Below are 121,896 nucleotides of genomic sequence, written 5' to 3' on the forward strand. Positions count from 1 at the left end.
CTAAATGTGGGGGTCGCAAGGATGCTCCCTCATGAGACCGCACGCCCGCGGGGCCGAGGGCCAACGGAGGCTGCGGCGCCTGCAGTGAGCTGGCGCGTCCCGGGCCCCAACCCGCTCTCCCGGCACCTACGGGCGGAGCCGGCCCCGGCCCCAGCACTAGCGCAGGCGTCCCCGCCGATCCCGCCCTGCGCTGAACGTTAACTGGAAGCAGCCCGTTCACACGGGCTAAATCCGCGCGGCGGCGCCAGGACAGAGCCGGCCTATTGCACAGACGCAGCCACTGAGGCCCAGAGGCCCGCACTGCTCAGCCCCACGCGGAGACCCGCGACGAGCCCAGAGCGTCTCCCAGAGTCTCCTCTCCACTTCCCTGCAGCCACTGCTCTGTGCATGCAGCCCCGACTGCCACTGTCCTCCTAACAGCTCCTCGCCTCCAGACGCCTCCAGGGCGCTTTTAAATTACCTGCCCCGGGAAGGCGGAGTGGGCGGTGCGGGGACTGAGGACGCGTGCAGCCTCGCGGGTGGACTACAACTCCCATGAGGCGCTGGGGCGCGCAGGCGCGTCAGAGGCTCAGGCCCCTACATTGGGATTCCATTGGCTGGGTAAGCCCTGAGCTTGGAACCCTGATTGGCTGAGGGGCCTGAGGCGACAGATTCCGGAAAAGGGAACAGCAGCCAACATGGCGGCGGAGCGCGGCGCGGGCCAGCAACAGTCGCAGGAGATGATGGAGGGTGAGCGGCCTCGCGGGGCGCGGACCGAATGGCTTAGCGGGCGGGGGACGGCAGCCTGCATCGGCCTTTCCCGAAAGAAACGGGACGCCCTGCCTCCGGCCGCGGCCCGGACTCCGCCGCGCAGCCTCTGACAGCTGCCACCAGGCTCGGAGGGGCGGGGGCGGAGGCAGCCCCCCGAGCTCGCGAGCCCCCCGGGCGGAGGCTGCAGCGGCGCGGAAGGCGCGGGCGGCCCGGGAGGCGCCCGACCCAGGGCGGAGGAGAGAGCAGCGGGGCGAGTGGGTGAGGACTGACGGCGCGTGGTCCCGCGGTCCCGGCGTCCACCAGCTGCTTAGAGCCTCGCACTGAACCTCTGAGCCTGACCCCCGGCTCGGTCACTGTGCGACTAAGGAGGAAGCAGACGCAGGGCGCCGTGGGACCTGCCCGAGTTGGGTCATTAGTGCGGTGGCAGTAGAGATGGGTTTTCTCGGAAGCGAATGGGTTGTGAGGAAGGGGTGACAAGGAGCAGAGAGATTGTGGTAGAGCAGCGGGTGCCTTTTTTGCAAAGTTATCACAGTTAAAAGACTAGATTAAACTGTTTCATTTAGTTGAAAAAACTTATATGCATATTATTATATCCACACTCGCACTTACGGACAGTTGTAGAGTCAGTTACATCTGAATGCTCATGTGCTTTTAGCTCCGTTGGTTTCACGGGGGATACAGAGGTCCTGGAGAGCAGCCACTGTCTCATATGTAAATACCAGGTGAGAAGAAAGCGAGCGGAGGGCGGAGGGCGGAGGTGGTAAAGAGCTGACATGTTTAGGAGTGATGGCTGCACAACCAAAACCAGCAACAAGTTGAACCTTAAAGGTTCAGCCAGGTTGGAGACAGAGTGAGAGAAAGATCAAAGATCATTTCAGGCCAAAGAAAACACATAGTCAAAGGCAAAGGGGTGTGAAGAACGTGGCCTCTTTGGAGGAGCGTTTGGCCAAGGGTGAGTCATTCTGGATGAAGTTGGAGAGTACCAGTGCAGCTGCCAAGAGAAGGTCATAGACGGGGAAACACTTGAAGGGTCTTGGACTTTGAGACTCTTAGGTCTTTTTAAGCAAGGGAGTGCCTCCTCCTATTCCCTTTTTTCTCCTCCTCACCCTCCCCTCCACAGCCATTTTCATGTCTTGGTAAATGGCAGATAGAAGACCCAGGCATTTCTCTCCCGCCCCACCTATCCAATCGATGAATAAGCTCTGAAGCTTCTACATCCTTAAAACCTCCAAATTTTCAAACCTCTTCCATTCCGACTGCCAATACCTTGGGCCAGCCCATAGTACCCAGTCACCTTACATGATGATCCACTGTCACATGCCCCAGACCCTCTGGGGCCCTCAGGATAGAGTCCCAGGTTTCATGCTAGCTAAGCCCCTGCCGTCCTGGGATGGGCCGCACCAGGCCATGGCCCAGGAGAACTCTCTCTTAGCCTTGACCGCAGAGTGTCTGTACCCGGCAATGCAAGTTTCCTCTGCTATCTGAAAGTAGAGTGTTTCTTTGAAACCTTTCAAACCTAAGATGGCATAAAGCAAAGAAGCAATTACCTTAGGGCACATTTTGCTAATGGATGCACAAAATGGAGATAAAGCACAGATGTTCACAGATACAGTTCAAAGCCATGGCAACTGGATGCTGAGATGCTGGGTGTGGTCCCTGGGGAAGGAGCTTAGCGGAGCCACTCTCTCTGCTTGGGGTGCGTGCTGCCTCTATTAGGGCTCACTGCAGAACAAAATGACACCATTTTCTCTTTTCATATTTTTTCAGAAAAGCAAAAACCCTCCTCAGATTTCTTTCATTAGTGAAAACAGGTATTAACATAGGTCTTTCCTAAAAATGAAGTGACATAAAGTGAGCTTTTGAAAGGCGGAGGATACCAACAACTGATGTCCACTGCTTTTATTTATTAAAAGCTAACTGCTTTTGTGCCTTTTCTAAGATACTATACGAGCTCCCTTCTGTAGATTTGGAGACCGAGGCTTAGAAAAAGAAGTAACTTGCCAAAGTTGTGACTCGAGGGGCAAGATGCAAACTCGGGAAAAGCTGCTGGCATTTTAGATATATTTGGAGTCAAAAATCAGATTTGGATTTTAGAATCTGATCAGATTCTCTGGCGATGGAGAAGAAAGTAGACAGGGCCGGACAAGCTGCAGAAGCCAGTTAGGAGGCCCAGCAGGAGCCCAGGCCCCGGGTGACACATAGCCAAGCCAGGGCGGTTGCCAGGGGCAGGGAGGAAGAAACGGATTTGGGGGTTTGGGAGGTGGATTTCCTAAGGGCGTGTTTTGTCCAGCAGTCTTTTCCTGGGTGCTTCCTTACTCAGCCCAGCGGGAGACACAGGATGAGGTAGAACGCCCTTCCCCTCATCGAGCCCGCCCCCCCTTGTAGATAGGCTGTAGTCGGGCTTCCGATGTTAGTGCCGGGGGCTTCCACACCAGCTTCCAAGAGGTCATGGAAAAGGAGAAGAAATTTATCTGACAACTCGCCAATGAACTTTCACAAGTCTGCCACATTTAATCATTCCCTATTAATTCAGACGCTGTTTACGTAGCAGCCTTTCAGAGCTCTGACCTGGCATCACTGTCCTGACGTTTGGCATCCGAGTCCTCACGTGGGGCATTGAGCACTGTTGCCTGACGTCTCCTTTTTTATTAGCACCTCCCGCACCCACAGTTTGATTCGAGTTAGTCTTGATTTCTTTCAGAATGTGGGCCTGTGAACTGGGCTGGTTTTCTTGGCCAAGTGGATAGTGGAGCATGGATGAAGGTATGTGGCAGAAGGGTCACAACGGCCCCTCTGCGCGGATGGATGTCCAGGCTGCACTGTGTGTTAGCTTTAGCGTGTTGAATCACAGCACCCCGGGCTCTCAGGGTACCTGGCCACCGTTCACGGGCTCTGGAACGCAGCAGCGGTGCGGAGCTCACCTTCACACCTGCGCGCCTGCCCGCTCTGCCCTACCCCCTCCCCGCCCAGTTCTCCGGCCGCCGCACCCCACGGACGGGGCGTGGGGCGTGGGGCGTGGAAGACACTGCAAGGCTCGTTGAACTGAATTCAGCAGATGGTTTTACGTGACGTCTTTGTGACTTACAACTGGACGTCAGGCTGTTGTATGTTCTTCAGGAGTCCCACGGAGGTGATGGAAATTCTCATTGATGTGTGTGGGTTCAGTTGACAGGCGAGTCGAATCTGAGGAATCGGGCGATGAAGGAGGGAGGAAGCAGGGCAGCGGTATCGTGGCCGCCCTCAGCGAGCACAGCCTGAAGGACGGAGAGGAGCGGGGCGCAGAGGACCCAGAAGGTACCAGGCCCAGTTAAGAACCTCGAACTCACTAAAGCGGATGGCTGAGGGCGGGGTTGCACGCGTGCGTCAGTCCTGGGGAGAACCGCCGTGCTCCTGGGGTTACTTGTCCACTGTCTTCCGCTGCTGCTGCGTGTGCCCCCTCGGGCGCGGTGCCCACCCAGGGCGCCTCAGTGAGCCGGCTCACTCAGGACGCTTGCAGGCAGGACGTGGTTTTCTCTGACTCCACCGAAGGCAAACACTGCTAAAAATAACATTGGTACTAGTGTGTCACCCAGAACAGAACCGGAACATTGTTTTCTTGAGCGTATGTGCAGAAAGCGCGATTCGAAGTGAACATTATGGCTGACTGCTCTGACCTCCCACGGCTTCGGAACGGCCCCTCCTGCATGTTGAAAAGTCATTTCTGAGCCCTTCTCCACCATTTCACGGGCCTGAGGACGGTCTTCTCAACGGCCCAGACGTTAGGAACATCCTCGTATGTAGAGAATGTCCCAGTAGCCTCCTGTTGCCTTAGTGCACGACAACAACAAATGGATGTAGAAATGAGAAAAGTAAGTTCTCGGCCCGTAATGGCAATTTTTCGCACTTCCCAACCATGATCTAAGGCTTTTTGTTCGTTTGTTTGCTTAGAGTCAGTTTACGTTGAAAAGAACGAGCAGAGAAACCATACGAACAAAGACGTCTGAGATACAGTTAGGCGAAAACAAATTTCTGAACAGCACGCCTGTTAAAATCTTATTTAAAGAAGATTAATATGTGGTTTTACCTGCTTAAGAGAGGAAACACATCAAATTGTTGCTGAGGGTCTCTGACAGCAAGTTGGGTCTCGTACCTTCTACGTTTTCCGAATTTATGCACCATGTACAGATTTTTAAGATGACAGTGTGCTCTCTGTGCCAGCAAAGGTGATCGGTCGCTCTGGCACGCTGGTTTTAAGTCAAAGGCGGTCAGCACGAAAGCCCCAGCCGAGTGCGTGACTCGGTCGTCGTTCTGCAGGAGGCACGGATGCCATGAGTGTGGGGAGTGGCGGATGGGAGCCTTCGCCACTGTCCGCCTCCGTCCCGGAAAGCCAGCCGGGGCGGGGGTGCGCCCCTGTCCTCACATCTGAACGCCTGGTGCTTGCGGAGGACTGGAGTGTCACAGGGTCCTGTCGTGGACTCCTGGCTGGTGAGCACAGGGGAGCACGGCCACACAGCAGAACAGCTGCGCTGGACCTGGCTGGTCTACACCCAGCGTTCTTCCCCCCAGACCACCAGCTAGGACTCCCCTCGGGCTGTGCATCCTTGTGAGTCCGTAGAGAAACCGAGACTTGCTCCTACCACTGCTTATGTAAGTCTTCAGTGTAAATAAAACAAATTCAAACTTGTCAGCTGTTACCTTTTCACATGAGAAAAGTGTGATCAATCAGAATGCGTTTGGAAAGGTGTTCTACGCTGGTGACTTTGGTTCAGAGGGCAAGCCGACTTTCTAGGGAGCCCGTCCGTGCTGGACGCATCACAGACAGAACCCCTTGAGCCACAAGACCACGTGTCCTAGGAGCCCGGGGCAGTCCCCGTTCCCACCGGCTGGCCCGGATGAGCATGATGCCCCCTTTTACTCTCGTAGTGTCTTGGTTTGGACACAAAGTGGCGCGGGCACCCTGCCTTCATGAAGTGCCTCTTTCGTTGCAGCTTCCTGAGTTCACGATGTTGGCTTTGTATGGTCTTTGGGAGAGAGGATAGATAATTTGGAAAGTTCTCTTGATTTTGTTCAGCTTTTTTGTTAGGTCCGTTGATAGCCTACGAGATTATGGATAAATTGTAGTAAATGACATTTTTTTAACTAGCCACTGTTGATCATTCTGGAAAAGGCATAGTAAAAGACTGAAGTGAATTCAGCTAGAGTGGGGCCAGTGCTTCCTTATTAAGTTAGTCATGTGTCCAGTGCGCCCTCCGAGGCCTCAGTCCGGGAGCCAGGCTGACCAGCACACAGGAACTAGTCCTCGGGAGGGCGGGCTGCCGGCTGGCTTTGCCACTGGAGCACACACAGCCATGCCGTAGGGAAGAGGCAGCTGCAGGAGCCTGGCAAAACGGTGACAGTCAGCGTACATGATGTAGAGGAGAGACCGCAGCCCCTACTCCAGCCAGGAGACAGGTGGCCCGGCTCCTTCAACAAAAAATTGCAAGAGCAAAGAGGGACTTCAGAGAAACGCCGTCCAGCCACAGTATGTGATCCGACTCAGGTCCTAATCCAAGCAGACTGAGAGGAGGAACCCTAAGACAGCTGGCGAAATCGAGAATTACTGTCCCTCTTAACATGCCGAGTCCTTGTAGACCCGTGTGCATAAACAGATCCAGATGAGATGCAGAAAGGGGGCCGCTGGCTCGAGGCTGGCCCTCCACGGCCAGGGTGGCTCTTGCCGCCCTGCTCAAGTGGGACGGGCCAGAGCAAGGCCGGCTCCCCAGCTAGCGGGCCCTCAGATGGAGTCAGCCCCTGGCCGCTGCCGAGACCTGTCTGAGTCCTCGCGGGGCTCTGTCCCGTGTGCTGTGCTGTGCATCGTCTGGTCTTGCTCCTTGCAGAGAGGAGCATTTTTGGATGCTGGGCTGCTTTCCAAAGTGATAACAGGCACATCCCGGGACATCTGATGTACCCAGCATGGTCTGTAGTCAGATGGCCTGATTTATTGCCACAAACTGGGAGGGCGTGCCGCCTCCACCGCAGCTCGGCATCACCAGAAGGTGGTGGTGGCCTCCCCGCCCCTTCCTGCAGGCGGCTTCAGGCCACCTGCCCTCTCTCGGGATGTCCAGCAGCACAGGTGGAAGTTCAGAGACCTATGCCGGTGGCTGAACTCAGGAAACTCAGGATGCTTGAGAGGTGACCACTGTCAGACTGGGCTATTGACCCTCCCATGTCACCCAGATCCTCCGTGTGTTACCTGCTGGTTTGTCCTCTGCATTCGAGTCGGCTCCGAGCCAGCTGGCCTGCGTGCCAGCTCTTGACCGAGGCCAGGGCTGCCACCTCCTGGCAGCGGGGGCTCTGAATGGGCTCTTTTTTTCTCTCTCTCATTTTTCCAGAAGGACAAGAGCTGCCTGTGGACATGGACACCATTAGCCTGGACAGAGATGCAGAGGTAATGCTGCCTGCTCAGCCCCGCTCAGGCCGTGCCGACAGGCCGCCCTGACCGTCAGGTCCCGTTTTGTGAGGGTGGCACGTTAGTGAGTGCCTGCCAGGAAGAGGTCTGAACTCCTTGGTTGAGTCAGATTCCTGCGTTCTTACCTGTCTGTCGATGCTTGTGATTGCAGTTCCGTTTCTGTCAACCGTCGTGGCAAATGAAACGCCTTCGACTCATAAGTTACTTGGGTCAAAGGTCACGTTGTAGATGGCGGGGTCCTGACCGCCGGTCTGAAAGCAGCTGCGGGCGGGCAGGAGACTGCGGGAAGGGCAGCAACCAACCCTGGGGTGCCCGGCGCCGACACGGCCGGGTGCATCTCCGAGCTTATGTTCGTGCTCAAGGGAGCTAGGCGCTGAGAGAGAGCTTTTGCACAGCGCTGGTTTGTGCAAGTTTGACCTAAAACTACAATAAGTCAGAGCTAAACCAAGAGCCGTGAAGCTGGCCTCCATGCCACTGCCACCTGCGTGCCGCAGAAGTCCTGTGACACCGGCTCACCTACTCTCCCCCACCTAGCCAGCCTCCTTTAGCTCCCGTCCTGGGGAGCAGGCCTGCAGGCCCCCTGCAGCTGAGCTGGTTTCCCTCGTTTCAGGACGTCGACCTCAATCACTACCGCATCGGGAAAATTGAAGGGTTCGAGGTTCTGAAGAAAGTGAAGGTGAGAGGGACTCCGCTTCACCCTCCGACGCGCCCCACCCCCCGCCTCCCGCAAGTGTCGTAAATCCACCACTGGGGATCGGGCCTCACCCGGAAGCGCCCGGAGCGCCCTGAATCTGAGCAGGGCACAGAGCGAGGTCGGGCAGCCCCGAGCCCACCTGCATCAAGCACACACTGCGCCGGACAGCCCTTGGCCGCTGAGTTAAATTCGTTTTCAAAAGGGAGCCCACTAGGGGGTTCACTCTGCCAGGAATCTGCGCACACCCCAAACCCTGAGCGAGGCCCCGCTCACCGAGCAGGTCTGCGCCCCCGTGGCATCTGCCATCCTCTGCAAAGTCACCCCGCTCTAGAAAAACAACGGGCGAAAACTGCATACCCCTCGCCCCCGCGGCTTTCCCCGTCCCGTAGCAGCTGGTGCTTGCTCGTGGCCTCCCTGTCGGTTGCCCACGTCAACCATCCTTTTCTGTCCCGCAGACTCTCTGCCTCCGTCAAAACCTGATCAAGTGCATCGAGAACCTGGAGGAGCTGCACAGCCTCCGAGAGCTGGACCTCTACGACAACCAGATTAAGAAGATCGAGAACCTGGACGCGCTAACAGAGCTCGAGTGAGTCCAGTCTCCCCAGACCCGACCTGGCGCCCTGGCTCTCGGCCCTTGAGGGGCCATTTGGCCATAGGGTCCTGTGACACACCTGGCTCCATAGGTGGCATTGGCTTGCCCACAGTCTCCACCTGCAAGTTGAAAGGCTCCTGGCTGGTCCACTCAGAGGCGCTCTCAGTGCCCCCCAGCTGTCCCTGGGTAGCCGCAAGGTCCTACTGCCAGGTGATGGGTGGTCCTCCGGGTGGGGTGCCACCTAGAAATTAGTCATATTCTGAGTTCCGTGCCACCTGTGCTCGTTAAAAAATAAATGTTTTGTTTGTTCCAGGGTCCTAGATATTTCTTTTAATCTACTGAGAAACATCGAAGGGGTTGACAAGTTGACACGACTAAAAAAACTCTTCTTGGTCAACAATAAAATCAATAAAATTGAGAACATAAGCAACTTACACCAACTGCAGATGCTGGAGCTGGGGTCCAACCGCATCCGGGTAGGTGCGTGCGGGCAGGTGCGGTGCAGCCTCAGGCGGGCAGCAGTGCCCCCTGGACGCCAGTGGGGCCAGGGGTCAGCATCAGTGAGAACGTGTGCCTGGACCGGTGACCCGGCCTTCCCTCTGCACGCAGACTTCACTCTCCCCACCCACGTCATGACCTAAACTCAGCAGAGCACCCAGGTCTGCTCTGCCCACGGTGAGCGACAGCCCCAAACGCCTCGCTTCCACACATGCTAACCGTTTCTGGCGAGCCCACCTGAGGTGAGCGTGTCCGAGCAGTCATGCCTCGCCATGGCCTGAACTCTGCACAAGGGGCCGCAGGAAGCCTGGGGGCAGCATTTCACCCTGCCGCTTACTGAGAGTATCAGCAGAGTAGAAACTAGACTTGGGGAAGGTGTCCCCAGCTGAGTCAGCCACAGGGAAGGGCCCGTGGAGGGGACCTCGGGAGGGGGTCACAGAGGGCTGACATCAGGGTGTAGCCGCCAGCAGAGAAGGGGGAGGCCCAGCAGGCTGGGGGTGAGGACATGGGCCAGCCAGCAGCCGGAAGACCACTCGCTGTCCACCAGCCGCCCAGTGAGGCCACAGTGCCATGCCCGTGCTTCCCATGGCCAGTGGCGGCCGACACTCCCTCCCCACCCCGTGCTGGAAGCGCTTCTCCGTCTGCCTTTGGCAGGCTACCATGCACTGCAGCCAGTCCAGCTTCGCCCTTGGAGCTGGGCAGGCTCCACCCATGGAGGGTGACTCTGACGAGCATCTCATGCCAGTTGTTAGCGGTGACGTGACCGCAGGTAGCAGCACATTTAAAACAAGCGCAGCCAGCTGTCAGCATCTACCAAGTGTCTCTGCACACTGTCGCGGGGGAAAGGTGGCTCGTCACGCACTAACACAGGCAGTAGCAGTTCAGGATGCCCTCCTTTTGAGTCTTCATCTTCGTAGACCCCCTGCCAGCCGAGTACTGCTGGGATGGGCAGATGAGATGCACCCCGTGCACTTCCTAGGGTCCCCCCTGTGTGAGCACATGCCTATCCTGCTTACGTAGTGTCCGCTGAAAGGTGGTAGTTAACTTGTTCTGACAGCGGTGAACTCGGGGGGAATGGAGATCTAGTCAGTAACTGTTCATGAAACGCCCTGCGGTTCACACATGCCACATAGGGGCTCAGGACCGCAGCACGGGCGGGCGTGCAGGGCGCCACGGTCCCGAGCAGGCATCTCTCCTCGAGACCCAGGCTCTTGGGAATGCGTTGTCACGAATCCTCTGTAGACTAACATAGTGATGGGTCATCTCAGAACTTAGAACTGGGGGGGACGTGAGAATCTGGTCCACAGGTCTCACCATGTCCCCAGAACTCAGGCGACTGGGCCGAGCCCTGGAGACGAGGCCTCGGACCCACCACCTTTTCTCTCTTTTCCACACTGTACTTTCAAGTCAGACGCCACTGGAAAACTTCCAGAGTGGAAAAGTCACCCGCGCGACATTCCACGGCTAAACTTCAGAGAGTGTTGTCTCCTGGCCCGGGACCTTCCCTTCCCCTGGGGAGCTGGCTGGCCACACAGTGCTGACTGCTGCTCTGTCCTTTCAACAGGCAATTGAAAACATCGACACATTAACCAGTCTCGAGAGTTTATTTTTGGGGAAAAACAAGATCACTAAACTTCAGAACCTGGACGCCCTTTCGAACCTGACGGTCCTGAGCATGCAGGTACCGTGCCACCTTCGCATGGCCGCCTCCCGGCCCGGGCCAGAGCTGCCACACAGCCCCAGGGTTTAGCTCAGTGTCCCTGACCAGCACGCCACCGCCCCGAGCGATCTGAACGTTGGGTTCCACATGTGCCCACGTCAAGCTAAGCTTTCTCTCAATACGGGTCACACTCCTTTTCCTAATGAGTCCCAGGTGGTTTTTAGGCAAAAGGGCTTTAGAAGGTTGAGCTCGTCCCAGGTGCCCCTAAAGCGTTCGACGCAGTGGTGGACACAAGTCCTTGCTCATTGGTCAGCCCTGAACACGCCTGGGCTCGCGTGACCTTTTTTGTCGGAAGCCAAGTGTGGAATCAGACCCTGGCGGCGGGATGTGGTGGGGTGCTCTGGACAGGGCCTGGGTAGCGGGGGGCCTCATGCTTTGAGTTATAGTATGTGCTGAAAGAAATGAGAATTTATTTTAAAATATTCCGTAATTATGATGTTTTTAAAATACTAAGTTAATCGAGGTAGAGCTAAGTACATCTAAAAAGAGTTCAGATACAAACCTTTAACTCTCAGCATGAGTTCCAGCCCAGTGCAGCAGACTCGGAATTTTGATGCCTCTCTCTGCGTGAGTCACATCCTGGCACGTTTGAAATGCAGTGCCCTGCTGTCAGGACTCTTTAAGAAGCCCCGCTTCCTAAAAGCTGCTTTATTTTGCACCCTTCACGCAGTCCTGACGGCTGTCGGCTCTTCCTCCTGCAGAGCAACCGGCTGACCAAGATCGAGGGGCTGCAGGGCCTGGTCAACCTGCGGGAGCTGTACCTCAGCCACAACGGCATCGAGGTCCTCGAGGGCCTGGAGAACAACGTAAGACACTCACTCGTCCCCCGGGCTGGTCTGAAGTAGGTGCTCCGCCTTGCGGTTTATCTCGGGGATCTTCCAGTCCTGTGGGCCAAGTGTCCCCTCCTTGCGTGACAAATGCTTGAGACGCCTGCATCAGTAGGTCATCGCGGCCCCCCCGAGCCAGCACTGAGCTGATGCTTCATGCCGTGGCCAGCCGGTGTGCAGCCTCAGCACAGGTAGGGGGGGTGCCCCTCGCTGGGGCAGCCAGCGTTCATGGCACGTCCCCCAGCGGCACTATAGGCATTTGCAAAGATTTTTATTTTATTTTCTTAGGCGAGGTAACCCTTGGTTGACATCACAGATGGCAAGGATCTTGTCAGCTGACAATCCCTTATTTAATTTTTTACACCTACAGCACCTGATCTTTCTAGGTGGTCTCCTAGGTCGGGCCAAGTAGTAACCAGGCCCGACCCTGCTTAGCTTCTGGGATCGGACGGGATCGGGCTCGTTCAGGGTGGCGTGGCCGTAGACTGCGAAGGTTTATTAAAACACCAGCCCTTTCTGCTCCTCTGCTCCCTGGACAACAAGGGCTTGCAGGCATCAGCCGCCACCCGTCCCTGCCCCTCTCCTGGCCACGTCACTTTCTGGCTGTCAACTGCCTCAGCCCCACTTCCCAGCCCTCAAGGGACATGGACAGCTTGTCTCAGCTGCCCAAGACCATTGGCTCTTCCGCTCCCGCATGTTCCTTTCTCGTACTGCTCATCACCACCTTGGTGAGGACGGGCCTGTTTATGCTCCTCCTCCTGCCCCAGCCAGCCCTGCTCATCAGCACGGCAGCCTCAGGTGCTCGGCGCGGGGCAGCCTCAGGTGCGTGAGCACGGCAGCCTCAGGTGCGTGAGCACGGCAGCTTCAGGTGCTCGGCACGGGGCAGCCTCAGGTGCGTGAGCATGGCAGCTTCAGGCAGCCCGCACGGCAGCCCCACAGGCGCAGAGGCAGCCTCAGGTGCCGGGTGGGCAGCCTTGTAGTGCGCGGAGCACCGGCAGCTTCGTAGTGCTCGGCACGGGGCAGCCTCAGGTGCTCGGCGCGGGGCAGCCTCAGGTGCGTGAGCACGGCAGCCTCAGGTGCTCGGCGCGGGGCAGCCTCAGGTGCGTGAGCACGGCAGCCTCAGGTGCGTGAGCACGGCAGCTTCAGGTGCTCAACACAGGCAGCCTCAGGTGCTCAGCACGGCAGTGTCAGGTGCGTGAGCACAGGGCAGTGCTGGCCCTGAGCTCCTGCAGAGGCCCTTGTCCTCCTCGGCTGCCTGCAGGCAAACATGCCTTTTCTCAGTGCGGTATTCAAAACAAATAAAATACTTTTTCTCATTTTATTTACGATTTTTTTCTCTCTTGCTTAATTGTCAGCAAATGTAACCAGATTGGTCACCTTCGCTAACGCAAACATGGTGATTCCATCTTAGGAAAGGCTCTTTTGGCCTCAGCCCCGGGCCGAGTCTCTGAGTAACGTTGGTGGAGACCATGTGAATTTTATTTCACTGACGTCTACGTCAAGTTTGGGGAAAGTCAGAATGTGCCTGTGGTAGGTGTAGGCACCTTCTTCTGTCTTGCAGCCATGCTGAGGGTTTACCAAACTGGCATGTGGACGGGCCTCGCTCTGAGAGGCGGGACTGCGGGCGGGGGCCACAGGACCGGAGCTGGGCAGCGAGTGCCCAGGGAGGGCCGGCCAGAGGGCTGGCCAGAGGGCCCGCGCCCGCGGGGGCAGCAGGTTCCCCCCAGGGCCGTGTCTGCGGTGTGGGCGCACAGGAGAGAGGCAGCGAGGCCTGGTCCTCAGACACACGGCAGAGACAGAGCAGTGGTAGCCGGCGTTCCCTTGGGCCCGCAGCGATCCGCGGAGTCTGCCCCGGGACCAGTACTCGGCCCTCCCGCACCTGCTCGTGTTTACCCCTCACTCGCGTTGGGGTTTATCTTTGTGCGGGAGACAAGGAAGTGAATGTGTCTTTTTCCCAAATGGCAAATCCCCTGCCCCGGCATCCGGCGCCCTCCACTCCGCCATGCCCGCCACGCACTGGGCCCTCACTCCGTCCTTCGCTGGTGGCTGTCCCTGGTAGAAGGCGAAAGCTCTGGTCAGCTTGCTTTTCCACACTTTCCCATTATTTGCTTTTGAATGAGCTTTCAAAACGTCCAGCCCCCGGAAGAACGTGAGCCAGTCCCCGTACTGAGGCTCGTGGCCGGTTCTGGCCGTGGAACCGGCCTGCGTGGGGTCAGCTTCTGCCGTGTTCAGGCCGCTTGAGCTCTGCCAGTTTCTGTGGCTGCACCAAGCACCGCAGGACAGGGGGAGTGGGCTGGAGAGACCTGGCCTGTCCCCTCCCTGCTGCCTGCCGTGTGCCCGCATCTGCCCACAGGCCCCTGAACGCTGCAGGCACTCAGCGGGCTGAGCGGACGGGACGAGGCCAGCGTAAGCGGGGTGACAGCGCGCCTCCCGGCGTGCCCACGCCTAGCTCATGGGGACACAACCCCGGACCCTGGGGCTTTCTAGAGAGGGGGGCACTCAGCCTGGGCTTGTGCCGGGTGGGACCTGGGGTGTGGGGTCGTGAGGCTGAGCCCACAAGGAGTCACACTCCAGGGCTGGAGCATTCCTGAGTCAGCGGAGCTGCTGGGTACACGCTTTTGGGGGGCGGGAGGATAGGTATTTCACTGACATGCTTCTTAAGTCTCCCTTACTCGGGAGGGTTGGGAATCAGTCCCGGAATGCAGCAGAGAACGGGAGAGGGCCTGCTCAGGCAGAAACCTGTAGCACGGCCGGCGGCGAGGTGGCGCCCGACCTGGCTGTCAGCTCTCCGGGACCATGCCCCTTTGGGCATGGAAAGCCTGGCCAGCGGGTGTGATTAGACTTGATGCAGGACAAGCCTTCACGGCCTTCGTTTTCGCTGCCATCTCATCGTTTGGTTAAGTCCCTTGACCGTGCACTTGAAGAAAGGGTTCCTGATGCTTAGCCGACACGAACCGAAAAGTGTCTGTGGGCGTCTTCAGAACAGAGGTTGGGACGCTGCCTGCCGTAGGGCCCAGCGTCCACTCTGCTGCCCTCCATTAGCTGGGAGTCCCAGGCCGGCCACGCCCGCCCGCCCTCGGTGCCCAGGCTTCCCCTCTGCCCCTCCTCCTGGTGGCCCCTTCCGGGACAGGGCAGCCTCCAGGCTCCGCGCCTGGCAGCGCCACCTCCACTCGTGCCTGGGCAGCTTCTTACTGCAACCAGCCAGGTTCCTAGTCCCTAAGTGAAGAACGAAACCGTACTTTAGGCTCCTCGGTGTCATGCTCCTTCAGGAGCACCACGTGAGTGGCCCACGCCACCTCCGGGAGCCCAGGCTTGCTTTTCTACAGGGTGACTCTGCCCTCACTGGGCCCTGTGCACGGGGACCTTGGAGCGTGGGGCTCAGAGTCTGACAGAACCCGCTTCGAATCCCAGCGAAAAGTAGAGCTGGGTCGCGTGGCTGTGTGCGAGGATGCTGTGTCCTGCCCAGGTGGGCTGCAGGCCATGGGCAGGTGTCCTTGTCCCCATTAGCAGAGCAGGCGGTTTGTCCGCAGCTCTGAGCTCAGTACCCGACTGTGTACATCACAAGATCATTGTTGAAACCGAAGTAATCTAAGAAGTTTTTGTTTTCTTATTTTAGAACAAACTCACGATGTTGGATATTGCGTCAAACAGAATCAAAAAGATTGAAAATGTCAGCCACCTAACAGAGCTGCAGGAATTCTGGGTAAGTCTGACACCCCCCTCTGGGATGGATGGAGGTGCGTGGAGTGGGAGCACAGTGCCCAGTGGGCCTGGTGTACAGCTGCCCCGAGGGAGGGTGTGGCTGGCTGGGCTGGACACGGGGCTTGGCTGTGAGTGGTCCGCGGAGCCACACCTCGGAACCAGCCAGAATGAGGAGCAGACAGGCCCCACTGCAGGGAGAGGGCAGGTCTGAGGCCGTGCTTCTGACATGGGGCAGAGCATGGGACACAGGCGCCGAGACCAGGTAGGTCCAGCTGGGCACCCGACTAGCAGGGAGGCACATGGCCCTGCGACACCCCGAGGACGCTGTGTCTCAGACCAGCGGATGGGGAGCGAGAAGGGGTGGGGCCTGCCTTCGTGGCGAGCAGGCCCCCCATCTCATGAGGGGCACAAGAGCCCACACAGTGGGGTCACCCCATCTCTCAGCCAAGGAGTTGGACTCCAGGAGGGGGGTGCCGCCTCGTTGGGGGGCTCAGCTGTAGGTAACATTGGAAACACACCTGCGCAGATGCTCCCGGTGGGAGCAAGGTCCTGTGTTTGTGTTAGAGGCGGCCCGAACCGGGGCAGAGCGGGGGGCGGAAGGAATGGTTGCTTGGGAATACATAAAACATTTTCTAACGCATTAATTTCTTGAAATACACTGTTACGTTCTTCGGTTCTTTTAAGTTTTCTGTAATGAGCACGTTATTTTATAATTAAAAAAGAGTTTGGAAAAGTGTATTCTAGTGGAACGAGACAAATTTACATGCAGCATCAGCTCGTTGACATGCGCATGCTCGCGAAAGAGGCAGTAAGAAAACATCCCAGAAATTGGCCATGACGGGCACTTACACGCGGGAGTTACCAGACTTCACACATCAGGGCTTTTCCATTGTTCTGGGAGCTGGGTGCTCAGCACTTCCCAGCTCACTGCTGCCTGGGGCCCTGGGGGTTTTCCCCGCGTGCCCCTCCCAGCCGTCCCCCCCCCATCCTTTATCAGGCCCTGAGTGCGTCTCGCATTCACAGAGGTAGTTGTTTTCGGATTTCCCTTGTCCCTCTGCCATGGTCTTTGGAAACTAATACAAACCAGGGTGGCTCGTCTCTCAGAGCCTCCCTGCCCCTGGCAGAGGGGCCACGAGCATCCACTGGACCAGGGTGGACAGAGCGGGTGCTGAATGCAGATGCTGTGACAGACACACTGGACTGGAGCTCCATTGTGCCCTCATCTTGACAGTGGTTTGAAAAGTGGGAGAACTCTCCCTGGCCAAAGCAGGTCCCTCCAGTGAGCCTCGGCAGAGTCAGGGTGTGGAATCTAAGCTACTTTGAGCCCACAACTCAGACCTCGGAGCCCCTCCTCCTGAATTTCATATCCTGAGACATGGCATGGGCGTGTGGCGTCAGCTGTGGTAGGGCACTCACACCACTGAACTGGCAGGGGTGTCCAGGTGGCAGGCCAGAGGCAGCCCTCGGGAGAGCCTTAGTCCCATTGGGGTGGCCTCTGCAGTGGTCAGAGCACCTGGGCGTCAGGAGCGACTCTGAGGGCCGGTCCGCAGCAGATGCAGCGGACCGTGTGAGCACGGGGGACAGGGGAGGAGTCGTCACCACTGCTTCATCTTTTCTCTGCTGGCCTTAATTTGCATTTGCCCCTGTCGTGGTGACGTGGCCCCGATTCTGGGCATGAACAGGTGCATTCTACTTGGGACACGGCCGAAAGGTGGCCAGAATGTGCCAAGAGGCGATGGAAGTTTCCGCGAGGTGCCAGGGAAGACCTGCTACCCGTGACCGTGACTTGTGCCTGGGGGCTGGCGTGCCCGTGGCCTCACTCGAGTGGGGAGGGGGAGGCGCAGGGCCGCCACGTCCCGAGGGCGCGTCTCTGACGTGCGTGCGTGTCCTGCAGATGAACGACAATCTGCTGGAGAGCTGGAGCGACCTGGACGAGCTGAAGGGGGCGCGGAGCCTGGAGACAGTGTACCTGGAGCGCAACCCCCTGCAGCGCGACCCGCAGTACCGGCGCAAGGTCACACTGGCCCTGCCCTCCGTGCGGCAGATCGACGCCACCTTCGTGCGCTTCTGACACGCCCGCCGCCCGGCCCCCCTTGGGAGAGCCTTCCGGCCACAGTTTTTTAATCCGCCGTTGCTCCCGAAAGCATCTCTATATCAACAGTCAAACCCATGGCAATAAAAAGGCACTAAGTGAGTGATAGCTGCCCGCGTGGTGCCCGCTCAGCACTGGGACACCCTCGCCGCCCCGCCCCGCTGTGCCCTGGCTCGTGGGTGACGTCACTGTCCCCCAGGCCGCGCCGCCACTGCCCGTTCCTGCTTTCTTCTCCGGAGCGAGGTCACCTCTGCCCGAGGAGGTGTCACAGTGGGTCAGCGCTCTCACCGGGCGGGCATGGAGGGAGCCCAGGGGCCCCAAGGCCGGCCGCCCAGGCCCCTAGGTCGGCGTCACCTGCCAGCACGCGCCTCGTCATTCTGCCGGGAACGCGAACCCCGAGTCCCCCCTCGAGGCCTATGTCGCGGCCTCCTGTCCTCACCACCACCCCGTCGGCCTGTCTGTCAGCTTCACCTCAATAGTCACCAGGGTCCAAGTTTAGTCTACAAGGACCCTGTCATCCCTCAGGGTCGCAGATGTCCCTCTGCGGAGTGAGGACTAATGTGGTCGCCACAGGTCCCTCTGCTACTGAAGTCCTAGGGCTGCCCTGCCCACGAGAGGAGTCACTTGCTGCCACACGTGGCTGCTTCAGTTCAAACTTAAATCCATTAAAATAAGGTGAAATTAAACATTCAGTTTCTCGGTTACACTCAGCACAGTTCAGGTGCTCAGAGGCCACATCTCAGGGGTGGCTGTCCTGGCCGGTGCTACCCTGACCCTGTGCAGTGGGCACAGGGTGCCCCAGGGCCCACCGCACAGGAGTTGTGTGCGCAGCCACATCCAATTCCTGACTAACCCTCCCCAAATAAGGTGTGGGACCTGACCACAAGCGTCCTCCAACTCAAAAGCAAGCTAGGGGAGGGGTCGGGTGAGGGGCGGGGACCCTTGTTTATGACCCTGGAGTCATGGCCTCGGCCAAACACCATTCACATCCTGGGACAAAAGACACATTTTAGACACAGGATTCAGGATGTGGGTGCCTGCGCCGAAAAAATGATTCAGAGGAGCGAAGAGCTTGAGACCAGGAAACGGCGCGGAAGCAGCCGCGACGCCCCGAAACCAGCAAAACCGAGGCGGCCACGGCACGGCCGGCGACACAGCACTGAGCGGCCTCGTGCTCGGGCTCTCGGTGTTTAATCGGGAGCTAAGGGAAGCAGAGGCACCAGCCCTTTGCTGTAGGAAAGGGAGCGATACAGTTGGTAGGAAAATACAAGTTTAAAGTAGCCACTAAGAACAGAAATAAGTTGTGAAACATCCACAACTTAAATCCTGCCCTTGGGGGAGAGAGCAGAAGCGTGGCTGTCCCCTGATGGCAGGGGACAGGAAGGCGCCAAGGGCAGGCATGAGACTTCCTCGGAGTCGGTCACAAGTAGAAACCCAGCATCTATTAACAGACGTTTAAAAATTACACAAAAACCTTCAAGAGGAAGGGCACGCTAAATCTAGCACAATCTTAATCAAAATTCCATTTGGTTTTTTGAGAAATTCATTAAACTTTAAAATTTATATGGAAGAAAAAGATCCCCATTGAACCCTGAAGCTTTGGAAAAGTTCAGTCAGCTCTGAAGAAACTCAAGATATGGGGCCAGGGGTGAGGCCTGAGGGCAGGGGAGGGCCTGGGGGGTGGGGGCCTGGGGCAGGAGGGGCCTGAAGGGCAGTGGGGCCTGGGGCAGGGGAGGCCTGAAGGGTAGGGGTGGGCCTGGGGCAGGGAGGGGCCTGGGGTAGGGGTGGGGCCTCAGGGAGGGCCTGGGAGCAGGGGATGGGTAGGAGCATGACAAGCGATCTGAGTGGCACAGCTGGGCACAGGAAGACTTCAGGCCATGAACGCGGCATGGCAGGGAACCGTCAGGGAGACAGGAGTCCCCCATGGGCGGTAACTATGGGGCCATTCCGTTCAGACCCATACTGCACGTGTGTTCTAGACCAGTCCTCCTAGTCTGGCCCCTTTCCAGACCACCTTATGACCAGGGGGAGCCTGAGAAAGAATGGGACAGCTGGCACAGTGCCCTGAATATGCACTCGATGGCCAGGCCTGCTGCAGCCACCCTGTGGACACAAGTCAAGGCCTCTGGAGCCACTGAATCCACCCTAGCGCCACCACCCGCCTCCCCACTTCTCGCGAGCTGAAGAAGGTCTTTTTCATTAAGCAGCAGTCGCTGGGTTGTTTTTTTAACTTCTACCAAATGTATTCCTAAATGTTACATAAATGGATATAAAAGTTACAGTCACTTAGAGCTGGCGTAGCAGATCCTGGGGCTGGGCTCTTCCTGGCACTTGGCCGGAGACACTTGTGCTGGTCGCAGCCTTCTTTCTTTCTTTTTCTTAAAGTTTTAAAACTGCAAAAGTAATGCAACTTGAAAAAGTTCAAACCATAAGCCCCTGCAGAGAGTTAAAGTTCAAAGCTATACCCAGGGTGAGCCTGGCTCTCCCTCCTGGGCTCCAGCTACCGCCCCCACAGCTTTCCTGGGGCAGGCAGCCCTGGGGCCCCGGAGCCACGTGGCCACAAGAGCAGAGCCTGGAGAGCTGCCCTCTTCCTGCGATGGCCCTTCGCACGGCGACCAGAGCAGTGGATAAAGCTGCCTCAGGCCAGGCCAACTCTAGCCAGGTGCCCCCTTCCAGAGGCCCCTGGGGTCAGGCTGAGGCCACCATTGACAGAAGCCGGCTCCTTGCCGCCTGCCTCCTGCTCCTGGGCCCTGAGCCCCTCCTGGGGTCTTTGTGGGGAGAGCTTGACCCCAGACAGACACCTCAGTGCAACTGCTCCGTGGCCACCAGGGCTCTGCCGGATGCAGGGAGAGGCTGGCCCGCTGTCCAGGGGCTCCCCGGGCGGCTGAGGGCACTGAGGGGACCAGCCGTGCTGGGAGGGCCACAGGGGGGACTGGGCCCCCTTAACAGATGGCCCCTGAACTAATAGGGTATGCCTGAGGCCACACCCAGGAAGTGGCCAAGCTGGCTCTGAGACCTGGGTCCCCGGAGGTCCCCAGGGGCACACCTCCAGGTGGGGAAGACGGCCCTTGCCTGCGGCCTTCAGCTGAATTCCGCCCCTCCTCCCGCCCAGCCCTCCTGTGCCGCAGATGGGGTCCCGAAGCAAATAAGGGGAAAAGATGAGCTGTGTCAGTAGCGGGGGAGGGCGGTGGCCTTTGCATGCGGGGCGTGTGACTGAGCCCCACCCCCATCCCACACAAAGGCCGAGCTGTCCCAGCAGCTGGGGAGGCCTCCCCTGCCCGCCACCGCCCGCACAAGCTGTGGACGGGTCCCTCCCAGGTCCCTGTGCGCGGGGCTGGCCTGGACTCAGCTGCCCAGACCAGGCTCACGCTGGGAGGCTGGCCATGGCCCCGGAGGCCTCGTCAGGAAGCCGCCGTGCTGGGCTTGGGCTCGTGCTTGGGCGCAGGCGCGGGCGGGGAGGCGGCGGGCAGGTCTCCACCTGTGCCGTCAGCCCACCACACGACACGTGGCTCCCGGGCCCCTGTGCTTGGAGCACCCTGTCCTGTCCCTTCTGAGCAGAGCGCGGAGGAGGCCCCCTCCCCACCCGCTCCCCGCAGCGGGGTCTCCTGCCTGGAGGGGACCACGTCACGATGCCGTGGGGGCATGACCCCTGGCTCTGGGCCGTGTGGGACGTGATGGAGGGTGCGGGCTGCCCCTCGACCTCCTGTGGCTCCGGCACCCTCCCAGCCATCGTGGCCCTGGGGACGTCCCTCAGGGCCACCTTGGTTCTGCTGGGTGGAAGCACCGGCCCCGGCTCGAATCCAACCCCCTTCTGGGCCACAGGTCGCCTCTAACTCACCCCACTTTGCCAACCGTCGACTGGGACAGTGGCACCTGTTCCCCCCCACCCCAGAGAGGCCCAGAGGCCAGCACAGGACACAGGGTCCATGTAGCCAGGCCAGCCCCCGAGCTGTGTCCAGGACCCCCAGGAGGGGCCGAGGCCCCGTCTCTCTCTGTTGCAGGCTATGGTCTGTCCCGTGCAGGACATTGGTGCTCTAAGCACCCCCACTCCGGCCTCAGGCCCCGCTGCCCACGCAGGGCTGAGGGGAGCTGGGCAATCACCAAACAGGACAGACAGCCGGCTCCCTCACCCTGGTCCCCTCCCAGAGCCAGAGGCTTGATCTGGGGAGTCTTCGTGCATCCCCAGATCAGACAGCCCGGCCTGGCCCTGCCCAAGTTCCTGCCCTCACTGTGTGGTGGCTCACTGGGGACCGGGTCTCACGTGTCCCTCTCCATCCCTGGTCCTGGAGGAGTACAGGAGCAGATGCCACAGAGACGACCAGGAGGACAGTGCTGTCCTGATCCACGTGGCTGCCGGGCCGAGAACGGGGCTCTGATGGGAGCACCTCAGAGGCCCTGGGGCCAGCTGCCCACCCGCTCCAGGCCCACAGTCTGCGGGAGATTCATCCCCACCCTCGGGTGGACACAGGGACCCAGGTGACGAAGGCCCTGCACTGGCCCTGAGCCTTTGAATGGGCTCATGCTCCCAGCCACCCCAGCCCTGACTGCTGCATGGACCACCTGTGCCCTCGAGCTGCCTGCCAAGGGGAAGGAGGTGTCCTAAGGCTCATGCTCAGGTTACCGCCTGCCTCGCTGGCCCCAAGGGATGTGCAGAACCCCTAGGGACAGGCTGCCCAGCGAGGCCAGTGAGGGCAGAGGCAGGGGCGTGGCCAGGTCCCACCAGCATGGAGGGGACAGAGGGAACACAAGGCTCCCACTCCTGTCACGCCCTGGAGGGACCTGGCCTGCCCGCCCCGCTGCCGGCTGTGCCCGTGGCTGCCCACGAGGCCTCCGTCTGCTCCGAAAGGCCCTGGGCGTGGCAGCCCCCGGCAGGCTCGGCCGGAGTTTCCAGCTCACGCAGGTTCCCACACCTGCCTGGGGTGCGGACACCCCAATGGCAAGGCTGACACCCTCTCGCTTAGCACCCCGGCCCCCAAAGCTCCCCCTGAAAGCCCTGGGTGAGCCCTCACTGGCTTCAATGGTCAGTGATTACTGGGGCCTGCATCCTGGGTCCAGGCCAGAGTCAGCCCCGTGTCACCCCACGGGGGTCCCCACAGGAAACAGGGTGCCAACAGCTCTGCCCCCATTCCCACGCGCAGTCTGCCAGCTGTGCCTGGGGGTCCGTGCAGCCCATGTCTGAGAGGGAGGGCACAGCGGGGCCACCTCTGTGGCAGGGAGGGTGGTGGACATGTGGCCGGCCCCCCAAGCCGGCCCGGAGCCCTGCTGCCAGTGTGTGGCCAGAGGCTGCCTCGTCGAGCTGGCACAGAGCTGCCGGTCACCGTGGTGGGCAGGCAGGTGATCACAGCGTGCAGGAGGCTCTGGTCCCACGAGTCGCCCCACCTGCCCGGGCAGTGTCCAGCAGCGTGGGACCGCGGAGCGTCTGGGGCAGCGGGGGAGGGCAGGGTCTGTGCCGGCCGGCCGTGCGCCCTGTGGTTGCCGTGTGGGCTCACCGAGTCCCCGCCCTTGAGCCAGCTCCGGAGGAGGGGAGGCCTGGGTCCCAGGGCCTCGCCCACGCTGCCCCCGCTCCGGTCTGTAGCCCCTCTGGCCAGGCGTCCTACAGCTCCCCAACCTCAAAGGTGGCACCAGAGGAGGAGCCAGAGAGGCCCTGGGCCTCCAGCACCCTGACCGCTGGGGTCCTATCTCCCCAGCGCCGCCCCCACTAGCAACACTGGGCCCCCATCCAGGCAACGGGACCCCCTCCCAGGCCAGGGCCCTTGCGATGGACGGCTCAGGGCTGGACCCAACCTGGACACCGTCCCACCTCCTCCTGAACATCTGATCTCCCCCGGATAGCGTGGACACCCCCGGGGCACCACGATCCGTAGCTGTGAGACCCCGGCCACGCCACGGCCCCTCCGGGTATGGCCCTGCACCTCAGAGCAGTCGGAGCCCTGAGCTCATAGGCACAGGGCATGGTTGGTGCCTGGCAGGGCAGGGGCTGGATGAGTGATGGTAAAGCCACACACATGCCCTCACGTATGACAAAGCCACACGCACACACCCCCATGTATGACAGCCACATGCACACATGAAGCCCTTTCATGTATGACAGCCACAGGCACACGCACACTCCCCCATACGATGAAAAGCCACATGGTCGTGCATTATTAATTCCAAGTGTAGACAAATACACACTTACACAGGCCCTCACTGGCACAGCGAAGCTGGCCATGGTCTGTTCTCCTGAATTCTTTTTGAAGGAACATGGGTGGCTCTCTCTGCCCCTCTTGGCAGTTTCCAGGAGTCTGTCCCCCCAAGAGCTTCTGTGAGCCAGGCCGGCCTCTGAGGGCGCAGGGGACTGAGGAGGGCCACTCCCACGCAGGTGCCTGGAGTCTGCCCCTCTAGGCTGCGTGCTGGGCCCTGAGGCCCAGGCCCCAGTGTGGTGGGCGACAGCCGCTCTCAGTGTTTCCATCTCCAGGAGGCTGAAGCTGGCGGCAGAAGCTCTGGCTCAGCTCCCAGAGGACGGTGGCAGCTTTGGAGGTCGTGGCCGCAGAGGGCCAGGCACCCTGGGAGGCGGACTACGGGCTCCTGCCATGTGGTGGCCTGCTTGACGAGGACCTGGAAACAGGCAGGTGCCACTCGGGGGCCTCTGGCCTCGGCATTCTGGTCTAGTCTCCCTTGAACTGTGATGGGGGGTGGACAGAGGGTCTCCGGTGGAGCCAGGCCTGCAAAGGGTCCGGAAAGGAATTGTGGGGGTCGGAGTGGGGAGCCGCCAGGAAAGGTGGGCTGAGGGTGGGAAGAGGTCCTGGGGCAGGTGATGGGGCGTCCCTGGAAGGGCCTTACTATCCCTCCACCATAGAAAGCATCAGCCAGAGCCACCTGGAGGGGGCGAGGAAAGCAACGGGGTGTGGGTGTGGGGACACCGACCCTGAGAGGGAGGCCACACCTGGGAGGCAAAGGCCTCAGGTGCCCTGCCCACTGGGGACCCGCCTGGCAGTCGCTTCTCTCCAGAAACTTTCTCATTGCCCACACTCGCGGCTGGCCCGGTGGGGCGTCCTGCAGCTCCAGCGGCGCGCAGCCCGACGGCAGGGTCTGTGTCTGCCGCCGCCGGTGCGAGTCCCCGCAGCTCAGGGTCCTGCTCTGAGATCAAGGCACGTCTGTAAGTGAAGGCGCTGAGCTCCCTGGCAAAGCCAGAAGGGTGACAGCGAGGAATCGTTCCGCGGGAGAAAGGGCGTCAAGTGCCTTTCCATGATCAGGCGTGTGGGGCTGACCTTGCCTGTCCCTACTCCACTGGACCACAGGCAACGGACCCCATGCTCTCCTTCGTAATCTTACAGGCGACCCAGGACCCCTCCCAAGGAGCCACCGTCTAAGGCTCCCCGGAGAGCTGACCGGAGAAGCCAGCCCTGAAGCCGGCAGGCTTCGGGTCCCCCTCCTGCGCACTGGGAGGGGGGCCCGGGGAGGCGCGGCCAGCGCCCGGCTCTGCGGAGCAGTCAGGGCGGCCTCCTGGGGGCGGAGGCCCTGGGGCTGAGCGCACCGGGCGAGTGGGAGCAGGGGTGGTCGGCAGGGGGTCCTGGGCGTGTCCCCAGGGGCCCGGCGGCGACCCCGCGCCCGCAGTGCCGCGCTTCGGCGTCGTCACCGTCCTCGCGGCCGCCCGCCCGCTGGTGCCGCTGTTCGCGCGGCAAAACCGCGGCGTGGACATCCCGCTGGACGCGCCCCGTTCGCGTGCGAGCGCGCGGGACAGCGGCGCCTGGCCCGCGTCGTGGGGACGTCGCGCAGTGGGCAGTCACCCGTCCCCGGCGCGGTGGCGCGGGGCGCGGGGCGGGGCGTCGGGCGGGGCGTCCGCGGGGCGGGGCGTCCGGGGGCGGTAATGTCCGCGGGGCCGGGGCCGCTGACCACCGCGCCCAGGCCTCCCCTCTCGCCCGACTTCCCGCCGCGCGCCCGCCGCGGTGGATCCGCCAGCTGCGCGGCTGCGTCCGCGTCCCGCCGGCGCGCGCCCCGGCCCTGGACCAGCGCATGTGCGGGCGCGGCCGCCAGGTGAGGGGCGCGGGCTGAGGACCAGGCCCGAAGGCCGGGGGAGAGGGCCGGAGAGCCTGTGGCCCCCGCGCCCCGTCCAGGTCGTCGTCCAGCAGGGCGTGTGCGGCCGCCAGTCCCCTTCCCTGCCTGTGCTCCCGGGACGCGGGCTCCGGGAGCCGCCGCCGATCCCCGAGAGCCGGTGGCCTGAGCCCCGCGGGGCCGCTCCCCGGCGTGTGCGTTCTCGGAAACCCTTGAGTCAACTTTGGTAATTTTTAAATTTTTTTTACAGAAAACTATTTCAGGTATGCTTTATAGTGTAATGACACAAATTTGTTCATAATATTCCCTTAAGATTTTTTTAAGCTTTTCTGTTTTTGTAGTTATGGCCCCATTTTCATTACAGATACAGTTCGTGTCTTTTCTTTCCCCTTAAAACCTAATCTTCTGCTTAACTCGTTCATTTTCAGTCTGTGTTAGGTTTTAATAAACAAATTCATGTCTATATATTTCCTTGAATACACCGTCTAAAAGTCTCATTCCGTTAGTACTGATAACACATTTACTATCCTTCACTTATACTTCATAACTTCAATTGTGATTTTCCTATTTACCCATGAATTATTTAGGAGAGTAAGTTTGCAAACATAGTTGGTTTCTTTTATTGAATTATGGTCGACACACATAATTTCAGGTGTACAGGAGTGATTTGATATTTGTATACACTAAGTCCAGTTGCCATCTGTCACCATAAAAAGTTATTGCAGCATTGACTGTCTCCTAGCCTGTACGTTACATCCCTGGGAATTGCTAATTTACACCTGGACGTCTATAATTCGTAATTCCCTTCACCTGTTTTGCCCACCTTCCCACCCCACCCCTCCTCTGTATCTATTAGCATCGTGTTTGTTTGGGTTTTTAGATTTTTCACATATAAGTCAAGTCGTGGGGCGTTTGTCTTTCTCTGACGTATTTCACTCAGCGTGATACCCTCTAGGTCCATCCACGTTGTTGCCAAATCTTTTTGCTACTTAAAAAACATCATGGATTCTGGTTTAATCGCTTGGAGGTCAGAGAACCTGAAGAGTTGATAATGAGGTAAAGCTTTCACACTTGTTGAGGCTTCCTGATCTGATCACAATGGATTTTGCATATGTTTTAGGTGAACTCGAAAAAATATACTTTTTTTTTTTACTGTTAATTTTAGAGCAGTGTTGTACATATATACCTATTAGATCAGCCTTTTTAATTTTATTGTTCAGATTTTCATCCTTTATTTTTTCTTTTTCTCTGCTTATTCTATCAGATTCTGAGAGAGACGAGTTAAAATCTCCCCGGGAGTGTAGGATTATCAGTTTCTTCACATAGTTCTGTCAGGTTTTGCTTTATGTGTTTGGAGGTTCTTTGTTGCATATGAGTTCATATTTGTGATCTCAGTGGATACTTTTTCCGTGATATCTCTTCTCCTGCCTTCTGGTGGATGAGTAAAAGTGTTGTTTTTCTCTTTATGTTCATTTAGAACTGATGCTGTATATTTTTATTATTCTAGGGACCACCATTACCTTTTTAGCATACATTCTTAACATTTTTCTAAGAAAGTCTGAGAATTCATTTTCATCTTCTCTCCTTGTGCAAGACAAGGGGCATCCACTGAGTGCCCCTCACTCCACCTTGGTGTTATAGTTTCCATTTAGCTCTTTAAAAACACACAGAAACATCTTAGTAATTTGCTAATCACATCCACTTGGTGTATTTTATTAACTCCCGTGCCTTCCCTCTGAATTCATTCTTCTTCTTGCGGAAGCATGCCCTCTAGTAGCTCTTTCGGGAGTGGTGTGTGCTTGGTGAACTTTTATGTACGTTGGATTTTATGTCTTAAAATCTCTTTCTCTCCTTCGAATAGCATGTATAAAATGTCAGGTCGAGAGTTATTTTCCTTTATGTCTTCAGAAATACTCTGTAGTGACTTGGCTTTTCTTGTGGAAGCATGCGTATCATTTAAGATTTTTTTTTCCTTTCATTTTCCTTGATCTGTGTCACTAACAGGTGTCTGTCATGGTAGAGTTTATTTAAAAGTTCCTTGTTGAGACTCAGAATGTGTTGCTGGTCTAAAGAGTGATGTCTTTCTTTGGTCCTGAAACATCCCCATCTTGTCCCCTTGGTGGTGCTTCTGCACGCTCCCTCCCATCCTGTCTTCTGGAACTGCCAACAGGATGGAGCTTTTCCCTGTCCTTCGTCTCTTGAATGCTTTTATAGTCTTAAGTCTCTTAGGCTCTCTGTATTGCATTCAGCGTGGTCTTATAATAATTGTCTTACGGTTCCCCCAGTCTCTCTTCCTCTGTGTCTAGTTTAGCCACTTAAAGTTTGTCTCTTTCATTGAGGAAATTTTTCAGTATTTATGTTTTTAACTTTCAAGAATTTAAAAAAAATTTTCCTACAGAGTTGGCCCTGGTAATAATGCTTTCCGTGGAGTGCAGCATCTAAGTTTGTCCCATCTCAGCGTGTCCAGGGATGGCGAGACGAGCACTCTGACAGCCGGCAGAGCCGAGCGCTGTGCTGGTAGGAGGGGGACCGCTGGGCAGGCAGCCTCCGAGCAGAACAGACCGCGTGGTGCAGGGAGGCAGAAGTACACTTACCACACTGTCACGGCTACGAGATAACATGGCGTGTCCCACCGTGGGGCCCAGTTTAGCCTGATAGGGGAATGGGACAGTCCAGCACCCCACCCTGTGGGGACCGCAGCAGTTTGAGCTGAAGAGGCTGTCAGGGTACGTGCTCGGGCACCCTCAGCGGGGGACCAGGCCCAGGGTCACAGGGGCAGGGAGGCAGGTGGAGCAGCTGAGGGCTGGCGCCCGGCTCCCCTCCCTGGGTCTGACTCTTGCAGCTATGGGCAGTATTCCAGGGCCTACGGGCATCTTCTGGCCATCAGCCTGGCCTTCGTCATTGTGTTTGAGGGAGCTCCCTGCCCCCCACTTTTGGCCTTAGCATGACTTAGGGGAAGGGGGGCATGAGACCAAGGGAGGAGGCTCCCGCACTCGCTCTGTCACCGTGGTTGAATCATTGTCCTCTGCACCTTCATTTCCCCACCTGGGACGTGGCCTTGCTCATTCTCCCCACTGTCACAGGGCTGTGAGGGCACCAGAATGCTCCGGGCCTGTGCAGAGTCCCAGGGAACCTCCCAGGGCACGGCAGCTGGGGGTGGTCTCTAGCCGTGGTGCTGCTGCTCTGCAGTTCAGCCTCACCTGGGGAGCAGGTACCCGCACCTGGCCCCACGAAGGCCACGCTAGGCATTCGTTTCACCCGCGGGTGGGGCCCTCGTTCACTGCTCGCAGCACTGCGATCTCCTGGCACCTGACGTCCCGAATCTGCAGATTAAGGTGAAGTGGGGGCAGAGAGGTGGCTACCTGGCCAAGCAGGTGCTGGCCGAGAACGAGGGGAGCCCCTGCCCCCAGGGAGCGGCCCCAGCCTGGTGCTCAGCAGGTGGGAAGTCAGAGTCTAACCCACACCCTCGGCTGCCCTTTCCTGGAGAGAGGATGAGCAGCCCCCAGGCTCAGGGAGGAGTCCACACCTAGGCTGCCAGAAGCCGGCCAGCCCTCCCAGTCCGTGCCCTGAGGTCACGGGTGACCTCAGCTTCGGCAGCGGTGGGGCCTGGGGCCAGACACAGCAGGAGAGCAGAAGCCTTGCTGCCCACCGCCCTCAGACCACAGCAGATCTGCTTCTCCTTGTCCCACAGCTGTGCTCTGGGCTGCCCTGGGCCTCTGCTCACGGGCCCTGCTTTCCAAGTCCTGGCTGCAGCCACCACGGGCCACCGCTTTGGAGTGCACAGGGCTCGCCTGCTGTGGCAGCTGGCCCCGTGGGCCATGAGCGCCCTGGGGCAGGGTGGCTCTAGCTGGCCCCCTCGCCAACCCCAACCTCGGGGCACACTGCCCACTTCCCTCCCAGCTCCTACCTTTGCTGCCCCAGCACTGGCCCTTCCGGGCCTCACCCCTCTACTGCCCCTGCGGCCCCCGCGCGGCCCCCGCGCGGCCCCCTCATTTCCCATTTGCTCCTCAGCTTCAGACATGACTCGCCTGCCAATCATGCTCGTGAACTGGGGTGCCCTTGTTGTCTGGTGCTCTTTGCACCTGCTGTCCTTCATAGGTGGCATATCCCCTTGTCCAGGCCCAGCCCTGCCTCTTCCCACCCTGTCCACACAGGGTCCCACCCGCCCCCAAGCACAGCCTCACCTGTCCGCTCTGCACTGTGTCCAGGTCACTGCTGGGAAGCAGTTCGCCGCCCCGCCCCTGCCCCCCACTTCCATTATCTGCCAAGGCATCTGGGTCGGTCTCATTTCTCGAAGCTGTCTCCCTTTTCCCTCTTAGCCACTGCCAAGCACTGAGTGTCCCCTCAGTACCCCCTGCGGCTGCCCTCCCAGGCTAGGACGGACACAGGCCTTGCGGCATCGAGCACCCAATGCGGATGGTCTGGACGAGGCTGAAGTCCTCCCCCCCCGAGCACCTGGGGAAGGGTCACGTGATGCTCAGTGGCCCCGCTTTTCGTGTTTTCAAGACCAAGAGCACAGCGGACATGCGGCTGGGCCCCGCCCACCGGCTGGCCGCGTGAGCCTGAGCCTGTTCCGGCGGCGCTTCAGCTACCTCTGTGCGTGGAGGGGGCGCGGGCCGCCGAGGTCTGCTGATGGAGGATGCGGGCAGAATCACGAGCTAAGCAAATGGCAGCGTGCGGCGAGGGCAGCCAGGGGACCATCCACCCCGGCGGTGACAGGGGCTCAGGGGCAGGCGGCCGCCCAGCCGCAACCACTGCTGGCCTCCTGCCATGGCTCCCACAGGGCAGGCAGCACAGGGCTGGGAGCCACGTGCCAGCTGGGAGAATCACAGCCACGACGATGGCTGTGTACGGGCGTCGGCAGCCACGCACTCCAGCCGGCTGACGACAACCTGGTTCCCCAGGATCGAGCATACAACATAGGGTGACACAATGAGCTCCGCACACTGCATCTGGTCTTGGGTTTTATTGTAGAATTAACAAAATTCCGGTGTCATCCATATTCACGAGCCTTTACAGATTTGCATATAATCACCAAATTCCAAAGTTAAGGCCAAGGGATAGTTGGTAACCGTGGACGCACGTGACGTGACGTGGAAGACAATCAACAGAGCAGACGCTCGCACCCCAGCCCTGCCCTGGGCTCTCCTGGCGGCGCTGGGGGCTGCAGGAGACCCGGGCACAGCCATTTCTCAGCCTCTGTGGACAAACAGCCAGGGCAGAGCGAGGCCACAGCCACAGCTCAGGAGGGGACATTGCATGCGCAGCGTCAGCAGTAAATGCAGATGTGCAAAATCCTGTCGTGAGAATTAGAACTCTAGCTTCAGGTAGGGGCTGGGTGTGGAAGGGGGCGGGGAGGAGAGGGTGGCCACGGGCAAGGGTCCAGGTCGCCCCTGGGGAAGGCGAGGCCGTGCCTTTCCTCCCACCTCCCTGTCTGGATCGACCGACTCGACCTAGTTTGGGCCACCCGGCCTATTTAGCTGAAGCAAATGTTCTTTCCTGTCCCAAGTTATCATTGCTTTGAATGGGCACGTTTAGGCTGCTTGGGATGGGAACGTGCAGAGGCAACGGACACCAGCTGTCGGCAATTCTCAGGTTGCCAAGCTGAGTTAAACCAAGAGTGGACGTGCGGGGTGTCAGGGGAAGGACGGGGGTATGGGCACAAGTCGGCCTCCCTAGGAACTCCAGAATCTGGGAGAGGACGGCTCCGAGTAGCTCAGTCACCTCCACGGGAAGAGGCGGGGGTGGGACGGCGGGCCCCCAGCCACCGCCACTCTCCACAGGCTGCCGTCTCCACGCTGGCCGGGGGCGGGGCTCCACGTCTCACCCAGAATGACCCACCACCCCCGAGAAGGGCAGGTGCCCTGAGCAGCACCTAGGCTTCCACCCAGGCCGAGCGAGTCTCTCTCGATCTCAGGACCACGAAGCCTGCCTCGGACGGCCAGCTCCCCTGGGCTCACACACAGGACCCGAGCGTGTCAAGGGACAGCCAGGTGGGGTGCCGTGTATACTCCCCGCTCTGGACCGGCCCTCTGGCCTCTACCACGTGTGGGTGAGGAGGGCAGAGCCTGGAGCCAGGCAAGCGGCTACTTGCCCTCGAGGCTGTGGAAAACCTGTGACCCCAGACGTGTCTGAACCAAGTCTGAGCGACCCACATGTAAGGTCACCGCCACGCGCTGAGGTAGAAGCATTTGAAAGGGCAGACACAAAGGGCTGAAAATCACATAACCGTCAGCCGTCACTCAGAGCAGGTACCCCCCCCCTCCGCTTGGCGGGCCACCCACCTCCATATCGCCACCGTGGCAGCCCGTGGACCCAGATGGCAGGCATGTGGCCTCACGCTGCAGCGCCTGTGGAGCCCGGGTCACCCTCTGCCCCTCTGACCAGCACCCTGCAGCTCTCCTCCGGGTCCGGGTGCTCGTGGTGTGCACGCCGGGGCCTCTTCCCCACCCCCGCGGTCTGGGCCAGGTGGGCTTTGTGGCAGCTGGAAGGGGGCGGGCTGCATTCCACAACAGGCAAGCGGGGAGGAGGAGGGAAAGGAAGAGGGCAAACATTTTGGCTTTTATAAAGTCAAGGAAATTTATTTCCTGAGGTCATGACACAGGAAGTAGACTCAGCCATGGCTTGGGGGCCAGCACTCTCCGGACATGCTGGGTGGACCGGGGAGCTGCCGGTCAGCGCTGACCGCCATGGCGAGCCATCTGGAGCGCGGGTGCCAGGGGTGGGTCCTGAGCACGCGCTGGGGCTGGCCAGGCCCGGAACCGGCCACACACGGCGCCGGGCACCCCGGCTTCACTGTGAGACCTCGGGGAGGGGGGAGTATCGACAATTTACGAGGGTCCAGCCGCTGGGTCAGGTCGAGACAAACCACTGTGTGCTGGGGCGTGGGTCAGCAGGCTGGAGAAGCTTCTGCTTTCTGACCATTATCGTTTGGGGCCCCAAGGTAGGGTCTTGGGGGCCACCTGAGCCCCAAAACTGGGGAATTCCTCGGAACTGCTCATGTCAGGAGCCTGTGGGAGGAAGGGCACAGCTTCAGCAGGGGGCTGCACTCAGGTGGTCCCCTAGCGGCTCCCCACCTCGGCCGCTGGGCATGGGGGCGGGGTCCCCTGGAGAAGACGCCTGACCTTCTCGCTGCTGCTGGCCGTCCAGGGAGCGTCCCGCACCACGAAGCCCTTGGACGGCGCCCTGGCCTCCTCATGGGCAGGGGGCTTCATGTAGACCTGCAGCACCTCACTGTCCACCACGTCGGCCAGCTGTGGGGGCGGGGGTGGGGGGAGGGCGGGAGTCAGTCTGCAGTGGGGATGCTTAACGAGCACCCCCACCGTGCGCACCCATTTCCAGCATCTGGGGCTTGGTGCACCTGGCACACCTGAGAACCCCCATGGGCTGCCCCACATGACCCCAGCACTCACGTATTCCTCCTCCAGGTTGAGGATGTGGTCGATGGCCTCCTCCACATTCTCTGGCAGCCCCGTCACCGTGACACAATTGGGGTCTGGGGCCCCGCTCTGTGGGAAGCGAATGTCCACCTGGAAGGCACACACGCAGAGGGTGAGAACGGTCACTGCCAGCACCTTCGCCTCGAGCTGGTGCGAGCGTAGGGAGAGGTCTGGGTCCCCGGGCGTCCCCAGAACATGGACGACCCGAGCACAGAGAGAGCTCCATTCGCACAAGGCAGAGGGAACAAGCCGAGGTACCTGTGTCTCAAAGGTGCAGAGCCCACCGAGAGCGAGCGTGCTCAGGATGCTACGCCCTGCTGTGACCCGCTTGACCTCACCCCCTCAGGGACAAGCACCCAAACCATGGACGTCTCCCCTCCGAGACCCCGTGGGTCAGCGAGAACAATCAGCGATTGAGGCAGGAGGTCCTGAGGCCGGGAGACGGTCCCCCGTGCTCCCTTGGCAGCCCACATAGAGGGACTCGTGGGCACTTACTGGACACAAATGCCCTCAGGCGGGGCGGGGCACTCACCTTGAATTCATCCATGATTTTGCGAATGGCTTTGCCGCGGGCGCCAATGATGCGGGCATGGACACGGTGGTCTAGTGAGACATCCTCAGAAACCATCTGTTCGAGTTCACCCACGATTTTCAATATGGCGTCCCGGGCGGCTTCTGTGTTCTTCTCGTACCCCGTGATGGTGATTTGGTCCTGCGGCTGAGATGGGAGAATCCAGTCAGAAGGAAAATGCCCCCGGGACTCGCGGGCAGGAGGGGCGTGCAGGGGCTCTGGCTGAAGCGCAGAGCCGGGCAGGCCTCACCTGGGGGAGAGAACTTCCGCCCTGAAGAGAAAGGAGGTGGCTGACTTCAAAGAGCAGGTTAGCGATGCCCACTCAGCTCCCGCCCCCACCCCCAAACTTCACCAAAAAGCCGCATGCAGGAACAGAAAGCACCTGCCAACGAAGGTGACCAGACACTGGCAGGTGAGGGCTCAGGGCCCTTTGTCTGGAGAGGTCTCTGCTGGAGATGGAACGACCTGGAAGAAGGTGCCTGACACGTGGTGGGCACAGCACCCCACAGCTATGGTGTACTCTGGCCTTGGGCCTCCCTCTTACTGAATAACATACAGCACAAGGGCGCCGGCCCGTAAAGGCTCAGCAGGGCGAATGGGTAATTCAAGACACAGAATTTACACACAAGGTAACAACCTAAGCCACATCCTCCAGAACAGGAGCAAACGTTACACCCACAGAAAAAGAACAGAACGCAATGTTAAAGGAAAAAGGACCAGAAAACAAGAATAAACACCTGGGAAAAAAAACAGAAGAGCAGGAACTTAGAGACCCACAGGGAGAGGCCAGAGAAACCCCAGGGGACTTGAGAGCAGCAGCCCGACCCACGGCCGGCCCGGAAACCTGCGCCAGCCAGTGAGGCATCGCCAAGACAGCGCGGGCCCAGGACAGACGGCAAACGGAGCGTAAGTCTCACAGGACAAAGCTGTGTACGAAAAAAAGGTGTCTGCTTGACCCTACTTGGCTCCTGAGATGTTAGCAGCCTAAACACTAAACGATGACTTTAAAAAACTCGTCATCGTATACAAAAGCTAAAAGAGATAAAAGGGAGTGAAGCTAAATTCTCAAGATAATTGAAAATCGAAGTTGAAAATAAAACAAGGCAGCACAAACACGTTCTTCAGAAACACAGGCGAACAGAAAAAAGGGCAGAGCGCAGAAGGCGCCCGGAAGGCCGAGGGCGGGCCGAGGGCGGGCCGGCACCTGCAGGCCCACCTCCCTTCCCCGGTGACCATGACGCAGGCATGTGACTGGCTCAGGGAGACAGAGGGTCGGGGAGCAGCAGACACAGCAGGCAGGCGCCTGCCACGACACGACACATGCAGGGGGTTCGGCCAGTCCACAGAGGTCTCTGCGGTTCACAGCCCCAAGTTCTAGTGAACCGGCTCCGGTGCTGGGCGGCGTGCGGAAGGCCGCGGAGGACCCGGCAGAGACCGGCTCTCACCGCATACGAGGCTGTGCCCCAGGGGCCGGCACCTCCCAGAGGCTGAGCCTGAGGAGAGGAGCAGAGAGGACCCGGAGATGCTAGGCAGGGCTGTGGGATGGGCGATGGGGTGTCCAGAGAGGGGGCTGCTTCCCGCTCCCCTCTGAGGACACAAGGCGGTGGGCACCTCTGCAGTCCCCACCTGTGAGGACAACCCTGCAAGAAGGCCCCAGCCCAGCTCCAAGGAACAAGGACACACCCTGGAAAGGAGTGACCAGGTGGGCGACGCCCCAAGTCCACACTGCGACACAGCCGTGTCAGAGAATCCTCACCCAACTGGCACGGGCCAGGATGGGGCCAGATCCCGGGCCAAACTCGGAGTCAGAGACCTGCCCTTGAACCCTGGCCTCTGACCGTCCATCGGGGTACAAGTTTGCCTGCTCCCTGCTCCCAGGTAAGGACAAAGGTCGACGTGAGTCCCACCTGCCCCCAGCATGGTGCTGTGCCTGACCTGAGCGGCGTGCTTACCTGGCTGCCATCGTCCTTGTCAGGAAACTGGATGCTCACGTCATGCTCCAGGCGGATCTGGGTGATCACCGCCCCCTTTCTCCCAATGATTTTGGGGTGGTACTTGGGGTCCACAGTGACACTCAGCTTGAAACTCCGTAGAGCCTAAAAATGAAACAAACGAGTGAGGCTAAGAGGGGAGCGCGTCCCTCGCGACCTGCACGTCACACACGTCCACGGCCCCACCCCACCTGGACCTGGACGGCACCCACTGTCACCTCGGCAGCAAAAACAAGACAAGGCCTTCCTGTCAGCCGGTGCCGCATCCCAGCGTCGGCCACTAGCGAGAGCCAGGGGACTTGGCTACCGCAGCCACGTCCACAACCCCTCAGGAGGCCCTGGGAGGCCTGGGGGGCAGCTGAGGGGAGCCGCGTGCGGGCGGCCTGCGCCTGGCTCCTCTCCTATTTGTGAAACAGGCATCTGAGGAGGCAGTCGGCAAAGTGCTCTGTTCTTTCGGGGCCGGGGTACAAAAGCACCCACAGAGGAGGGAACAAAAGCGCTAAGGGGCAGACACAGCCTGGCCGCCTGTGGCCAGAGGACAAACCCCAAAGCCGGTGCCCACACAGCGGGGACACGCTCCAGCTGCAGGGCCAAGAGCTCTGCCACCCACTGGGCCCTGCACTCAGCGAAGAGCCCGTGACTGCGCACCCGGGAGAGACGCCTGCTGCGTGCCGTCACTCAGGCGACAGGCCAGGCGGGCTCTCATCCATCCTCAGCAGCAGGGGAAGCACGGACTGGGGGGCCTGACGCCGACCCACGCCGCACGGCACGTGCTGGGGGTCCCTCGGACAACGGCCTCCACGTGTCCCCACATCCACTTTTAGAGAAACCACTGATAGACAGGGAGGCCGGACGAGGTCGCTGCTAGATAAGAAGAAGCCACGTCGCCTCACGTCGCCTCACGCCGCCTGAGGAAAGGTCTCTAGATGCCGCCTGCACGATGGCTACTCCCAGCCACCCTCGAGTGTGTGCGTGCCAGCCCGCCTGGCACTCACCCGGTCCTCCTGCTCGGCCTGCAGCTCCCTCACGCGCTCCAGGAGCCCGGCCTTGGCCCGGCCCAAGTTTGCAGCGAGGCCTGTGATGGCGACAATGTCGGACTGCAGCTCCGGTGCCGGGACGTGTATGTTCACCTGCGCGGAGACGGGAACAGAGCCGAGTACGTGGGGGGCCTTCGGGACGGGATGTGTCCATTTGGCCCCCAATGATGGTGAGCTTGCCAGTCACGATCGGCGGCCTGTCGCATGTGCCAGGGACACACCTGTGGGCTCGGGACAAGGAGGGCAGGAAGTGGGGCTGGACTCCACTTTCACATGTCTGCTCTCCAGGGAAAGGACTCACGAAGCTGCGTTACCTCAAACTCGTCCATCATCTTGCGGATCCCGCTGCCCTTCTGCCCGATGATGTACCGGTGAAGGTCAAAGGGCACCTCCACTTCAACGGTGACAGGAACCAGTGCCTGCAGGGACGACGGTTGAAGTTAGGCCTGAGAACACGAGCAGAGCGACACCACAGGCTCAGCGACAGGTCTTCAGGGGGCACGAAGAAAAGCCAGCCCTGTGAGGACCGTCCACACTGTTCCCCCCGGGCGGAGAAGGCCACCTGCAGCTCCACGGAAACACAGAGGCAGGATGAGGGATCCAGTGTTGAGGCTGACGCTGGCAGAGCAAACGCTCGCACCCCGGCCTCCGCCCCTGACTGCAGCAGGCCCCTCGCAGAAGCACAACGAAGCAGAACCGGACAAACCAGGGAACGGGACGTTGGGCGTGGGGGAGGGGAAGCGGCTGGCAGGCAGAGGCTCGCCCCGACTCCCGGCCTCGCCACGGTCAGGAACGGGCTACAATCCAAGCCCACGAGAGTCTCGGGGACGGCGGCAACGGGCACAGGCACGCTGGCTGGTCCACTCGGCGTCAGCCGCAAACCCCAACCGCCCCCACGGCACTTGACCTCGACGCATGGTAACTCTGTCCCTCACTTGCCTCCGTGCACGGCCGTCCTGCGGCTATGGTGAGGTGGCACGCAGAGCAGCACCCGGCACGTACATAAGTGAACACTCAAGAAGCACTCGCTGCCAAAAGCAGCCTGAGACAGGTCTGGACATCCCTGCTGCCCAGAGGGGACACTGAGACCAGAGGCCACATTCACTCTGCTGCTAATGACAGCCATCGGCTCTGCTCTTGGCGGCCTCCCGATCCCCGGGCAGCTGCCAGGTCCTAGGGAGACAGCGCCTCCACCTGTCGTGCAAGCCAAGGCACTCAGGGCTCAGGACTGAAGTGACCGGTGGCCCGTGGCCACCAGGGCAGCATCGCTGAGGCCACACCTCGCCCAGGCCACCCACGTACCTCGAGGGCTTCCTTGGCGGCTTCACACTTTTCCTTCCGGCCAGAGATGACGATGATGTCGCACCTCCGGGGAGAGCCAGGCTCGGCCTCTCTGCTCTCCCCGGTGTCGTCGCCATTCTCCTGGACGGCCGGCTCCATGCTGTGGACTAGGGACAGAGGGAAGGGGCAGTTCGCACAGGCCATGTGCATACGCTCCACTTCCTCCCGGAGCACGAAGCTACCTGCCTCGGAGGCTGAGGTGAGATGCACAGTGTGCAGCAGGCGCGGAGGGCGGGGCCTGTGCATCTGAGGGAGGATGGACATGTGGACAGCCCAGGAGGCATGGTGCCGCTGGGAGGTGCTCGAGAGATTTGGGAGGAACAAGATAAGGCTGCGCCAGCTTCTTATGCCAGGAAGCGAGCAAGCACCCAGAAGAGACGTGAAACAGGGCATGGGAGCAGCCGGCCAGGCTCCCACGGGCCGCTCCAGGGGCCGCGTGTTCACCAAAACAAACGCCAGCACAATGCTCCTGGCGAAAAACGAAATCCAGGAGTCCGGTCGCTACACAGACGAGTGAATGCCAACAGGCAGGACTGCCATCGTGACCTGGGATTAAAATTTGGGGGAAGAGGTGGGCTCTGCAGGGTGCTTTTAAAGCTGGCAAAACTTGAATTTCAACTACGAATTTGATAACGATATCATATAATCAGATCTACCAATTGTGATGAACACGCCCAAGTTACCTCAACTGACGTAAGAGAATACCCTCGTTCTGAGAAAACTGTCCAATGGGCAAGGAGCAAGTCTGAAAACTACACTCGCGTGCCTCAGGAAAATCGAGTGTGTGTGTGAAGTGGGGAGGGAGCATGAGAACTGGTGAGTTTGGGTAATGAGCATACAAAACATGTCTTCGTACACTCCTGTGCAATTTTTCTTTTAATTATGAAATTACATCAAAATTAAAAAGTAAACAGTCAAGGGTGAAACATGACTGTTAGATTCCCTATGACAGCTAGATTTCTATTCACAACAGCCTGCATTCCCAGAGAGACAGAGGAGCTTCGAGGGTCCAGATGAGCACTGGGGGCCAGGGCATGTGGCACATGCTTGGCAGGCACTCGCGCCGAGCTCGGCCCCATGGGCAGCTGAGACCACCCCCTAGAGGGCAGGACATGCCTTTGCATCAAGACCAGGAGGAGACATGATTTACAAAGTTGCTCTGCCCACAGCAGCCCTGCCACAGGTCACCTCCCCATCCTTCCCACTCTGGGTGAAGTGGAGAGGAGAGGCCGCTGCCGTGGCCAAAGCAGACACAGCCTCGGCGCACCGGCCTCCCCAGGGGCTGTGGGCAGTGGAGCCGAGCATGGGCTCCTGAGTAAGCAGCTGGCTCTGTCACCAGATGTGAGCCTCTAGGATGCCTGAAGGGTGCCTGAAGGGTGCCTGGTCACCCTGGAGTGACTGACGAAGCTCACCTGGAGACGAGGGGTGAGCCCGAGCTCAGACCCCCGGGCAGGGAGGCGCTTCGCCAGGACGCCACGGCCACCTGTGCCCACCTCACCGCAGGTCAGGACCGCCTCGCCTCCCACTTCCCAAGCGGCACAGAGCTCACTGCAGACCCACCTGGATTCTCCTCTCTGTCCGGGAACTTAATCTGAACATTATAGTCCCGTGTGATCTGCTGGATTCTGGAACCTTTGGGACCCATGACGGATCGATGGAATTTCTGGGGTATGGCACACTCCATGGTCACTTGGGCTTCCTGGGGGAGGTGCGGCATGACGGGAAAACACAGAGGCGAAGGTTAACCGCTCGTGGTCAATTCACACTCACGCCACGACCAAGCTCGCAGACGCCCCTTTATCCCCAAGTGGAACCCAGAGGCCCACGTGTGATGGGGCAGAGTAAGGGCACAGGGCAGGGCCAAAGGGGAGCCTGGCGGGAGTCTCCCCAAGAAGGCTACAAAGTATCGAAGGCTCATCCGTGCAAAACTACACTGGTGCCGGCTCCCACTGGGAATTCGAATCTAACGACGCTGATTTCCCTTCAAGCAGACAGGGGGCCACATCAGTCCCAGGAAAGGGACGCTGGGACGCTGCGGCTCTGACTCTACAAGGAGCCATCGGGCTTCGCTAGAGAAAGCGCCTCCGAGGCCGCAGCAGGGGGCCGTGGGGAGCGGGGCAAGAGCGAAGCTCTCCGAGGCTGGATGGAGAAGCAGCACGGTTGCTGTGGCCCCCCTGGACGCGCTGTGACCCCCTCTCCTTCAACCTATTTCCTTCTCCCTGGAGGAGGAGAGGAGAGCGGGAAGCTGGCTCCCCCGGACGTGCCGCGCATTCGTGAACTGAACAGTAAGCTGCTTGTGAAGGCAGCTCCTCATGGCCCGGCAGGGGGAGGCTGCTGGACTGTGAGAAAGGCAACCTGGCGAGTGGGGCCCGATGGGACAAATGGGGCGCCCTCCCGCCGCTGTGCCCGAGAAGCACGCCAAGCTCCCTGGCACCAACCAAGTCCTCGATGATCTCCTGGATGCGCTTCTTGGCCGCCTCCACACAGTCCTTGGCGCCCTTGAGGGTGACTTTGTCGCTCTGTGTGCCGGAGCGCGGGAAGCTAACCATCACCCCACCGTACTCCTCAGCAATCTCGCGCAGAACCTGGCCTCTTCGGATGACAAAATGACGGTGGTGCTTGGGGTCCACCAGCATGCAGTCTTCGACCACGTTATCCTGTGGCGTCGGGGGAAGGGAAGGGCGGTCAAGGGCCCGCTGGCCATGCCACGAGGCGCAGGCAGCTGTGGCTCGGCCTCGCTGGGCTTGGGGCTCTGGGCTGCTGGGTCTCACCAGGTTCTGGATCAGGGCCTCCAGCTCCTTCTGGGCCTCCCTGACCGCATCCTCTTTTCCCATGATGGTGATCAGATCCTGGTCCTTGTCCTCAGCTGTTGGGAATATGATGCGGGCCCCTGTGGTGTCGCGCACCTTGCGAATTTTGCCGCCCCCTTTGCCGATGAGGAACTTGTGGTACTCCGGCTTGGCGCGGACGTCGGCAGTGAAACTCCTGGTTTGCTGCAGAAACCAAGGCCACACATCGGCCCGCTGCCACCTGCCCAGCCCCTGGTGCAGGTAAACAGGAGGGCCTAAGGGACAACAGCATGGCGTAGGACTTATCTCACACTGTCACCAAGTGGGGCTACTCAAGTGGCACCAAAAGAGACACTGGCCACCCAGACTGTCCTCGTACTTCCCTCCACCGCGACGAGAGAGGCCCCCACGGCTCAGAGCACACAGACTTAGCACACACACAGAGCGCGCCCTCCAGCCCTGCCTTTACGGGTGCTCCAGGGGGGTGCAGGGCCAGCTGCGCCCCCACTTCAAGCTCAGAGACCCTAGTTGAGCACGGTCCTCAGCTGACACCAAGAAACCAGGGCCCAGGAAAGGCCGGACATGGGGATCGCGTTGCGGATGCCAGCTCTTCCGGCAGATCCATCTGGAAGGCACACGGGGGCACACGGGACCACACCCCTCCAGACCCACGCAGACCCACAGTGCACGCTCTCTCCCTCCTCCTGTCAAGCTCGACCCCAGACATGGCGAGAGCTGGCGTGCCAGCACGGGCAGGGAACAGTAGATTCTGTCACCTTTTCAGTGCTGCTTTCACAGGGTGCCAAGAGACTCTCCCACCCTCAGACACGAGGCCCTCGCCAGCAGCGGCCCTGCAGAAAGCTAACAAGTGAGGCAGGCCCAACCCAGCAAAATGGAAAAGGGTAACACGTCAGAACCAGGTGGGGCTCACCCCCAAGCTGCGAGATTGGTGGAACTTTAAAAAGGAGAAAAAAAGTCAATCTAATACATATGTTAAAAAAACAAAAAAAAACACAAAAAACCGCCCATGTGATCACGTCAATAAATGCAGGAAAAACACCTTTGACCAAACTCAACACCCATCTGCAGCACGAAGCCTCAGCAAACTAGGGACAGAAGGGCGCACCCTCAGCCTGATAAAGGACACCGCAGAAGGCCCAGCACCGGGCACCCTTGACGCTCAAGGGCTGAGCACGTCCCCAAGTTCACAGCAGGGCGAGGCCATCCGCTCCCACCGCTGACACTCCACACACAGGTGTCCAAGTGATGCAGGGGGACGGGAAGCGTGGAGTGTGGGTCAGGAAGAAAGATGCTGCTGCCCCTCGCAGACCGAGTGTGCTATAGGAGACAAGAGGCTCACAAGCAACCACTGGGAAAAGGTACCAGAACTATTAAGTGAGCCTTAGCCTGGACACGTAAAAGGCAGGCCATGTTCAAAAATCAAATGTATTTATTTCTACATGCTACCACAACTGAAAATTAAAATGGGCTACAAAATACTATGGGTAATAGCACTAAAAAAATAAAACAAACAAACAAAAAAAAAACGACATAAATTGAACAAAATGTGAATATCTACATACTAAAAACTACAAAACACCAAAAAAAAAAAGTCAGACTTAGAAGAATGAAATACAGACAAAGATTGAGAACTGCTGAGATCTCAATTTTCCCCAATATGATCTTTAGCTTCATCTACACCAATCAAAATCCAAGCAGGATTTTCTTCCTCCTAGCATTTGACAAGCTGGTTCCAAAAATGCTTTTGGAAAGGCAAGATCTGGAACAGCCAAAGCAATTTTAAAGAGCACAAAACTCAAGGACTCGCCAGATGTCTCACAAAGCAGCGGCCCCCAACCTCTGTGGCACCAGGGACCGGTGCTCCTAGGAGCATCTAACACCTGAGGATCTGCGGCAGAGCTGAGGCGGTGATGCCGGCGCTGGGGAGCGGCTGCAGATGCAGATGGAGCTTCGCTCGCTCGCCTGCCACTCACCTCCTGCTGTGCTGCTCGGTTCCTAACAGGCCATGGACTAAACCGGCCCGAGGCTTGGGGACCCTGCCATAAAGCTAGCTATTCTGGCCTTGTGGTGTCGCTGAGAGTTAACGGTCCAGAAACAGACCCGCAGATGGGCTGTGACAAACGAAGAATCTTGAGGGGTCAAAACATTTTCACTGCCCTCACGTGGCAGTACATGAATGTATGTTCACCAAAAGCCAGACTACACACTTTAGATAAATCATACTTTTAAAAAAGAAACCACAAAACTAATAGGCCGAACAGCAAACTTCCTCTGTTGTGTGTGGAAAGCCCTTCAGCGAAGGGCTAGATGCAAGCGACGGGAAGGGACGAGGAGCTCCTGGGCCTGCCAGGAAGAAAGGGAGCGTGGGGCCGGGCTGTGCGCCACCGAGAGGACAGAAGTCTGTCTCGAGGACACGTTGCCCACCCCACCCCGCCCCCCGCGGGACTCACCTTCTCCTCTGCCAGGTGTAGGAGCTGTCTCTTGGCCTTCTCCACGTCCGAGGAGGGGCCCCTGATGACAACCGTGTCGCTGCCCGACCCCTCCACAGGGAAGTGGATGTGGACCCCGCCACACTCCTCCATGATGGCGCGGATCAGGCGGCCCTTCGTGCCGATGAGGGAGTTATGCAGCTTGGCCGGGATCGAAACCTCCGCCTCGGTTATGTTGGCCTGGAATCACATGCGGCATGAGGGAGCCATGTTTGCGTGTGGCCAGGAAGGGCTAGAGCAGAGGGCCCGGGGCCTCGTGCAGGTGTGGACATGCGTGGAGGGCACGCGCACCGTGCAGGACGGTGGCCGTGGACTCAGACCGTAAACCAGTGCTTCGCTTCTTCAGCCCACCTGCGGCGCTGGCAGCAGAGGTCGGTCTGAGGGCTCTGGCCAACCTCTCCCACTGAAGCCCTGTAAGCGAGGACTCTGTCTCCAGTCACAGTGACACCAGTGACCAAGTTTACCTCCCACATGACACTGACCCCAGGCGGGCTCCGTGCTGCCCCTGGCTGTGCTCCTGCGCCCAGGACAAAGAGCTGATAGTCCAGGGAGACCAAGTGCCTGGGGGTGGCGGGTCAGAGCCCAAGAAAAGACGGCGTGGAGAGAAGCTCCCGCGCTGACGCACAAAGGGAGACTGCCTGGGCCAGGGAAAGACGGCTGGAAGGACGAGAGGACACAAGGACTGTAGCTCGGTCAGCTGTCCCCGTTCATGGGACGCTAGGCACAGTACCCAGAGGGGTCTCACCTTGTAGCGGGAAATGACCAGCCGTGGACTACGCACAAGCAGAAACCCACCTAACAAGCCTTAAAAGCACGTCCAGAAAAAAGCTAATTGTTCTGAAGTGACCGAAAGCACAAAGACATCTACAGGAACACAGATGTGTGCAGCACCCGCCACAGCAAGCTTCACGTCTGGCCGACAAAATGGAAAAAACCACCCAGGACGAGGAGAAAACACAAACCCAGCCAGGAACGACAGGTGTTAGAAAAGGTGGGCCAAGGAACCCAACAGGTGATGTTCACTATCCTGATTGTGGTCAAGAAGCCAAACCAAAAGACTGAACACATTACGCTTAAAAATAAAAGATTCAAATTGAACTTCTACAGGTGAAAACAGTGTCTAAAATGGAAAATATACCAGACAGGATTACAGGCAGATTATATAGAGACTGCAGAAAATTAATGAATTTAAAGAAACTCATGGAGAAAGACACAGCATCCTTCCTCCTCACCCAAATAAGCAGCGTCAGTGAACGGCAGGACAGCCCGCACGGCCGACACTCAGAACTAGCCCCTGAGGGGGAGGACGGGAAGAGCTGAGGAAGAAAGAGGACCCAGTCGCCCAGATTCAATGACAACTCCAAAGTCACGTATCCACGAAGTTCAATGAACTCCAGGCAAAGAAACAACGAAAACTATACCAAGACCTGTCGTAACTTGTTCAAAGCTGGTGAGACGGCCATAAACACAGCCGGAGGGAGAGGCCGGTGTGAGCAGATGAGCAAAGCGCAGGGCAGTGGCAGCTGTCCCGTCAGAAACGACCTGCGTGAGAAGACGGAAGCGAGGCCCCCAGGACGGAAAGGGACAGCCGGCGACCAGGGCGCACGAGCCGCAGGGGCTCCTGCTCCGGCTGCCGGGAACACACAACGGTGCGGCCACTCGGGGGCACGGGCCAGCAATTTCTTATAAAATTAAACACACGCTTGTCATGTGACCCATCTTACTACTTATTACAAAGAGAAAGAGGCCATCTGTGAGACTCCGCTGGGACAGCCTGGAAAAGCCAGCACCGTGGACACGTAAGAGATCAGTGGTTGCCCGGGGTTTGGGTAGCATAACGTCGCTTGACTCCAAGTTTAAGAGGTACACCGAACACCCAAAGCTACCACCAAAATAGTTATGACAAGCCGAAAATGGAGATAAAAGCAACGAAAACGTTCGATCCAAAAGGCAGAAAGAGAGAACAAAGCGGAAAGGACACAGGAGCACCGAGAGCCAGACGGACTCAGCCCGAGCGTGCGACGCCCTCCGGTGAGGCGGCCCCGGGCTGCGCAGGGTGCAGCGCGAGCAGCACATTCCGGAGATGGCGGTCACGGTGACGGCTGCATGTGGACGTGACTGACGCTGATCCGCACGCTTAAAGACGGTTAAGATGGCAAACTTTACACACATTTCACCACAAATTTAAAAGTGAAAAAAACAATCTCACTGAATGTCATTAAGTATGTGTTATAAAAAACGTGTAATGCAGCATAACCACTAATGAAATTAAGTGTAAACACCTCAATTTAAAAGGCAGAATTATCAGAATGACCAGAAAAACAAGCTGCCTAAAAGAAACCCACTTTAACAAAAAAGTAGGTTTTGGAGCAAAAAATATTACCAGGGATAAAAGGAAGTCATTTTATAAAGATGCAAATCATGTACATTAGGAATGAAAGAGATGACATTACTACAAAGAGTAAAGAAAAATACGGGAACATTATGAAAATATGCTAATAAATTCAACAACTTAGATAAAACAAAAACCCTTGGAAAAACACAAACTAGAAACATGATCTAGCCACGCAGTGAAATATTACTCAGCAATAAAAAAAAATGACGTATAAGAAAACCAAGCTCATGGAGAACAAAATGATGGTGGCGGGAGGTGGGGGCGGGTGAAACGGGTGACGGGGTCAAAGGCACAGACTTCCGGCTGTAAACTGAGTAAGGCCACGGTGTGAAGGACGGCGAGGGGGCTGCGCTGGTCGGCAACTCCGCACTATTTCAGAGATGCTGGGAGAGATCTTATTAACTGTCACATCGTGAGGAAAAAACCTAACTGTGGGTGGTGACAGCTGTTGACAAGACTCACTGTGATGACCGTTTCCCAACATACACAAACATGGGACCATCACACTGCACACCTGGAAATAACGTCCCATGTCAATTATATCTCAAAAAACGAAGAACTGATACACGTGACAACACGGTTGACTCGACACAACCACGCAGATGAGAGTAGCTAGACTCAGGCGAGTGGGCGCTACGATTTCTCCACATGACGCAGACGAGGCAGCTGAGGGGCTGGCTGCGGAGAGCAGGGAAGCTGGCGGCAAGTGGGACGGAGGTGTTAAAAGGGGGTACAAAGCAATTTGGGGGATGACAGATACGTCTGTCATCCTGGTGGGGGAGGGGACTCCACGGACACACACTCCTGCCCAAACTCATCCGGCCGCACACCTCACACGTTTTCAAAAGCTGAGGCGGCGGTGAGGCCTTTGGGACCGCGACGTCCGAGTCCAAGGCCACGGCGACTGCTCGGGACCACAGGCCAGTGCAGGCAGCTTCCTCCCAGCGTGGAGCGAGGCCCCGCCCCGCCCGGCGCGCGCGCCACCGCCCTGCCCTGCAGCTCCCCATTACCAGGTCTTTCTGGATGGACAGGATGCGGCTCCGGGCGGCCTCACAGTTGGCCCGCTTGCCTGTGATGACGATGGTCTCAGAGTTGCTGTTCTCCGCTGGGAGATCGATCTTGGTGTTGCTTTCCTCTCGGATCTGTGACAGAGGCAAGCGTGAGGCCCCGAGCAGCAGCAAGGCCGGGGTGGGGCGCCCAGGGCTGGGAAGGATGGCTCCCGCCTACAGACCCCGCACAGGGTGCCCAGCGCGCCCAGGGCTGCGAGGCAGGCTGAGCTGTCACCTTCTTGATGTTTGCGCCTCCTTTCCCGATGATGTTCTTGTGGAACTGCTTGAAGATCGGAACCGAGATCGAGTAGCTGTTCTCCACCTTAGGGAAGAGAGCGACGGACCAGTCCCCAGTCACGCCACAGAGCGAGATGGCCCTTCTGTCCCAAGGGCAGCATCAAACGACAGGACTCTGCTCCTGAACAGGTCCCCGTCCGCTGCTCTCTCCTGGCTGGGGGGTCTGTCTGCCACAGGACGGGTGAGACAACTGCCCAACCCAGCCCGCTGGAGCTGACAAGAGGCAAAGCCCCTTTAGTAGCCACAGAACCTGCCATCTTAGATGCAGGGTCCACGATCCAGAAGCAATCAGGTTTGGCTGGGCGCTCTCGACCAATGCTCTAGGTTAAAGAGTCATCCATGCCACACCTGGGATGGTGGTTGCTTAGGGACGGACAGAGGCCAGGATGCCAGGCTCAGAACACAACAGACCTGCCTCTCAGGAACGCCGGCATGCAGGGCAGTGCACGCAAGCCCGGTGCCGGGAGGCCCTCCCTGTCCCCTCTCGGGCGGTCACGAGCCTAGGGCACACCCCGTGAGAACCGTGAGGTGCGTGAGGCCAGCTGCAGCCTGCCCGTCACTCGCCCCCTCTGTGCCAGGCTTGAGAAAAGGAACCGCTATGTGACTCCTGGGACACACCTCTCCCTAGGGGAAAGACAGACCCTCAGGGAACAAGGGAGCTGGCACGGGAAAGGGGGCCCTCCCCACCGGAATTCCACAGAATACTCAAGTGGGGACAGTGTCTGCCATCTAAACCTCAACCGCTAAGAAATGGCATTGGTACTTTGTCTCAAGTCTCCAAGACGGCAGACCCACCCGGCACCGGAGCGTGCTCCCCGAGGCAGGGGTTCTGAGGGTACACATCTCTCACGCTGTCTGCAACACTGTCACACAACAAAGGATGGAAAATGTCCCCTACCAAATCCGCCACCATCTTCTGCATGTACTTTGTGCATTTCTCAACTTCATTCTTAGGCCCTCTCAGTTGGACAATATCACTTTTTTGTGCTGGGTCTGGAAAGTTGATGATAACCTAGAAGAAATCATCGAGAGGCCAAGTCCAGATGCTGGCAAGAACTCCGATAACCGCGTGCTCCCAATGCCCACCAGACCACCCGTGCGGGCTGAGGCACACACGCCTGTGGAAAACTGTACCTCTGGGAACTTGTCCCGGATCTCACGGATCCGCTCGCCCTTCTGCCCGATGATGGTGCGATGAAACCTCTGCTCGATGACCAGGTCCTTGGTGCGCTCGTTTTCCTGAACACACGACGCAGGGGTGACGTCATGCACCATGAGCCAGGTGGGCAACGCCCCCCCACGCACGACGCAGGGGGTGACGTCACGCACCACGAGCCAGGTGGGCAATGCCCCTCACAGCCGGTGAGGTGGTGCCCAAGTGTGTCTGTGTAGCACCCCTGGGTGTCCCTGGCCGGGAGTGTCACACTGCAAGTGTGTCACTCTTCTGAGCAGAGTAGGAGCTTTAGCTGACAACTGCTACTGCAGAAGCCACAGTCCCCAGAGCGGCTCAGCATTTCGGCTGGAACTGGAAGCAGACCCCGCGGCTGGTACTGTGCAGAGCAGGGATGACCCCACTCCCCCCGCACACGTCCAGTACGCGTTATTAAGAAAAAGGACGGCTCAACACGGGGCACTGAACCCACGTGTTCTTCAGCCTCCCCAGAGGACCATCAGCCGCCAGACATGTTAAAGAGCCCCAGGAGGTTCCAGACCAGACCGGCCTCCAACTGACAGAGGAATCGAGGTCCAGAATGTAGTAACAGGACACCCCAGAACCAGGGACCAGGACGGTCACGATGAGAACCCAAGACACGGGGCAGAGTGAGCTCAGACACGGCCAGAGGGCAGCCGCAGGAGGCCGTACCACGCCGTGGATTATGGCTGAGAAAAAGAATCACGACTGTACAGTGGGCTCCTGATCTGCAACCCCAGGAACAGCACTGGTGCAGGACGGAGCGAGAAGGCCAGGGTGACGACAGCAGAATGCGCCGCACGGCCCCGGCCTTTCCTGGCAGTCTGCACACGTCACGCTGAGCAAGGTGCACTCACGCGGCACCAGACGCATTTGGATTCGAAGGTGCTCCACGTGCAACCCAGGTGCAGACTCGCTGCTGTGACTCAGGGGAGTGCTACCATGGGGGACGGGGGAGGAAGGCCCACCACACACACCCCCGTTGCCATTTGAGATAACTCACAGCAGTGACTCTTCACCTCGGATGCACCAGTGACACCCGGGTGTGTGTTTTAAGAATCCAGAAAAGTCTATCGTGATGCCTGTGGCTGGTGCTCAGGCATCAGGGGCTCTAGGGTCTGGCTGAGGCTGAGCTCCGCTGCCCCTGCCTGCCAGCACCACAGCGGCCCAGCAGAAGACCTGGTGACTTCCACTCCCAGGACTGCACGCGACAGTGACAGAGATGCTGCTCTACAGAGGCGCCCAACAGGCGGGGTGGGCCTCCACAGCAGGACTGCGGGGCGTACCATGCGGGAGGCGAGGTCCAGCAGCTCCCGCTTGGCCTGCCGCACGCCCTGTGGGTCGCCCTCGATGCGGACCAGGCTGCTCTTCTCGCTGTCTGGAGGGATGCGCACAGACACCTTGTACTGGTCCTTGACCCTGTTGACTTAAGCACACAGAAGGGGACACACCTGGGACTCAGAATCAACTGCAATGCACCGGTGACCAACAGGTCTAAAGCCCCTAAATATCCGACCAGCCATCCCACAAGCAGAAGGACGAGGAGGCCCAGGGCAAGACCTCCCATTCTTTACACGAGCGGGGTCTGCTCTCCACCGGAATAGTCTGAGACTGCTAAAGACCACTGGCTGAGACCACAGAGCCTGAGGCCATTGGCCTGGAGTGTGGCTGGCACTTTAGAATACAGCAGGTCCCCAATAACATCATTTTCTTAAACTTCCTTTCATTATAACGCTACGAAAAAACCCGACTTCTATGTGGGGCCCTGTCCATGGCGTGTGTGGTCTCCCCACATCTGTGCGGGTTCCTCTCATGTCCCAGAGATGTGCCCGTGGGGGTGACTGAATGCTCAGACTGTCCAGTGATGGGAGGACGGCCTGAGCAGGGCGGGGCCCCCCTTGCACCCCGAGCTCCGGCAGGGGCTCGGCCCCTGCAGCCCTGAACTGGAAGCAGCGGGGGAAGAGAGTCATCGTCCTCGTCTGCCTTCATCTTTCCTAAATGTCTGCAGACCTCACCCTTGCTTCGTGTTTCACATCAGAAGCGTTTGGGGTCTTTATGTAGAGCTGGGTGATGTCCGGTGGCCGGAAACGTGCCGCAGGAACATAGCCTTTGGTCACGTCGTCAGCCTCTGGCACAACTGGTTTCGTTACATGTCGTTTCACGTAAAGTCAGTCTCTGAGACCCTATTATGATGTAAGTGAGGACCCGCTGCATTTAAAAGATCTCAGGTATTTCTAATGTGAAGACAAGCCTGGAAACCACACATCAAAAAGTTACTCAACCCAATAAAAGTTAAAAACCATTAACTGAAGCTCGGGGCACCCCATCAACCCAAGAGCCCCACGGAGGCTGTGCTGCTGCCTCAAGAAACTCCCTGGTCAGCTCAGCTCCAAACCCAGCACTCAGCTGTCTCTGCATGACAAGTGAAGCTGAGGGCCTCTCCCGTCCCCTCTGGACAGCACCCAGTGTCCGTGGCAGAGCCAGGCTGCACCCTGGCCAAGTGTCAGCAGCAGGAAATGGAGAAGCACCTGGCCCACTGTGCAGTAAGGGGCCACTGTTTGGAGGGCCACCAAAAAGAGCTGAAAGCAGAGACCGCCAGAAGCCAAGGTGCTCGGGGATGTGAGGGGGCACTCCTCCAGGTCAAGCCACGCAGGACCACAAGGCCAAGGACATAAGAACTGGGTGGCAGAAGAGAAAACGAAGGGTACAGGCTGAGCCAGACGAGAGCAGACACAACTCTCTGAGCCACGCTAGGTGGTTCCACACATCCTAAGCAATTAATGTCAGAACTGTGCTTCCCTGCATTTGGGAAAAAACAAAAACAAAAAAACCCACTGTGGATAAACAAGACATACGTGTAACAGTAACAAGCGAGTTTGGGGTGCGTGCGTGGCTCCAGGAGTGTGTGCCGATCAGCTCTGGAGTCGCTCTGTGCGAGCGGTTTAATCCACTCCCAGAATGCGAGACCGACGCCAAACGGAGAAGTGCCAACCTCACGTGTACGCAAAAAAAGTGGACTGCACAGGACAAAGCCAGAGGTGCGCTCGCAGAGGCGTCCTATCTGCTCAGGGGGGGCCTCGCAACCTAGGGGAGGACCCAGGAGCGGGGACACGCTGGCCCCTACCTTCCTCTGAACTCAGAGCCCACAGGCCCCGAGATGCGTGGGGGGCCGCGCACGTCAGCTGAGCACAGCAGCTGTGAAACGCACGTGGGCTCCAGCAGAGTTCGCCGGCATACCCGACACCCCCCACAGGTCAGCCTGACGCTGAAGGGGGCCTGACACGTCCCTTCTTGCCCAGCAGGGCCCCTCTCTGCGGGGTCTGACTTGGGCACGAGCCAGGAAACTCCTGACTCCTCCCTGAGCTCCACACGAGGGTGCCAGGCAGTGAGGGCTGCGGAAGCTGGTGGACTGCGCCCCAGCCCGTCTGGGGGCCTGTAAAGGACGGAATCCCCGGGGGTGCTTCCCCACAGCCCCTGTGGGTCAGGCGGCGGACTGACCAGATGGATCACGTTCCCCTCTAGGCCAAATGGCTCCAGACCACCACGGCCCAAGGAGAAGGTGAGGACACCGGTCAGAAGCCTCACGCCTGCCCTGAGCCGGCCGCACTCACTGTTGGCTCCGCTCTTCCCAATGAGGTGCCTGTGGAACTTATGGTCAATGTTGATCTCCACGTAGTCCATCCGGTTACTCTGCGGGAGGAGCACAGAGTGCGTGGGGACGGGCTCCCGCGCCCGTGGGGGGCCAACCCTCCCCAACCACTCAGCTGCGGGAACTGCTTCCGGTTTGCCCTCGGGCCCCTCTGAAAGACTCTTCTTCAAATGAGGACCCCTCTACCCACGCCTCCCTGGGACTCTGGCAGCTTCCGACTGCCTCAGAACCCGTCACTTGAGACGGGACAGCCCTTTCGTCCCTGTGAGTGACGTGAGGTCTACCACGCGGCATGATCACAACCCCACACTTCACCAGCACTCAGAACACTCGAAGGGGCACCTTACCAAGTCCTTCACCATGGCTTCAATCTGCTCCCGGGCCACGTTCACATCCTCCGTGGGGCCTTCCAGCGTGATCTTGTCTTCGCCCTCTGTGAACTCAATATGAACCTACCATACCAGGATAAGCAAAGGGACAGTCAAGCCAAAACAGCACGGCGGCCGAGCCTCCAAGACCCGACAGATGCCTTCCTAGGGCAGCTTCACGTGAAGGACTGTCCACAGACACCACAAAAAGGGGGCTGGGGGACAACCATTATTTCGGTACTAAATACTGTGGGGTCTGATCATCTGCCAAAAACGGAATTGCAAAATCCTTCACGCTGTGCCTGCCACCGAAACCACTACCTTAAAGCCGATCAGCACTGTGTCTGCCTGTACCGTTCTCGCTTTCGGAATGGCTGCTTAAAGACAGACAGAGGTGCACGTTTAACCCAAGCCAAGCTGCCTGAAGGTGGTCCACAGACAAGCCAGTGGCCCCTGGTTTTGTAACATGTCAGGTAAGGAGGTAACACGTGACGGGGCAGTGAGGGAGGCTGGCCCCATGAAGCAACTGCATCTGTGTCAACCAGGACTTTGATCGTAGGGAAAACAAAGTGACTAAAGAATAAATGGGAAACAAACAGGACACAGCACGAAGGACGTGACATCTGGATTTCCATCCTGTTTAAGTTTACTGGGAACCACTGTCCCCTCCGGAAAACCGAGAAGACTCAAGGACAGGGGTGTGGAGGAGACAAGGTCTACGAGCCCACATTTCACTGAGTTCTGCTCTGTACAAGTTAGGGACTTTTCATGCATGATAACTAAATGAAACGTTCCTTAAGGTTTTCACTAAACCTAGCAATACGGATTCTCTCTTGTTTTAAAAAAAAAAAAAAAGAACATATTTTTTAGAACTTCAAATTTTGAAAAACGCGCCATGGTCTTCAAAGGCACCTGACAAGACAAACAGCATCAACACAACAAAGGTCAGACACAGAGGACAGACCGCACGGCCGACAGGGCTCCCCCACCTTCGGCATCTGCTGCGTGACTCTGGCCAGGTTCTGCCCTTTCTTGCCGATGATGAAACGGTGGAGCCAGGAAGGAGCGGACACGGAGGAAACTGTGAAACTGTTGGCCTAGGAAAAGCAGGACAGGACCCTGAGGGTTTGCAGAGCGCAGGCTACGGGGACTCTGGAAGGGGCGCACCCCACCCGACAGGGCCCTGGACCCCTCGCCCGGGCTGGAGCTCCCGGGGAACGCTACCTTGGCATAGACCTCAGTCAGCGCCTGCCCCAGCTTTTCGGGCTCGCCACGAAGTATCACCGTCTCCGAGCTGCTGTCGGAGGGTGGGATCTCCACGGAGACTCCCGTCCGTTCCAGGATCTCCTGCAAGCAGTTGCCCTTGGGCCCAATGACGTACTTGTGCTGGGATTTCTTCACCTCCACTGCGATGGTTGTAGTCTTTTTTTTCTAAGAAAGAGCACCGTCGGGTGTGAGAGGGAGGGACACAGGAGGGGCAGGTGGGGACAGCAAGTTGCCACCAAAAGAGAGGGAGGGAGATGACCGGCCCCAGGCGGGGCTTCCTCCTCAGGCGCATGCCCCGAGAACGCAAGTCCAGCCCAGACTGACAACAGAGTCCGAGGAGCTGAAAACACCAAGTCCTCTCCCCAAATTAAGGAACAAGTCTCAGACCTCGAAGTCACTTACTGGAGCCAACGGTTCACTCTAGACGTGATCGGTTCCGGCCAGTGCGTCCAGCCCCGGGGCAGCCCCAGGCCAGGGCGGTGGGTGAGAGTGGGGACAGTGGGGACAACGTCCAGCAGAGCTCTGCCCACTCGCCAGGGACAGGGGGACGGAGGGCTGGGCCCTGCCTGCGCGCCACTCCTGCACACGGGGACTGCCCTTACCTTTTCTTCATAAATCTTTTTGATCCGAGCCACGGCCTGAGCCAACTGCTCCTTCTCCCCCGTGAAGACGATTTCTGTCCGGTTGACGCTGGGTGGGGGGATGTTGATGCGTGTCCCTGTCTCCTGCATGATCTCAGTGACGAGTCGATTGTAAGGCCCAGCGATGAAGGGGTGGAACGCTTTCTCCACCTCCAGCCTCTCCACAGCGCGTTTGTCCTGGAGAGGAAAGGACGAAGCTGACCGTGGCGCTCGAGGCCCAAGCCGAGGACACGGCTTCCCGGGGTCAAGGCCGAGGTGGCTGCACCTGCTCGGCGGAGATGAGCAGGACTTCGTGGCGCGCCTTCTCGATGCCCTCTTTGGTGCCCGTGATCCTGATCTGGTTACTCGCGTCATCTGGGCGTGGGATCTGGATTTTGGTTGCAGTTTTCAGTTCCAAGTCTTGCAGTTTCTCTCCGTTTTTGCCAATAACAAAGCGATGGTGTTCTTTGGGGATGGCAACAGTCGCTGAGGCCTTTAACGGGAAGAGAACCAACACGTCTGCAGGGTCTGAAAAAGCTGATTTTTCCAGGGTCGTCTCTGGCCTGAGACATGACAGGAAAGCAGGGACACACGGACCTGGCAGACAGTATTTGTTTCCGGAGTACTGGGCTATTTCTTCCAGACGTAAGCCCTACATCTAATAAAAACTCTTCTCCCCATCTCTTTACAATCAGTTAAAATAACAACTCATCTGAGTAAAGAAAATGGAAATAATCCAAACCCTTCATCCCATGTCAAACTGCCAGAAATCCAGCAACTTCCTGAGGTCACAGAGTAACCTGGGAGAAAGGCGGAGGCTTCATTTTCCTAACTCTGCACAGCTGAGAGCCCGTGTGGTAAGGTTCCCACCAGTGGTGCAGCAGAAAGCACAGATCGGCTAGCTTCCCTTTTCCCCACGGGGCACAATTTCACAGTAGACTATTCGACATTCACAACAGAAATGTGAAACTGTGTCACAGAGGCAATCAAAAAGGCCCGCACTTCCCAGCTAGCGCAAAAAGCAGGACCACTGGCCCTTATGCTATGATGCGATGAGGCTCATTCCACAAACCGGTTGTTCAATATTCGGAAACCCATTTATGTAATTCATATTATTAGACGTATGGAGAAAAAAATCAAATGATCACCCCCACAAAATGTAAACCCACTCATGACAACAATCTGCCAGAAAACAGAGACCAAGGGACATACAGCTGGCCCTTGACCAACGCATCTCTGACCTGCACTTACACGCGGATTTTTATTTTATTTTTCACATGACGAAACACACACATGCTCCTCGGCCCAAAGCTGCAGTTAACGGGCAAGCGCTCGCGAGGGCCGTGCACTGCCCTGCCCACAGCACGACCTGGCCTCCCCGCAGGAGACAGCGAAGCAAACACATGGCTGGGCAGGAAGCGGCTCAGGGCTGCATTGCCAGGAAGCGAATCTTGGGGACACCACCAATGCTTCACTGCGGCCTTGCTGCCTGGAGCAGGGAGCTGAAAGTGGGATCCAGAGTCGACAGCTTCAGCTTAGCTAAACACCAGCCACAAAACGCAAAGGAAAAGGCCGCCCATTTTCCAACAAGCAAAAGCAAAAAAAAGGACAATGAAGTAGCCAGACACAAAGCCAGCAAGAGAGGTGGAACGTGAGCATTAGGAAGCCGAAAACAGCCCTTAGAAGATCTAGCGCAACTCTTAGCAAAAGGTTAATTAACATCCATTCAAATCAGTGGCACTGATGACTGGACAGACATAGAAACAGATGAAACCGGACCTGTACCTTGCACAATCCATGGTAAATTCCACACAGATCAGAAACGTAATACCCTTAACGAGCACCAGAGAATATACGAATAAACGTTCTTACAACCCAAAATGCAAAAAGCTTTCCAATAATGATTCAAAATAACAAAATGTTTAAAGAATTTGACTGATGGAGGGTTTTTAAGGGGACCCCTAACACACTGAGCAAGATGGACGACTTGAACTTGATAGAAAAAGATGACAGGACAGTGCGCAGAGAGTACGCGCAGCCCCAAGGGAGGGACCCGGCTGTCAGGGCAAAATGACACCTATGTGCCCCTGTGACTCGGCTACTCACGCTTCTAGGGCACCTGTGCTGAGACACACTGGGTGAAACAGGAAACAGCGCGTGCACAAGGCTTTGCTGCGACAGAGCTCATCAGAGCAGAGTCGGGAAGCCACCCCAATGCCCACCACAGGGATGCTCGGTAAGTAGAGCGTCGGGCAGCCATCTAGAAAGGCGAAGGAAGTCATTTTTTGCAGACACCTCCAAAAATACGTAGAGAAACACGAGGTGTGGACCAGCGTTCATGGCGAGCATCTTTGGCTTCTATTCTCAAAGTCGAACAATGGAAGGGTACACCGAAGACTAAGGACGTCACCCAGCAGGGAGGGTGGGACAGGACAGGGTGAAGCAGCCGTCTTTGGATGTCCTGATTATACAGCTTGCAGTCGTTGAATGTTTAAGTAACTTTTAAAAATTGAAAATAAACTAACGCAAATGACCCTAACCGTGTATCAAGATGACAGCATAACTAAGCACCGAGAACCACTTCAAGTGACTGTAAAACCCCATGGTCTTTCACCTTAACTAGAAGTACTAGGTTGAGCTCATTGAATTTCCTGGTAAAAACGTCCAGATTTCTTAGATAAATGGCTGACCCCAGGTCCATGGGTGGAAACAGTTAAGGTCCATCCACACTTCTGTCAGAAACAAGGATGTGACCGGGGATGAAGGAATAGTCTTGTCAGGAAGCTGCAGGGGGCCGGCCGGGAGGGCCCTAACCACTGGCCAGAGACACGGCAATGTCAGCCCAGAGGGCACCTGGTGCACACGTCACCAGCGGAGACGAGAGTGCACCAATTCAGTCTAAAACCTGAGGGGAGAGGGACACGGCTCAGTTATAACCCGCACTCCCCACGTGACAGCTGAGGAGAGAGCCCTCCACAGGGACACCGACTGAGGCAGGACGAGCAGCTGCGAAGCCGCCACTCACAACTCTGACGGGTCAGGTGGCCGAAAGCGATGCGTGAGAACGCCTGAGCAAAGACTGACCGCAGGCTTCGTGATGGACGGATTTGGCTGAGGGGACCTCTGTCCCCGATCGATCTTGGAACCAAACCAAGTACACGGCACCTCCCACAAGTTCTCTTGCCAAACAAACGAGCTGAGCGAGAAAGTAATCGAGCCCCTAAACCAAACCACCAGGTCACAGGAGAGATGATGGGTGGGAGCGAACCGGACACCTGCTCGTCCCACAGCCAAACGGCATTAGGAAAAGGGGCGGAGGGGGCAGTGCCGAAGAATGAGGACTCGAGGTGCCACGAGCACACGCAGCAGGCGCTGACGTGCACACACCACGTGGGCAGATGCCTTTGAGATAATGACAGCGGACCGCATACAGACGGAAGTGAATACCGATGGATCAAGAAATTACTACTAATTTTAATAAGTGCACTAACAGCGCGGTGCTCACAGAAAAAAACGGAAGACTGAGGGGCACCGCGCTGAATTATTTACAGATGAATGCACATCTGGGATTTGATTTAAAGCAACTGGGGTCGAGGGGCAGGACGAATGAAGCCGGTCGGGGATGAATGTTTTCAAAGGGTCCCCTCCCCGGTCCAGTGCTCAATCACAAAATATTCAAATATTCACCAACTAGTAGATAACAGCAAAAGTCTCAGAATGCCACAACGTGAAGCACTTTGTACACACTTTCCACTTCCTGAATTTAATGACAGACCTCTCTGAAGCCGGTGGGGTAGGAGGCTGGCCCAAGGCCCATGGGCTGAGGGAGGGTGAGAGCTGGCCGGCGTGGGGTGGAGCTGCTCCTCCCTGTGAAGCCGGCCCATGGCCCTCCGCCTCAGACCCCGTCTTCAGACTGCATGTCCGCAGGTGGTGGGAAACACCCCCGTTTCTAACGAAAACCACGGAAACTGTATCTGTCAGATGACATCTGATGATGCTTGGTCTCTCTCTACGTGACTCCTGTCCGGGAGAAGTGCACCACAGGTCTACTCACTAGTCCAGGGGTTTCCCGAGAAAGGCCAGCACCGGTGCTGGCCCGCAGCGGACTACGGAACCGGTCACTTCCCGAGTCTGAGGCCTGGAACTGCGTGCTCACCAATGAACCACGTGCCGACTCTCGTGCCTTGCACTTGGAACGGCAGCCTGACACCGGTGTCCTTACCACACCACTGAACAAGCTCAGTTCAAGAGTCTCAAACCCCGGGACACTTAACTTCCGGTTCATTCGCCTGAACAGCACGAATGGCAGGTGTCCCAGTTCTGTTACTGCACCAGTAGGTTTCCACCAAAAATGCCAGGAGACCCCAAATGCTGCTGCCTGGCTGACCATGGCCTGGCCTCCGAGGGAAGGGTCGGAGGCAGCTGGGGCCGTGGCCGGCGACCACCCACCTGCGTCTGCAGTCTCGCAACGATGTCCTTGCGGGCTTTCATGACGGCGTCCAGCTTCCCGGAGACCATGATGGAGAGGCCCTGGTCTTTGGCAAGAGACAGCTCCAGGTGGGCGCCAGTCCGCTGCATGATCTCGAGGCAGATCTTCGCTTGTTCGCCTTCTCCAAACTGGTTCATGTCCTTGTACTTCCTCTCCTCCAGGGGCACGTGGAACACCTGCGCAGGGCCGGGCGAGCAGGAAGGCGAAGCGATACGGGAGGGAAGGGCGGCCGTGTCAGGGTCCGGCGCCGAGCGGCCGAGTCTGCGCATTCCCTCGGTCCCCGCCCCCCACCGCTGCTCTGAGGCCAGAGAGCAGTCCAGAGGGGCACAGAAAGGCCCCCTGGTGAAGCGGCGAACTACGACCCAACGCGAAGGAACTGCAAGGGCGCCTCAGGTAACGGCAAGTGCCGTGAGGGGAACAGACAGGGCGGTGCGGTCGGCGAGAGGGGCTGGGTGGAGGGACCTTCCGCAAGAATCAGAGACGCAGCTGGCTATCCTGGGAGGCGAGGAGGGGTGAGAGAAAGGGTGAAGGCATTAACAGAGAGGCAGCTCGGGGAGCAGTCGGAGCGGGGCGGGGCGCAGGTCCCTCAGCTCGCCTGCAGGGAGGTGAGACGCCAAGGAAGGGCTTCAGCTGGGCACACTCACGGCTGGTTCAGGGTCCCCCCAGCTGCTCCGTGCAGGAAAGGGTGGAAGCAGGAGGAAGCAAAGTGACCCCCGGTTTGGGGCCTGAACCACTAAGTAGAACATGGTGCATTTAGCAAGGTCAGGAAGCCTGGGGAGAGCCAGCTCCATCTCAGATGCCCCCAGGAAGGCAGAAGACCCAGGATGCATTTGCTATGAGTCTCGGGCTTAGGGAAGGGGCTCTCTCAGTGCACATGGCCCAACATGAATTCACAGAGAAGCGCTGAGCCTGCCAACACCCCAGGTTCAGGTGGCAGGGTGACGTCGGCTAGTGGTGGTGGGAAGGCCAGAAAAATGGTGACACCGAAGCCAAAAGGATAAGATTGCTTCAAGACAGTGGGACAAGAGGTAGACCAGACAGATAGGTTCCCGCGGGGGCCGGCGACGTAGAAGGCCAGGGCAGCTGGAGCAGACACTAGACTGCAGAGGACCGAAAACCGGTGGGACGCGGGGAGCCTCAGGTGGCTGTGCCCTGGGGAGCTGCCCCAGGGGTGGGGCTGACTTAAACTGTCACATCCCAAAGCACTCTCTTCTCTGCAGGCTCCGACCCCCTTCCCTGAGACGCCGACGCCGCCCCCGCGGAGGGACAGGTGAAGACCACTGGCTCCTACCTGAGTGATGACAGAAGCCTTGATGGGCCGGATCTTGTTACCCCAGGCGCCAGCAGGTTCCTGCGTGCTCTCCGAGCAAGGTGCTTTCTCAGGCAGCGGGGGGAAGGCATCCTTGTAGGTCGGAGGGTCACTCTCTTCTTCTGAATTCAGAGTGGCAACTGAACCAGCCAACATAGATCAAGAGGAAGTACACTGCCTTCAACGTCAGATGAAAAAGCACTTGGAGAGTTTAAGGTCAAAAAAAGAACACTACCTGCTCGAGTAACAGCTCCCCCCATCTCCTCGTTCAGTCACGGGAAGGGCCCCAAGAGGCCACCAGGCCGAGCACCTTCAGGTTCAGTGTGTGGACCCAAGGGGCCAAACCCTGCCCTTGGCACAGCCTCCCTTGTGACTGGTGTCAGCTCGGACACTGGGCGCCCCACTCCTCCCCTGATGACTGAGCCCCTTGAAGGCAGTTTTTGCACAGAGATTTTTATGCCCTGAAGTCTTCTAATGCTGCATTTAAAAAGCACAGGTACGACAATGCCCCGCACAGGGTACACCCTGAAACTGCAGAGCGAAACAGAGGTTCGGCCGGGCGCGGCTGCGAGAACTGCCTGTCTCTACAACACTGAACGGAGCTCCTGTCGGGACTTCCGGTCTGAGCTCCCCCACCCCCTGCAGGGAGCACCTGTGGGATCCAGTGCCCTAATCACTACCCAGGTCCGCCCTGCATCGTGCCCTCAACGTTCGGGTTTTTGTCCCAATAACCAAGGCTCCATGAAAGCAAGAGTGTGAGTGTTTTGGATCAGCCCAAGTGCCTGGGGCTGAGCGCCCTGTGTGGCAATGGCAGGGCCCTCTAAAAAACCACTGTGAATGGACCTGAGCACAGGGCAGGCGGACGGCCCTTAGAACCAGGTGGGCTGCCGTCGTCTGACTCGGTTTACCACCACTTGTAGCCGGGTGGCTGTGCTACCCCAGACACTGACGAAGTAGCAGTCAGTGCCCTGCATCCGGCCATTTAGACAGGGGGACGATGCAGACCCACAGGGCTGCTGGTTCAGCTAGAAAGACCCAGTCCCGTAGGCACTCAGAGACAAGTGACCAGCAGTGCCTAGGTCACCAAGGCCCTGGAAATGAGCATGTGACACGTGGCCAGAGTGAGTGTCACAGTGAATTTTTAATCTTAATAACATTGAACCTAAGGACTGATACTAAGTTCAGCTACTAGAAAACTTAGGAATATCGGAATAATTTGGAGTACAGTAATTTGCTCTTTCACCTGAAAATCTTATCAAATCTAAATATAAAGGATTTTAGAGCATTCAAATCAGGTTGTCCTGCAGTTGTAAATACATACCAGCTCCTCAAAGAAACAAAGAAAGTAAAAGATCAGTCTTACTTCTACCTTAAAGAGATGTTAAAATGGCAACGTTTTAGGCCTCCTGGCTTGTATGCTATTCCTCTGGGACACTAGTGTCCTCGATCTTGGCCTGCTGCCTTAGAGAACTCACGAGTCAGGGCCCAGTGCTCTGGGGATGCTTCACAGCCCAGATTCAGGTCCACCCAACTGTGGAACAGCAGCTTTGAACAGCAGCTTTGAACAGCGAATCCCACTAGTTGCCAATGGTCAAATTCACTGGCTTTGCAGAAAGCTGTCCACGTCTTAAATCTCACTGTGCCCAGCTTCTCCCGTTGCTCATGGCCACATGCACCCTGCACACAGGGTAGTGCAAAGCACAGCAAACGAGCTTTTGCCCCTGGCCCTATCCCACACCTACAAGGTCAAAAGGTGCTTTTGGAAGGCCACATATTTGACAAGGGCTGGGAGGGAAGGGTGTCTGAAGAGCCCGTGAGAAGAGCATGGAGGGGCTGTCACCTCTGATCTGTTGCGGAACCAGCCCACTTCGGTGCTCAGCAAAGCTCTCTTGGGTCAAAACGGCAACGGAGCTCATGGTTGATCTGGCGCCTACACACAGTCCGGTGAGCCACTGGAGTGGGGGGAATGGGCCAGAGAGAAGGAAGTCAGGGCACAGCTGGCTCTCAGCCATCTGCGAGACTGATGAGCTGTGAGCTTCAAACAAGAATTCAATTTGCCTCACAATCACTAATGTAAGGTGACACTCCAACTTTCACCCAGTGAAGAAGAATGCAAGTAAAGGAGGGTTCTTGGACAACTGTCCCCTCAAAAGCTGCCCTGGAACTGGGGAGATGGAGGCTCTGGCGGAGAGGACCAGAACCAGGATTCCCCGGGCAAGGACAATCTGCATGCCACCCAGGGGCCCACTGGAACCCACCACGTCTGACCTAGCACACAGATCGACATCTGGATAACTATCAGCTCTGTTACTTCTGATGCTCATGAACCTAGCACCTGACAGCTAATCGCACAGCACAGGGCCGTGAACTGAGCAGCCCCTTATTGCTGACAGTGACTGGGGAGGTGGGGACAGCCTTACAGTGCTGGTGGAAACCAGCGGTAGCAGGAAGCAGCAGGAACTGCCCAGGGGAGGGGCATTAAGTGCCTCTGACACATGCGGATTGGTTTTTCTCCAGTCTCCTGTTACCCAGGTGTGGAAGGTGGACCTGGCAGGCCACAGAGTTCCTCAGGGCAGGAACCAGACACCACCGAGTGCCCTCCTGACCTCCTGCCCTCGAAGCCACAGCCCCCGTCATTTGGAAAATGGGGCTCATTTCACACTGAGGCGGGGGGTGTCAGCTCCTTCCCCAAGTCTGGGCGAGCCCGGGGCTGCTACAGTGAGCAAGAACCCCTCGTCACACAATCACGTATGGAGTGGCTCGCACCACCTTGGAAAGAAGGATAAGGGGGCCGAGTAATTCAATCAGGAGAGAGAATTTTTGCATCTGTTTTTTTTACGACTTAGTAAGACCTCTCTAAATTCAAGAAAATTAAGCTGTACATTAAAGAGGCAAAATCCAAATTCAGATAATCCTGAGCAAACATTATTCACATTTAAGAAGAAAAAGGTAAAAATAGACGGAAGCAGATGACACATCTGAAGGGCACGCGTGGACACGAGTGACGCTCTCTCCAGAGCGACTAGAGACTTAAGGATGAAGCGTGACGAAAGAAAATGCACACACGGCCGGGGGACAGGAAGCCTCCGGACAGGACAGTCAAACTTACCAGCAAAACGGTCAACAGCCAGGAAGTCCGTCCCGAGGCCACCTGGGTCAGCCCGCCAGCTCCTGCTGGTGTGGGGCGGGGAGGCAGAGGGAACAAGGACCAGGGAACAGTTACTTATCTGTACCCTACAACCCAGATCCTTCTGCCTCCCAACTAGAAAAGGTCAGAACGTTACTTAAACTTTACTGATACTTAGGCAATCTTCTTGGGGAAAAAATGGAAGCTCCGGTCCTAGGCCATTCGCTTCAAACAAAACGTATTCGAGTAAAATATGAACCATCTAGGACTTTGACAGAGTGACTTTTCCAGGGACCTGAGGGGGTGATCCCATAAGTACCAAAACTTTTAAGGTTCTGTGACATCGAGTGTGGACCTTGGGGGTCCATTCTAACCAGGTCACCAGACAGCAGGGTTGGAAGGAACCTTCCACGGCAGCCAGGGGAGACCAAGAACTGCTCTGTGAAATAAGAGGGAAGTCCCTCGGGGGACTTCAGGATACTGAGGCTGCCAGGTAGGCTACCTGCCGCTTTATGCAAAACACCACACCACACGCACTCGATAAGGTGTGATAAGCTAGGCGTGGGTCTAGAGTGGGAGAATCGACGACAGTAACAGAACACCTTACCTGACTGGAGAGTAACACCCCCAGATTCCCACCCACAGTACCCACGGTTCAGGAGCTAGGGAGACAGTCCATGGCAACTGGAGGGCTATCAGAAGACGCTAGATTTAAAAGCATCTTACTGTCCCAGCTGCGCTGGGGATCTGTGGCGCTTCAGGATTTTTAAAAATCTCTCAACGCAGGGCTTGAGTTCCACGGGAAAAACACTACCACCCCCAGGCCAGAGCCTCAGTCCCACCGGGTGCATAGATGCACCAAGCGAAGGGGAGATGGTGCAGCAAACTGGCTGCGACTATCCATTTCGGAATTGTCTCCAAAAATTCTAACGTGAGAGTTTTAAAGATCAAGGCGAGGACAAACACCTTGCCAGGGAATCAGGGTATCAGAGGAACACATCCACACAGCTGGCTGACAGGTGTAAAAGGTGACAGCTCCCTGAGACTCCCAGGGTCTGGCCTGCCCACACTTAGCCAGGCCAGAAGCAGGACGGGATGCTCCAGATCCACACACTGATAGGGGAGCCAGGCCCCAAGCCTCCAACACACCTTACTGGGGCTGCCCACGACCTTCCACCCGAACAGCCTGCAACTCCAGGGTGTCCCAGGCACCAACGTCATTTCTTAAAATCCATGAAAATCTACCCCTTAACAAGCCAAGCTCGCCCCATGACCACAGCTGCGTCCAGACCCTCTCCTCTGCGCTGCCACTGACCAGTCCTCTTGTTTTCCTGGGCAGGCCTGTCTTTAATGCCCGGTGATAGGCACACCACAGCCTGTGTACAGAAACTGCCCACGTCTGCTCCAGCCATGGATCTGTGACAAGCCAATCCCCACCTGCACCTGGCGTCACGTGGAGGTGGGACGATTCCTGCAGCCTTCCTCTGACATTGCTCACACATGTTTCAGAAGTCCTGGCCAGATAGCCCTTCTACTGAGCCCTCGGTGTGAGTGGCTTAAGCAAGAGGCAGCACCATAGCCAAAGCTCACGCAAGGGAGGGCGAGCCTGTCAGATCCTCTGGCGCCCCACGTGAGCACAGCCCCTGGGCGGTTGAAGAGGGACAGAGGGACCTCTAGAAAACTGCAGACTGGTTTGACAGGGTACACTGGGTCTCCAGTCTCCAGATTTCAAATGGCAGTTTGAATCTGAAATGTCACAGTTGAATGGATTAAATGGAGCAATAGATTTAACATCTAAGGTTCTGATATCATCAAATGAGACTACTGTTGTTCTTATAAACGTCTCAAAACCCGATCTTTAAAGAATCCATTTCAAACATGCCTCTGATGACCCATGTGCAAATCCAGACCTCAGCCCCACCTGAGGCTCGGGTCAGGTCTGATGATAGCTAGCACTCACCCCTACCCACTGGCTCTAGCTCTCCTTTCCCAGAAAGCACCCAACAGATGGACTCCTGCTCCACGGAGACCTCACCACAGAGAGCTGGGCTGGGCTGGGCAGACTCTGCGCCCAGCTCCTTCCTTGCTATCTGTAGTTCCCAGGAGGCCTCAGACAGGCCCCAGGCCCTGGTCTCTACAGAGGCCAAACATCTGTGATCAGTCCCTCACTGGATCTAATAATGCTGCTCAAATCGGGATGGAAAGGGACCTCAGACAGCACTGTCCTGCAGTCTGTGCACTATGAGGGACAGGGATTCCAAGGGAGCCCGCGCCCCACCTCTGTCCTCCTCTGTGCAGCTGTCGCGCTGTGCCCAAACCTACAACTTCTCTGCCCCGTCCGGCCACAGAGAACAAGTCTGCTCTCTCCCACCAGACTCCATCGGGTGCCTGAAGCCCTTTCTACCTCCTCCAGTTATTCCCAAGACGGCCCAGTCCCTCCATCATTTTCATCGCTCTCAACTCCTTCCCCTGCACAAAGCAGGCAAGTCCACCCCAGACAAATCTCAAACTATTCTCAACCTGCACTTTAAGCTTTGTTTCTCAGAGTGTAAATGTCCACAGCAAAAAAAGCCACATCTCAAATTAAAAGTACACAGCAAACAGAACTAGAAGAGGAGAGTAGATAACAGTCAGGTTCTTCTCTTCCACCCCAGGGCACTGTCAAGCACTGTGGACTCCCCATGTTGGAGATGTGGCATCACCACATATGTGGATCACATCTGAAACTCGGTCCTAATAAACGCATAACAGAAAAGTCTTTAAATGAAGGGCTATACTTTTCTGCTTCTGAACAAACAAATATAAGATTCCTTTGTGACATTCTGCCAACTATATATTTGAAAGGAAAAGTCTTTGCAAAAAGAGGACCGTGAATAGTAGTCAGAAAGAATGTCACCTCTGCCAGTAACGAGACCCTGAGTGCTCTCAACACGCTTCGTACAGACAGGACCGGGTTCAGAGGGCCTCAGAAACCTCCCGCCAGCATCCAGGACTTTGCCCTCTCTGCTTCCAAAACTGAACTTACTTTTATCCCCACAGCAAACTTGCAATGGAAACTTTTTTCAAAGTACTTCTCAGGACCCCCAAATCAGACTCGCGACTAAAACCATAAAATCCGATGGGCTGAAAGATCACAAGGCCCAAGCCTCAGAAAGACCGAGCGTACGAGGAGCATACGAGGCCCGCCGAGTGGCGAGCAGAAAAGGCTGCGTGCGTTTCGCCAACTTCTGCAAGTCGGCACCATCCAGCAGGAGGAACTTTCGCAGATGCCACCTCAGCACGGCCCTCCCACAGGCCACGCGAGCCCGCGGGCGGGGACAAGCTTAAAGGGGCAGGAGCACGCTCAGCCTCCCCGCCTTCCATCCAAATTCGGTATTTTTCCGTAATGTGATTTTCGTCCGGGACCCTGGGGCGCATCCAAGTCGTGCTCCAGCCGGAGGAGGGCAGCGGGCCCAGCCCGGACCCGGCGGCAGGTGGAGGTGCGGCCCGCATGCTAGCCCCCTTCCCCCCTCCCCGCCGCTGTCCCGGGGCTCCCCTGCGGGACAGACACCCGTGACACCCCTGCTGCAAGCTGGGGAGGGGGTCCCTGGGAGGGGAAGGGGGCACAGCCAGGCCGCCCACGTCACCGACCTGGGTCCAGGTCGGCCGCCCCTCCCCCCGCGCTGGGACCGGTGGGGAGGGCACGGGGAACGTGACCGGGCCCCCGTTGCCTCGCTGTCGCTGCGGGGCTGGCGAGGGGCCGGCAGGCGCGGGACTCGGGAAAGTTTCTCGCTCTTCCCTTGCCAGCGCCGCGGCCCATGCGCAGTGGTGACACGTAGCCGGCCCCCCCACACACCCGGCGGGGCCGGCCCGGGGAGGAGGGGGCGGCCGTGGCCCCGGCAGGGAGGAAGGGGGTACCGGCCAGCAGGCCGCGGTGGGTGGGGGGAAGGAAGACGACCCCGGCCCCTCCCCCTGCCCGCCCGGCCAGTGCTCCACGTCGGCAGACCCGCCCGGCGCCCCGGCCCCGCCCCCGGTGCCCCAACTTCTCCGCAGTGCTCTCCTCCCCACCGCCACCCGGCCCCGCCGGGCCGGAGCCCCGGAACCCCCGCCCGGCTCCGGCGCTCGCTCGCTCACCCGCCTACCCGCCCGCCGCCCGCGGGAGAAGCCGGCCGCTCCGCTGCGACGCTCCCAGCGCTCCGCTCCGAGGCCGGCGCTCGGGCCCCCGCGGCTATATAGGGCGGCGGCTCCAATCCCGCCGAGACACGTCAGACCACGGCGCCCCGCCCCGCCGCCCCGGGGACCCCGCCCCCGCCCCGCCGCACAGGTCAGGGCGCCCACGGAGTCCCGCCCAACTCCAGAAGGCGGCGGGGGGCCCGCTCGCGGGGTCGGCTGAACGGCCGCTCTCGAAGCGGGGTCCCCAACGCCACCGCCTCCCCACCCCAGAAAGAAACAAGAAACCTCGAGGGGCAGCACAAAGGGAATTAGGCGCTGCCCCAGCCATCCCCAGCCTTTGGGACGGAGGACGAGCTGGCTTTAAGCCTCGCGAAGCTCCGCTGGGAACACCCCCGCTTCCAAACTCGGGAGCACAGGTTGGCGCTCCCTCGTTCCGTGTCGGTCCTGGTGCCCGTCACTTCTATAAACTCCCCAGCTCTGTTCCTCAGCTAACACTTTAATCCCCTCGACAGCGCAGAGCTCCCTTTCTTTGAAGAGCGTGGCTAAGAATGGGTGTGCCCACCATGTGCCCAGGCCTAGGCACCCACGAGCAGAACAGAAGCAAACCCTCAAGGGGCTTCTGCCCTAGTGGGGGAAAGCCAGGGCTGCATCCACCCTGCTGTAAGTGGTAACCTCCACGTCCAAGGCTAGCAGAAGCGTCTGCAGATACCAGTTTGCACCTGTGACCGGGTGGCACAGGAGCAGAACCATGCGGAGGGTGGGGCTGCCCCAGGGACACTTGAGGCCTGGAGCACCCCACAAAGGGCGAGAGGCAGGGCGTGTGGGCACTGCGGCAACAGAGGCCAGGTCAGATGAGCCCAGGGCCTGGCCAGCGTGGCCTGTGACCGCACGGAGCTGCCTGGGATGATGGGTGGCGGTGGGGGCTCTGGGCAGAGGGCAGGACCGGATGTATTTCAGGGGGCCGCTGTCCAAGTCTCCAGAGGGCGAGGTGGGCAGAGACGCTCCTGCAGTTGTTTCCCCTGAGGATGACCGTGGCTTTCCATTAAGGTTGGCAATGGGGTGGATAAGTGGCCGGATTTGGAAGGGAGCATCAAGGAGTTTCTTCTCAACTGGACACAGGCGTGACAGAAAGAATGGCAGGGAGGTTCTGGCTGCCCTCAGGGAGCCTGAAGCCTAGATTGGTAAGGGGGAGTGGGATGCAGAGACTCAGACTACGCTGGGGAGGTGCCACGTGAGATGCCCACTGGATGGCCGAGTGGGGGTGTATGTGCAAGCTGAGGCCAGGGGGAAAGCCCAGCCGTGTCTGGGAATGTCACGGCCCTCGTGACATCACTGTGGAAGAGAAACCATGGGAGACAGAAAAGTCCGCCCCTGGAGCCGGGGAAGTCATCGTCAAGGCAGTGCCCCGGCCCATCCTAGGAGGGCGCCTTGGATCTGGGAGGGTCTGGCTAAGCACCACGGAGGTCCTCTGCGCCGCTTCCCGTGTTCTCACGGCTGTTGGCAGGTTGACCGGCAACTCAGTGTGTTTTGCTGTTGGTTTCTGAAGGCTCAGCGCTGTGGAGAGGAGGTGACGAAGGGGAAGAGGGAGGCATTTGGGAACACTCGGCAGGCCTGCTGTCCAAGAACTGCCAACGAAGGTAGGAAGCTGCCGCAGGCAGAAGCTCGCACTGTACCTGAGGCACAGCAGGCCTTTAAAGAATTGGTTTAAAAACATACCCGATGAAAGAAACAAAATCAAATGTTAAATTTGTGTGACGAACCATGCCAGGGCGTGTCCATGCTGACGACAGCGGCCCGCTTTTCTTCCCAGCAAGCTTTAGTGCAGCAAGGCTAAAAGTCTGTAGAGGCAAACTCTTAGATGTCTGGGTCCGGCGAAACCGCACCAGATACTGTGCGAACCACTATGGCTGCCTCAAAAGGCGAGCATCAGTCTGAGAAGCTTTGGGTCGGCTCAAGGCAAAAGTTTAGAACAGACCTGCCTCCCACATAAAGCCATGGTCTCCCAAAAGAACTAACTCTCAACAGAAGGTAGCTGTTAGGAAAAAAAAGAAAAGAAAACTCTACACCAAACACACTATAGTGAAACCTGAGGATGATAAAGACAAGAGAAGACCTTAAAAGCAGCTGGAGAAAAAAGACGGGTTACCTACAGAGAAGCCCCAGAGAGAAGAGCAAACAACTGAACAGCCAACATCCAGACCTACCAGAGGACAATGAAATAACACCTGTAAATTGTGCTGAAGGAAGTAACTATCACCTTGGAATTCTTTACCTCATTTAAGAACTGGAATGAAATAGACACTTTCAAAAAAAGATAAAGCAATTACTATTGATGAATAACTACTGAAATAACTATTAAAGGATATATTTCAGCAAGAAGAAAATCAAAGTCAGAGACTTGCAAGATGAATACTAAGAAACCATTAACCTAGATAAAGTGAAACAAGCATTTATCGTATACTAACAATAAAATGTGGAGAAAGTTAAAATATAAGATAGAATTAAGATTCTAGGTAGCACAAGAGACTCATTCAGATTAAAAGACACATACAGTAAAAGGAGGGGGATGAGAGAAGATACGGCCTTGACAGACCCAGAGGGTCCTGCGCTGAGTGACATGGGTCGGAGAGAGAGACAAATATCAGACGATTTCACATACATGTGGGATCTAAAGAACAAAACATAGGCAGAAATAAACTCAGAGATACAGGGAATATTTTGAGGGCTACTGGATGGGAGGGGGAGTGGGGAGACGGCAAAAAAAGGCAAAGGGCTTCAGAGGTATGAAGGGTTAGCTGGAGAGTGTAGCATGGGGGAGATGGTTAATCACGTGACAAGTGTGTAAGGGGGTGGGCACTAGATTTAGTGGGGTGATCGCTTTGCGAGTTATGTGGATCTCTGATCGCTATCGCTGTACAATTGAGACTGGTATATTGTATGCCAACTATAATTCAATGAGTTTCAAAAAACACTGAATTGTACAATGTAAATACTAGCAACTAATTGTCTATTATATTTCAATAGAGCTGGAAAAAAAGACTATGCAGCAATAAAATATAAGGCGGGGGAAACTGAAGCTACAGTATTTTGGGGAGAGGTTAAAAATATTAATTTTAGCCCTTGTTAAATGAATGATAAAAATTTAAGGATAATCCAGTAAAAACAAAGTTTTTAACTTTCAAACCACAACTCAAACTCTTTCAAATGGAATTTACTGGCGATGTTCTATCTTAGATTAGGTGTTAGGTTCAGAGGTACTCACTACAATACGTATTATTACTTACCGGTTACATTTTTTTTTGTATTGCTAATTATTAAACAAGGAGAAAACAAAACAGGAAGCAATCGAAGTAAAGAGAAGCAACTTCAAAGCCAATTTAAAACACAAGAATGATGGATCAACGAATCATTTGTAGTCTTAATACACTAAACTGGCCCGTTACAAAATCCAGCCGTAAGCTATTTAAGAGTCTGAAACTAAGAAGACACAGAGGTTGAAAGTAAAGGGATGGACGAAACACTCCAGGCAAGTCCTACCCAAAGAAACATGGGCTAGCTACATTACTGTGAGATAAGACAGAATGTAGGATAAGAAGCATTATTAAGAAAAAGGTCAAGAATGAAAAATTCAGTCAACTCTATGTGTACAATAACATAGCTACAAAAATATATAAAGTAAAAACCAAACGTTACTAGAAACTGATATATCCAAGGTTACAGGGGAAGACTGACTTGAATCTTGGTAACGGATTATGGAGATTAAAAATGTACAGACAATTAAAACAATGTAGTTAATAAAACTACTTTATTGGATTTTTGTAATCTGTCGCCCGATGATGAGAAATGACATGTTATTTTCAAATGGAACTTTTATAAAAATTGGCAAGGAGCTGAGGCAACAACAAAAACAAAACCCCAACAAATGGCGAAGAATATCATAACATTCTCTGACCACGACACAATCAGTTACGAGTCCACTTAAAATTTTAAGAAGCCTGGAAATTTTAAAACTCGCTCCTAAATAGGTCATAGGTCAAAGAAGAAATCTGAAAATATTTAGAATCTAGAAAATATTTACAATAAAGCAGTTATATATCCACAGTTGTGGAATGAAGCACAAATGTCACTTAGAGATAAGTTTATAACCTTAAGCCATCATATTATGGTGAAAAGAAAAAGTAAAAATTGGCTAATCACCCGCTTCTGAATGCAGAAAAATCGAATATAAAGTAAAAAAAATAAAAATTAGAAATTAATAAAGTAAAAGATGTACTAGAGAGAGTAAACACAACCTACAGCAGAGTCTTTAAAAAGACTAGTTAGAACTCTGGCAAAAATTGATCAATGAAAAAAAGGGGAGAACAAGTATAAATAGGCAACATAAAGAATTCGAAGGGAGTCAAAAACTACAGCTACAATAGACTGAAAAAATCACACAAGAATTCTATTGAGAAAAGTATGTATTATCAAAAACTTGAAAACAGATGAAATAGGCAATTTCTAGAAATATAAGTTACCCAAAATGAGTCTGTTTAGAAACGCCAGCACTGTAAGAACACCCTGAGGGATGACCGACCTCCCGACCTCCCGACCTCCCCACTTCGCTGAGAGGGCCAGGAAACTAACACTTCCCAGGCAAGGATCACAGGAAAAAAACGTGTGAATTTCATTTATGTACTTGAAAGCAAAAGCCTAACATAATCTAAATCTAGCCAACTGATCCAGAAACATACACACAAATATGTCATGCTAAAGTCAAGTTTATTCCATTAATACAAGGGGGTATACCACGAGGATAATAAAGTAATTCACCACAATATTAGCACTGGGGCAAGAATGATTTGATCATCCAAAACATTAAAGAAGGAAAAAAAAAAAAGGGGGGAGGGGATCTGACATTATTTACCCATTCCTGATAAAAACTAGGAATACAAGACACTTCCCTAATTGGACACTCCCTCCACTGAAGCCCTCGGTAGAAGCTTTCACACCAGGATCATGAAGAAGACAGCTTGCACCAAGTGACAGAGCATTATCTGCTCGAATCTACACTGCAGATTCTGGCCAAGGTAGTAAGGAAAATTGAAAAAGGTACAAGAGACTTGGAACCGAAGCGAAACTGCCAAGGTTCAGACAACCGTCCCAACATGAGGTCCAGAGAACTGGCAAACGCACCACTAGAACTAATTAAACAGTCCAACGGGACCAGTACACAAAATTATTCCCAACACCGGCAACAAACTGTTGGAAATCAATCGAATAAGAAAATAAAATTTATAGAGCATATTATAAAAATCTCTGAAAAGACCTAAATGGTGAAATTCTGTGTTCAACTCCACAGGGAGACTTAACCATAAAGGTGGTAGTTCTCCCCTGACTAGAATTTCAACGCAAATGCAACTTCAATCCCAAAAGAGGTGTGGATGTGTGTGCGTGTGGAATTTTACAACCAGATTTTATACATTTGCAAAAAAAATTTTTACATGCATTTTAATAGCGCATTATAGAATATGTATATATACAATTTTTAGAACATCTACACATACAATTTATATTCATACAACAAGTTTAATACAAGGAACCAACGGCCGTAAACAGCTGATAGATTCTGAGGAAAAGGAGGTAGAGACCTGCCCCTCAGTACCAAGGTTTCACAGCTGTAGTCACTCAGGCCACGTGGCGCTGGCACAGGGACCCACACAGAGAACCACGGAACAGAGAGGAGGGCCCCTGACACAAACATAACAGACAGATGTCATTTTCCTCAGCGGTGACCTTGCGGACAGACCACACAATCGAAAGCTGAGAAAAACCCTGGGTCCTTACTTCACACCACTCCCAAGGCCTAGTAAGGCTTAAGATGCCAATGCCAAGAGAACAGCCCCACTTCTAGGCGTAAGCCTTAGGGAGAAGCTTGCCCACTCGAGTCCCAGCCCACCTGTTGGCAAGTGAACATGGACAGAGAAACCGAGGCGTGTCACTTATGCTACTTATCCTCTCTGCTGACGGGATCTCACTGCAGCGGGGCTCGGGACGAGGTCTGACAGGTGCCACGCAGGCCTGCGGTCCTGTGGGAAGCTGGCGCTAGGGGATGGGGCGTCCGGCACAGCAGCGTCTGGTGCTCTCCCACACTGAGTGCGTGGTTGGGTCAGGGCAAAGAACAGTATGTTTTCATCCCCCTTGATAGCTGAAATTTACTAGTTAACTCCTTTTGTGATTAAGCTTATTTCTACGGGGCTACACACTGTCATGTCAACCCAAGCTGGCTCATTCTAATACTGAACACATCAGAACCCAGTGCCTGTCTTTGACTCAAAGATAATATTATTTACTGTATGCACATTTTCAACTCAGCAGCTCTTTCTGTAAAATGAAGCAGCCCAAGTTCAGATGAGCGGCGAACAGCTGCAGTTCACGCTTCCTTTTACACTGCTTTGTTCTTTCTCCACTGTTTCTGTAAGTCTCACTTCTTTTCGGGAAGTCACAGAAAGGGTAACTTGGAATTTTCTTCAATAGCACTGTAACTCTTATTAGATTCATGTATTTCTCTGTAATTTGCAAATAAGAACTTAGCCTGAGTGTTAGCTAAGTCCTATCGGCAACCCTAGCGAGAAGAGGCTGTACAAAGAGCACCAGACCTGTTGTCAGGACACGAGGTTCAGGCTCCTGCTCAGACACCATCTGGGTCTCCTTGGCTGGTTGTCTAAGCTCTCAACTTTTACGTTTCTCATTGCAAACTTTTGGGGACTTTGTAAATTGTTAAAAAGATCAAGAAGAGAATCTGCTCTATAGTATCTCACTGTTTGGGGATATTAGCATTTAATTCCACTAAATAAAAACATTTAATGCAGTACTCTACCGCATTCATTTTATGAATACCGAAATAATCAGCAAATATCTTTATACAGGTGAGTAAAGAATATTAATTTAGAGCCCTATTCAAGAACATGCACACTTCATAACAATTTTTAAAAGCACAAATATTAGGTTCATAAAGGAAGTTAATGAATTTCCATAGAAAGAAATGAAACACTATTCTCCAGAGCCATGCTGGCCAATGTGTACTGTCAACACGTGTCTACTGACACCCAAGATGTGGCCAGTTCAAACTTGATATATGCTTTAATTATAAAAATACGCACTGGATTTTGAAGACTTAGATCAAAAAAAAGTAAAACATTAATGATTTTATATTGATTACATGTTAAAATAATATTTTGGATTGGGTTAAACAAAATATTAAACTTAATTTCATGTTTCTTTTTACATTTCAAGGTGAATGTTAGAACATTTTAAATTATATACGTAACTCTTACTTGAACAGCAGTCCTAGAGTTGGTTTCCTAAACCAAAGCATAAATGTAACTTGACAAAAAGATTTTATTAATAAACTTTATATAGCAGTCTTAGAGGAAAAAACCCAAATCATTTATTATCTCTTGTTTACAATGAATAAATTTAGATTAGGGGGGAAAAATACAAAATGGGTACTTGTCTCAGTATCTCCCATACCAAAAAAACCATGGAGGAATGTGTGGCGTAAGGTACAGTTTCAAAGACTTCTGGGCAAGAAGTGACCGTGTTTAGTTTACAGCATTTCTTCCAAGGACTCCAACAATCCATTAAAAAAGAGGTGTGGGAGGCAAAAAATACAAACATCTTTCACAGAATTGCAAGAAGTGTTTAATTTGTTCAAAAGGAAACTCAAGTTGAAGGTAGTATGACAGTCTACATTTTACCTCTCAGTTTGGCAAAAATAAAAGTTTGATGACTGTCAAAAAAGGTGTGGGAAAGCGTGTGGCTGGGGAGTAATTACTGATACGATCTCATAGGAAAGCAGTTTGATTACAGGCTATAATTTAAATACAAATATTCTCTGACCCAGCAAGTCCTACTTCTAAGAATTCTCACACATGTACTTGCCTATGTATCCAAAGATAAATGTGTTGAGCTAGGGCTGGGAGTCTGTGTTGTCTCTTATCCGTAGAGAACCGGGTAAACAGACAATGGCAGAGCACAAAGTCCCCTAACTGGCCTCTATAAATGACCTGCTGAATGACCAAGTCTTCACTGGCCGGGAGAACCTATGAACTGAGGCCACTCTCCACGATCAACTGTCCCTACTGTGCCCTGGACTCCAGCTCTCCCCACAATGGACGCTGGCTCCCACACCTGCTTATTCCGGCTTCGACTGCTAACGTAACCGCACAATTTAAAAATAAAAAAGAGAAGCAAAGAAATGTTTCAGTAACGTTAAGTTCAGTACAATGAAATTCTCAACAAGGGCAGGTTAGTTTTAAAAAAATTAAGTCAGGTAAAAAAAGAACCCTTAAAAATCTCAAGGAATCCTACATTCCAACTGCTTTGTCTTAAATCCTTGATCCACTTAAGAGACTTCAAGCTGAATGTCCCAGACGACTCTTGTGAGTTTGGTATAGGCAAGAGATTATGCAGAAATTCAGTCAGCAGACCCTCAAATCCAGAATCTGAGCCCTGTACGAAACGACTGGTGAATGAACGAACACCCCTCCTGCGACCATACACCTAGTGTCCGTGCCAACTAGCGAGAAAGGGCAGCTCTGCACTCCACTGCCGTGTGCCCAGCTGTGTTAGAGGCGTGTTGGGATATGCAGTGTCTCTGGAAGGACGCTCCAGCCACTGAGAATGGAAGAGGGCATGGAGCCAGGAGCTGAGGAAGCACCAGCCACTGGGGAAAGGAGGGGCTGGCTTAGAAAGGCAGCAACTTCACCACTGTGTACGCCTGAAACTAACGAGACACTGTATGCCACCTGTACCCAAAATGAAAGAAACTATTTTCAAAAAGAGCAACTGCATTGTGAAGCTGTATACTGTGAGGTTAGGAGGTGAGCACATGTCAAAACATTATGTATTTCATATACCACTTACCAAAAAAAAGGTTTTCACAGGTAGAGAAACGATGGAAGGACCTATGCTAGGTGCTAACGGCGCTAAAGTCGTTCCCAAGCAACAGCAGGAAAGCCCTGCGTGCCCATCCTCGCTCTAGCCAAGGCGCCTCCCACCGGAGAGGAAAAGAGAGGTGCCACGTGGCATCGGCTACTCCAAAGCAGCGAAAGGCAAGCAACACGCACAGAATTGTCTTTTCTGTTTAACTAAATCACGCATCAGTAAGAAGTCTGAAGGAATCGACTTTTTGTTGTCAATTTTTGTGAGGGACTGCTGGCTATGGAAAAGGTGAGGCTTTACGTGAACCCCTGGAACCCGAGAACTGCAGACACCTGCAAGCTGCAGGATCTGGAGAGCAGTGTGGCGGGCCAGTCCTGCCCAGCTGCCGCACGCACAGCTGGGGACCACGGGCAGTGGGGGACCGCGGGCCATGGCGCATCTCGGCGTGAAGAAAAAGGTCCCTGAGAGTGAGCACCCCACCCTGGGAGGACAGGGACAGCCCTTCCCACCGGCCACTGACGTGCGGCCTACTGGGTGACCATCTGCTCAGATGACTTCTCAGAGTCTCCATCTCTTAAAATTCTTTGTTTCGTTAAAGAAACCAGCCACTGCTTCCTGGTGAAGGTACTTCTGCGTGACCCTTGGGTCACTCACGTCTCCAAATGCCATGGTGACATGTTTCAGACCAGCTCCTGTACACACAGATTCCTCACCACAGGCTAGGGGCCACAGCAAGCCCCCACCTCAATGTAATGGTGTTTCTGGAAAGAGAAGGCCAGCACGGCCAGGCTGCGGATGCACTGGCTACAGAATAGGGCTCTGTCAGACTCCCCTCTATCCTACAAGAAAAAGCACTTCCGCTCTTCCGACTATAATTCCCATTAAACTGTAAGAAACATAATCATCCCGAGTTTGACCTGAGGCAACAGCTTGTACTTGAAGGTATTCTTCCTACAATTTACATAGAAAAGCGCCATGAGCTAGAATGAGCTTAGCTCCAGCTTCTAAAAACCTCTGCTGTGGATACAAAGCTAACTGAAGCCATGGGTGGGAACACTTAGTCAGAGTCAGTCCCACGAACACAGTGCTCCTCTATGGAGGAGCAACGAACATCAGAAAACTCAAGTCTGCTTTCTGCCTTCTCCAGTGCCTTAAGCAAAGCAGTCACACGAAGTGTGCTACCTGTTTGGTGACACTGGGCACGTCACACCTCTTGGCCTGTTTCCTCCTTGTCAGACGAGGACGTGGGACTTCATTATCTCCCCCAGTACTATCTTTCTGAGTCTACTCTAGGGGATAAACCTTATTTTTGGACTTAAAGACTCCATGGAAGCCCTTAATGACACAGCGGTCCTCCAAAGAACCAACCCAACATTGAGGCGCCCTAAGACAAGCACAGCGAGCAGACCTGAGTGGAGGCATCGCACCCTATCCTGAGTCAGACAGTGAGACGCTGGCCTCAGAGCAGGTCCTGGCCGCGTGCTGGCCGCGTGCTGGCGGGCATCTGCAAGCAAGGACGCAGCCGTCCACCTGCCGAAAGCCCGCAGGCGAGAACACACTGCCAGCACCACCCAGAGGACCAGAAGGAAAGAAAGACCCTGTGGCTCCACAGGGAGCCAAGGGGAGGGGCAGGGGACAGCAGGGTCCAGACCCACACGCGGCGCTGGATTAGGGGAGCCGCCAAGGCCAGCTCCGAGCAGACATTAAGTACCTACCTGCGGGGAACTGTGGCTGCTCTGTGGAGACAGGCCTGTAGAATGGCAGCAGCAGGAACAGCAAGAAATAAAATGCTAACCAAGACCGGACGAAGGCGGCTTCCACGCGGAGGTGGGTGGCCGGCCAAAGCGCGCTATGCCCGCCCAGTGGAGGTGGGTGCGGCACAGGAGGCGTAGCTCGCCCCTGCTCTGCAGAACAGTCGGAAGCTCAAGTGCACGTGTGTCTGCCCACATTAAAATAACGGGAGGAGGAAAGAAGCGGGGGCAGGGATGGGAGCCGAACTCTTCCCAATGTGCCTCGATTCACATTACAGCTTTGCTTTCTCGGGGCCGACAGATCAGAGAGGAACAGCCTCGAAAAATAAATACGTCCTGCTCTTCATCCTGGTGTTGGCTATGTGGGTGAGTTCAGTTGGTGACAATTCACTGAGCCACATACACTTATGATTCGCGTAGTTCTCTGTTTATCATACTTCAATAAAGTTTCCTAAAAAAATCTAAATGAATCTAACAATGTCACATCGGTGGCATAAATACTGGAGAAAAATGTAACTTTAAAACAATAGTTTGACAACATAGTCTAAGTGGAATATAGCCTAGTACTATGACTATTGTCATTCTAAAAATACACTGTAGGATAAGGTGATCAAGTTAATATCCTTAAAAACCAAGATTTGCAGCATAAGCAAAAGGTACACATTTAAGTGAAAATCACGTAAATTTATATTTGAATTGGAAATGTCTGCACTCACGACTGTCCCCTAGGCCTGTCTGCCCTGAGAAACCTCTAGAACACACACTGCAGCCTCCATACACGTGTCCCCACTGGCCCGAAGCAGGATGAGTCCAGGTGTGGAACAGAACATGGACACGATGGGACACCTTGCTGTGGCAGAAAGCAAGGCAGTCACGGACTAACGGGGTCACATCCAAAGAAGAAGCCAACCTGGGAGAACAATACGAACATGAAAAAAAAATAATTTCAATAGGTTGAAACACACTGATACACACATCTACAAGTTTAGATTGCTAGAGGGAAAAGCCACAAAAATGCACTGTCACTATGGAAGTCGCTAGTTCCAACTCATTCTGAACACTGGTAAAGGAAAGACATTTCCCCTTTCTGTCAAGCAGGAATTGTATTTCAGGGTAATCAGACTTGATAAGGGGAGCCCCGCTGACACAGGCAGACCTTGGAGATACTGCGAGATGGGGTCCATAACACTGCCATGGAGCAAGTATCGCGATAAAGCAAGTCGTCACCTTTTTGCTGGTGGAGGGGGAGCTTGCCTTCAGTTGGTAAAAATACGTAACATGTGAAGCACAATAAAACAAGTATGCCTGTACAAGAGTGCCAATAATAAATGTAGAAATAGAACTAGAAAGTCTTCATTTTGCAATTGCCAATTGTAGGCTAAATCATGGCCCCCATGGCTCCTCTCTCTTGACCTGTGCCTATTCCAAACTAAGGTAGGAATACTCACGGAAAGAGTAGCTTGGATTGTACAGGTGAGACCTAAATGTAATCCCAGTGTCCTTAAGGTGGAGGAAGAGGCCATAAGAAATGCAGGTGACTTCAAGAAGCTGAAAAAGGCAAGATATGGATTCTCTCCCTAGAGCCTCCAGGAGGCCCTGACACCTCGACTTCACCCCAGTGAGACAGATTTCAGGTAATCTGGTACACCGCTAACAGGAAAATAATACACCAGTGAGACAATGGATACAAGCAAAATGGCTGTTAAACCCATTAGGAACTTTGTAAGGGAGAGAAGCAGCCTGCTGACACTGTGCCCACTCATCGATCAAGGATGGCCAGACAGTATGCCTCCGGGTGGAATGCAATAATGAAGTACACAGTGTGACCTATGACCTATTCTTGACACCTCCCCTACCTCCCACCCCACACCCCGCCCCTGCAAAAAAAACACCTGAAACCAATTAAGCATCCAGACCTAGGTACCAGTTTACAGAAGATACGAGGACCAGAGAAACATGCTGCACAGCATAGCACAATCGACCAAATCCACGGTGCAGTGAACTCCCCAGCACAAGTGGCCCTGTTGCTTTTATAGATCAATGGCATCTTCTTCAAAAAGAGAATAAATTGTTATGGATTTTAAAAGAAACTTTAAGCATCAACCAAATGCAGTGTGGGGACACGCTACGGGTTTTGATTCATGCAGAACAAGTGTAAAAACATATTTTGTGACATTTGGAGAAAACTGAACACAAAATAAACACTAGGTGATGTTAACATAGCTGATTTTCTAAGGTATGATTTCTTTAAAGCCCTCATCTACTAAAGATACATGTTTAAGTATTTACAAGTGACATGAAATCTGAGATTTACTTTAAAAATACTCAAACTGAAAATAAAAATTATGGGGAAGGGAAGGGAGGCAGGGAAAGATAAAACAAATGGCAAATGTTGGCAATGGTTGAAGCCAGGTGATACGTATATGAGATTTCAGTATTCTCTTCTATTTTGGGATATATTTGAAAGTTTTCCTAATAAAAAGGCTTAAAAAAGAAAACAAAGAACACTACTTTTCAAGATCTAAGGGATGCTGCCAAAGCCACACTCAGAGGATGAGTAAGACTTGCAAATTTCATGATGAGGAAGAATGAAGATAAATGAGCTGAGCATTCAAGATGGAAAGAGAAAAATCAAAGTAGAAGGAATAAAAAGAACTGGTGTGATAGAAAATAAACAAAACACAGGTTGGTCAATCAAAACCAAAATGTTTCTCTGAAAAAAGCAATTAAAGAGCAATTAACCCATTCTACTCCAGGAGTCCCCAACTCTGGGCTGTTGTACTGGTCCATGGCCTGTTAAGACCGGGGCTGCACAGCAGGAGGTGAGCGGCAGGCCAGCGAGCAAAGCTTCATCTGCATTTGCTGCCTCTCCCCAGCGCTAGCATCACAGCCTCAGCTTCACCTCAGATCATCAGGTGTTAGATTCTCATAGGAGCGCCGGGTCCCTGGTGCCACAAAGGTTGGGGACCGCTGCTCTAGTCCACAAAGAAAAGGAAAGAACACACACATAACACAAGCTCACAATGATATAATATTATCCTTTCCCAGTTTTGCTGTAAGAACAGTGGCACAAATTACAGTAATTATCTCTGGTAGATCCCAAGGAAGCTAGAGCTTCTTTGCCCCATGGGGGCCCCACAAATTATTTTTGTATCTCACTGGCATTAATTGGGTTCTGAGCCCATTAGGGGACCCATAACTGTAGTCAAGGGGACAAGGGGATGGGATATGACTGTTGGTCACAGCCAAGCGGGGTCCGCCCCTGCGGCTCGGCCATTTCATCCATGCATGGTCAGGCATGGTGGAAGAGGGTGGCTCCAAGAGGAAAATCAGGGCACTGTCTGTCTCTCCCAAACAATGAGTGGGTGCTGCAGAGAAGAGAGACTATCAGTTTACAAACATGTAAAGTTTTACACAGAACACCAGCCTAAAAAATATGCACTAAAATTAGAGGATAAGACACAATGACTAAGTAGGGTCTGCTGTGGGGATGCAGGAAGGACTCAATATTAGGAGTGTATGAATCTTGCATTTAGAGCTCAAAGGAGGACAAAAAAACACATACACATGACTGATAAATGGCCATTAAAAAATGCCCAAAAGACTGATGAAATTCAGCATCCATTCCCTGCTTCCTATGGAATTTAACATCGGGAAGATGTAAATGGTTATAAAAATATTGCCCACAATATGTCATATTTAGTGAAAAGCTAAAAATTACCCTTTTGAAATAAGTAACAAAATGACAAAGATGTCTACTATTGTCAAAGACTGTGAAATATGTACCCTAAGGAGACATAATTAAGCAAAGGCACAAATGCCACTGTTCTGCAGATGACCATTGATCTAGAAGACCCCTCTGCGATGAAGGGCTAGGAAGAATGGAGAGTTCAGTAAGTCGGCAAAATGCGACTCCCTCCCCTCCTCCTGGCTCCTCCTCTTTCCCTTCCTCCCCACATACAATGGGCCCAAATCAGGCAGATGTCACCAAGGCTCAGCCCATGAGGCTTACCACAAAGATCTGTCCTCTCCAAGTTCATCTACACCCTCAAGGAAAAGCCAAAAATTATCTGTGGCAGGCTGAACAATGGCCACCCAAAGATATGTTGGATTTGGCATGAAAATGTTACCTTATTCTGGAAAAAACAGTGCTTCCGATGTAATTAAAGATCTCAAGAGGATTTCCCTGGATAATCTGGGTGGGTCCCACATGCCAACACAAGTGACCTTATAAAAGAGAAGAGAGTGGAAGAAACAGCCCGGAGGAGAAAGCTACAAGAAGAGAGGCAGAGGCCACAAGCCAAGGACTGAGGGGTGGCCAGCAGAAGCTGGAGGAGGCCAAGCAAGGTCTCTCGCCTAGAGCTCCAGAGGGATTTCAGATTTCTAGCCTCCAGGACTGTGAGGGAATCAACTTCTGCTGTTTTAGGCCACAGTACTTGTGGTGATTTATTATGGCAGCCCTAGGAAACTAACGCAACATCCCGGTAGGATTTTTCACTGTGAAAAAGATTCCCAAATTCACCTAAGAATAAAACACCTACGGAATAAAATGGGAAACTGGTATTTGGCCAAGCAAAAGTATTAGTACTTAGTAGTACTGGCTAAGGAAATGAAAAATAGAAAAAAAAGGATGAATGAAACAGATTCATGTGTATCGGTGAGTTTATCATTTGATCCAATGGCATTTCAAATTCACAAGGAAGGATGGACCAAGCAATAAACAGAATTAGGTCAATTAGCTATCCATTTTGAAAAAAATATAAAGGTTTATCCCTACCTCACACCATACTCCAAAATTAGTTTCAGCTAGATCAGAGGTTACAGATCTAGATCAGAGATCTGGAGGTAGACAATTAAGCCCTGAGGAGCTAGAACAAACCTGTGAGGCAAACCTGTGACTTGCGGGGTGGGGGGAGCAACAGCCTGCTCACCATACAGGTTGTAGACACCACCAAGGAAGATGCCACCTCATCTGATCCTATTAGAGCTTAAGAATTTTATATAGCAAAGACTATCTAATAATATAGAAATTAAGATACAAATAGAGTTTTTTTGTTTAGAAAACATCTCAATAGGGTAAGACACATCAACACACAGTTCATAGAAAATTAACACATACTGCACAGAAACACGTGAATACATGTTCATCCTCACTCAGCCCTTACTCTGAGACCAACAACGATGAACAAAAATGATGCGGTTTTGAAATGGTGAGGAAAAACAGGCTCCTTGACCACTGAGGACATATAAAATTAGAAGGCACTTGAAAACACATAATAATAGACATACGCACATACGACCCAACTCGGCAATCACACGTCAAAGCAGCTGCTCCCGAGCACCCGCAGAAGAACGCAGAGGCACGAGCACAGCGAGGAGAAGGCTCACGGCAGCACTGTCCGCGGGCAAAGGGCCGCAGAGAACACAAGAGCACGAGTGAGACGGCGGGAGCTACAGTGACACGCTGACACCATATAGCAGGTGTGCGGCCACCAACGGTGACGTGATGGCTCAGGCAGCAGCCTGGAGATGGCAAGACAGCACACGGGACTTGGTTTTTAAAAACTGGGATACGAGCTTCCACCTAAGAGGGTGTCCACACGGCTGGGTTATCAGAGGCCGAGTAAGATGAAGAGGGCAGAGGGCGTCTACGCAGGAGACCGGTAACATACAGTATGACTAACCAGATGACTACATCAGGGACAGCAGCAGCCAGGGAAGGGTATGAGACTGAAACTGGAGGTACTGGAATAAACTCATGGTTTTAAATCTACAGATACAGAAACAAACACGAGTATGTTATACATAGGCATTTGTATACATGTACATGTAAGTGCACGTGTGTACACCACACCCGTATGCACACGCACACGCATTCTGCAGCTCCGTCCACTGAGAGGGGTTGGGTGCACTAACACCCCAACGATAACCTTCCTGGTGCCCAGACTCTGCTTCTGAGTACCAACTGTCATAAGACGAAACCAGATTTCCTAGAAGAGGAGGCCGATCCCAGGTCTGAGGCAGGAAAGCACAGGAAGAGCCAGTGTACCTTGTAGCACAGAGCAAGGAGCGCTAAACCAACAATGGGGATTTAACGGAAAGACACAGGAGTTGGGCTTATGAGGTAGGTTCCCACTGGCCAAACCTGGGACAACATGAGCATCAAAATAAACAAAGATAATAAAGGATGATAATCTACAGAATAAAATAGGAAACTGGTAGCCTATGTTGATATAAATAAACGAATAAACTGAAAAGTGTGATAGGAACAGATATTTAGTTTCAAAAGTTCCTCCCCGCAGTATACTTATTACAAAGATACGGCAGTGGAGAAGCCCGGCAGAAACCACCTTACTCAAGCGATCGAAGGGAGTGTCACCGGCAAGGAGACAAACTGAAATCCAGCAGAACGCAGTTATCTCGGAGAACATCCCTTAGTGTGGATTCGGTGTTTTCTTTTGATTAGGTTCAGGTTTTGCATCTTTGCCTGGAATAGCACAGAAGGGAAACGGGATTCTCCACTCGGCGTTCTGCTGGAAACACCAAAATACCCAAGGCTGATGAGGTTTCATGTCTCCAACTTACTCTTAGGTGGTTCAAAAAAAGCATTTTGTACGAAACTTGCAACTCCTCTGTAAATATAAGATATAGAATTAAAAAGAAAAAAAAAATTAAACAATGGATGATATTACTTTCGTAATTTAAAAGAATGCCTTAATTTGGAAATGAACACAACAACATAGGAGAGGGGTAGCAAAGGGTGTTGACCACTGAAGTGCAAAGTCAAACCCCAATTTTGATTATATGTGTCTAATTATGAACCCAACTATTAAGATCAACACACCTTTCACCGACGTTTTAAATAACAAAGTTTACTTCAATTTCAGGATATTGTTGATAAGGAAATCTATTACACATCATTTTTTCAGAGTTCATGAAAGTAGATTTCAAGCCATTAGAAAGTGTCAAGGAAGCTGCTGGCAGCACAATCTAGACACGCACAGCAGCATATCCCAAACAACTTCAAGGTCCACTTGGGGACCCCCAGAAGGAGGCAGGAAGCCTGTCAGAGCCTTCTGGGCTCCGTGGGCTTTGCTGACATGACGTGACAGTCGGAAGGGAAAGCACAAGGTGCCCATCCGAGCCAGCTGCAGGCACAACTGAGCCCCAGTCCCAGGCTCCTCTCTAAGCGAGAGGCAAACTCAGAGACACTAGCAGACAGAGCTGGCCGTGGCCGAAAGAGGAGCACTGACCCTACATAGGGAAGCCAGACGTGGGCTGGGTGAGGAGCATGCCCACGTCCACCAGCAGTGGCATAGAAGAGAGAAAAACACGCCCTACACACATGCCTACCACTTCAGGATTGGGGCGAGGAAATAAGACGACAAACAAAAGTACATTTTAGAATAAAATATTCTTATAAAAGGCTTCCTAACGCATTCCAAAGAACTTCCAAAGAAGGCTAAAACGAAAAGAGTCTTCAATACAGCCATATCCCCAACTGACAGCAGAAACCCTAATTACTCTCCAAGACAACCGCAGTGAGATTAGATGGAGACAACTCAGATCGCCACCACCCAGGCCACTTCCTCCTTGAAGATTTGGTCCTAAAACTTCCAGCACAGATTGAAAGCAAAGGTTGTCATTCGGAAGAAACCAAGGGCTGGAGGCCCGCTAGCACCCTCTCCAGCTCGGCAGCATCTCCGGCGGTGAAGCATTCTGGAAGCCCCAACCAACCCCGGACAAGGAGGCTGACGCGCCACAGTGCTCCGCAAGCAAAGGGGTCTTTCACAGCTCACAGGAGAGCTAGCCACGTCCCCTTCTGTGTTTACCCAATCTCTCAGAACAGAGCTGCACTTACCAGTCTCAAGGGGACATGACGGTCCTCGGCACCTGTGTAAACTAAGGATGGACCCCGACAGCACTGAGGCTGATGGGTTGCCCTGGCTGCAGCTGGCTCTTGTCCGGATGTTCCCGAGACCACAGGGCTAAGCCTGGGAGCCAAGGGGCCCCATGCACAGGCAGCCTGGCAGCACTGCTGAGATCACTGCACAGCGACAAAGGCCACACAGAACTTTGGTCTCAGGGGCTGGCGAGTCAGCTCCAAGCACAGGCAAATGTATCAAAATAGAAGCCTTGTTTCAAAGGAAAAAAAAAATGTATTCTTCTAATTGATCTCACACACGCTGATTTAAGTCAGTGATACAGGACCACCTACCTAATCTGTCTAAGAGAAAATCAGTAAATGTAATCCCAGTAAGTCCATCTGAAAGACATTTATAAATGAGCTAAGTGTTAATAAAATTAGAAATATATTACATGAGAAATGAAAAGCAACATATGCATTTATTACAAAGTAAAACCTGTAAAGATAATGCAAGTGAACAACGTGATTTTCTTCGCTCCAGGAGCGAACACTGGGAGGTGGCTCCCATTGTCACCTACCGCACCCCGAGCCAGGGTGTGGGGAGCAGCCGCACTCAGACGTGCCCTAGGGCCCTGTTTGAGTTACCAGACACCATCAAGTCACATGGCTCCCGACCGCCAGTATGGCATAGCAGAAAGGCAGACACCATCTAGGGTTATCATTTCCTCTTATTTTTTAATTTCTAAAAAGAAGTGGTTTTTTTGTTGTTTGTTTTTTTACGCCTACAGCACCTGGTCTTCCTAGGCAGTCTCCTATTCAAGTACTAACCAGGCCTGATCCTGCTTAGCTTCTGAGATCAGACAAGAAAGAGTTTTAAGAGAGGGCAAAAGCTCTCAACCCTACAGAACGAGGCATCGGAAACCGGACGTGTTACATCGAGGAGGGAGCCTGAGGGCTGAACCGCTCTCGGCAAGTCACTCACCTGAACCCCACTCTCACAGACAGCGCAAAGTGTCGAGTGCACGACTCTCCTTCAAATATGACTTCTGTCAACACTACACTTCTATCGTCTGCTTTCCCTCTGACCTCTTTGTGTGAGGTGCCTGGTCTTTCGGGATGAGGGCGTTTTCTCTAGCTCCACCATGTCCCCGAAGGCCATCTGTTGTGGCAACCTCTTACAAGTGCAGCTCTCTCCAGAGCCCCCGGACGTGAACCTCCTAGGGGTGAGGAGCAGTTGCCATGAGGTTGGCTGCTCTCCACGGAGGGACCTGCGGGAAGGGGAGGCCGCCTTTCTTCCCCCGCGAGACACCCCCCAGGTCTGCAGGACGACTCAGAAGCAGGGACGCGCTCAGCCATCGGGCCCGCCTGTGCCGGGCCCTGGGCAGAGTCTGAGACGCTGGCTTACAGCGCCCCACACACGGCCACCGAGGTCACAGTGCGGAGTCTCCTGCAGGGCCCGCTGGTTTCTGCGGCACAGACTGTGGAACGCACTGAGCACGCCTGCCGGGGTTAACGCCTTCCAGGAAGAGACTCGAAGCAGCAGGGACAGTCTGCACCATCTAGAAGCTTCAATGCTGTCACTGGCCATGTGGCTGGGAAGCGCATGCTCGAGAGTGGAGAGAGCTGAGCAGTGGCCAAGCTATGCAGGGTCCCCTCTCTTAGCAGAGCAAGGCCCAGAACTGATGCTCCACTTCAGAAATCTGGTCCCTCACTCAGCCTGCACCCCCCACGCGAGATGCCAGCTGGTCAAGGGGGTCATGCGGCACGGCCCCACGGGAGGCAACACGAGCAGATGGCTTTCGGTGGGCCCTCCCGAGAGGGGACGCCTGGCCCGTCGACATCGCAGCCGTCTGCTGGCCCAGGCACATCCGGCCCCCCAGAGAAAGCTCCCCTGCAAAGCCAGTCGTCGAGGTCACAGCGTCACGGCGGTGGAAGAGCACCAGAGCAAGCTGGTGGCCAGCCTCAGCCATGGCTTGCTTCTACGCCCAGCGTCTCCCTCGGAGCCCAGAAAGCTGCTCTGGAACCAGCAGCCCACGGGAATTCATCAAAAGTCAGTACTGGACGAGTGTTCAGAATATTTAGTTTTCAGCAATCAACACTCCTCTGTCGGTTCATGACCTCGAAAGCACAAGGCGCATGCCACGACCGGGTTACTCTGCTGAGCCATGGGGTCCAACCCCGGGAGGAGGGGCAGGCAAAACCACGATGGCATGAGACCTGCGCCTTTCTTCGATGACATCCAGGAGGCAGCCAGTGGTGGCAGAACTGGGCTGCTGCGACGGGCTGGTGGAAACACTAGTCCGATTCTGAGGGACGCAGGACAGAAAGCTCAGTGAGGATTTTCTATTACCGTTGTCCTCATCGACATGTGACGGCTCCAACAACACAGGAGACGCGGCCCTGACGCAGCTGCTTGTGCAAGTGGCTTCACCCACCCACCTCCTCTCTCAACTGAGAAACGGGGTCCGTGCGGCGACCTCCCAGAGCCCCTCCAAGGACCCCGTAATGCAGGGCGGCTCCACTGCAGCGTGCCTCTGGCCTCTGACCAGTGGATGCCGGCAGCGCTCCCGAGGCAGGACAACCTACCTGTCTCCAGACACTGCCAGGTGTTCTCTGGGGGCAAAATCGCCCGGTTGAACCAAGCGCGGCTGGACAAAGAAGGGCACAAACCTGATGCGTGGGAAACACGGAACGAAGGCAAAGCTGTCGCTCGCGCGCCCACCGTGAAGTGGTTCACCGAACGAAACGCCTGCCATGAGTGCGGCTCTGATGTCATTCTTCCAAACTTTAGAACAGAGTTTGTGATAAATGGACCTGGCCAAGGGTTCAGTGCTATCAAAGACGAGGGCGGGGGCGGGGGGGAGACCACAGATTCAGCGTCCTTATCTTTAAAACAAAGCGGGAGCCAAGGTCCTAGAGATCAGAAGCACCTGCAGTGACAGAACTGAGGAAGAGCTGGCCCCAGACTGAGGTGCAGCGCTCCCTTCGCCACCCTGCTGGACACCCCCAAGCCCTGTCCGTCTGGTGGGGAACCAACACTGCAGCCAACACTCCGGACGCAGTGCTGCGGCAGGGGAGGTCCAGCTCCAGGACGAGAGTACCAATGCATACAAACAAAAGGCAAACCTGAGAGTTTTCGGAAAACACTTATCTAAAAAGAACTCATGCTGATTGCTCAATGGCGCTTGCTTCTGCATCAGCAACTTCCTGCCTCTCTTTGCCCCAGAGAAGGCTGCTGTCCCAGTGGTGGGATCCTGGGGCACAGCTGAGCCTCCCGAGAGGACCCTCCACCCACCACAGAGCCTGGGACAGGATGGGCAGCGGCTGTGGGGCTACCTTAACACTGGGTGTAGTGACGCCGTCTGTACTAACACAGTGATACTACAGCAAGCTTGCTGCACTGGTCTGCTAAGGAATGTAATTTTCGGCCTAAAAATACTGTGAAATGCAAGTACGACAAAACAATGCAAAAATTGCTAATCCTTCCTGATTCTTCCCCAAGAACTATCTCCAAAATTATTGTTTCATCTTTTTTTCTTGGATATGTTAATACGTGGTTTAAATAAAAACAGGATCGCATTATATGCAGTTTTGCCACTTGCTGCACTGATTTCCATTAAAAATGCATCATGGCTGTCCTTCCAAGTTTTACGTACAAATTTACCTCATTTGGTAACAAATGCATTTGAATGAAATGAACATAATCCTCTGCTGATGTTGCCTTTTCTTTCCTTGCTATTAGGAATATTGCCGAAGAGTATCCTCTGCTCACTTGAGCCTGTAGCTCCACAGGGTAAATTTCTAGAAATAACAACCGTAGACAGCAGATGCACAGACAGGCACTGCCGAGGAAGCTAAAATGTACAACACCCCATGACATCCCAACACCTTGCCCCCTCACCCTCTGTAACTAAAATAGTCAACTTTATCCTTCCCACTCTGTAGGGAAAAGGGAAATAGGATTTTAATATCAATTCTTTGACCATCAGTAAAACTGAAATCTTGGTTTGCTTACTGGCCATTTGAATTTCTCAGCTGTGAAGACCAAGCTGTTCACAGCCGCCGTCCACTCCCCCGGCCCAGGCGCTTCAGCACACATCAGAACGAAGCGCGATCCACAGCGGGGCTGCGAGAGAAAAGCAAGGACCAGAAGGAACCACGAATTTCAGCGAAACGCAGGTTGTAAGCTAAAGAGGGCGCTGCTGAAGGGCACCCAGGCAAAAGTGGGAAGAAAATGCCATTAAAAAGGGCACGTTCTGCCTCTCGTGCCCGGTCCAAAGGCCGTGGACTCGCCTCCAGAAGGGAAACGGTCTTTGTACTGGGGACACCAGTCACTGTGGAGGGCAGGGAGCCACTGTGAAGACTCGGCAGTCCCTCCAGCTACTTCTGAGATTGCAGCCTTCTCCCTCCCTTGGCTCCCTGAACACACACGGCCAGGCAAGAAGAGACTAGAAGACATGTTCCTGGATAATCTGAAGAGATCCAAAGACACTGACAGGGGATTGTAAGGAAATGGCCCTGCCAGACGCCTGCACAGTGAATGCCACAGCTGACAAGCTGGACCACAGGCTCAGCGGCCCTCTGACAATTGAGCAGGTATAAAAACATCACCACAGAGCCCAGAAAAGTTTCTGATATAAAAGGCAAAACCCCAAAACAAACAAAAACCAGCCTGAAGCAAACAGACTTCAGGAAAAGAAAATTTTACAACTCACTAATGTCCTCACATAAAAGGAAGTACTACATCTATGAAACAAAAACAGGAGGTTATAAAACAGGGAGAGAACAAGAAAAAGCTCTTCAAAAGAAAATGAAAAGCCCAACAGAAGGGCTAGAAGATGAAATGGAGAATGTCTCCGAGAGAGAAAACGGAAGCCCTAAGAAAGCCAGAGTGCTAAGCCAGAAGGTTCGATAGTTTAATTCTAGAGAGAAAAAGTGAATAGGAAGAAAGCAAAGCAATAAATCAAGAAAAATGCCCAGCATTGACAAATGAGAATTTCCAAGTAAAGGAGCCCAAAGTGTGGGTAAGACATCAGATAAAAACAAACTCAGAGGACATCACCGTACTGGGTGTTCTGAATTTCACAGAAAATCCTCCAAGTTTCAAAGGCGAAAACACAGTCACATAAAAAGCCTTCAACAATAACGCTGGGAGATGGGATGGGCAAAATGGTGCCCGAACTCTCACTCGGGTATGAGGGCAGAGCACAGCGCTTCTAGACACACGGGCTCTCACGGCTCTACCCCGCCATGCGTCTCTTCCTGGGACCTCCTTGAGGAAGTGCTCCATCAAAACGAGAAGGCAAAAAACATCGAGAGGGAAAAGCCATGAATTTCAGGAAACAGAGGACCCAAGGCAAAAGATGCGCCGAGAGCTCCAGGGAGATTCCATCCAGCAGGTCGGAGGCCTGGGAGAGATTTATTCAAGATGAGATTGAAAAACTTAATTTCATCAGATAAAATTAAGGACTAAATTTCTTGAAAAGAGATTGAGACAACTGGTGAATCTGGGGTCAAGTTTCGTGACAAATACACAGCAAACTAAGCAAACAAAAACCAAACAAGACTCCTAAAAACTTCACGCAACAGAAACTTATCCAAGAAAGGAAAAGTGCTCGGCACCATTGGCGTAGCTGTGAATGATACTATGTAGTCAGAATGCAAACACCTAACAGACTGAACTGACCAAATGAAAGGCACCTGCTTTGGGCAGCCAGCCAGGTATTTGCACAGAGAAGGCAGAGGGGTGAAAGCGAGCGAGCTCTTCGCAGATTCCGTGACGAGACCGTGTGCAAAAGGGAGGGAAGAGCGATCCGTGAGCGTGTCAAGCACAGACGCTCTTCAGAGGTGGAGGCCAAGACCAAAGCGATCGCCAAGAGCACACGTGGGTGCTCCGCGGGGAAGGAAATGTGGCTGCGGGAAGGAGAGTCAGTGTTTTCTTACACATCTTTCTGGATTTGTTTAACCTTGTAAAAACATGAAGATACAACCTTGACTTGAAATAAAATTTTTAATTTTAAAACTCACACGCCAATGAGAAGCATTAAGGAAGACTATGCACAGTGTACTGTTACCAAATGAACAGCATCAAGATGATCAACCCCACGGGATGCCCAGACGTGTCTGGGACAACACGTCTGGCTCGTCTTTAGTATTCGAGGAACTTCAGCGTGCCTGGAAAAACAACAGCCTACTTGAGATGTCACTTTGAAAATGTCTGATTTTAGAAATTAAAAAGGAAATAAAGAAAACCCTGTTTTGCCCAAAATAATCTGTGTAATCAATTTGTAAAATGTTATAGACACGAAAAAGTTTAATGCTTGTCTTGGTTTTCAAATGTCGAATGTTGTGGTGCTTATACAATTTAAGGGGAAAGGCATTCTGACACACTGAGATTCTCTGGCTGCTTTTCTACCTGGGCAAAAACTTTTACGACGTGCATCTTGGACTTTTTGCAGCCACAACTCAGCAACTGAGAACTCAGCTGTGTGCTATTTCTTCCAGGAGCTTAGTTGTTTCTTAACAGAGAAGGAAAAAGCCTTCCCATGATCACTAGCCCTATGGGAGGCACATATACCGACTGGGCCGTATCAAATAGAAGTAACCATTCAGCACTTTAAAAATGTTCTCTGCTCAAGCCCTCTGGTAAATGAGTACATTTCAGTTGAGAAGCATTAATGGAGACTCTATCTAATCCACTTGTGACTAAAGGTCACAAGTCATCCTGGTAGACAGCGTAATCATCTGAAACCCTGTCCCAGTCAGAATCTTAGATAAGACTGAATGAAGGGCATGGAGTCCTTTGCAACAGGATCTCCGCAAGCCCTCCACCATTTGAGAGATCAGAAGTGCACCAAATTTGCAACCTCTTGCCCATATATGCCCAGCTACAACCGCCACATGTCCCTTGTGCAGAGGCTAGTATTCCTGTCTAGAACACCTCAGACTGCTGACTCCACCTACAAAAACTCTTATTCATCCTCTAAATCCGTTCAAGAACCACATTCCTTGTGAAGATTCTTTCTAACAGGTAATTACTGCCTCCTCCTTCCTATATCCAAATGTGGTACACATTTCCATTACTGCACTGTAATCTACTTCTTTTTCAAGTGAATCTTCTAAACTAGACCATAAACTGCTTGAGGAAAAGGAAAGTGTACATTCTCTTTACCTTTGCATTTCCAGAACCCTTAACAGTGACCGGCACACAGCAACTTCCAATAAATGTTTTCTGAACTGAACTGTTCCGTTGAAGAAGTGAAGTTGCGAGGCTGAAGTCTATGAGAAAACCCAGACGACAGAACCAAAGGCAAAGATACTTGATGACCCAAGCAGAAATTCTCCCTCCAGGCCTCTGGGAAGTTGGCTCGGCCCACTGTGACAGGCCGAGCTGGCCTGGAGGTGCTGAGAACTGTGGCTGGCTGCAGGAGAGTGCTCTGCTCACGCGCTGCGCCAGTTACCCAGGTGATGTGAACTCTGGAGATGAGGTAAGCCCCCCAAACAGTGCCCGGCACATTAATTAAACTAATGGCAGTTACAGGAAAGTGTAATCGTCACTGTAAATTATTTAACTGGCTTTCAAATGTTGTCCCTCAAGGCCTGAGGGGCTACGATCAGCTTTCTCCAAACGTAAAACTCTATGACAGGTTGCCGTTTCAGACCCAGAGAATTGGGAATTCACATAAAGAAAGCAATCCTTCTCAACTACGTTAAACACTTTCCAACATCCTAGCATTAAAGGTACTTAATGAGCTTAGCTTGGGGCCACCTAGAGTGCTCAATGTTTCACTACCCCAGGTTTGCGTGCATAAATGCACATCCATCAGTTGCCTCAGACAAAATCCTAAACATAACACCCTATCCTTAAGCAGACATCAAACGCAGGAAGTCACTGCCTGAGGGCTTAAGATAGCCATAAAACTGGGGACCAGTAGCAAAACCCAAAACTGAATGGCTAGTCATCCTTGTCACTGAAAACTTCGCCACTTCTATATTCCTCGTTTCATTTCACCATAAGCATTGTTTAATTAAACAACACACAAGTCGATTTCTCCTTTGGTTTTGCATGGTGTCCAAACTCTATGCAAAGTCTAACCCCCTCATTTTGTAAGATGAATGAGAAAGGATATTTGGCGGCTGATTGAATTCCCACCCGCTTTTCAAAAATGCCCTCAGTATCCCCTAGCATCGGAAACAGCTTCAGGCTCCCAACGCTACGCTGTCGCCCACCCATCAGAGACTCAAAAGATGTGTTTACTTTCGGCCGGGAGTAATCTACAAGAGTTTCCGGCACGAGAGCATTTGCGCCAAGTCTTGAAGGAGTATCGGACAGCTGCTGGGCCTCCAGCCTGCCGGCAGCGAGAAAGGACACCGCGAGCAGGGGACAGCCCCGCACCCGGCCCCGGCCGGGCCTGTTGCCGTTCCGTCCTCAAGCCTACTCGCCCCAGTGGGCTAGGCGGGGGGGCGCCCTCCAGGTATCACCTCGCAACCCAGACCCAAGGAGAAGCGAGGGGCCGCGCGGGCCCCGCCCGCCCCCTCGGACGCAGGCCCAAGACCGGGCGCACGAAGGCCACGTCCCCGGGGACAGCGGCCCAACTCTATGGTCCGCGCGCAGGCCCGACGACCCACGTGACTTGCGGCAGCCAATCGAGGCGAGGACCCCCCCCCGACCATCGAGACGGCGGCAGCCCAGGGCTAGAGCTGCCCCGCCGGCCGCTCGCCATCCCCTCCCCGGCCCCGCTCCAGCGCTCCCAGCTCGGTGCTGCCGCCATCTTCCTGGAGGAGAGGGCCGGAGGCGAAGGCCCCCCTCCCTGCGGTCGCTCCGCACCCGTACCGCCGTCCGTTCCACCCACCCCGACCGCCCCTCTTCTCCTCAGCGGTCACTCAGCTCCTGCTAAAGAAACGCGCTTCCTCCCACTCTAGTTACCCACAAGGCGAAGAATCACATTACCTGTTCCACTCTTATCAGCGCAAGGAAACCAAGCTCATAAGGTAGGAACTGTGGCGAAACAGGGACGAGCCGCCATCTTGGTAAAGGAGAAGAGGCTACGCTTGACCTCCCCCCACCCCCAGCCTCTATATGGCCAACCGCCGTGGGAGGGGCACGGCGCCTGCGCAGAGGCGGAGACGCGGATGCGCCCGCGCCTGCGCACTGGGGAGCCGGGACGGGGGGAGGGGAGCAGAGCGTTGGCAAAGGGGCGCGGCGACGTGGTGACGCCGTCCGCGTGCGCGCGGGGCGGGGCGGGCGCGAGCGGGTGGCGGGCGCTGGGCGGTCCGCGGCGCGGTCAGTCGGCTCCGGTTCTTCGTCTCCTCCGCGGTGAGTGTCTCGCCGGGGGTCCCCGCCGCCGCGGTGCGAGCTGTGGGCCGACGCAGAGAGGGCAGGGGGCGCGCTCGGGGCGCGCGGGGCTGGTCGCGCGGTGTGGGGGAGGGGCGGCCGGCCCGCGGGCCTTCTCTCCCCGGAGCCGTGGCTCGGGCGGAAGCGCCGGGAGTGTCCCGGGAGCACCCGCCTGGCCCCTTGCTCACCCTGTGTGAAGATCGTGGAGCGGTCTCAGTAATGGGCCCGGGGTGCCGGACGCGCGGGTGGTGGTCGTGGTGGTCCTGATACGGGAGCGAAAGTGCAGGTTGTGGCCTGTCGGGCGCTTTCGTCGTACGGCCATCCTTTTGTCGCCCTGACATGGGCCAGTCTATCCCGTCAGCCCCCGGCAGAGAATAAGTCTCGAGAAGTCCTTGCGGCCTTGTTAACTCCCAGGCCCTGCCTGGCCGCAGAGACGGGGCGGCGAGAGGAGGCAGCGGCCCCTGTCCTATGCAGGGCCAAACCCGGAGGCCACAGGTGGAGACCGGCTGCCGTTCGCGCGGAGACCGACGGAGGCCACAGATGCTTTCAGTAAAGCCCCAACTCCCACGAGGCCCACAGGATCCCAAAACCTGGCCACCTTTTATTTTTCCGGCCTCAATTTTTGTCAGTATCACCCCCCCTACCTTGTTTGTCCTCTCCCCCACACCCCGCCCAATCACATGACCCAACCACATTGCACTTGCTGAAGCTGCTGTGGTATTTCTCACCTTTGGCCTTCCTTGGTCGAAGCCCTTTCTTTTGCCTGGACCCCAGTTACCGCCGCCTTTGCTTGCCTAGGGAATGTGTGCATCTTGTCACCCTTACCCATTACCTAGCACAGTGACCCCCACATATAGGCTCTCCAGTATTGGTTGAACGACTCCAGTCGTTACAACACCTAAATTTAATGTTCTGAAGCAGCCTCGCCATCGTACGGGGTGGTATATGATGGGGTGAGGGATTATGAAGTTGTTTCCTGGTGTTTGTAAATCGAGGTTCATCATTTTCACTTTTGGTAGTTTCAACTCAGTCTGTCTCTGCGCCACCCAGCACCCTACCCTGCAGTGTGTACTGCTCTGTCAGATCTGGGCAGTGACTGAGCTATAAGGGAGATCCTGATATTCTACTTTTCATCTTAATTGTTATGCCAGCACAGCAGCCCAGGGTAAAGAACAGGGATTTTCAATCAGATCAGATTTGCTTTTTGACTAGCAGGATGACCTAGGGAAATGGGGAGGGGTTGGGGGGCAACCTCCCCCTATAAGGATTCGTAAATGTGATTCAGATCCCTTTTATACTCAACTCCAAAGGCAAACTGCTGAAAAAAGAAGAATTTTTGTTACTTTTCCCAGAGGGGGGACCTCCAAAATCATCTATTAAGAGAATTGTGTTGAAGCCGTTTATGTATCCTGTGTTTATCCCACTATGTGCTAATGGTCCCCACAGGTCACTACAGAAAACACATTCGATTGCAGGGTGCTGCCCCAGATGCGGCCAAGGGTGTTAATTTGGTGTACCATACGTGTGCCTTTCTCAAATCCAAAGAATCTGAATGCCAGAACATTCCAAGGGCTCTGGATAGGCGGTTACAGACCTTCTGGGTCCTACACTACAAGGTCATTTTTTGGACTGGGGTGATGTACATAAATACAAGAGTAACACGTCAATGAATGGTAGTTATGGATAATCCATCAGTTTAAACACCACCAACAAAATATGTTTAAGCCACTATCTGTTCTTCATCTTTTGGAAAAGTTGGCTTCTTCTATGTGAATTGGGATTGGGGTATGCTGTGAAAGAAGGAAGCCATAGGTCAAGGAGAAAAAAATTTAAACGTTTTTTAGCATCTAGAATGAGCACAACCTGAGAATAAAATTTTCACTTGACCACATTTCTGAGGTTTGGGGGTCCAGCTGGTCTGCACCATGGTTTAAATTAATCACAGCTTTTGGCATTTTGTGTTCTGGTCAAGACTGTCTAATTGGAAACCGGGCACTTCAGTTGGTGGCATAAAGAAAAAGCAACTAAATGTAAATTATGTAGCCGGTATAAAGAAATTTCAACAAACTTTAAGAGATTTTTACAGTAGGTGTTCACAAATCATGATCTGTTAAAATGGCAAGGTATGTGTGATAAAAATAACTCCCAATTTGGAACGTTCCTGGATAACCATTGAATCAAGGAGGGTAACAAAAGCAGAACCACATGCTGTCTAGAAAGCACTGGAAAGAAGACAAGCAAAATCTAAGACACAGCGAAAGCCTCATAGACTCAAATGAGAATTTGGGTTTTATGTATTTTCATTGTGAAGGAACACTGAAAATAATGAAATTTGGTTCTGATGATATTAAGAAGTAATCACTCTTAACAGAAAGGTAAGTAAATCCAAAAATTGGTTCTTCGAAACAAATTCTCAGAAGTCCCTTTAAGGAAAGAAGCAAATACATCTAGAAAAGACGATATAGGAGGTGAAATCACAGATACAGGAGACTACATGTTTCAAGATAGCCACAAATTCAGAAATCTGGAAGAAACAGATGACTTCCTAGACAGGTTACCAGAAGGGAACCAGGTACTGGAAAACCCGTTCAGAACAAATGCCACTGAACAGCCAGGTAAGATCTACCAAGGAAGAGAGGCCAAGACTAGATGGAGCCGAACTCCATCCAGCCCAGAACACCTAGCACCGCTGCCATTCAAGCCACTACGTAAAAATGGAAAGCACTTCAGTTTTTTAGTGAAGACAGCACAACTTTAGCGACAAACCTCAATGGAGACCTAAGAAAGCTAGCTAGTTAGCCGTAGGTCTGCCTCACTCATCAACATAAATGCAAAAGTTCTCTGAATATTTGCTGGCAATTAGATTCCAGAAACATACCTAAAGTATCTATCAATATAACTTGTTACAGCAAGATAAAGGATAAAATCATATGAACGAATGCTGAGACTTCTGTAAAACCCAGCAACCAAGTCTAGCGAAAACACTAAGTAAACTGCTTTATTAAAATTCAGGATATTTCCGTAAACCAATGGCAGATGTTCTCTGATTCATCTCCTTCTCTTGCCTAGTAGCTCTACTTTCGTGTAAGCTTACCTTAATTTCACTACCTAGGCTGAAAACATTTTGGTTATTGTAGATCCGGCTTCACCTGCTTGTTAGTCCTTTGAGCTCTAGGCTTCACCTGATAATGGCCCCCCCCTTCATTAGTAATGTCATAGCAAGTAGCCGCTCACAGACTGCATATAAGTATTCATCTCGCCCTTCTCTTTCCCCCTCATTCTTGCCAGACGTAAGGAAAGGTCAGGCTTTCAGTGGGCCACTACTAAGGAGAACCGAGACTAAGAACCCTTCTTTCACATACTCTAGCCTTAAAAGCTTACAAATCCTGCCCATACGGTGGTTAACCAGCTGTACGTGGGGGCGTAGGGGCCTCATTTCTTTAGAGCTGGTGGGGAACATTTCCATTCAAAAGGGAAACAGCGTGCGTGCGCGCGCAGCACTCAGGAATGTTGAGGTTGGGCGGAAATGGGCAGGCCAGAAGGTGAAAGAAGTTTTGCAATACCTTCTTAAGCCCCAGAGGGAATCAAATCTGGCCGCATTCATCTCTTTGTTACCAGAGGTTAGCCTACAGACCACACATTTTCCAAAGCTTCAAGACTTCTAAAGCTTGTATTAAAATTCCAAGCATCTCTGACACACTTCTCAAGCAGTCCAGTGCCCTCAGCCTAGTTCTCAGGAGCTCAGGGAGTCTACGGCAGGTGGCAAACCGCACTCGCCAGGCCCCTTTGTTAAAAAGGTTCAGAGAGAAAGGAGATGACAGTTCCATGAGCTCGTCTGTAGCGCTTAACACATCATCAGTACTAAAAAAGTTCGAAGACTGTTGAAACTGGAATGTATATAAGTAGGTATATATTTGCTTTCATCGGCCTAATTGTGTAATTTCATAATGAGATAATTTCATCATTTCTGGGTATTTGATATGATTGAGAAGCTATTGATGCCTTATGTGTCTTTTATATCCATGCAAAATTAAATGTATATGTTATAGATATACGTGTATTTTTTTTTGTTGCAGATTGACAACTTCACTAAAGATGTCTAAGGTAAGAGCTCACTTCATTTATCTACGGTATGAGGAGAGACTTATTTTTCAGACTGTTTATAGTCAAGAGTTATTACTCATTGTTTTAATATAAGTGATATATATGATTCATTAAAACAGGTTTCTAATTTAATTGTCCTAAAAGCTTTGAGCTTTCTTATTTCAGATTTCCAATTTCTTGTTTCTAAACACATCAATAACAATCCATTTAGGGTCTTTAGATCATTTCCAGAAGACTAATCAAAAAATAATTTAAAATTCTACTAATTATCAGGATGAAATTGGCGGGACTCTTAAACCTGATAAATTGGCTTACATTAGCCCTTGCAAATTAGCCTAGAACCTTGAAGTAAATTAGTTCTAAAAGGCATGCTGAGAAAAGCAGAACTTGAGGTTAAAATTACAAGATTATCATTTCTTTTTGCCTTTTGTTTTTGAATCTCTGGGTGTTCCTTATCGTCTGATGCGTAAGCATCACACTGACTTTTGCTTTTTATACAAGTATTAGTGTAGAACACAAATGAGAGGAAAGGAAAATAACTGTAATTCCATCACCCAGAAATAACCACTTTTGTGAATAACATTTTGGGAATGTTCTTTTTACACATGTGCATGTGTGAATATACATGTAGAAAATAAATCAGTTCGTCTAATGTGTCGGTTGCTGTGTCTTTGATTTCCTCCCATTTATAGTATGCCACTGCCCCCTTCTCCAGCTTTCCTGTGCTGGCTTTGTCAGATATCACTCCTCAGATCAGGTGTCCGTCTATCAGGGAACGTCGACATTCTGGTGTTGTCAGCTGTGATCGCGCCCTCATTCTCAGTCTTCTCTCTCTCAGTCTTCGAAGCTAGATATTCAAAAGCTGACCCCTCAGTTGCCTGCCTTGTCCTTGATGAGGCTCTAGGTATATAGCTAGAGACATGATGTTTCTTGAATACTTTTCACAAAGACATCACACCTGACACCTGGAAGTATTTTCTTTTATGGATTGTTTAATCACTTAACAGAAATGTAATTTTAGGTCAGCATATTGGCATGGAATGATACTGCATTGGTTTTTCTTTTTAACGTTCTTAAGTGAGTACCATCGGTTTTCTGATAGAAGCGACATTTTGATGTTATGTGTTTTTAACTTGCAAGAACTAGTGATATATATGTCACAGCTTGATTATATCTTAAAAGCAACTAATAAGGTGTTTATTTGCTCTCTTTTTTTTTGGTAAAATCTTGTTTTAGCAACAACCAACTCAGTTTATAAATCCAGAAACTCCTGGCTATGTTGGATTTGCAAATCTTCCCAACCAAGTTCACCGAAAATCAGTGAAAAAAGGTTTCGAGTTCACACTGATGGTGGTCGGTAAGAAATTAACTTCTACTCTCCAGCTTATTAAGTGTGTGGCTGTCTCCCCATCCCAACCTGGGATATAATGATAGCATTACCCCTAACATCATAGGGAAAATTCCTTTGATAGCAGAATCAAATAACTTGGGAATTTGGGGGACAGAGAATTTTTAGAAAATTTTGCTTGAGTAAAATTATAATTTTTCTGTCATTTATTTATATGTAGTGAAAGTTTTTACTCACTGTGGCAACAAGCTTCCAAAATGTCACGCACTGATCCTTACCTGCTGGTATTCGTGCAGCTTTCCAGTGCCCTCCCACTTTGAATAGGGCTCACCTGTGTAGCCAGTAGTTCACTGCAGAAGTGAAGGTGTATGGCTTCAAGACTGGGTTATAAAAGACGTGTGGCTTGTACCTTGCCTTCTCTTGACTCACTTTTCTGGGGGAAGCTAGCCACTGTGTTGGAAAGACACTCCAGCAGCATTGTAGCAAAGCCCCTCAGGGCAAGGAGTTGAAGCTTGCCAGAAGCCATGTAAAGGACCATCTCAGAAACACCCTCCAGCCCCAGTTAAGCCTGTCATGATAGCCATCTTGGCTGACATTGGCTGTTACTGCATGAGAGAACCGCTGCCCCCAAGCGATAACCACCCACAATAGTACACTCCCAAATTCCTGACCCGAAAAATGTATGAAATAATAAATGTTTATTGTTGTTTTAGGCCTCTGAATTGATAGTAATTTCCATATTAGTAGATAACTAATACACGTTTAATCAGAGGTGTGTTTAATACTAAAAAAAATAACTCCTTAAATTTTTACGGTGGACGTATCTTATTTTTATTTTTTTTTATTATTTATTATTGTTTATGTCTACAGCACCTGGTCTTCCTAGGTGATCTCCCATCCAAGTACTGACCAGGCCTGACTTTGCTTAGCTTCTGAGATCAGACATTGGGCTTGTTCAAGGTGGCATGGTCATAGACCATGGACCGTGGCTCCACTAGGGTACAAACCCGGGACCTTCTGCATGTAAAGCAGATGTGCTAACTGCTACACTATGGAACCACGTCCTTATGGTAGACGTATTTTAAACAAACAACAATACTTACTATACAAGGTTTTTAAAAATTATTAAAGTCCTTTGAAATTGAAATTTTTTTATGTTGTATCAGATATATTTTACCATGGGCTGGAGCATGTCTATTAGCAAGCCTAACATGATGAGTTAGTTACCGGCCGAGGAGCTGTAAACTCTGCTAACCATGTTGCATTTTATTTCATTCTCGATAACTGCAGAATTCTCCAAAACATGCGGAGGTAGGCTGGTGATGGTCATGTATGAGTAGGACAGATGATTGTCTCCTGGGTTAAATAGCTCATAAATCTGAAATGAAAGAAATTTTTGGGACCTTTGGTCCAGAGAACTGAATAGTGACATGTTTTAGGATCACAATTCGTGATAATGATCGTGCAAGTTCAAGTTCCTAATACAAGAGAGAATTCCAGTGTGATCTGTCACAGTTACTTAATTTTAATGCATTCAAAAGTAGGCAATAATTTTTGCTTCTGGCCATGATAGAGTAATTTGTTTATTCTATCTTTCCCTAAAGGGCCAGGTGGTAAATTTTTAAGGTTTTGTGAACCATACATTTTTCAGTACAACCATTCAACTCTACTGTGGTCATGGGGAGCAGCCGCTCGCAATGTCAACAGATAGGCAAGTAGTGTTCCAGTAAGCTGTATTTACAAGGTGGCAGACTAGGTTTGATCTGCGGGTTGTAGTTTGCTGATCTCTGAAATAACTGCCATCAGACTAGTAGTCCTCCTGGCATGAAGATCTAAAAGGCTGATCAAAGTAGAGCAACAAACAGTTCTTTTAGGACATTCTGCAATAGGCAGTGCAGACTTTCATCCTTGAGAGAAGGAAAAGTTTACACACTGTAAAGTCGTTCCCGCTTTCTGCCATTTACCTGCTCTGCTCCAGGAAGAAGTCAGCATAAGGGTCTCAGAGCCGAAGGGCGGATCACAGTCCAGGGAAGCTGAGGTGACTGGGTCCTGAGATAGCATGGCAGAGTTCCAAAGAAGAACTCCAGAGATCTGCATTGGGGTTCCTCAGACACTGCGGCTGAACATGGAAGTGCTTGTGGGTGGGGTTAAATTTCAGAGGCTAGGCAGCATGGAACCACGGGACTGAGTCCAACTGGAGATTACACAGAGTTAGACAGTCAGAGTAGGGTCCCCGGGGGAAACCCCAGAAAGCCCCTGCTTGGGAGGGTAGGGCCGGTGCAAACGTGAAGGCTGCTTAAACCCTCCCCAACAAAGCTTGAAGCAAGACCTGAAAGGATCCAGCTGATTTGCAAATTACTTTCCAGGACAAGGCCCATCACTCAGAGGACATCGAGTCCAGGCCTTTACAGCGTAACATTCACAATACCTAGTATCCAGTAGGAAGTTATTTATTGGGTATGCTGAGAAGCCAAAAAATTGGCACATAATGAGAAAAATTAGGCAGTAGATTCAGAAATGGCAGGTGCTAGAATAGACAAACGAGGACTTTAAGTATTTTAAATGTGTACCTGCACTTAAAGGAAAACATGAATGTAATGAGATAAATGGAAGAAAACAAAGAACCAAATGGAACTTCCAGAGATTAAGAAAAATACAACATCCGAGATGAAAAGGTTTCTGATTGGCTCAACAGCAAATTACGCACTGCAAAGAAAAGGCCGCAAGAAAGCATCCGGGCTAAAAGAAACACCAGAGCGATTCGAAGAAGAGCACGCCAGGGCGCGCAAGGGGGAGGAGCTGAGAACAACTGGTGAACAGAGAAAATCAAAATTAGCTAGGAAAATGCATACAGGGATCAAAGGTAAGACCGCTGACTTCTCATAAGCAATGACGGCTTAAAGTACCGAAGGAATAAAATCGTCAGCCTAGAGTTCTGATTATCAAAAAAACCCCTTTAAAATAAAGGTTAAAAAAAAGACGAAATACATGTTCAGATAAATAAGCTGAGACTTTATCACCGTTAGACTGGCACATAGGAAATCTTAAATGAGGCTCTGCAGGCCAACAAGAGGGGAGAGCACTGGAAATGCAGATATGTTGAACGTAAGAGGCTTCTTGCTTTTTAAGTTTTTCAAAGATAACTGGCTTTTAAACAAGTAATGTGGAACATGGAGGAATGAAATGAACAGGGTTAGCACAGAGGACAGGAGGGTAAATGAAGCATCTCGTAAGCTTCTTGGGTTACGCGATGCCATATAATATTTGAGGGAAGACCGCCAAGTTAATTAATGGTGCATATTTAAACTCCATTGCGGCCACTAGAAAAATAAAGATTTGGTGAAAAGTCAGTAGCTTCAATAAAATAGAATATATTTTTTAAAAAGTACTCAATTCAAAAGAAAGGAAAAGAAAAAAAAAGACAAGTAGAAAAAGTGTAGCAGAAGACAGACTCGAACACAACCGTGTCAGTTACATGCTGATGGACAAGGCAGAGTGAAAGGAAGGAGGGTCGCAGCAGCAGGAGGGTGGACTGGCAGAAGGCTGTGCCCGTGCAGGAGCACCGCTCAGTGTGTGCAGCACGGTTAACTACGCTCAGGTTAATTATGCTGAGCAGGAGCAGCCAGGCACGAAAGAGGGCGAGCTGTGTGAGCCCACACTTGGGAAGTTCTAGGACAGTCTGTAGTGACAAGCAGATTGACATATGCATAAACTGGGGGCTAGAGAGGGTAGAGAGATCATCTTGAGTGGAGGTCACCTGAATGCATACTGTTGTCAAAATTAATCCGACTGTACAGTTTAAATGAGTGCACTTAACTGATCAAGGTACAGGTAAACCATACCTCGGCGAAGTTGATTTAAAAGGCGTCTACGGCCATGCCACCCTGAACACGCCTGATCCTGTCTGATCTCTGAAGATAGGCTGTTTAGCACTTGGATGGGAGGCCACCTAGAAGAACAGGTGCTGTAGGTGTAAAAATATATAATATATAAAAGCAGGTAGGTGGGAGATTAAGGGTAAGATAGGTACTGAACAACTAGAAAGCTGACCACAGAACCCTCAACGTTTAAATTGTAACTGATAGTAGCTTGAGGCATGTCAGGAAAACCCCAATGTACCCAGCTTGTGAGCCAGGAACTATTAAAGAGAAAAGGTGTAGTTTTTAAAATTATGGCAGACTTCTAAAGAAATAAGAAATTTCCCAAAATGGCACACCACATGCAAATGAAAGACTACATATGTTTGGGCAGCAATCTGCAAGGAATTTTAAAATCACAAATAAATGTAAAGACCTCAAGGCAGAAGCCAGGTGGCAGGTCCATGAGAACATGACCATGCTGAAGTGCCTGCTCAAAGGGTAATAGCTGGCAATAAGTTCCATCAAGTTATTGGCCTCCCAGAATTATGCGGGGTGGCCACTCAGTTTCAAGAAAAGCAAGATTAAAATTATAAAGCGTATCGCCAAATATGTTCCCTGCTTGAGAGTAGGATGGCTAGTGTGACCAAGTTCACAAGAGGGTTAGAGTGAGCACTGAGAACTTCAGAACTAAGCTTAGAAAATGAAAATATGCTGGCGCAATTGTAGGTTCCTGCGTTCCGAGAACACACACCCAGGCTGCAGGTCTTCCTTCCTGCAGGCACGTGAGCCCGGAGTGGGTGGCACTTTGCACTGGGGCCTGTGGGAACATCCTTCTCCTTGGAGCTCCGTCCTGCCATCTCCTTCACTCGTGATAGAACGGGCAGAAAAGCTGACCACTTAGAATACTGCCCTTCACGGGCCTTCGGAAAAGGCCCTTGTACCCTTGTTTGGGGAAGCAGTTTCTTGTGTTGGTTAAATCAGATGAAAATCTAAAGCTTTCCTGACAATTTGCCTGATAGGATCTCAGGATGGTTATTGTGAAAGGAAGCTCAGCTTTTTCTCCTCTGCGCGTATTTCTCGTGTCGTGGTGCCCCCTGGTGCCTGACACTCTGTCTTCCTCATGGGTGACCGGGAACCCTTCTCAAACTCAGTGCCTCCCATCGCTGTCAGTCTTTGCTGTCACTGCTTTCAAAGGGTACCTGGCCCCAGCGTGTTTCGCGCTACATTTTTTGGACAGTGATGGATTTACACTGGTCCAAATCTCTTGGGTCTTGTTTTGCCCTTTTAAAGGCACTTGTGTGAAAAACAACTCGCTGGGGCAGAGGTTCCTGGAAGCAGAGAGAGCAGAGCCAGGCCACCCAGAGGCACACCCCGGGGCAGTGTGCTCTGAGTGAACGAGCATCGCTTGTAGGTGTCACGCAGGCGCTATTCCAAACGACGTGGCCACTTACACGCTCAGTTAAGACTTAGAATCAGCCACTGGGGTGTTGCTACTGCTGTTTGGAAAGAGGCTCAGGTGCCTCTGCTCAGGTTCTGCAACTGGTCTCTTTTCAGCTTTATTTTCCACAGCTGTCACGACTCAGCTGGTAGTAGAGCGACTGTTGAGCTTTATTTTCCACAGCTGTCACGACTCAGCTGGTAGTAGAGCGACTGTCATCTCCCTGCTGGAGTGCAGAGCTCAACGGGAGCAGGGACTGATCTGTCCTGCTTTCTCCTGTGACCCAGCAGTGATACCTATGCCAGGGATGCAGAAAGGATTTAGCGCGTTCTGGTAAAGCCCCTTCAAGTGTGGTAAAGGACGTAAAGGGGCGTTGCAGGGCTGTTTACTGACGGGGAACTGATAGGGTGACACATCTAGCCACATTTTCATGTTCTCGTTTGGATGTGTTTAACGTGTAATTCTGCTTTTCTCCTTTTAATTTCCTTTTCATCTGTGAAAATTGCAGGCTGGTTAAAGTGTGATCTTGACTTTGTCCATCTACACGTTTCACGTTCCCTCTTTGGGTCTCGATTTTCCCAACAACAATGATTTTGAAACAGGCCTGTACGCCTTCCGTATACTGTGCGGGACTCAGCAGAGACGGTTCAGACCGGGGAGCCCAGGCGACATTTGGGCACCAGGTTCACAAGCGCCTCTCCATGCAGAGTCCAGCCTTAGATGACAACAAACAATGAAGCGATGCCGTCTGTTCTTGCTCCTTCGAGTATAAGATTTAACTTTTTGCATCTTCTTTGCAGTTAGATTTCAAATATTCAGAATATGTAGTTACAGTAGTTAGAGATTCTTAATGCATTAAATGGTCATGCTCCGGTCGGCAGTGAGCGGGGGGTTGGCACTTGGCAGAGTTGGGACCCCAGTGGCGGGGGGTAGGGGGGTCAAAACAGGAAGAGGGAAGTGCCCTCCCCCACCCTGGTTGCTGGCGATCGCGGGTGGGCGTGTGCACGAGAGGCTCGGCGTCTGCTGGTTTCCCCTTCCCACAGCTCGGGAGGCAGGTGTAGTGCTGTTGCCATTGTTAAGTTGGTATGTTCAGTTTTCTGAAAATGTGATAAGTTAAACACAATTAGTAAAACTCATAACCGAAAAACCTGCTTTGCATTCTATTTATCAAAAAATAAAGACCCGTCTCTAAACTCTTCCACACACCTGTGAAGAGGCGAGGTCGTGTTTCTGATCTTGTGCACGAATCGTGACGTCCCCCAGACCTGGCTGCAGACAGAGGGCCCGCCCTGGGCAGGTTGCTGGCCTGTGAGCACCGCTGTCCCGTCGCTAGAACGAGGCAGAGTGGACCAAATTCAGTTGTGTGGAGTCGAGAATGCTGTTTGTGAGGTGCTCAGCCCCCTGCCAGGCCTCCCATAATGCTCTGCAGATGACCTGTGTGACAACGTCGTGATGTCATTCTCATTCTCACGTGCAGGTGAATCGGGTCTAGGCAAGTCGACTCTCATCAACAGCCTGTTCCTGACCGATCTCTACCCAGAAAGAATCATACCTGGAGCTGCAGGTAGAAACGTCCCTTCACCGTCCTCTATACTTCTGTGTGACAGTTGTTGAAGAGCTCATGTGGTCTTTTACGCTTTAGCCTTGTGTTTTGTTGGCTTTTGTTCAGCTTAAACACAAGGAAGGCGTCATTTCGGGAGGGAAGGGCATGCTGCACTTGTGTTGTAGACTCTGACCCGGGTCTGTCCTCGCCTAGTTTTTCTTTGTCTGTAAAGTGTGGTAAATAGTTCCTGTCTGCGGTGTATGTTTGACAAGAGGATCCAGTGACAGGGGTGTCTTAGAAACGTGTGTGAGCAGGAGGTGACTGGGAGTGGATGTCGTCCGACTCCGGTGTCAGCACACCCCGGCATCCATGAGTGGGTGTCGAGGGAGTGGATTAGGCCCATAGAGGCCGAGCCTGGGGCCGGGGCTGCTGCACGGGGCCAGGCCACCCTTTCACGAGTGGTGTTAAATTCAGTCTTTAGAGGAAAAGACATTCTACCTTCCCAGGCAGCCCTTTAATCTTGGCTTCAGCGTTTCCCTTGCTGACTTTGGGATCATTTTTACACAATCCTCATGTCACCTCCTGAGAACCTTCCTCAGAGAGAGGTAGTGACTTCCAAATCACTTGCTTAATAAGAAGAAAGTAACTAACAGGTCATTTCTTCTCTTCGCAAACTGGCTCACTGTTAAGGCACATTCTCTTATTAAGTTTGTTTCTTTTCTAGAGAAAATTGAAAGAACTGTCCAGATTGAGGCCTCGACTGTTGAGATTGAGGAGCGAGGGGTCAAGCTGCGCCTGACAGTGGTGGACACCCCTGGCTACGGTGATGCCATCAACTGCAGGGATTGGTACGCACTCCCCTGGGACACAGCGCCTATTTACATTTGTCCTAATGTATTCAAATTTATAGTGTCAATGACTGATTTCACGGTTTGGAGTAACTATGTCATAAAACGAGATGATTTAAAGCACGTCAATGACGTTTTGAATAAGCAGTTTCATAGGGAATGGTATTTTTCTCAAAAAGCATCCTAGTGAGATCTGAGAGCCAGCCAGCCAGCCAGCCAGCGCTGGTGTGAGCGAAGCCGCCCAACCTGAGCCATGGCCATGGCCTCAACACTGGGGCACCGTGTTCCTCCTGCCGTGTGTGAGGACGTGGAATCTCTCAGACGCACTCGAGACGTGGTGCCTCTGAGGGGCTGCTCACTGGCATCATTTGCACAGACAAGGACAGGAAGGGATAGTGGCCGAGCGGCCTGTGCCAGGGCTGCGCCGAGAGCGCCGTGTTCGTTGACCACACAGAGCCCTGGCCCCGCTCACCATGGGCAGGACGGGCACCGCCTCCTGCCCTGGACAAGCAGACAGAGGAGGGAAGCCTTCCTCTTCCTCCTCCTCCTCCTCCTCCTCCTCCTCCTCTTCCTCCTCTTCCTCCTCTTCCTCCTCTTCACTCCTCTTCCTCCTCTTCTCCTCTTCCTCTCTTCCTCCTCTTCCTCCTCTTCCTCCTCTTCCTCTCTTCCTCCTCTTCCTCCTCTTCCTCCTCTTCCTCCTCTTCCTCCTCTTCCTCCTCCTCCTCCTCCTCCTCCGTCAGGGACTTGTCCTTCTGCCAGTCGTCTCTGTGTCACGCAGATGTGCCGCTGCACAGTTTACACACCTGCTCTCGTGCCCGCGTCCTCTGCTGCCACTGTACCCCTCGTCCCCGTCACAGACACCTTGTAAAGCGGTGGCAACCCTGGGTCTTTACTCGGTCGTCTCAGGCTCCCCGAGACTGTTCTTTTCAGGCTTTTGACCCCAGCACTTGGAGGTCATTATGTTTGGCAGTTTCCACACATCTCCGTCTTGCGAATCCAGGTCACAGCTTCCTTTCTCTCCTACAGATGAATTTTAGCTTGTATTCGGTAGGGGGTCAGGGGCTAGGAAGACTCATTTCGTCTTTGAAGTTAGGGCCCACCTGCCTTGGTGGCCCATGACCCTTGGCATCCGTGCTCCTCTCAGTTTTAAGACGATCATCTCCTACGTCGATGAGCAGTTCGAACGGTATCTGCATGACGAGAGTGGCCTGAACCGGCGGCACATCATCGACAACAGGGTGCATTGCTGCTTCTACTTCATCTCGCCCTTCGGACACGGGTGAGTGGCCGCACGCCCCTGCTGTGGCGACTCGGGGTCCGTAACACCACGCGGGTGTGCATCCTGCCCCCAAACTGCACATTCCAATGTAAGAATTGAAATCATTTTGAGAGAAAAAGTTGTGTGTGATCTTTTTTCCCTAAGCATGTGGCACTTCTCAAATCATTTGTAGACTTAAGCCCTTAGACGTTGCGTTTATGAAGGCGATACACAACAAGGTCAACATCGTGCCTGTCATCGCAAAAGCCGACACACTCACTCTGAAGGAGCGTGAGCGCCTGAAGAAGAGGGTGAGTGTCTCACGGGAGTGGGGGCGTGAGATGTGGGGTTCGGTGGGGGTTTTTAAGCAGTATGTGGTACTTGTGGTTTTTTAGTACTTTGCCTTCACAAAGAGGTGTTGAGCCTTTACTGTCTTTCATAATTCACCTTAGGCGAAAATGCCGCCAGTGACTTACAGGGTGGCTGGTGAGCAGACTCCGCGACGCGTCCGGTAAATGGTGTGGCCGTGGGCGTGTGGTCACTTCCGTGAACTTCTCCTATTCCAGCTACACAGTTTGCTCTACACGGTCCACTTAGGAACGTGCACGAGTTGTAATAGTCGGGTGTCGTAGCGTGTTAAGGGCCCGTGTTTGGCCAGAGAGGTGTGGCGTTGCAGCTGTCTGCCTCCCGCTGTGCCCTCACTTCCCAGCGGCTGCAGCGCTGGCCGGTTGTCTCTGCAGCACCCTCTTCTGCGTTACCCCGTGAAGCTTCTTTGTTGCTTCTCTGGTATAAGTTTAACTATTTACCTTTTTAAAATTATATACTTGTTTGTGTGCTTAAGAAAGTCCAGACTCGCATGCTAAATTCTACAAATACGAGTTCCTTTGATTTTCCACAAAGCAAGCACTGGTAACAGTATCTGTCCTTCTGGAACATGTCTGTGTGTGTCTTTTTTTTCGGAGGAGGATCAACTATCTACATGTCATTCTGACATTTGACTTTCTGAGATCCCAGTGCACCCAGAAAGCACTCCCACTTTCCCTGACTCTGCTGAGTGCACACAGAGCATTTCTTCAGTGTATTCCTGGGCCTTCCTACCGTCCCCTCGGACCTGATGTCAGGAACCTCTGTTTGGGTCACCTGTGTGTTCCAGGAGTTTAGGACAGGAGCACTCAGCACTGTTTACATAGCGAACGTCAATATCCGTCTCTCCTCGCAACTGTGTGTGAGATGAATTGTTAGGAAGGAAGTCGATGCACATTTAAATTTTTGAATGATGGATCCGTTTCCCTCAGATTTATGACCGCAGATCCCCAAAGCAGGCTCTTCTCTCCACCTCCTGGAACAGTCCTGGGTTTGTTACCAGTGTTTGCCAAGGACGTCCCACCGGAGGATGGGAAGTGGTGTCCCATTCCAGCGTGAGTCCCCCGATCGCTCAGACCGCTCTTGTGAGCCGCCGTCCCACTGCTGGCCATGCGCATTCTCCCGGCCTCCCGTTTCCTGCTTTCCTTTTGTTTTCAGACGTGGCTATCATGTTGCAGATGACATCACCGTTTGATTTTGGTGTTTCCACGTTCTTCTGGCAATCTTCTCCATAGCAGTTATTAAATTGTGCTCATATTTCTCAGCCATTTCCTTATTGTCTCAGGTGACTGCCAGTCTGTTAGGAAATATTCAGGCCCTTGGAAGAGCCCCCGAAAGCTTGGGCATTTTTGTGCTTTACATAGGTGTTTTAAGCGGGAGCTTCATCTTTTATAGGGTGTTTGGTTCAACGACGGAGACGGAGGGGAAGGGGCACGTCACAGCACGCTCCGTGCTCGTGTCTGATCCCGTATCCAAAACGCACAGGGCCCGATGGCAAAGCCTGCAGTGAGTGGGAACCTTTTTAGTGCTTCGTCTCAGGCCTTTGTAATTCCTTCTCCCGGTCTGCGCCCCTCCCACTGCCGGTCCTCCCGCTGCCCACCGGCGCTGCCCCTCCCTGGTCCCCAGGAGCCTCCTGCAGGCCTCCGCCAGCGCTGCTTTTTGTAGCCTGCACTTCGTGCTGTTCCAGCTGCTCTCAGGCTCTTCCACACTGGCTCGCGGTCCAGCTGCAGGTATCCTGTTTGGGCTTGGCATGTGGGGCCATCCCTGGCCTTCATCCTCACCCGTGGGCTTTGCTGTGTCCCAAGACCCACCTGCCTGCCTCTTTACCACCTTCCTGACTCCCAATCCTGGGATGTTGGCATTGCTTACTGTTATTCTATCACGTCATCCCCGGTGGCTTCTGCTTTTCCTGTCTGAGAACCCCACTTTTCACGTGACCCACGGGTGTGAACAGAAGCCTTCTTGCCCTCACAAGCTTGTCTTCCAGCTTCCCTGGCACCGTGGATCGTCCCACAATCCTCGCAATCACTCACACTGAGACGGGTGCTCATCCCGATTGCGCACTTCTCACTCCCCTCTTGCAATTCTGAATCGCCTATTTATTAACTATTTCCCAAGTCCATTTTCATCCGCAGTGCGCGCCCTCTTTCTGGGGCCAGCATAGAGAGATGGCGTGGCAGGAGCGGGCAGAGCCCTTCCTCTTGCTGGCCGCTGCCTCCTCCATCTCCTTCAGGAAGGAGGAACTAGGGAAGGATAGGAAAGGATGCCAGGCAGTAAGGTGCGGGAGTTGGGGCGGGGCAGAGGGCCTTTATCAGGGCCTGAGTGGATGCAGACTGTGCCTTAAGTCTAAGGTTTTGGTCATTCGAGGCCAGAAGGGTCATACTAAGAATAGATCCGTGAGCAGGGTTCGAGGTAGGGTGTTTCCTGCTGACTTGGTTTATGTTCTCCCTTCCCTTGAGGGCCGTTGACTAAGAAACATCCAAACCTATAGAGAATTTTTGTAAGAATTTGAGCCAAGCTGATGATATATGTGGTGGCGGCGGGGATGGGGCATGGTTTAAATGCTCTGGGGAGTGACGGTTTTGCGGCTTCTTTTATGCATTTGAGGTTAAGGAGGGACCATAAGGAAGTTCACACAGAGGCAGGGAAGCGAGGTGGTGCAGACTATAGGACAGTTAAGATCGAGGCTTAAGGAGGAGTGTCTTAGAGGGACGTCACAAAGGTGCATGACCCTAGAGGCACAGAAGCAGCAGCTTGGCCAAGTGAGGGCAGGGGACCCTTTCAGGAAAGATGCACATGCTTGGGATGTGACCTGTCCATTGGGGTTCTTATGGTCAGACCACCCTGCGAGGTGAGGTTCCTTGTCGCAGAGCCCCTTCTATCCGTGCACAAGGCCCAGGCCCTGGCGTGTGAGTGGGCACAGCTCCCCGCCTCATAGGTGGTGCAGTACTGGGTGTCTAGGTCAGTGACTAATGAGAGACCGGCTGGCCTCAGCCCAGCCCCTCCACAGCCTGGCGACAGCATAGAGTATGAGGCTCTACCACTGGCCAGTTTCTGCCTGTTAAAATCCGGATTCCCAGACCCCCATTATGGTGTTCAGGGGACTCTCCACTTGGTCCCTCCGGTGGTCCTCCTGACTCGGTGTCCTGCACTCCAGCCTTCCTAGATTTGCTGTTACTTCCAAAACCTACCTCTCGCGCCCTCCCCTCCTTGGCTCTGACAAGGCCTTCCCCGGGCACCTCTCCCTCCTCCTCCCCTTAGACTCCTGCCCTTCCTCAGGGACCCTTGGCGACAACGTGTGGCTCCTCTCGTGCCTCAGTGTCTTCCGTGGTGGCATGTGGCGACCTTAGGGCCTGTTATGACATGCTTTTATCGTGGCCGCTGTGCACGTTGAAGTGATGGTGGCGTCACTGCCATCGTGGACAGGACCTAACGTAGAAACGCCTTCGGCCCTGCGTGAAGTCATTGGAAAGTAACCGTCGTAACCTGTTTCTTTATTGACGTTTGGGTAATTTGACATATTTTCAAATAGGTCGAGTTGGACTTGACTAGAATTTGTGCAGTTTGTTAAAATTGTTACTGGTCTCGACGTTCTTTCAGATTCTGGATGAAATCGAAGAACATAACATCAAGATCTATCACTTGCCTGATGCAGAATCGGATGAAGACGAAGATTTTAAAGAGCAGACTAGGCTCCTCAAGGTAAGAACTCTGTCTTCAGGTGCATGAGGTCGCCAAGGCCTATTTGTGTCGCCTGCCTTCAAAACAAAAGGAGTTGGCACAGGGCGGAATCCTGGGAGGCTTGACTCAGAAAGTGTCTGGGTAGGTGTGCTTGCAATAGTGTCTGTGCTTTAAATAGGTTTGGACCTCATTGTCACCATAAGGGTCAGAAATCTCATTGCAGGTTTAATTTCTTTCAGGCGGTTTGTCCCACAGGGGAGGTAACTGCCACTTTGAAGTCAAACGTTGTTTGTGTGCCAGTAGCTTTCCAAGAAAACTTGGTAGTAAGCAGCCAAGTGCCCTATGCGTGCGCCGTGAGCACCGGGTCCCCACGTGGAGTCTGTCTAGCCTGGCTGTCCCTCTCTAGGCCAGCATCCCGTTCTCTGTGGTCGGATCAAATCAGCTGATTGAAGCCAAAGGCAAGAAGGTCAGAGGTCGCCTCTACCCGTGGGGTGTCGTGGAGGTGGAGAACCCGGAGCACAATGACTTTCTGAAGCTGAGGACGATGCTCATGTAAGACGCCCCTGCCCCGTTAGCAGTGTGGAGCCCGGGGCAGCGCTTCCTGGTGGCTTCCTGGTGGGAGTGGCCAGTGGCCACAGAGGCAGCTTCCAGCGCATTGAGCTGCCACGGGGGCCACTGGGCATGGTGCCGGAGGCCCTCACTGGAGTCCCCCTTGGCGATACACCAACCAGCCCCTTCACCCGTGGCCGGGAGCTTCATACACTCCCCAGTGATCTCCCAGGTCTCCTTCGAGGCTAAAAGTAAACGCCCTGAACCAGCCTGGGCCAGCTCCTGCTCCCTGAGGACCGGGTGGGCTCAGCGGCGCGGGCAGCGGCGGCTTCCCTGGCGCTGGCTGACGTGCGTTACCATGGCCAGTCGGCCTCAGGCTCCTGGGACGCCCTGGCCAGCCCACGATGCTTGATGGCCTCTTAGCAAGTGGAGCACCCCATGACGAGAACAGACTGCTTTCCCCTAAAAGTAGCTTTCGCGTCCAGTAACATGTGTGCAGTGCTGTTGCTCTTGAGTAAAGAGGCTGAAGGACGGAGCACAGCTAAAATCCGTGACCTCCGCAGCCCACAGAGCTCGGAGGAGGCGGACCCAGATGAACGCGGAACAACTGGAAGTTGCTTGTGTGCCACACAGGGTCCGCTTGGTGTAGCAACTTCGAGTGAACTAAAATCACAAAAACATCATTAAAATTACTATTCAAGCTAATGGTAAGCGAAATTCAGTCCCTGCGTAAGGTAGTTAACGTGAACCCAGCTCTCCAGGATGAGCCCTTGGGTGGCAGGGTCCCGTCAAGGGCAGTGTGGATCCCGAAGACAGCTCCGGGGTCAATTGTGTGTTTCTCAGAGGGACAGCAGCCCTGGATTACGGGTAACAGGAAGTGACACCTTCGCTCATTTACGAGCACCAACATGTTTAGAGACACTGGGCCAAAAATCAGGCTTAAGGAGGAGTGTCTTCCTATGGTGATGAGACCAGCGGCCCCCAGCTCTTCTGGCACCAGGGACGGTGGGCCCATGAGGAGCTGAGGCAGAGCCGAGGCGGGGATGCGCTGGGGAGCAGCTGCACACATAGGCTAAGCCTTGCTCCTCGAAGCCGCTCCCCTCCTGCTGTGCGGCCCGGTCCCTACCAGGCCAGGACTGGTACCAGTCTGCGGCCCGGGGGCTGAGGGCCCCTGGGTTAGAAGAGGCAAGTGCCGCTCCTGTAGTTATGTTTAGAAACGTGTATCCCGTTTCAGACATTGGTTGCCTAAAAACTCAAATCTCGTTGTGTATCCGCCTCTGTCCAGCGGCGATGGTCTCATGCAGAGCTTGGCAGTGCTTGTGGCAGAGTCCCTGCGAAAGGGACTCTTCGCCGGGCCCTGTCGGGCGAGTGTGTCTGCGTGTCATTTCCTGGGTAGCACGGAGAGACATACCTCTGCAGACGTCTCCGTAGTCTCGACCCCCCACCCTGGAATCTCAGAGACTTCGCGTCGTTTACCAGGTTGAGGGGGTTTCGTCACGAGGGTTTCTTCCACGTCCTCCACTGGCGGTTCCCAGCGCGGTGGCGCGCGCGGCCCAGCCCCACATTCTCTTCTCTTTCAGCACCCACATGCAGGACCTCCAAGAGGTGACCCAGGATCTGCACTACGAGAACTTCCGCTCCGAGAGGCTCAAAAGAGGCGGCAGGTTATTGCTCGAGTCATGCTGTCCCCCTCTGTGCATAGTGTGTCACCCCAGGTTATGCCGTCCCCCTCCTGGATGGGTTTAGCTCGGCCTTCTTGACCTCTAAGCAACATGATTTGGTTTCTTGTTATAAGACACTAGTTTTTGTGGTTTTTTAGCCTGCTCTTTAGTGTGAGTGATTAAAGGTAGTCTTTAATCATCTGCACATAAAGAACAGCTTCAGATGGGAGGGCCGGGCACTAGCTTTGAGTCTATGAGGGAGGGTGTTAAACCGCAGCGCCCTCATCAGGGGAGGGCAGCAGGCCCCCTTCCCCACCTCCAAAACTCACGTGGCCGCCCCGTCTTGGCTTTTCTTTTTCACAGTCCTAATAGGTTTTTGTTTGAGACCTGATTTGTATCTGATAAAATCACATCTCTGCTTAGAGTTTAACAAATAAGTGATACACACATAAAAGAATTTTCTGTATCGTAGTTCCTTGAAATGTTCACATTTTTTAAAAATGTGGTGGATTTGTGATACGTATGAGATATACATTAATATTAATGTGGGGACCAGACATTAAGAAAGGTGTCAGAGGCAAGGAGGTCTCACTCTGAGGAAAAGCTGGCCTGGCTGTGACCACCCCCCCACCCCACCCCACCCCCGCCCCAGCCACTGGTTACGAGAAGCTGTGTCCTCGTGAGCGCAGAGGGCCTCTGCTGGCCGCCTCTGCTTAGACGTCAGATGCCGTGTAATGGTTATAGTCTGTGCATAAAGGTTAACTTTAAAAGGGGTATTCGCCAGGTAATAGCTATTATTTTTTGAGTAGGTAAAGATGAAAATGTTATCCCAGCTTAGAGAATCTCTGGAATTTTCCATTTCATGTTGCTCTTTTTTCAGCATTCTTTTTGATGTCATTAGTCAGAAAAGTGAAAAAGTTTATGTAATTTTAACTAGATAATATTTCTCAGATATGTAAAATGAAGTGTTATCTTGTCATCAAAAATAACCAACTTACATTTGTTGCAATATTATAATTGTAATTTCTTTTAACTCTTAGAAAAGTGGAAAATGAGGACATGAATAAAGACCAGATTTTGCTGGAAAAGGAAGCTGAGGTAAGTAGAAAAGGACTGTTTTTCAGTCTAAAGCTGTTTAGTTTACATCAAAAAGTGTTATTTGTAGTTAGCTTATTTTTTGAGAAAGAAAATAGCTCACATAACTAATGTATTTTTTACATAAATCTGTACATAGTATGCATATTGCTTTGCACGTATCACCTCATTTATTCTCCAGTAGCAGTTTAATAGAAAGCTTGGAAACAGACTGTAGTAACGTGACTGATTTTGTAACATTCGAAAGTCAGTTTTTCTATGCATAGGTTGTAACCAATTAGAAAATTTAACGAAAGAAACCCATTCACAGCCACTAACAAAAATTTAAGAAATACATAGAACTTAACATGAGAAAGAAACTAAAAACCTAGTGACAAAATTTTCAGAATTTTAATATACACAGAGCTTGTTAGGATGCTTAATTTCCAGATCCTAGTTCTAAGTTAATCTCTAAATTTAGTGCAGTTCCAACGGAGTCGTGTGTGTCTGCTGAGTGTTTTTTTCTGGGGAGAGCTTGACAAATTAATCGTAATGTGTGTTTTGAAGACTAAGCATGGGAAACGGGGCACAGTAAGGAGTGGATTAATGAGAGGGGGCTGGCTTCACTGGTCACAGACATGTGGGAGAACAGGGCTTGTCTGGAGGGTGTGGCCGGGCGTGGGCCGCCGCCTGGGCGCACACTTGGGACCTGTGGGAGAGCGGAAACGTCCTCCGTGATGAAGCTGGCCCCGAGACCTGTAGAGTTGTGGAATCCAGACACAGTAAACAATGGTAGAACAGGCCAGCCTTTCGGAAAGGAAAGTAGGACTTGCTTCTTTGGCCAAATTAATTCAATATATGTCAACTATTTAAATTTTAAAAACCCGCTAAGTTACCTGAAAAAAGTTTCGGTGAGTGTTTCGTAACAGCTGCCTAGAGGTCTTTCTAAACACATAGAAACCACAAGGATGAAACTTGACAGGGATAACGAAGGGCAAACATTGGCCGTGCGAGTGGCTGGGACCAGCCCCGCACCCCTTGGCTGCATATCATCCCTGGGCGCTGCAGTTTTCTCCAGCCTTTTAAATTAAAAAATATTATCTTTATCTTGTCTTTTTTTACTCCTGTTTATTGATAATTTCTGTTTTTTACTTGAATTGCATATTTTTATTTGTTCAATATTCTGTTGAGTTGCTGATTGTCTTACTGGTTTGTGAGAGTCCTTTGTATGTTAACTCTGTCATGTTTCGGGAAAGCATAGAAGTTGAAATCGTAGGACTCACAGAACACCTGTCAAGAATAAGGGACAGCAGACCCTGACAACCAGTAACGTGTCCCCACGTCTTGTGCTCGTAGCTCCGCCGCATGCAGGAGATGATCGCGAGGATGCAGGCGCAGATGCAGCTGCAGATGCAGGGCGGGGACGGCGACGGCGGGGTCCACGGGCACCACGTGTGAGGTGGTGAGGATGCCTGGATGACAGGCCTTTGTCACTCATGCTTGGCATTTTGAAGTCTGTCTCTGCATCCCTGGTCTTGAGGGAAAGAGGGCTGTTCCTAAAAATGGAAGCGTCTCCACTCCTCCAGCCTAGTAAAAATAAAAAGTCTTCCTGTTTTCTGAGCTGTAACTATGGTGGGCAGTAGAAGAAAAATTATGTTAAAGTAGCTCGTATTAGTTACACGAGTAGAAGTTTATTAAAGCTGAAAACATCTCTTCAGAGGGAATTTTAAATGTTATTAAATGGCTTGTGGAGACCAAAAGTAAAGCTGGCAAGAGAGCGGGTGGGTTATGCCAGGTAGGGCAGGGTTACCCCGATGGAGTCGTTGACCTCCCGCTCGTCACCACAGCTCTGCTCCATCCCCTGGTAATCGCAAGTCACGTAGTAAGTCCGGCCTTCCTGCTTGAAGGGAGTCTGCAGACACCAGGGACCCAGGACTAGGCAGAGCTTCCTTGTGTCCTCTGGACAGGTGGGCACTCAGCTGTTTAGGTGGCTGCTGTCATCACCTCCAAGAGGAAGGCCGGAGAGTTCAGCCATAGGAAGCAGCAGTTACACGGGGCTGGGTGAGGGCAGACCGTTCCACGGCAGACAGACAGCGGGCTGGACAGTTTGAGCTGGTGCGGGTCTGCGTAGAGGAGGACTCTCACTGCAAGTCAGGGATCTAGTCGTAGAGGCGCAAAAGTGTTGGTGAAAACAGGGAGGTGACGTGAGTGACCCAAGGCTTAGCTGACACATGGCAGGATTGATGAGATAGAGGGCAAGGAGCCCAGAGGCCTGGAAACCTGTCATAAGTTCTCCACGACAGAGGGACAGGTGATGAAGGGAGGACTTAGAGGAGCACACTGGCGCATTGGTCACCAAAACAGCCCCTGCCTTGCGTGGCTTGTTGGGAGAGGTTTTAGTAGTAAAATATACGCACAGAAAGGCACAGAGAGACACGTCCAGTGTAAGCAGCTACTAGAAGGGACCATCCATGCAGCCCCAGCGTGCGTCAGAGTTGGCCGCTTTACTTTCGTCATCACGGAGACCTTGGGACAGTCCCAGGGGTGCGTGCCAAGTTCACACTTCACCAGTAAGGGCACTGATGCTGGGCCGGGGTGTAAAACGATCTGCCTGTGGTCACATAGCTAGTGACTCCAGTGGCCGACAGCGAAAGCAGATTGGGAGCAGACGGGGGAAGCGGAAAGAAGCGGGGATGCAGGGGCGGGCTCCTCCAGGCTGGGTGGCCGATAGGCTCATAGGTGTCTCCCTTTTACTCTGACCTTGCTGCTGTTGCTTTTAAAGCTTTAATTATGAAAATTCGACTTTAGGTACAGAAAATCAATCGATATTTTTATACACTTCTCAGTTTTGCTGTACTTTGTTTCCCAGTGCCTTATAAAGGACGTTTGCCTTGGTTAACACTGCGGTCCTATGGCCAGTTTGTGCTCTGTTACACAAAAAATAATGCTGTTACTGATCAAAGCCTTTCAACATGTTGTGCTTTGTTTTTCCAGAAAACACTTTGCAAGATAAAACATTCCGGATGAGTAATACAGCTCTGTGTTTTCAAGAAATCGTTGGAGGGGTGCCGGACCACATGTTACAGTGCCTGTGGCCCAGGATTTTAACTTTTTTAAACTTTCGCCATATTCTTTTGTATGAAGTACTTTAAACATTTGTATTCGTTACTAGGGTATACTTTATGTTTGTGAGTGAACTTTGCATTTTCATTTTCTTTCACCTTAACTAACCACTAATGTCGGGATCGATTCCCAGGGATCAGTGAGCATGTGTAGTTACTGTGATTCGGCTGGCCTAACCAATTAATCGTTGAGGAGCACTCGTATTTCTGAAACATTAAAATTTACCCAGAATGTTCCCGAGTGATAGAGACATGGATGTGGTGACAGACAAGGCACAAGGCTGCTTACTCACCAGGGCACATGTGTCGTGCGGGGACTCCTCCCTACCTGCCTCTGTTTGGGTGCGACACCTGACACCTGACACGGGTTTTGCTGCTATAGTTCAGTACCATTAATTCACCTGCACACTTACTGTTTACCAAATGACACAATTATCTAATGAGATACACATTTATATTTACATGTCTTTCTTTTAAGAAACAGGTTTTTAGGGATAAACTTTGAGAAGTCTCTGGATTCTTATATTGGGTCATTTTTTAAACCACTAGGCAGGGAACTTGTCACAAGCCACTTTTTGTAGTGTTCAGCGTTACTGGTTATACTCTGCTACAAAAACAAAGCACCGTGGGCCCTAGTTTTCATCTTGCAACTAAGATTCTCACCAACGGTGAGAGTCAATAAGGTATTTTTACTCAACTAAATTAAAAAACAACTTTTTAAGGAAAATTAACAATTGATCTGTTCAGAAACTAACATTTTTATATTTTTATACTGCACTTTAATATATTCTGTAACTGAAGGTGTAGGAAATCTGCCTCAGTGGTAGAAATGAGGGTTCTCTGGTGAGTGGGTGCCTCTGAACCCAGACCTGTCACAGGCCCTGAAGCCTCAGCCCTGTGACTCCCAAAATGCCAACCAGGTTTCCCTGATTTGGCTTTGTTTAACTGTTTCTTTTTTGAATGGTTTTCTAAAAGGTGGCAAATAGCAGTGATCATTTTTTTTAATGTGCAGATTGTCTTGTTTATTTCAGCTACTGCCATTTCCTTCATTTATATGTAATACAGATTTCTCCATGTGTCATGGAAGAATGAAAGACATTTCAGATCTGGGCTGGTTGGCAGATGTCGCCAGTCCGAGCCACACCTGGTATTTTCTGTGTTCTGTGGCCTTGGCCTCCCCCCCGCTGCCCCCATCTCCCAAGCCAGTCTCCCTGTCGTGATTGAGGGTGCTGATGCTCCCAGGCTTTTTCCCAGTGTTTCTGACGTTGGCACATGGGTCCCCAGAAATTAACAGGTGAAAGGAGACCTGGAGGTGTTGGTTTATTTAATATTTTCATTTTGCTGTAACAGGAGGGATTGAGATGGAGAAAAGGCTCCATCTGAGGATAAAGAGGTTTTTCCGTTTGAGCCAAAAAATAAAATGAGGGTCAGAATACATTAATATGGTACAAAGTATACTGTGTTCTTGCTGACTTGACCCTTCCCTGTTGCATAATTGTGACTGGTCAGAAGCTTTAGGTTTAGGCACATTATGCAAAGTTTCCACCAAGAAAAGGTGTATGACTCTAGAGTACCTCCATTCAAGACCAATTATTTGGGTTCTTTTGGTATTTATTAACTCTGCCAGTAAAAGCTGTTTAAAGGGAGGCAAGGGGACATTTGCAGGTGGTTGATGTAAGCCCGTGTGCATTTAAGTAAAATTACTACCCAGTGCTAACTGCCCCCCCCATGATGGTTAGGGTTAAGCTGGGTGGGTTGTCCTACACCTCTGCACTCTTAAATCCCTTTTTTTTTTTTTTTTTTAGCCAAACCTAAATAAATACTTTTGCTAATAGATAGTTGCTCTTTAACTAAGAGGTCATCTTTATCTATAGAAATGTATTTTAAAAACTATTTTACACAGCAGTTTTGTATCCATTGAAACTAACCTTTTATCAATAAAGCACTATTGTTTAGACATTAACGGAGTAGTCCTCATTATTGGTTCTTTATGAGGGAAAAGTGTAAAGGTCCAAAGCCGCCTTCAAACATCTATATATAAAATCAAGTAGAATTATTTGCACTAATAGCACCAGCACCCAGCAACTTTGTATTGGCAATCCCAGCCCAAAGGAAAGAGCCATAAAAGACTAGAAAGGAATTATTTACAGATGATCTGATTACCTAAAGGGAAACTGATAAATATTAGCACCAGTAAGAGCTCAACGATGTCAACTCACGAGTTAGAGAATTTAGTGGGAAAA

General features: G+C 53.2%; 4 protein-coding genes across 19 annotated transcripts in view; 2 read left to right on the plus strand and 2 right to left on the minus strand.

Annotated features, from left to right (window-relative positions):
• The window catches only part of PASK (PAS domain containing serine/threonine kinase), a 31,839-nt gene extending 31,256 nt beyond the window's left edge, over nt 1–583 (minus strand). For 4 of the 5 annotated variants that reach the window (XM_039861073.1, XM_039861091.1, XM_039861093.1 and 1 more), the window contains exon 1: nt 461–583. In XM_039861073.1, the coding sequence (XP_039717007.1) occupies nt 461–536 (76 nt within the window). In that variant the 5' untranslated portion in view covers nt 537–583. Of the gene's footprint in view, nt 406–460 lie in introns of those variants that run through there. The other variant, XM_039861082.1, reaches the window with a different exon arrangement.
• Nucleotides 584–594: 11 nt separating this feature from the next.
• On the plus strand, nt 595–17,988 carry PPP1R7 (protein phosphatase 1 regulatory subunit 7). 5 transcript variants are annotated; one of them, XM_039861096.1, is made up of 10 exons: nt 595–729; nt 3,916–4,056; nt 7,101–7,156; nt 7,788–7,853; nt 8,327–8,457; nt 8,777–8,939; nt 10,526–10,642; nt 11,383–11,487; nt 15,125–15,211; nt 17,105–17,988. In XM_039861096.1, exons 1-10 carry the CDS (start codon nt 678–680, stop codon nt 17,279–17,281), a joined length of 1,095 nt encoding a protein of 364 aa, XP_039717030.1. In that variant the 5' UTR covers nt 595–677; the 3' UTR covers nt 17,282–17,988. The 5 variants fall into 5 exon arrangements, with proteins under 5 accessions (XP_039717030.1, XP_039717031.1, XP_039717028.1 ...); XM_039861097.1 differs by having other exon boundaries at nt 3,916–4,044; nt 17,105–17,410; XM_039861094.1 differs by lacking the exon at nt 17,105–17,988 and adding an exon at nt 15,440–15,948 and having other exon boundaries at nt 3,916–4,044.
• Nucleotides 17,989–31,889: 13,901 nt separating this feature from the next.
• HDLBP (high density lipoprotein binding protein) lies at nt 31,890–94,565 on the minus strand. Of its 6 annotated transcripts, none has more exons than XM_039861102.1 (28): nt 94,421–94,565; nt 62,758–62,822; nt 61,489–61,600; nt 59,631–59,788; nt 58,300–58,515; nt 54,137–54,343; nt 53,833–54,048; nt 53,189–53,395; nt 52,954–53,061; nt 51,944–52,048; nt 51,559–51,637; nt 49,234–49,373; nt 47,890–47,994; nt 47,654–47,767; nt 46,694–46,780; nt 46,420–46,551; nt 42,976–43,194; nt 40,487–40,708; nt 40,154–40,372; nt 39,276–39,414; nt 37,677–37,822; nt 36,689–36,793; nt 36,333–36,467; nt 35,299–35,442; nt 33,308–33,493; nt 32,749–32,865; nt 32,461–32,589; nt 32,260–32,346 (listed from the first exon to the last, which is right to left on the minus strand). In XM_039861102.1, the coding sequence occupies exons 3-28, from the start codon at nt 61,562–61,564 to the stop codon at nt 32,260–32,262; spliced, it is 3,798 nt and encodes a 1,265-aa protein (XP_039717036.1). In that variant the 5' UTR covers nt 61,565–61,600; nt 62,758–62,822; nt 94,421–94,565. The 6 variants fall into 6 exon arrangements, with proteins under 6 accessions (XP_039717035.1, XP_039717036.1, XP_039717038.1 ...); XM_039861104.1 differs by having other exon boundaries at nt 62,758–62,819; nt 94,421–94,562; XM_039861103.1 differs by lacking the exon at nt 94,421–94,565 and adding an exon at nt 66,889–66,981.
• On the plus strand, nt 94,206–121,616 carry SEPTIN2 (septin 2). Of its 3 annotated transcripts, none has more exons than XM_039861236.1 (13): nt 94,206–94,461; nt 98,881–98,908; nt 100,145–100,265; nt 107,032–107,118; nt 107,822–107,945; nt 109,090–109,224; nt 109,397–109,514; nt 113,167–113,268; nt 113,654–113,799; nt 115,377–115,460; nt 116,498–116,555; nt 117,888–117,993; nt 119,526–121,616. In XM_039861236.1, the coding sequence occupies exons 2-12, from the start codon at nt 98,900–98,902 to the stop codon at nt 117,987–117,989; spliced, it is 1,086 nt and encodes a 361-aa protein (XP_039717170.1). In that variant the 5' UTR covers nt 94,206–94,461; nt 98,881–98,899; the 3' UTR covers nt 117,990–117,993; nt 119,526–121,616. The 3 variants fall into 3 exon arrangements, with proteins under 3 accessions (XP_039717170.1, XP_039717150.1, XP_039717159.1); XM_039861216.1 differs by lacking the exon at nt 94,206–94,461 and adding an exon at nt 94,688–94,786; XM_039861225.1 differs by lacking the exon at nt 94,206–94,461 and adding an exon at nt 94,688–94,786 and having other exon boundaries at nt 117,888–117,990.
• The last annotated feature ends 280 nt before the right edge of the window (nt 121,617–121,896 follow it).

Source organism: Pteropus medius, unplaced genomic scaffold (assembly GCF_902729225.1).
Source record: "Pteropus medius unplaced genomic scaffold, Ma_sr-lr_union100, whole genome shotgun sequence".
In the NCBI taxonomy this organism is placed as follows: domain Eukaryota; kingdom Metazoa; phylum Chordata; class Mammalia; order Chiroptera; family Pteropodidae; genus Pteropus; species Pteropus medius.

What these genes read in the sequence shown, in the direction of transcription:
- SEPTIN2 (XM_039861236.1), top strand. An exon ending in GTGAGCGCCTGAAGAAGAGG is followed by an intron (nt 109,515 to 113,166) that starts GTGAGTGTCTCA and finishes ACGTTCTTTCAG; the next exon opens with ATTCTGGATGAAATCGAAGA. An exon ending in AGCAGACTAGGCTCCTCAAG is followed by an intron (nt 113,269 to 113,653) that starts GTAAGAACTCTG and finishes GTCCCTCTCTAG; the next exon opens with GCCAGCATCCCGTTCTCTGT.
- HDLBP (XM_039861101.1), bottom strand. Translation starts at nt 61,564, where the DNA reads ATGAGCTCCGTTGCCGTTTTGACCCAAGAGAGCTTTGCTGAGCACCGA. An exon ending in CCGCCAAGGAAGCCCTCGAG is followed by an intron (nt 36,794 to 37,676) that starts GTACGTGGGTGG and finishes TCGTCCCTGCAG; the next exon opens with GCACTGGTTCCTGTCACCGT. An exon ending in AAATCATGGATGAATTCAAG is followed by an intron (nt 32,866 to 33,307) that starts GTGAGTGCCCCG and finishes TGTGCCTTCCAG; the next exon opens with GTGGACATTCGCTTCCCACA.
- PPP1R7 (XM_039861094.1), top strand. Translation starts at nt 678, where the DNA reads ATGGCGGCGGAGCGCGGCGCGGGCCAGCAACAGTCGCAGGAGATGATG. An exon ending in TGACGGTCCTGAGCATGCAG is followed by an intron (nt 10,643 to 11,382) that starts GTACCGTGCCAC and finishes TTCCTCCTGCAG; the next exon opens with AGCAACCGGCTGACCAAGAT. An exon ending in CAGAGCTGCAGGAATTCTGG is followed by an intron (nt 15,212 to 15,439) that starts GTAAGTCTGACA and finishes GCTTCTGACATG; the next exon opens with GGGCAGAGCATGGGACACAG.